At 53.6% G+C, this 123661-nt stretch overlaps 7 protein-coding genes across 28 annotated transcripts; 3 read left to right on the forward strand and 4 right to left on the reverse strand.

The window, feature by feature from the left end:
- Positions 1-1049: 1049 nt before the first annotated feature.
- On the forward strand, positions 1050-28229 carry LIMA1 (LIM domain and actin binding 1). Of its 3 annotated transcripts, XM_080368820.1 has the most exons (12): positions 1102-1181; positions 3034-3099; positions 4626-4761; positions 7188-7233; positions 9261-9689; positions 15122-15230; positions 16639-16799; positions 19114-19221; positions 21564-21621; positions 22364-22479; positions 25429-25562; positions 25979-28229. In XM_080368820.1, the coding sequence occupies exons 3-12, from the start codon at positions 4643-4645 to the stop codon at positions 26979-26981; spliced, it is 2283 nt and encodes a 760-aa protein (XP_080224946.1). In that variant the 5' UTR covers positions 1102-1181; positions 3034-3099; positions 4626-4642; the 3' UTR covers positions 26982-28229. The 3 variants fall into 3 exon arrangements, with proteins under 3 accessions (XP_080224947.1, XP_080224948.1, XP_080224946.1); XM_080368821.1 differs by lacking the exon at positions 3034-3099 and having other exon boundaries at positions 1050-1181; XM_080368822.1 differs by lacking the exon at positions 19114-19221 and having other exon boundaries at positions 1101-1181.
- Positions 28230-30211: 1982 nt separating this feature from the next.
- On the forward strand, positions 30212-50000 carry CERS5 (ceramide synthase 5). Of its 2 annotated transcripts, none has more exons than XM_080368824.1 (10): positions 30212-30510; positions 36449-36554; positions 38677-38807; positions 39805-39862; positions 40506-40556; positions 41135-41227; positions 42584-42712; positions 42998-43104; positions 44970-45126; positions 46249-48691. In XM_080368824.1, exons 1-10 carry the CDS (start codon positions 30311-30313, stop codon positions 46255-46257), a joined length of 1041 nt encoding a protein of 346 aa, XP_080224950.1. In that variant the 5' UTR covers positions 30212-30310; the 3' UTR covers positions 46258-48691. The 2 variants fall into 2 exon arrangements, with proteins under 2 accessions (XP_080224950.1, XP_080224949.1); XM_080368823.1 differs by lacking the exon at positions 46249-48691 and adding an exon at positions 48698-50000 and having other exon boundaries at positions 30214-30510.
- An 830-nt stretch (positions 50001-50830) lies between these two features.
- Positions 50831-51369, reverse strand: COX14 (cytochrome c oxidase assembly factor COX14). Its single transcript, XM_080368833.1, has 2 exons — positions 51290-51369; positions 50831-51214 (listed from the first exon to the last, which is right to left on the reverse strand). The coding sequence occupies exon 2, from the start codon at positions 51204-51206 to the stop codon at positions 51048-51050; it is 159 nt and encodes a 52-aa protein (XP_080224959.1). The 5' UTR covers positions 51207-51214; positions 51290-51369; the 3' UTR covers positions 50831-51047.
- A 1562-nt stretch (positions 51370-52931) lies between these two features.
- On the reverse strand, positions 52932-60107 carry GPD1 (glycerol-3-phosphate dehydrogenase 1). 2 transcript variants are annotated; one of them, XM_080368825.1, is made up of 9 exons: positions 59928-60107; positions 59587-59764; positions 57949-58089; positions 57171-57309; positions 55973-56085; positions 55439-55672; positions 55165-55271; positions 54815-54911; positions 52932-53150 (listed from the first exon to the last, which is right to left on the reverse strand). In XM_080368825.1, the coding sequence occupies exons 1-8, from the start codon at positions 59966-59968 to the stop codon at positions 54815-54817; spliced, it is 1050 nt and encodes a 349-aa protein (XP_080224951.1). In that variant the 5' UTR covers positions 59969-60107; the 3' UTR covers positions 52932-53150. The 2 variants fall into 2 exon arrangements, with proteins under 2 accessions (XP_080224951.1, XP_080224952.1); XM_080368826.1 differs by having other exon boundaries at positions 52932-53153.
- A 3525-nt stretch (positions 60108-63632) lies between these two features.
- SMARCD1 (SWI/SNF related BAF chromatin remodeling complex subunit D1) lies at positions 63633-69774 on the reverse strand. 2 transcript variants are annotated; one of them, XM_080368186.1, is made up of 14 exons: positions 69563-69774; positions 69254-69441; positions 68499-68555; positions 67444-67486; positions 67236-67358; positions 66879-67001; positions 66269-66385; positions 65843-65944; positions 65597-65758; positions 65400-65497; positions 64828-64963; positions 64355-64477; positions 64012-64113; positions 63633-63790 (listed from the first exon to the last, which is right to left on the reverse strand). In XM_080368186.1, exons 1-14 carry the CDS (start codon positions 69728-69730, stop codon positions 63737-63739), a joined length of 1596 nt encoding a protein of 531 aa, XP_080224312.1. In that variant the 5' UTR covers positions 69731-69774; the 3' UTR covers positions 63633-63736. The 2 variants fall into 2 exon arrangements, with proteins under 2 accessions (XP_080224312.1, XP_080224313.1); XM_080368187.1 differs by lacking the exon at positions 68499-68555 and having other exon boundaries at positions 69563-69773.
- A 2011-nt stretch (positions 69775-71785) lies between these two features.
- ASIC1 (acid sensing ion channel subunit 1) lies at positions 71786-97524 on the reverse strand. 16 transcript variants are annotated; one of them, XM_080368165.1, is made up of 11 exons: positions 94004-97524; positions 92747-92942; positions 79052-79202; positions 78459-78586; positions 78085-78235; positions 77933-77989; positions 77704-77857; positions 77528-77619; positions 77247-77326; positions 76545-76649; positions 71786-76365 (listed from the first exon to the last, which is right to left on the reverse strand). In XM_080368165.1, exons 1-11 carry the CDS (start codon positions 94594-94596, stop codon positions 76261-76263), a joined length of 1812 nt encoding a protein of 603 aa, XP_080224291.1. In that variant the 5' UTR covers positions 94597-97524; the 3' UTR covers positions 71786-76260. The 16 variants fall into 16 exon arrangements, with proteins under 16 accessions (XP_080224291.1, XP_080224294.1, XP_080224289.1 ...); XM_080368168.1 differs by having other exon boundaries at positions 77247-77619; XM_080368163.1 differs by having other exon boundaries at positions 77704-77989.
- Positions 97525-108680: 11156 nt separating this feature from the next.
- RACGAP1 (Rac GTPase activating protein 1) lies at positions 108681-121060 on the forward strand. Of its 2 annotated transcripts, none has more exons than XM_080368183.1 (17): positions 108681-108988; positions 111250-111403; positions 113328-113530; positions 113823-113959; positions 114146-114215; positions 114424-114477; positions 115223-115300; positions 115459-115570; positions 115765-115895; positions 116154-116318; positions 116967-117062; positions 117263-117461; positions 118194-118299; positions 119019-119151; positions 119275-119401; positions 120305-120413; positions 120656-121060. In XM_080368183.1, the coding sequence occupies exons 2-17, from the start codon at positions 111325-111327 to the stop codon at positions 120729-120731; spliced, it is 1875 nt and encodes a 624-aa protein (XP_080224309.1). In that variant the 5' UTR covers positions 108681-108988; positions 111250-111324; the 3' UTR covers positions 120732-121060. The 2 variants fall into 2 exon arrangements, with proteins under 2 accessions (XP_080224309.1, XP_080224310.1); XM_080368184.1 differs by lacking the exon at positions 108681-108988 and adding an exon at positions 109842-109909.
- Positions 121061-123661: the final 2601 nt, after the last annotated feature.

Raw genomic sequence — 123661 nt, forward strand, 5'->3', positions numbered from 1 at the left:
ATGGCAAAGCTGAGACTGCCGTAAAAGTAATAGCAGCATATTAATTTTAATTGGTCACTTCCTGTTGTATAGGTCAGGGGATCTGGTGGAGGCTCACAAGCTGCTCCACGAGTGCAGAACGAGGGGGCTGGGAATTTGGGACAGCTCAAAGGAGACAGGAGCTGTGGGCATTGATACAGTGAAAAACCTGTAGCAGACAGAGGCTACATAGGGAACAGAAACATTAACACCCCAGAAAGAGCGAAGGGCGGGAGCTTAGCACTTAGCACATGACCAAGGCCACATTAAACTCTTGGCCTGATTAACACCAGCGGTGGGGAGACCGAGCTATAGCACTGATTACATGCAATTATTATTTTTTAATCTCAAGAATTCAGTACTTTACACATTACGAAGAATAAAACGGGAAGGAAAAGAAACAACTGAAGCTACTCCTGAAAGTATGTTGTTCAGACAAACACCTTGAGGAGCTGCTGTGCTGGCTGGGGAGCGAGCCCTCCTGTCCTGCTAAGGAAGACACACAAACTTGCCAGTATCTCTGGAATGCAGGTTATCTAGTTTGGCTGCTGAAAACCCTTCTTCTTGTTTTTAAACAAACCAAGTCTGCAGGGGACTCCCAACGCCTCACACAGGCGCTCCTCCCCCTCAGCATACAGCTTTTCCTCACAACCCAGCACCCTTCAGCCACCTGCAAAGCCACCAAGCGCTGGGCTGTGTCCAGTGGACACCGCAGGTTGTGGTGCCCAGGCCCTTCACCCTCACCTTGACCAGGCCGCGGGCCTCACCTCACCCTTGCGGGGCTGGGGGCCGTACATACCCACCACCGGGTGCCACCAGCACGGACAGCAGGCGTGGAGGGGGGTCGGCAAGCGCGGAGACCCCCGGCTGCCCCTCAGCGCCAGAGGCCGTCGAGCAGCTCCCTCAGCGCCACCCGCCCAAAGGCGGGAATCGCCAGCTGAGGTGCTGGGGGCGGGGGGGGGGGGGGGGGGGGCGCTGCGCATGCGCGGGGGGGGGGGGAGGGCGGACACACACCAGCGTGGAGAGGGCGTGGCCTGCGCCCCGTGGGCGGGGCTGTGGGCGGGGCCTCCGCCGCTGCCCGGCGCCGCCGCCGGCGCGGAGGTGCAGTCGCCGCCTCAGTCGCGACAGGTGTGCGCGCGGGACCCGCCTCCCGACCGCCGCAGGTGCGTGGGGCTGGGGGAGGGGGCTCCGGTCGCGGCCCTGTCAGCGGGGCCGGGGGACTGCCCGGAGCGGGGACGCCGGGCCGCGGCGGGTGGGTGGTGGGGGGCGAGCTGCGCGGGGCTGGAGCCCCGGGGGCCGCCCCGGGGGCGGGCTCGAGGAGGGGCTTCTGCTCCGGTACCCGGCGGGGGGCACGGGGGGCTCTGCCGGTTCGTACGGGCTGGGCAGAGCGGGACCCCGGGGGCGGTGGGGGGAGGGGGCTCCGAGGCTCAGCCCAGCGCCAGCTGTGGGGCTGGAGCACCCCTGTCGTGCCGTGGCGCATGTCGCCGACAAGGAGCGGCGTATGTCGTGGGTTTCCAGGGGCGTGCGGGTAGTCGGGGACTCCGAGGGGAGGGGGGTGCCCCCCTCGCCGGGCCGCTGCGGTTCCGTGCCCGGCCCCGGCTGCTCCGGGCCAGCGAGCCGCCCCGCAGGCACCTGTAACGCGGCCGTCCCACCGCGGGGCGAGCGGCCGTAAAAATTCCCTTTAGCACCTTCCCACAAATACGGGATTTTTTTATTCTCCTGGAAAACTCTTAAAGGTACCGGAGGCAATTTGGCACGTTATAGCGGCCAAACCCTCGTCCTCCCCTTCCTTAACACCCCGCGCCCCTCTCCTCCTCCACCTCCTCTGGACTCCGTGCTCTCTCCTGCGATACGCAGAATACTCACTATCTTGTTTAAATTTTAATACCTACAATAAAGGGCTATTTCCTGAAATGACTTGGAATACATTATTAGGAAGAAATAGGAAAAAAAGCAAAAAAGCATAGAGATGCTTGAACATGATGAAACTATTGACATATGGGGAAGCGCTAAGAACATGGGGTGGCATTAAAAATGTGGGAGCGCAGGTTTCGGGGCATCTTAGAGTTCTGTTTTATGGCTCTTCTAGCGACCTGAGATTCCAAATATGCTGCTTAACTTTCCATTGGAATGGCCTAGCAATAGGTGCTTCCTTTATAAAGAGATTTTTTTTGCCGAAACAGGCCTGATTGTCTTACTGTAGCTGTGGTTTTCATGGAGAAAACAGTAGGGAATTGAACAAAAACATGAGAGGGGAGAAGATGCATCTGCAAAGAGCGCTGCAAGCTGCAATGGAATGCTGGGGCAACAAACCCAGGTGTTATTTTCTGAAACAATTAAACTAGATTTTGTTTTCTTGGTATTTTACTGACACTGGCTGCCTGTGGAAGGTGCGTGTCAATGACCACCCTGTTATCCCTGCCAAGGGAGGCTCCTGATGAATGCCCCGCTACTGTTCCCTGGGCAAAACCCACTCTGTTTTCTGAAAGGCGATTTAAACTGTGAAGCGAGGCTTCAGGTGATCTCCTTTTGGCTCAGGATTAATTAGAAAACAAAGTTTGAACTTTAGCATTACATGGCTGATTCAGAATTATATGGACAGAATTCTTTTTTAACATTTTTCAGCAGTGAATCCTATCTGTAATCTGTATATGTATTCTTGTGGCTTTAGTAAATCTATATGCTAAATGTTTGCTACTGAGCATCAGCACTAGGGTCTACAGCTTGTAATCACAGAAGTGCTTGTTCCTTTGCGCATGCAATGTGCTTTTTAAAAAGGGAGAAAATTGAGCGCTCCTCTTATATCCTAATTAGATCCTTTGTGAATGATAATTAGCACAGTTGGCAAAGGTTGGTGACTATTTTAAGCCAGCCAAGCGGAGAGCATCCTTCTCGTGGTCCAGTCTGGGCACAAGTTTGCAGGTTAACTGAAGAGGGTAACTTGGTGATGTAAGAGGCTTTCAAGAAAGCCTGAATTTTGGAAAGTAACTCTGCAGTCTGCGTTTCTCTCGGCAGATGGAGGAGGAGGTGGATGCATTTCGGAGACTGCCTCAAGTGGGAGTTGCAAGCCTGAAGCTGCAGGTAGCTGCAGCTGGAAACATAACATTGATAAGTAGTTTCAGTGTGTTTCAACATCGCCACAAAAATAGCCAAATTTTTATCGTTTGCCATGGTAGCTCAACCTGTACATCTAAAAGCACCATCAAAAGCACTACCTTGAAAAAACAGGTGCTGGGACGGTGCGTCGTTCTCTCCATTGCATCAGGGAATTAAGGAATGTTAGAGAAAGTCCCATTCTCCCTGACTCGATCCACCGAGAGCACGACGTGCTCATCTGCTGCCTGTTTTATCTCTGTACAGCAACAGGGTGCAGCACCAGAGAGGTTCCTCTGGTGCCAGCACCAGCTGGGCACTTGGCAGACCCAGAGCTCCCAGTTCAGCGCTGGAAACTGGTGAGACTCACACCTTGGGATCAGTGAGGCCCCACTTTTGCAGCGGAATTCTTCGGAGGTGTTACAAAACCCCGTGTCTTTGTCAGTTTTGAGCAGTTGCATTATATACCTATAAGGATTTCAGAATCGTGGTCTTTCCGACATTTGATTGACTGTTTATATCAAGTTGTATTAAGGTGCTTCCATTTACAGTGTGGGCAAGCACACCTGTAATCAGACTTCCAGAGTTCTGAGACCTAATGGTGCAAATCGGTCGAAGAAATCGGTGGAAAATGTGAGAAAGAGATTTGCCATTGTAGGATTAGTTAGTGTGCTTACCACAAGCATTGTGTGACATGAGACCTGGAGTAAAAGAAAAGAGGGAAAAAAGGAAAGGCGTTGCCCTACAAGCTTATTTTTGTCTTATCAGAGAAATTTTTACATTAATCTCCCCTCCTTTCCTCTTGCACAAAAGAAAATTATGTAAATAGTAATAATAATAATAATCTGATATAGTTTTGTTGGCTTCAGTGGTGAAAAGCTGTACAAAAGTCTCTTCCCCTTTATAGCAGGACAGGGGAGTTAAAACTGTTCCTTGAGGTAACCAATAGCTGTTGCAACGTGAGGTTTACAGCTGCCTGTGTGAGCAGAAGACTCGGTTCAGCTCACAGAGGGAACGGCTGCTGCGTTGAGAACTAACACCGCTAGAGTGAATGAAAAATGTTTGCAGAGGAATTACACCCTCTTAGGTTTCATAACTCAAGCCTTCTTACATAAATGCCAGCACATTCGGCTTAGAAACCAGAACAAGAGAGGGCATACTGGGGCTTCCTGGAGCCCGTGTGTGTAGGAAATACAGAGCTTCCCATTAACATCCTTGTTAATCACAGCTTGCTCCTTACTCCCATTCTGGCTCATGGTTTATCTCTCACCCCTCTCGTTGTGGCTAGCGTTTTTATCAAAGGCACCACCTCAATGGCATCTGCAGAGGAAATTATAACTTTAATCTGATGCCAGTTTTTAAGTCAGTTGGTAGACAAGATCCTGAATGATCAGGACTTAGCAGCACTAGAACACTGGGAGCACCCGGGTGATGACTTAGCATCGAATCACTTTGCCAAACTGCTTTTCTGCTCGTGTAATTCATATTGCTGACACTGCTTTCCTCCTGAGCAGGTATTTGTGGTGCTAAGATGGAGCCTTCCCCATTTAATAGAAGACAATGGACTTCACAGTCTTTGAAAATCACTGCAAAAGAGCTTTCTCTAGTCAACAAGAACAAGTCGTCGGCTCTTGTGGAAAGGTTCTCCAAGTAAGTGCTGTGAGGATGCTGAACACAAGCTATGTGTGTAGGTTGGGAGCTGGTCCTTTGGACGATGACCACATCACTGACAGTTGCTCTCCTTAAAAACATTATAGATCTGTAGGCATTTAAGTTTCTGGTTTAATATGTGCTGGGCAAACATTTTCCTAGTGCCGACGTACTGTTTCAGCAGTCAGAATTATATCATCTTCTTTCTGCTGTCAGAAAATAAAGTAGAATGTTTCCTGTCAAACCACAAATTACTCCAAATTAAAAATTATTTTTGAGGGCAGAGTATTGGAATGTAGGTGGCTATTGCCATTAAGGTTTTTCTGCATCGGAAACGGTCTTTAACTGCTTAAGCATGAACTGCACAGGTTTTTCTGCTAACATGGCATTTCCTGCCTGGTACTGTAAAAAGTAGCAGAAATGCATTATCAGTTAATTGGAGACCAGTTAGAAATGGTAGCACTGTCGACTGGTGGCGATAGATGTGACCTCTCCAGTAAGAGTTCCATCAGAGGATTTCACAGCGGCTATGTTCTTCACCGATGTCTCAGAGAACTTGCGTAGAAAAGAAATATTACCCTTCTGTTTTCTCTGAGAGCTGGATGACGAGTGACAGTCAAATCATAAAGCAGTATTTTATACGCTGAGAAAGATGAGTGGTGGTAGCCTATACATGTTTTCTGGAAAAGCTTTTATTTCCTTGAGGAATTACGTAGGCTACAGGTTGGATTTTCAGTGGGATTTGGGCAACCAGGTCTCCTAGGTTATTGCATTAATAGTGTAGCAAGGTTTCGGAGTATTTAAATCGTGAGTGTGGGAGAAACTTTACAGAGTCTACAGGGGAAGGATAATTGCAATCTGGACTTTACACAAGCGTAGCTCTTTATGTTGCTCTGTAAGTACTCTGTCCTAGGGAGAAGCTGCTTGCTTTGACTGCTCTTGTCAAGGTAATTTATTCACTCGTAGAAGCTTGATGACAGAACCTGGTCATCTTGCTAAATGTTGATAATCCTTTGAAAAGGGCTTACTGGAAGTAATCCAAACTGCTATTCCTTAATCCAAACTGCTATTCCTTAATCAAGTCAGGTCCCCCTACATAAGCGGAGTCAGTTCCTTGCAAAAACACAGTGCTGCTTCCTGATGTCCCTCTTCGCTGCTTCTTCTAGTATTGATTTCTCTTCCTCCGTAAACTGACTTTCTCAGCACATCTCATTCAAATTTTGGAACCTTCATAGTACAGAGACATAGTTTAATATGTTTGCATCGATTAGAGGGCCAGCTACGCTCCTTTAGCAGCTTTCAGTCTGTACAGTAAATGCCACTTGTAGAGCAGAAGTAAGGAAGGGTGCAATTTGTCTACCCTCCAGTGTAACAAGAGGAGAAATCTACACGGGAGCACACTATTCACAGCAGGAAAAAAAATGTTACAGAGTAAAAATGAGTAATAGAGCAGGTATCTGCAAGATTTTTTTTTCCTAGAAGGAACTGAGCTTGTGATACCTATCAGCTGTTGTTTTGAAACTAGCAATTATTTAAAGTCTGAAGCTGATGACTGTTAGAATGCTAGTGTCTCACTTACTGCCTGTAACATACTCCCAGTTGTATCCAAAGTAGAATTCCACAGATAAGAAAGATAGAAACATCATTTGCCCTGGCAGACGTTGGGTGACATTTCTTCTCTTTGAAAAGCAGAGCTCTACTGACAAATGGCAAAATTTGTCACGTCTGACTAATTTGTGCATTTCAAAAGCCAAGTGCAGTTGCCTCGCGTGGAGTAGTTACCCCGTGGTCTGCGTGCTGCTGGCTGTGGAGGTACTTATGCCCAGTGGAGTGGTGTGCAGATTGCTGCGGGTTTTCTATAGCTTCTTAAAGGACTTTGATTCATGATCCAGGGTGGCTTATCTTGGGAGGGCTGTGATTACTGTTTCCACTGCTGGGATGGTTCAGCTGCTCATGAAGCAACTGCTGAATTGGTGCAGTTTACAGCCCAGCATAGTAAAATAAACTGGCACTTATGTAGATTTTCTGCGTATGCCAAGCTGTAATTTGTTACGGTTCAGCAGCTGCTGTATAAATAGCTGAGTTATTCCTGCAAGGGGGCACAGCAGACAGCTGGGTGGCGGAAACAATACAGCTATTCCAAGGTAAACTGTCTATATTTGAGAATCAGAGTGCTTAGGTAATGAAAAACATTAATGTATGTTATTATTGTAAACTGAATGACTTAAAATGTATCTGTCATTTTGTATTGGTCTAGTACTATTTGCTACTATTTTTTCAGCCTCTGGTTTTATTTGATAGGTCTGGGAAGCGCACAGAATTCTTGGTGGGGGAAAAAAATCTCAGCTGTTTTCAAGAGCATTCAGTATTCTGGTTAAAAAACAGTGTTTGTGGTTTGTTTTTTTTCTCTCTTTGCTCTCTCAAAGGTATCAGAAAGCAGCTGAAGAAGCCACTGCTGAGAAGAAAAGAAGTGTAAGTATTTGTTTCCTAGGCAATAAGCAACAGCCTGCAGTCAGAATGGATCACCTACATGCAATGTTTCTGTCACAGTTGATTTTTGGAGTATTGAACTTGCTGCCGTGTGTCCTACAGAAACCTTGGCTTAGACATAGTGCTTGCGCGTGACTCATTCCCTCTACCTTTCCCTGTGAATGAAAGGGAAGAAAACCAAGTTCCTTGCCCAAAGCTATATGTTGAATCACAGTTCGCTCCTAAGCAGAAGGCAAAACGAGTTAACCACAACACGTGAACATCCACCTCTTTGTTCTTAGCTGTAGGCAGTTGTGTGGTACCTCTTCCTTTCTTACCTGAACTTAAAAGTCTGCTTGAAGTGAGCTGCCAGCCTCTCTGAAATCGAACATGTGTATCTTCGGTAGCTGTAGAATCCATTAAGGGGGATCTTCTCTGAAATGGCTTACAGGGTTCAGGATGCCCCCAAATGCCCCCTCTTTGACTCTGTTACAGCCTCACATTCCCTCCTGTAAAACTGTTCTGAGGTCAGGGGACCCTAGCTGAAATACCAGGCACTGGTGGCAGGTCTGTGTATAAGCAGATCCTCAGTTTAATTTTTCTTTAAAAAGACCGGCAGTATTTCCAGGATGTATGGATAAGTCTTTGTTAGACCATGCTGCCTTGATCTCTTTAATGCTTGGGGAGTCATTCTTTTTCTGTTCGGGATATAGGTAGGATAAAATAAGCATTCTGAAAATCACTCTCCAATCTGAAATTTTCTTCATTGCTTGCGTGAGCAGGGAACAGGCAAGTCCCAAGCGAGAAAGATCTGTGTTACGAAGTATGCTGGGACTCCACAGGTCCAGGGGCATTCCTGGGGGCAACCTGCTGCGTAATTTTCAGTTTTTCTGCTACATTACAACATTTGCCTTATAATTTTAATCCTTTCTTTTAAATACGGTCAGCAAGCAAGCTGATCTTTTTTTGAAGTGTTGGTGTATTCAAGTTAATTTGCAAAGCAGTGTTCAAAATGCGACCAGAAGAGTAATAGGGCGAGAGATTTAAATCCTAATATAGCTGCTAATCCTGTTTAATTCCTGTAAGCCTTGCAGACCTGTTCCACTTGCAGTGAGTTTGATACATAGTGGTCTCCACGAGGGAGACAGCAAAAATGTGATGGTGGCAGGTTTTAGATTTGAATGAATCAAACACAGGCCGGTCTGTTACCCTAGGGAGAGGTAACTACCTGTAAGTAAAACCAGTGTGAAAAGTACTCAAATATGAGGGATGCTGCTGCTCTGTGTATTCCCATCTAACTCGGAGTAGTAAAGCAGCACTTCTGACTTGCGTGCATGTTTCCTGCTGGGAGCTTTGGATGTGTTGAGTGAAAAAAAGAAGGAAAAATTCCAGCAAATTATCTGTTTTTTATAGATGGGAGCAAAAAGATGCTTGTTGTCAGTGCTTAGCTTGAGTCTTACACCACGTAGTACAAAATACTGAAGACTGATGTCCTGTGAGTAAAATGCTGCTGTTAAGTGCTAGTAGAAACACGTATGTCCAAAAAAGTAGTGGTTTCTGAAAGCTAATTTGTAGCTTTTTGGAAGGCCTACTAATTGTTGTCTTCTGAACCAGCTGGAAGGCATTGCAAGGTCTAGCACGCCACCCACCCCTCACACGGCTGCTTCAGCTATTGTTCGCTGGTTGTAGGACTGGAGACCCAGGTTGTGTGAATTTTAGTCCCTTTTCCGTATGGATTGAAGCCTTTTGTGTGTCATTTAACTCATTAGGGCTTGACTCCCTTTCTCCTTATAAGGCCATCCTGTTTGCTCACTTCCTGCTTTAGCTCCTGACTTTTCTCTTCTCCCCCCTCCTTCCTTTCCTATCCTGGATGCTTTCTCCATGTGGCACAGTTGTAACTATTCACAGCTGTCTGAAAAAGCAGAGGGCTGAGAGCAGTGCTGAGCCTTCAGCTTCCTTTCACCTAGAAAAGGAAGCGCTTTAATGCTTCATCAGGCATACAACTGGAATTAACTTCTCGTTCTTTGTAGAACGCAGAAAATCTTCCCCCTCATTTTAAAAGGGGAAATCTGAGTGTGCTAAAGAAGAAGTGGGAGAATCCAGAGCCGGGAGCGGAGCCTCGGAAGGAAACGCTGGGAAGCAGCTGCGCTGAGGTTAGGCACAAGGTTGGAGCTGCTGCCCCAGCCACGGAGCGACCCCCCGGGGCTGGTGCTGCCCCTGACACCCGGCCCCCCCCGGGCCCCCCCGGCCGCCTGCAGTGTCCTGGTGGGGACAGCAGAAAGCTGGAAAGCCACCCACCGGCGAGTGGTAACATGGAAAACTGGCTGAGGGAGCCCAGAGAAGCGGAAAAGCCCGAAGCCAGCGAAAACACGGATTCACCGGGGAAAATAGAGAAGTACAGCGTCCCGCTGAGCAAGCTCAAGATGATGTTTGAGAAGGGCGAAGCGACGCAGAGCAAGGTAAGGATCCGTCCCTTCCCATCCTAAAAGAAACTAAAAACTCGCAGGCATCAGGAAAGGTCCCTGGAGGGGAGTGGCTCCCAACTATTGACTCTGCAAATAAGCATACGCATTGTTTTAGTTGAAACTTAACGTAGCTCAAAGAAGTTATTAACACCAGCTATGCAAATATGTGCGGGGTGCTCGGGATTGTTGGCTATTTGTGATCAGGCGTTGGAAGTGTAAAGTGAATTTGCTTGTGGGAGGGGTGTGATTTTAGAAAGAAAACTATTGGATTTATTAAGATTTTTCTTTTCAAGTAAGTTGGGAATGTTTATCTATGGTCTGAAGGTGAAGATGAGTAATGTTAAACATGAATTGTGTAAAAAACAAAACAAAAACCCCCAAAAACCCCCCAAACCACCCATATGTGTATATATTTATATATCGATGTAACTGTTTGAAGTGAGCTGAACAATCTTTGGCAGTTGCGGTTGAGATGGAAGTGCTGCCAGAGCTAAGAAGGTTTTTTTTTTTTTTATACATATCAGTATGTGAGTCACACAAATGCACATATATATATAAAGAGATAGAGATGTACTTCGAAATACTCCCATCTTTTCCTTGCTGCTCCCTCATCTCTGCATCTTAACAAAATGCTTCTTATCGAAAAACAATCCTCACGGGGAGGAAAAAATAAGCAGAGATAGCCAGACAAGCTCCTGCCTTCACTAGTTTTGACTTGCAAATGCACAGGGCTTGCATTTTTCCTACAACTGCTCATGAAATCTGATCCTGCATGTGGACTGCAGACTGTGTGTCCCCGGGGAGAATTGCTTAACTAGAAAATGAGTTGCATATGCTAGTGACTTGCAACATAGTCCTGAGGCCTTGATGCTGGTGGATTTTCCAGTTTTCTCATAGTTTCCTAGACTCCTGGCTTTGTTTTACTGCGGGTGGTTTTCTTGCAGTATTGAGTAAAACAAACAAATATTGTAGAAAAGTCGTTTAAATATTCCAACAATTAAGGGCTTCAGAGGAGCACCCCCGTGTTAAAGCGAGTTTGGGGTCTGGATGGAGTAATTTCACAACTTAGATTTTTGTAGTCTTTGTCATGAAGTAAAGAGCTGCCCATACTGCCTCCCCCAGTGGAAGGGGTGGGCTGGGGAGGGTGATCTCCCGATGGCACTTCTCTGAACTCTTGCTGCAGGATTAATCAGTCGGGATTCCACAGGAAAGTACCGTTTTGCAGCTGGGCTTCAAGTAACTTTATCTTAGCCTGGGGAATAAATTGTTTGGGAGCTGACTGAATCTGGAACTGATAGTGCTGTCAAGCTTAGTAATGCAAATATTGTTGAAAGCCAACTGAACACAGTAAATACCATACAGTAGGTATGAAACTATTCAGGTTGGTTTCAAATTATGTATTCCAAGTTCATCTGGTTGCCTTCTAATTTTAGAAGGGAAAAGGCACAAAGCGTTCTAAAGTCTATGGGGGGGAAGGGGTGTCTTTGTAATTTGAAAGCGCTATAGTGAGATTTCTGGTTTGGGGAATTTATCTGAGGGCTGGGGGATGATGTCATGCAGTCACGTACAATGAAGGTGGGTGTTGCGGGGACACAGATCTTTCCCGCTAAGGTGGGAGGCAGCTACAGCGATGGAGTAAGTCTGGCTGACTGCAGGCTCCCCCGTCGCCTCTTCCTTCTCTTTATGCTTTCCCTGAACTCTGTCCATCGATAAACTCCTGGTTTAAGTACAAGCAAGGCTTCATGGAATCACTTGGGGTGGAAAAGACCTTTATGATGATCATCAAGTCCAACCATAAATTCAGCTGAGAGATGGCAATTTTAATTGGTATTTACTTAAGACTTAAGGTATAAGTGTTGCTGGAGCTTTGCTGACAAAACATCTGTATAAGCTAAGTAGGAACGTGGCTGTAACTTCATAGCAGTAAAGTGACTTGCCTGGTTGCTGGGCAAGTCTGTGTGGCAAGAATCCAAATTAGAGCCTGGATTTCCTGACTCAATCACGCTCTCTAAATAAACCTATTTTTATTTTCAGGGTTATAAGAAAAAACTTCCTAGTCTATTAGTTCAGATTTCGCTCTGTCTTCTGTAATTTAGATACAAGACAGATCTCTTGTTGCATCTTCATAGAAAAAGCAAAGAAACTGGTTCAGCATGAAGCAGAGACTGAACATAAAGTCTTTTATCAGTTTCAAAGAATTCTTCTCAAGGAAGATCAGAAGAAAAAGAAGAGCAAGCAGACCTGCAGTATTTCTCAAAAAGTTGTTTCCAAGTTCGTGTTTTTCCTTTAAAGCAAAATCTTAACTGTCTTGTGACCCTGCACGTGAGGTTAGCTCTATACATTTGACACAGTTAGTATATAATTAAATAGGTGTAACACGTATTTGGTCTTTTGCCCAACAACTCTGTGTGCCCCAGGCAAAATGCTGGTAGCTCTGTTTGTGATACCTCTGCACTCACATCTTTTGTCTTAGAACCCTGGGGCTTTCCAGACACGAGGAATGTTTTATCTCATTTTACAAGTAGCAGAAGCTGTGGCATGGGAATTGCGGCCAAGCCAGGGCTGTAAAGGGAACTGAGTGACATATGCATAAGGCTGGGAGCTGGGGATTCCTTCATGCAGAAGGTGGTTACCTTCCATGAGCCATAATCATCCTAATTACTTGTGGTTGGTCAGTCTGTTGATTGCAATGGGGAAAGTCCCTCATCTTCCCTTTGTTAATTCCACTTCCCCCTCCTCCTTAATCTGTTTTCTCCCCCCCAATATAAAACTGTTGATATAAAATCTACACAACATTGACTCTGTAGGTTTTAGTACAGAAAGATCTCTGAACTCTAACTAAACCTTTTGTATTTTGGCGTGATGAATTTTTACTCTCAAGACCTAGGCTAATTTTGTTATACAGCTTATCTACAGAAAAGTTCTTCAGCAATACCTGTAGATATCTGAGGTGGCAAAGAGGACCGGAGGAGAGGAGCTGGCAGGACCGTGGAAGTGATTCAATTGACAGTTGGGACTACTCATTAACTTGGTTTAGGTGGTCACGAGATGGCTGCCTCTGATAATTGAACTTTTCCTGCTGCGGTGGATTCCACAGCAAGGTGGTACAATGTGGGGAGAGCTCTCGCTCTTGAGTCAGAGCTCACCAGCCTTCATGAAGGTCCTACAGAGCCAAGCGGAAGAGTGTTCCTGATGTATATTCAATCCTTTGCTGCTGGTGAAAATATGGAAAATACAAAGCTTTTGGGTTGCTTGGAAGAAAACCTCGATTTTGTGCATGCGTCTAGATGAGGTGCTGACCCTGAATTTCTGTTGGTGGTAGCAGACTGAATACTTGTCAGAATTGTTTGACAACACGCTGACCTTTGCCGACTCTTATTTAGAGGTGTAAATTGTTTAATAATTAATTTCAGTGATAATTGAGAATTCTTTGTCCCCTCAACATGAGGGCAGTTCAGCATGATGTCACTGGAGAAAGACTGCTGTGAAAATAAATGTAAATGAGATTCTGAAACAAAGGAGAATGAGAAGAGGTAACCTGAACGAGTTTCCAGTCTTGATTTCTAACTCTCTTTTTCTCCTGAGAAGTGCTGATGGTTTCTTTCAGTGAGGTTGGGATCCCAGATGCTGGATCTAAATGACATGAATTAAGACCTTTGCTTCCTAGTAGTGAAAACTTCCTTATGCACTCAGCTGAGTCTTTCTGTCATGGGAAGCCAAAATTCTCATGTGCCTATATTGCAAACTTGTTTTTTCATTTGTAGCTTTGTCACTCCTGCTGTACGCAAGAAAATGTGTGGTGCCATGTTATTAAAAACCCCCAAACAACTAAATAAACTAAAAAAACCAACCCCCAAACCCAAAGCCAGGGCAGTGATAAAATAGAGGTTTCAAGTGGGCTAATAAATACATTTTCTCTTCTGCGTCCTCAAAGGATCTGGTCTTCAAATGTATTCTGCCTATAGTGATCCACTTTGTGTAGTGGTCAAAAGCTAGACCCTTTGAATGACAAATTTCTCAGTTGTAAAGAACTTCAGACTTGTGAGCTTAAGGTGACATGAAGGTGGACATAGGCTGAGTAAGAATCGTCCAGGAATAGTTTGCACAGAACGAGGAATCTGCAAGTCCTCACAAGTGTGCAGACACTCCCAAACTGAACCTATCAACACACTCAGTGGAAGGAAAAGACTTGTCATACCTAAGCTCTTTTCCAGTAACAAAAGTTACCAAAGTCTTAAACCACAGAAAGGGAAAATATTTCCCATGCTAATGGAAAAAGAGGTTTTCCAGCTGCATTTTCCTTTCCTGCTAAAGTTGCTGTTTTGTATGCCAAAGCAGCCTGATTTTTCACAGTGATTGTCTTACAGTGCAGTTCTGTTAAAATAAAACCTTGGAATTTCCTTCAGTTTGGTGACCAGCAAATAAGAATCTTGTTGGAAGTTGGGGTGGGGGGGGTGGGGGGGAATATGTGGTTGCAGTATCTTGCCAGACCTGCCTTTTTCCCTACATGAGCCTCAATTTTAATTTCTAACTGGCTCTGTGATTTAACTCTTCCTAGGGAGGGGACAAAGATCTATCACCTTCTAGTGTTTTGTAGATTGACTTTCAGCTGTGAAAACATCTTATCTTGATGGAGTCAAATTTAACTCTGCGCTTCATGAGCATTTATCAAAGCTGCTGAAATACCTTTTCATAGTTTCTTTTATTGAGCATTAGATTTTTGGGGAATTGGTCTCAACAAATGGGTATTAGCTCTGATTGAGCCAGCCAGAGCATCTGTGTGGTAGTGCTACAAAACACCCTTGTCCAGAACTTGCAGTCTTGCAGATAGCGATTATCCTGGATATCTGAGAATATTTATCTCTAGCCCTCTCCTGCTTAAGCTTCAGCTTTATCAGACCTAATTAGGGAATTATTTGCTACCAAATGCATGGGCTATCCAAATCAAAACAAGTAACTTTAGATAAACTTTTATTAACCTCGTATTTATGCTTCTCTCTGTTGCTGAAAATCAGTGCAAATTTTTGATAGCTCGCTCCTTTCATCCTTTTTCTGATTTTAAATCTTCATAAAATGACTTTGAACATTAGTTTCAAAAGAAATTGTATGAAATGCAAAAATCTAGACTGAGGTTTTGTATTTGCAGCGGTAAATGCCTAACAACCTGATAGTTGTGGTTCTCTGATTTTTAACGAAGCTAACTAGTCAAAGGGTGTCTACTGACCTCTTCAAGAAGGTGTTCCCCAGGTGACGGAGGGTCAGGTATTCTGTGATCAAACTTGATATTGGTTAAATAAGATGTCACCTGCTAGACTTGTTTATTCCAGTAAAGCAGATTTGCTAGTGACACCTGTGCATCTTAAAGGATTATACTCGGCAATCTTGGTTTGTCCAGGCAGCTGATAGGTGGGTCTTGTCTCTAACAGGTCCCCAGGGACCAGCGGAGGACGGCAGTCGGGAGGAGGATTTCTGAAAACAGCCTCTCTTTGGAGGACTTCGATGTTGGCCTGGGAGAGAAGAGCCACAGTACATCAGGTCAGGAAACCTCAGGGGTTGGGCTTTGGTTTGGGGGTGGGTTTAGTTTATAAAATAAAACTACTTCGTACAATACAATGGAAATAACTTTTGCCGCTCAAAGTGCAGCCACCTTCCATCTGTAAAGTCCCTGTGAGCATCGCATGGAATGAATTAAGTCTTGTTGTGAATTTTAAACCATTGTACTCCTCAGCCTGGGAAGCCGAGGCACGGGAGATAACTAGCAAGTTAAGGAATGGAACTCATTTTTTCCCTGTGTCTTAATCCTAGAACTACTTTTAACTGTCAAACTAATTTAGAAAGCAGTGAACAGACAAGACAATATGCCTTCTTCCTCTTGCATTAATTCTCATCCCTCCCACCTTGTCCAGACACAGGTAACTATAGCCAGCCTTATGACTTGAGCAAAATTAGGAATTTTTCATATGTTTGGAGACTTTTTTTTTTTTCTAGCAAGGCATTTACAGTCTTTCATGTTTTCAGCCCGTGGCTAATATATCTCACTAATTAGTGATGTACCTTGTGTCATTATTTGAGGAATACTGGAGAGAATGGCAAGAGCTACTTAATTTGTTTATTGTCCCCAAGAGGGACTTTAATGATTCATATAAATTTTTAGTCATTCAAGGCCACTAGCTAGTGAAAGGTTGGGGTTTTTTTAATCATCCTTTATTGAACAATTAAGCTATTACTGAAGACCTGACAGCTATACAAGGAAGCTAGATTGCAGAGCAGTCACAGGAGTTTGTTTTTTTAAAACCTGTTTGGCTAACGTGTGACAGCAGAAATGAAAGATGGGTGGCAAGTAACGAGGCATAGTTCTGAGTGTCAGGAGATCTGCACCTATGTAAAGGCTTAAGCTCCCAAATGTTTCTTCCCTCTCAAGATAAACACAGATGCTTCAAATGGTCCTGCGAGACTAAACTGAATTATTTCATAATGTGTTTGTTCTCGAGGTCCTTATCTATAACATGTCATGCGCTAAATTATTTTCATGGAGAAGGTGGAAGTGGCAGGTGAGAGTTCCTTCCTTGGCTCCCATGTTTTCCCAAAAAAGACTATGACAAGGATTCCATGACAGGAATGATGTATAATTTCCATTTAGCCACCGTAGCAGCTGCTTCCATTTGACAATAACAGCAATTTTCAATGCTAAAACTGTTCGCTTTCGTTACTTCTGAGACCACTGGCTGGACACCGCATCTGGTGAATATGCTACTTTTGAAACTAGCCGGATTAATTACGAGACTTGGAGCATAAACCTGTGACTGAAGCATTTCTGTGCTCTTCAGATGTGGAATTTCTGTGGTCTTGGGAGTGAGGAAGGGTGGGATTGGTAGATCTTTCTGTAGACAGGTCTCCTCGTCTTCCTGCAAGTTACGCTTGATTCATTTAGTTTTTTTTCCAGGGCATCTTGTAGATACGAGTCCAGCACTCAGCCCAGATAAGGCAGAGAGCAAGAGAAGCCTGGAGATGCCTCGCCTAACAGAAACCTCCATAAAGGACAGGCTGGCGAAGTATCAGGCAGCTGTGTCCAAGCAGGGCAGTTCCACAGGCCTCATTACCATGGTAAGTCTGTTCTTTGCCTTGTGTAGAAGTGAATTTTTATCCCGACCCGAGACTGGAAAGATCTTACAGAAACCAGGCTTTTTTGAAGAGAATGCCATTGTCCATAGAAAATTACTTGTGCCCATAGGAGTAATTTCTAATGAAGAGTTGCCTCTTCATACTGCAGGAAAAAATAAGTGTTTGCATATTCCTGGAATAATCTTGAAAGTTTTCCAAGGAATTAATTGCTGGCATCCTGACTGAAGTCCTTCTGAAACATAGCTGACATTCTTTTTCTTTCTGCATGTCTGTAGCTCTCTGCTTTCTTTGTTTTGTTGGTTTGTTTTGGTTGTTTTTTTTTTTTAAAAAAGTAAACTCGGTTCTGCATTGTACATTAGCTATAAGCTAGGGGAAACTGAGGCACAATAAGATGGAGCAACGTTCAGTGTTGTACAGTGCACAGAACCTGCCTCTCTTGGCCTGCAGCTTTGGGATCTCTGGTCAGTTTTTCTCCTTGTTTTTCACCTCCCTTCAAGTCTCCTCACCCATTGTCTGAATCCAATTAGACTCTTGTAGTGAATGAATCTGTGCCAATTTTGCAGATATTTGATGAGGAAACGAGCGATTAATGAATCATGGTAAAGTATTGCAGCTGATGAGGTTGCAAGAATCTCAGCTTTTGTTAAAAAAGTGCTTAAGTGTGTTTGCTGGAACTGCCTGATACTTTTCCTTTAACAATGGGAACTTTTATTGCTTAAGTATTACTTCCAAAAATGGTGGTTCTAAACTTTGGAAGAGTGCATGCTTCCTGGCTGTATCTGTAGAAAGGTAAAAGTTTCTACCTAGCTGAAATGATTCCTGAATTTCATAGGCAGTGTGGGTCTAATTCTCCAACTGTTGGGAGGAAGGTGGAGTAAACTTCACTACATGAATGGAAAGTAATTGCAGGCCGAGCAACAAATCTGATTAGTGCTAATTGCTGATTTCTGCATCCCGTTTCTCGCCTGGATTCGGTTTGCTAGATTGCTGTTTCCAGGTTGTGGCTCAGCGTGGTAGCAGATCCACTAAATTATGGCCTAATGGCAAGAGATTTCCCATAGATGTCTGTTGAGACTCTCATTTGCGAACCCCCAGCTATCAGCGTGTCAGTCCAGCCTGATGCTCTTAGGGGGTCCCATCTGGCAGAATCTCTGTTGGTTTTGGCCTGGCACATCCAGGAGGGCAGCACATAAGATGGAGCAAGCCAATGGTTGCGGTGGTTCTGTGTTCCAACAGCAGCCATAACTCTTGGATATTCTCATTCCCTGCTGACAAAGCAGCTAGGGCTCTTTTGATATGGTAGTGTGGTATTTGTACTTCCCTTCTCCTAAAATGTGTCACATCTGTGCTACAAAGGAAAGCCATAATCTCTCTTGGGAACAACTGTTTTGAGGGCATTGTGGTGTAATTAGGCCTGGATTAAAACTGATAGACACTTTCAAAGTTGGTTAGAGTAAGGCCGAGAAGCAATCATTTCTATACAGTGCAAGTGACACAGGAAGGCAGGAGAGATGATGGACAGCGTATTTAGAGATTTATACATTAAAATTCTAATATTTTAACCCTAAATTTCATTTTAACTTTAAAATGCAAACCTATTAGACACAGCTGGGTTTGTGCAGACTTGTTTACCAAATCCGGTAGGATGCTGGTGCTGGCATTTAGCCGTTTCTCTTTCATGTTACAGAGAAGATGCCTTGTGAAAGGCACGAGTCTTTCTCCAATTATCTTGTATCCTGTGGCAATGAAAGAAACACGAGGTTTCATTGGATTTTATGTTTTTGAAGTCTGAAAGATTCTTTTGTGAAAATCTTAAACAGCTCAGTTTGTCAAGAACAAAAATTTTGGTAAATAACAGAATTAGGTTTTTGACTAGTATTGAAGCAAGGGTTGGATTTGCTTTTATGTCAGACTGTATTTTGCAATTACACAGTGGTTTAAGATAGTGCTTGTCTTGAAATACTTGTAAACAACATTTCTGGAAAAGGAGGATGTGGATTGAGCAGGGGAAATGAGAGTCAATTTTAAGAAGGAATCTGAAAGTAGAGAAAAGTGTTTGTATAGAAAAATGCTGGCATTAACTCTGTAAAAACCAGTAAAATTCTACAGCCCCATTTTTTTTCTTCATTAGAATGTATCACTTAAGTTTGTATAGAGGGGGTTTTTTATGCTCCTTCCTTGAATTATCACTGTATATGGTAGGAAAAGAGTTTTAAAAAGATTTTAAGAAAAATAGAAAGCAAGTACTTTCCTAGGGGAAAAGAACCTGTCAACTTTCAAGTGCTTTATTCTATAGAATGAGATTCAAGCCAGTGAAAGTGAACTCGAGAATTACAAATCTGAGCAGAAGGAGAATATGCCACCAAGTCTTGAGGACTCCATTTCCTATCAGGATGAGGAGAAGGTAAGATGCTCATGCTGGTGAAGATCAATGACTTCACTTGAAGTGGAACTAGCTGTAGAAGCACAGCCGATCTAGTTGTTCCACACGCCATCTAGAAAGTGAATATGAGCAGCTGATACAGATTATTTACATGCTGCAAAATTCCTTGTATTTTTGTACATGATTTTTTTTAGACTGTATCTGAATTATACACTAGCAAGTCTCTGTGGAAGACTTGCAAGCAGTTGTAGAGACTATCTAGAGGTGAATTTTATGTGTTCTTGGAGAGTTCTCCTGTCTTCTCAGTAGTGACGTGCCTGTAGCGTGGCAGAACCCTTCCTTGTCATACTCGCATATTTTCTGATGGCTTCAGTAGCTGACTAGGGCTGAAACCTCTGATGGTCTTATGCGTTTTTTTTGTTCTGGGTTGGTGGTTTTTTTTCCTTATCTGCCATTAATTTTAGATGACTGTGATGAAACCACCTAAACTTTTTTGTGTCATGTTCCCTAACTGTAAAAAGATGATTCACAGCTAGGTAGTTGTTTTGCTTGTGTGTGGGTTTGTATCTTTTTTCTTTTTTTTTTTTTTTTTTTTTAATAAAACAAAAAAGAAACCACACCAGAAAAAGAACTCATGAGAAGCTTTACGTGATGTAAGGAAAAAGAGCTTGTCACTGTTTCTTCTGCATTTAGTGGTTAAATTTTGATTAAGGTAACCGAGAATGCCAGTTTGGGTTTGTTCCTGGATTTGAGCTCCAGCTGTAAACTGAGACTAAATTACTCTGTGAATTAGAGACAATAAAGCACGCTCAAGCATTTGTATACTAAACTGGGGACAGCAGACGCGATAAAAGTAGCTGAATAATAATTGGGGTACTGTGTATTCCAGCCATTCTGAACACGTGGCAGCCTAATGCCAGGAGGGCTTTTAGAGCTTTCCAGCCTTCCTTGGGCAAGGGGCCAAATTGTTGCTTTCAGCTGTTCCTCAGTGACAGCTGAGCAGCTTCGTGTTCAACTGGTTGAAGCTGCTTTTTGCTAAAAGGTGAGTTAATTAAAAGACCACCTGTCAAATCAGAATACATCCCTGTTGTTGAATGGGAAGATTTGAATAAAATTTCTTGTATTCAGTTGTAATTGTAAAGTTCCTTGTTGAGGTGTCCAGGTGCAATAAAGGACCTGAATAGAACACTGTTTGAGAGCCAGGATTGTCCTTTTGAACCGACATGATGAACTTTGGAAATAAGCCTAATTAAAACTGCTAGTGGTAAATGTCAGAAACAGGAATCCTCTGGCAAAAAGGAAACAAAAGAAACTTGCTAACCTTCTCTGTCATTTTTCACACTGAATCTATTAAAGATTCAGTAGCCAGACATACGTGACTCTTAACAGCCACAGAACATGCTGATGTACTTCCCAGTATACTGGTGTTATTTTTTCAGTAGACCAGAGTGTGTTAATATATTAACTTGCTTCCTCATTACCTCATTAATTTGCAAACTTCAGTTGCTTGCAATGGGCCTTTCAATCATTAAAGGGAATTAGTGATGATTTGCACTTAATCTGGTTACAGTACTTTAGTTTCTCAGTGTGGCTACTTACAACTATTCGATTTAATAACAATAGTGCCAAGTTTAATAAGGCTCTCGATGTATATTTCTTTATCTGTAACATCTTTAGTATCTGAAACTGGTTTATATCCAACTCTGTAGAAGAGTTGGTGGGGTTTTGTTTGGGGTTTGGGTTTGTTTTCTTGTTTTTAAAATAAGAATCTGTTTCTGAAGGAGGATGAACAGGATAAGTCCAGGCATGTTCGTCCCAACCTCGAAACAGCAGACTTCTAGTTCTAAAAAACTTTTATTTAAAATTCAGCTGTGTTTTTTCTTTACACCTCCCCCCATCCTCCCCAAAGCAACATCTTTGCTGAATGTTAAAATGTCATAGGTTTGTCAAATGTTGGAGGGAGATGTGAGATTTCCAGTAAATGTGTACTGCTTGGTGCCAAGGGATTTCTAAGTAAGAAAGCCTGGGAGGTACGTTGAGATCAACAGGGACTTCTGAAGACTAATAGCTAAAGGTGTACAAGCTGCAGGTGTTTGGGAAAACAAAAATATGATGTTTGTGTGTGTCAACACTATGGCAGATGACCTGAATATTGCAAGAGCTGTAAAATTCTGAAGACGTCTACCTTGTAGCAAGGACTAACATTCTTGGCAGTCAGCTGGACTCTGCCTTGTGCCTTACAAAACAAAAAAGTAGCTTCATGTGCACCTGTGTAGCCAGTCTCTGCCTGTTGTGTTACTCAGGTCACGATTATTCAGACTTTAGAACGTCAAAGGTGCTCATTGTCTAATATTCTCTTGCAGGCTTCTGTAGGTGAGAACAGCTTGTCTTTCCACTCTGGTCTTCTAGAGGATGGCAATGGTAAGCACTTGTTCTCCTGCCTCAACAAGAGTAAAGCACGTGGCTGAGGAAAAGCCCTAACTGCCCAGTTGTGTGTAGGATGCTTCAGATCAGGCCTGTCAAATGATGAATTTGACCCAACAAAAACCTGTCTTGTACTAAAAATGTGTCCTGTGCCCAACTCAAACTTTATAAGAATTTCTTTCAGGTTTAGAAGTTCATTTCATTTGCAGTTGTAATTGTGAGACATCTGTAACTCCTGTTTGTTCTGATTGAAGACATTAAAGTGTAGCTTCCTCACCATTTGGACTTAAACTAATAGCTCTGGCAACTACTACATCAGTCAGTAGGCTGAAGTACTTACTAATGCAGGATAATTACCAGGTGTCTTTGGTGTTGTCCAGAGATTGACAGGTTCCTGTTCAGTAAAACACTTCAGCACATTGTCCTGTTGCCTTAGCTTTACGCCGAAATTCAAGCCCACACATGAGTGCTTTGCAGAAATGAAGAACAGCTCCTGAAAGTTAGATGTTGGATCTCCATGTATTAGTTTCCTTTACATATCAGCTTAACTTCCCTGGTAAATCAGAAAAGCAGAATGATCATGTTGGAACATTTAGAACAAAAGGTTTAATAGCAGATGTTCAAGAAAAAAATGTCTTGCCCTTAGCTGGGAGGATTGCTGTTGGGTCTTAAGAGCATAAGCTTTCCATGGTTTCAAACTCACCGCAATTACCTTTTCTTCTTCATTTGCTCCTCTTAGTTGGACAAAACTTGGAGAGCGAGACAGAAGTTCAGAAACCTGTCAGCACAAAGCAGCAAAACTTTGGTTCTAAACCAGCTGGCCAGACAGACGCATCTCTGCCAAAAGCAGTGAAGGTAAAGCAGCTATTTAGTCTCAAACGTTGGTGTAAAATATTGAGAAGCCTTAATGCAATCAATGTGGTTATGAAGGGTCTGGAGTAACTGTATTGATATCTGATCTGTCTTCATTAGACCGTCTTCATGAGGGAACTTCAATTCAGAATCGAAAAGCATCTCAGAACTGTCAGTTTTTCTTCAAAGACTAAGTCTGAGTTGCTTGCTGGGAGTCACCCCGCTGCCATTACGACAGCGTGCCCCTGCAACAGAGGCAGCCTGCTTCTCTTCAGTGTGGGAAAGGGGGTTTGAGCAGGGGATCGTATCGGGGCTGGTCTCTGTCTCTTGTGAAGTCAGAGATTCACTCCTTCAGAAACTGCTCCTAGAACAGGGACTGAGGTCCTGATACTGATCTTCAGAGCCTTTAGTAGGCTGGGACTTGGCTTTCCACCCTCCTCCTCCAGCTGTTCCCAAGATAACGGCACCAACTTTATAGCAAGGGCACTGTGGTGACTGACTCCCCAAAGATTGAGTTTGGCATTCTGAGTAAAAGCCTTTAATGTTACATTTTCTTTAGCAGGAGCGATAAAGCATAAAGCAGATGGAGAGCTTCTTGGATAGGAATGTATTTGCTAATCTTATTAGACACAGAAATGGCAGCGCTGAACATTTTGATCACGCTGTACTTTCTTGTCACGTGTGCTGTCTGGAGTTAGGATGCCTGTTCCCTGGGCTGCCACAGACTTCCTGGCTCGCTCCTGAGGAAACAACTGTGCTTTTGTTGTTTTCCCCATCTTTGAGAGGAACAGCACTGACCTCGTGAAGACCAGTGAGATGTGGCTTCCTAGCATGTTCTGGAGTATAAATGCCAGTATGCGACATCAGAGCTGCCTATAACGTTTTTGTAATCTCTGTCTGTTGCAGCACACAAGATGCGCACAGCCTGTGTGTCTTGGTCCTCTGTGCTATCTCTTGATATGATTAGAACCATTTTAGTCCTCTACCTTGTTACTGCTTTAGATGCTGCACTGCTAAGATAGAAACCCAGATGCTGTTTATTCATGTAAGGTTCCTATTTGTCTCTTCCAGCTTCTGTTTCCTGTTCTTGGTTCCTAACCTCTACTCCTGCCTTCTGCTTCCCTCCTAATGTGAGCTCAACTCTCAGCTTTCTCTCAAGTTTTTTCATATTTATTGGGCCTCACCTTCCTCCTGTAGCTCCTATTTGTAGTATGCCTGGAAAGGAATTTCTTTCTCTTCACACCCCAAAACGCCTCTCCATCAGACATAGGGCTCACTTTATACAAGTAAGTTTCTCTTTTTAGACGGGGATGTGCATTGCAGAAGCACATGCCAGCACTGTCATGTCATTTTGCAAAACTAAGATTTCAGGGAGAGTTACTTTTCAATGGGCAAGCAAACTGTTGCTGCCTTGTTCACTGTAGCAAGCATGGATGATTAGATTTTTTTTGTTTCCATCATTAAAATTTCATTTTTTGAGATTTCATTTAGTGACTCAAAATTCAGAATTCATACGCAGTTTTGGCAGCACCTAGAAATTGTGGATTTTTTTTTTCAAAAGGAACTCTGAAGTTTTGTTGGTCAAGCTGTCATCATAATTAGAACTTTAATCTACTATAACTTCAAGCAATGCCTTAAAAATTGAAATACCTATTCAAACTGGAATGAAATTGGCAGCAAACTTTATGGTTGCAACAAACTGACTTCAGCTGGCTCTGTCTTCAGCAATCTGCCCCTCACATACTGTAACTTTCATTGCCTAGCCATTGTTTCTAGTCTGTTATAAATAAATTGCTGTAATTATGTCTTCCTGTGACCTTCCTGGTTTTTCTTTAGCTATGGTATTTTTCCTTAAAGCTTTTGAGTAAGTTTGTAGCAGGTAATTCTTTGTTAAAGAAAAGCTACAATAGCAATGTGTCTATGCAGACCCAGGGTGTGGAGCCTGGGCACACTTTATGCTGCTGCTCAAGTAGTTGTCATCAACATGCAGCCCGAGACTGCTAATTTTTTAACTGTAGTTATTTATTTTTTTCTTTAAAGTGTCTTCCCCGTTGGCCAAGCCTAATAGATTCCAACAAGTGAATGGCATCAAGCGACCTTTTTTTTTTAATTTTTTTAGGCAAAATCAGAGATCGTTGCCATACGGCACAGCAGGGACACTCGACTCCTTAGTGTTTAACTTTAAACTCTCAGGAAATTTGCTTAGCAAGCACAGAAACAATTTTAGCTGTTTAACCTCAAAGCCCTGCTGACTTTAAGTTTTGAGTGAGTTTGAGGGCTGCATGTCCTGAAATCTGAGTATAGTTTCTTTGCTGGAATTGCTTACAAATGAAGTCAGAAGTGTTTTCTGCTGCCTGTGTCTGAGCTGAGACTATTTCCTCCTCTTTAAGAGAAGGAAGCATTTAGAAAAAGTGGATCAATGTAAAACTGTTGAGCAGTCTGTTCCACTTCTTTCACCTCCCACCCTCTACCTTTTATTCTGAGAGTTTTTCAGCTCTTTTTCTGCACTTTTTTTTTTTTTTTTGGTAAGCCTCATACTGACTGTAATCTACCTTGAACGTTTCTTCATCATTTTCCTATCAAGAAAAACTGAAGTTGCAGAAATAGATTAGACAGCTTTTTGGGAACTGGCTCGGTCAAAGTTATAACTGAGTTCTAGTATTTTCATTGTTCCTTCTCAACTGTTGCTCAACTTGTGATGCTTCAGCTGTGGAATTTGCTGGGGCAAACTCTTGGCTCACTCTCAAGCCACAGCAATCCTGTGGGCCTGCCATAGCCTCTTCCTCCCTCATTGCCCACCAGAACCGACTCCTACCATAATTAGCATTGAATTGCAGAAAGTGAATCGCTGCAATTTTTCTGAGAACTCTGGAAAGCCGTGCATGAACCCAAGCCAAGTCCCCTAGCAGTTGATTCATTTTCCAGTTAACAGGCTTTCTCTTCTTCCTGTAGAAATTCCAGTTGCCAATGAAGGAAACCTGTGTTGGGTGTCAGAAGACCGTGTACCCGATGGAAAGGCTCTTTGCCAACCAGCAGGTGTTTCACATCAGCTGTTTCCGCTGTTCCTATTGCAACAGTAAACTCAGGTAAACACGCTTCTCCCTTTGGCTGCCTTCTAGGAAGCGTAGCTTTCCTCTTCAGCAGCTGAGTAAGATGCTGTTCGGGCTTAGCTCAGCTGAAGGCAACTGTAAGCCGGCACGCTGGAGAGGAGCGTAGGAGTGGTACTACAGTCCTAGTTTTGCCAGTGGCTTTTGCACTTGATGCAGTCTGGTTTTAAGCTTTTAATACAATTTTACACAGGGGAAAAACATAATGTGCAACTTTGTAAAGAGCTCCTGACATTTGAAAAGAGGGCCGTACAAATTCATGAAGGCTGTAAGCCTGTTGTAAAGATGTTGGAAGACTGAAATTGAATCTCTTCAGTAACAAATCTATAATACACACCTGTCTCAGGCGCTGAGACATGGAATGCTAATGTTTGACTTTGTATTTTCCCGAACAGTCTTGGGACATACGCATCTCTGCGTGGGAATATTTACTGCAAGCCTCACTTTAATCAGCTCTTCAAATCTAAAGGCAATTATGATGAAGGCTTTGGACACAAACAGCATAAGGAATTATGGGCAGGCAAAACTGAATGTGAAGAATCCCTGGAGAAAACTCTCCATGGGGTAAATACAACAGAAAGTCCGCAAAGCCCAGGAGTAGAGGATGCCCCAATTGCAAAAGTAGGAGTTCTGGCAGCAAGTATGGAAGCAAAAGCTTCAGCTTTGCCTGAAAGAGAAGAGAGACCAGCAGAAACAAAAAAGCTGAGGATTGCCTGGCCACCTCCATCTGACCAAAGTATTCAAGGAAGTGCCTTAGATGAGGGCATCAAAGTGTTCAAACCCAAATGGCCCCCAGAAGAGGAGATTTCCAAGCCAGATGTGCTGGAAGATGTGGATCTGGATCTCAAAAAGCTAAGAAGATCCTCGTCACTGAAGGAAAGAAGCCGTCCCTTTACAGTCGCAGCCTCGTTTAGAACAATATCTGTTAAAGGCCATAAAACTGAGAATTCATCTTCTCCTCCTAAGACAGAGAGAGACATCTTGAAAAGAAGCGAGGAACTGGAGAGAGAGGTTGTTGCAGACAAAAAGCAAAAAGAAAAGAAGGTTGAGAATAGGAACATCCAGAGTGCTGGCAAGAAAAATGTAGAGAAAGAACAGGAATTGTCTGGTATCAAAACAGTAGAGCATAACTTTGTTGAAAATGGCCAGGTGAATGCAGAGACGGATGAGGAAGAACATGCTATGGAAGAGCAGGAAATTCCAAATGAGGAATTCCTTGAACCAAATTCTCCTAAACATTCCAGCTTAGCCAATGTCGTGACTGCTAAAGAATCATCTCCGAACCAGAACCGCAAATCCCAGGATGTTGGTTTTTGGGAGGGTGAAGACATGGAAGATCTATCTGTGGAAGAACAGATCAAAAGGAACCGTTACTATGAAGAAGATGATGAAGAATAAATCGGCCTTTTACTAGAAAACTTGCTGCAAGGTGCTGGGCCTTTTTAAATTGGTGTTTTTAGCTTTAACAAACAGCTGTTCTCCACGGAAGTGATGCTATACTGCACATCAACATTAAGGGAATCCTATGAACAAATTCTCTCAACTAGAAAAATATGCTGGAAGCCCACAAAGAGTGTATTTAGGTGCATGGAAACAAGGATCTGGCTGTGGGATAGCTTCAACAGGTAACCCCTGTCCCCACAGCATGAGACCGGAGCTGTTCCGTACTGCTACTGTCTTATCTTTTCTGAGCTTCAGTACGTATCTCCCTAACAATGTATGGAATGTCACTGTACTCAAAACAGTAGTGTGAAACAGGCTTTCTGTAATACGCTACTTCTACCACTACAAATGCTACTGCAGTGCTTAGGGACCAATTTCAAAGGGACTTTCTGGCCTGCTTTAAAACTGGTAACTTCATGCACTTTAATACATGTAAAGGGCACAACTGGATTTTTTTATTATTATTATTATGAAAACACTTAAGTGCTTAGTATCCAACAACTAAAGCATCTTAAACTGAGTGCAATGTGATTTTTCTTTCTCAAAACTGCCTGTGATCAGTTGGGAGACTCCCTACTCCATTTTTCTCTGTGCAACTGGAACTGTGTGCCCGTTGCAGGAACGTCTGTATTTTAGTGCTTAGCCAGAAGCTGTGCTGACAGCCAGATCTCTTTGAGGACAAGTCAACATTTTTGCAGTAGCCTGCAGGGCATTAGCATTACTTCAGCATTTCATATGCATTCGAAGTGGGGGCTTTTTTCGGGTTTTTTTGGTGGGTTTTATTTTTTGGGTTTTTTACTTGGCATTCATAAATCATTGTAAACTGTAGATAATATTTCTAAGGCCTTTTGAAAACTTTGAAATCCTACTCTTATCAAGCTGCCATAAATATTTTCGTTATGGCTGTGAAATTACGCTACGTTGCAAAAAAATCTCTGGAATAAAACCATCTGAATGGTGAAACTTTCTGATTGCTAGCATTGAAGCTTAGTACATTGTTAAACTTGACTTCATTTATTTTACAAATAATGAAATCTTGAATGGTGGCAGGAGGATACCCTTTTATATTAGCTTTTATTTGTACTGTATTCTCATGAGAATTAGCTCTTAACTATACTTGAGGTGTAAAATATTCTGCTTTCTTAACAGTCCTGCTAACTACAAAACTTTCAATAAAGTTCGGTCATTTACATTAAAATTTAAGTCCGAAGACTGGATTCGTACTTATTTCATGAAGAGGCGGCATTTTCAAAAGACCATGGGAGAAGATGGGGAAAATACGGGTGTTCTTACTGGAAGCTGGAGACCAGACAGTGATTTTTCTGGTGCCACTAGGTGACACTGTGCGTCCACTTTTTTTTTTGGTTGACAGTCAAATGTGCTCTCGTGCAAGAAGCTGTGGAAGAGGGATTAAAGCAGGATGGGCGAAAGAAATAAGGACATGCAGGTATTTTACACGGCCATTTCTGGCTTCAGGTGGTTCTCGGGTATGGTAGCTGAGGACAAAGGAAGGTTCTTCCCCTTTCCCATAAGCTTCTTTTGTTTTGCAGTTATCTTCATTAAAGCCTGAGGTGGGTTTAGTTGGGATAGACAGGGGCTAAACCTAGAAGAAAAGCAGTAAGTGTCCTGCAGCAGCATGAGAAAATGCATGTGCGTGTGACGTATATAGGGGAAGGAGGGCGAGAGAAAGAGAAAAGAAGCCTGCTATCTAGCTGGAAGGTGTTGGCAGTTGTATGTCGTGAGGTGTACAACATACTGCTCCCTTAAAAAGAAAAATTAACTGTAAGACGTGATTTGTACAGCCAGATATACAGCAAAACCAGGAAAGCTGATGTGCGAGCACGTGCTGCTTTCTGTAGCTTTTATCTCTTCCTAACAAAATCCATCTGGTATTGGATTTCCTTAAATTACTAAGCAATTGGAGATCTTTGACTGGAAATTGCACTAAGTGTATTTGAAAAGGAAGGGAAGAGTATTGTACACTGTGGACTCAGATTTATTGAATATGCCCACTGCTTGTTTCTTAGGAAACACAACAGAATTTTCCAGTGCATCCCTGGTTACATGATACTAAAGCAATACTGGCTGCAGTTACCAGAGACTTTATATACATTGTTAGTTCTAGTTAACTCTGAGGCATCTGTGAGTCCCTGAGATACAAGGAGCCTTACTGTTCACGGGGACTGGCTGAACATCTTCAAGGAGAAATTAGCATAAGTGGTACTTTTAAATAGAGTTGCTGATTGTAAGAAAGGTGAACAGATAGCGAACTAGCGTGTCCCTAGATCTATTAGTTATCGTAGTATTTGAGTGCTTAATGGCCCGTTTGATTTGTTCTCAACTGGACAGATGCCAGAAGAGCTATTACATGAAAGATGGATCATTTGCTACAGTGTACAAGGAGGTTGATGCTGTTGACCTGTGTGGAGAGATGGAAAACTTAGTTACACAAAGGCTAGGCTTTGTTACTTGGTAACCCGCCTCCCAAGACTGTCAAGCTAAAACACCATTTTTTTTTCTGAGTGTTTTAAAAGCTGTAGGGAATATCTAAAGCTTTGCCAATCAGCATACCTCTTGTTCTTGTGTTTGGTGCTGAGATGTTAAACCACATTGCTATTAATACTGGTAATACAGTAAATATAGTGATGCTAATAAAACTGGTTCTGGGTGTCTTACCATTAAACTCTTCTCCTGGGAAGTCCCTGCTGGAAGCTCTAGGGCCCTTCCCTTCAGAGGTGAGTGGGATGGTTGGGAGCCCCCCACAAGGGGTCCTGCCTCTTGGGGATGAGCTGGAGATGGTTTAATTACCGGAGTTGAGCAGTTTTAATCTCCTCCACAGTCATCGGGCTGGGCCCAGAGCCTGCCTCCACTGAGGCATTACTGGGGGGAGAAGAGGCTGCACTCCTCTCAGGACCCACTAAAGACTGTCAGGAGGCCTTATTTTTGTTTTCAGGCACAACAATTTGTCTCTGTTCGTGGAAAGAAAAAATGACGCCCCATCCTCCTCAGGGCTGGGCAGGCGTTGAGGGGCCAACCTTCGCGCCTCCTCCCCTCAGCGAGCGCTGAAGCGGCGGCGCGCGGGCGCAGCACTGCGCATGCCCCGAGCTAACGGTCCACGGTGGGCGGAGCCAAGCGAAGCCACGCCTACCACCCACCGCGCATGCGCGCTCGCCGCCGAGAGGGGAAGGGGCGGAGCCGACGCGCGGCCCCGCCCCGCTGTCGGCTGCGGTGGCCGCCTCAGCTGCGGCCGCCGGGAGGGAGGCGGCGGGCGGCGGCGGCGGAAGATGGCGGCGGCCGCGGCGGCGGCGCTGTGGGCCTGGTTCTGGAACGAGCGTTTCTGGCTGCCGCACAACGTGACGTGGGCGGACCTAGCCGGCGAGCCGGGCCCGCCGGGCAGCGGGCTGCAGTACCCGCGGGCGGGCCACGTCCTCTCCGCCTTCCCGCTGGCGCTCGGCATTTTCGCCGTGCGGCTGCTCTTCGAGAGGTGAGCGCGGGACCGCCCGCCCCCGGGGCTCCCACCCCCACCCCCACCCCTCCCCGGGGCGGCGGGGCCCTCAGGCCTTCGGTTCGCCACCCGCTCCCGCCTCGGCGTGCGGCGAGGCCGCCGGTGTCTCTTAGCAACGGGCTGCGGAGCGCCCCGGGTGGGCGGCGGGGCCGGGGGCGGGCCTCCCCCCCCCCCAGGGCCAGGGCGGCTCGGCTGGGCCCCCCTCGCCCCTCAGGCGGCGCCGAGGCCTTTCCGTGGAGGCCGTGGCGGGCTGTGCGCCCGTGGCTCTTTTTTTGTGTGGAAAAAAAATATTGTATAACGCTGGAAAACCTGTCCGGAGAACCCCTCTGCCTCTGTCACGACATACCGAGCACGTCGGGCTTCTCTCTGCCTTACCTTTGGCTCCTGAGAGGCTCCCCGCTGTTGGCGGTACCTCACGCTGAGGCAGCGCCAGCAAAAACTCTGCAAAATTCAACTTTTATTTCTTCCACCCCGGGGCAGGAGAAGCTCGGCAGAGCAAGGGGGAGGCCTGGGCTCCCTTCCCTCCCCCTTGCTGGGCTCGGCCTTGGTTGTGCTTTCCTCACCCGTTCCTCCATGAGGAAATAGGATTTGCTCACATGGCCTGGTATATTATTAAACAATTTGTGGATCCCCAGCATCTCGGGCGCGATGGAAGCGCGCACGGACCGTCGTCTCTGCCCTGAACAGGTGTAATACGGTATCTCTCATTTTCTTACATCCATATATCCATAAATGTAACGATATTCACTCTTCCCTGGGGCAGGAGTTTATCCTTCCCGCGATGTGTATCTCTTACAGCCGCACGCCGCGCAGACTGTGTGGGTGACATAGATACTAATTAGTAAAGCGGCTTATATAGGAAAACCATTAGGTGAAGCAGACCGAGACACCTTGTGTTGCTATTCAGGTTGTTCATTAAAGATTAAATCAATCTTAAATTTCTGCATTGAAAGGGCAGAAGCGTTTCTGAGCGTGAAAAGGGCTGTAGGACTAAAGTGAGTAGGAATCGAGTTGGTTTTGTTCTGTGGGTTTTCTGTAAGAAGTGTGAATTCTCTTGAGTTTTTAGAAATTAAAATTAGGGGACTGGGGTGAAGTAAAAAGCAAAGTGTGGAGAAAAATGAAGCAGATCAGCAGAACAGAGAAATTTGAGAGGCGCTTTTTTTTTTCCCTTATCTATTTCTTCCCTCAAAAAAAAAAAAAAAAAAAGCTTCAGAAAACTACTGGAAGCTCAAACCACCACGGAGGACCCAGAAACACACGTGGCAGTGCCAAAATTGCATCCCAGCTCGGTGCACTGCTGCTAGTCTTGGCCAAACGTTCGCACTCACTAGCAGACAAGGAAAGGGAGTTGTGAGACAGAGCAGTGCTCCTGAAAGGGATGTTGTAGGAAGGGCTCCTCGCTTCCCAAGTCCTGTTTAGTCCAGGTGTCTAGGGAAGAAGCACAAAAAATGCTTTTTTCTCTGGAACATGAGATGTTAGAGGTAACAGTACATCCTAGCATGCCTCGTAACACAGTCCTTCTGGTAGCAATTACTTTATGCTGATGATGTCTACCTGGTTTGTGAGATTTCTTTTGCAGTGTTAATTTAGGGAGGAGTCAGATGACAGATGATGTCCTCTGCCTACACAGTAAAGCCTAGAGACCATGGCCTGGTTCCTGAGAGAGTGGTTCTTTTTTTTCAGCTGTGTCTTTGCTATAGTATGTCTCAATGGTGGTATCCTGAAGCGAAAGCAGATAGTGAGAGCAACATCCAGGGCAGTTTCTAATATGCTTCTTTTAAAAGACCGTATTTTTTTAAGAAATGCTTTTCTCTTTCCTCCTGCCACTTTGAACAAGTCATAAAAGTTCACATTTATCTTAAAATCCCATTGTGCTTATACCCTGATTCAGGCTTTGGGGTTGATTGTGTCAAACGTCTTCTTTGACATGCGTTTGGCAGTTGGACTTGATGACTCAGAACTTGAATTACATACTTGTGTAGCTCTTTTGGTTTTGCTTCTCTTCGTTTCTTTATCCTTTAGCTGCAGATCTTCAGTGGGAAGACGTGCTTTTGTGACACTGACACTTGTAACGCTGACACATGTTTCTGTTCATGAGCGCTCCTATAAATTAACCTTTGCATCATGATGCTGGTGAATACTTGTTAGGCTGACCGTGGAAGGTGCATGACTGTAGAGATGAGGCAAGACTTCTACAGGAAGGTGAAGTCCTGACTCAGTGGTAGGGGGGCAGATTTTGGTGCAGGCGAGATAAAGAAGGACTTCTGCCCACAGGTTTGTGGTGTGTTTGGGGTTTTTTGGGGTTACGCTTGCTGTTACTTCTTACGCATCTTGTCCCACTGCAGACCCCCAAAAAATTCCCAGGTACCTGCAAAAACTTGGAGCCTGTTATTCGTATGATGTGTTTATAATTACCCTGGAATGCCCTTCAGGAACAGATATACTTGGTACTATACAGGCCTGAGGAAGGATCTGCAGCTTGTGCACAAGCTGGGGAGGGGAGAAAAATTAGATGTTACTTCATTAGGTCTGGCTGGAAAACTAGGGACAGTTGTGGCATGAGGTGCTTTAATCTTAACACAGTGAAACTGAGATTATGGAAAGACAAACGTGTACTTCAAGTGTGTATTTATAAATCTTACTATTTCACAGATTGCTCTTCCTTTTCACAGCTGTAATAGGGAGTCACCAAACTCAAATGTTCCATAAAGAAGGATTCTGCCTTTGGGTTTGTGAAGTACAACATGCCTCAGAAATATTTGTTGTAACATGTGAGTCTGTGTACTTGAAAATTGGCATTGGTTTCAAAACCAGTCTGTCCGAACAACTAGTATGAAAAAGGTAGCTTGGTAGGTATGACTTAAGCCAATGAGCAGATACGTGTTCAGAAAAGTATAATATAAGTATTGAAGTGATGATAATTCCTTGCTGGGAAGGTGCGGCAGTAAGTTCACCTTGGGAATAATTGCTGCAGTTCAGATTTATGTGGAATCATAAAATAATTTAGATTAAAAGGGACCTTTGGAGGTCACCTTGTCCAGTCCTCTCCTCAAAGCAAGGCCGACGTTTTAGTCAAGCCGCATTGCTCATGGTCTTGCGCTGTTCAGTTTTGAATATCCCCAAAAATGGAAATCCTACTACCTGGGCAGCCTTTGTTTTTTGGTGCTTAACTGCTATTGCTATGCAGACTTTTTTCCCTGTGGGATGCATTGCAAAACTTGCACATCTGAAAACCGATGGTGGGGCCAGAAATAGAAAACATCACAGAAATTTTGAGTTTTCCTTACTGAACACCTGATGGAAATGTCAGTCAGAAAAAAAAATCAAGATGCCATGCTAACAGGATGAATGTTCATATTCCCTGTGCAAGGTAGCAACTGGTCCGAGCAATTGGACCATCCGTGGTGGTTCTGTGGACTCGTGAGCGGGAGTCGGCCATGCCGGCCCAGGTGGAAACACCTTGCACGGCCGGTCTGGACTCCCTGCAGAAGGACAGTTCCCATTTTTTTTTTTTTTTTTTTTCAGTTTGCAGTTCCATTGCACGAAGGCAATAGTTGTGGGAGTTAGAAAAGCTACGTTACGGGTTTGACTTCCATCAAAGTAATGAAATCCATTGCTGCCACCCTTTTTCCTTCCTGTTTCTGTGACTGGGACCGCTACCTCCTTCGCTTCCAGTGTTGTGACTTGTCTGTTGGCTTGTGTTGATGTCTGTCTGCTTCTGTGCACCTAGAAATGTTTGTGGGTTGGTTGGGGGTTTTTTTCTGGTTTGCTCTTTGGTCTCCCACATGCTTGACTGAGTAACTTGAGTCCTGTGCTGTATCTGTAACCTGTGGCTTACTCTTGATTTGTATCCCCTCTGCTTACATTTCTGGAAACATCTGTATTTTTTTGCCTAAGCCTGCTAGTGAAGGAAGCCTACTACTCAGGAATAGTTTCATGCAAAGTTTTGAAGTGTGGGGTTTTGTTTCCTTGGTTCTGTTTGTTTGGTTTTCAATCTTGAAGTCCGAAAGGGAATTATTTCTGCATCTTTTTTTTTCTGGGGAGATGTTGTTTCTTCTTGCCTTGATGCTTCAGGTTTTGACTTCTAGAATAATGTCAAAACTTTGTATGGATCACTGTAAGTTTTATTAACCATTCCTTCTCTTGTTTACTTGTTCTTAAAACAAAAGACGACTCTCCTGAATAATAAATTAATTGAATGTGCAGATTTTTAGATTTTTCCGGTTTCCTCTTTTACATGAGGAAACTGACCCAAACTGAGTATCTTCAGGCCAGGATTTTTTTTTTTTTATATAGAGCTATAAGCACTGCATCCCAGAAAACAAAATAAGAATATTTGACATCCTGTAATTGCACATGTGTACTTCTTTGCTGTTGTGGCATATCCTGTAGGAAAGACGAGTATAAAGATGTACACTTTTATGGGGGTCTAGCCAAATGTTTCATAACATCAGAACATGATTTCTGGCTGATGGTCTAGGTTATAGAGGAAGCAGTGAGCCTTTTGAGCCAAGCTAAAAGGAAATAACTCTTTCCTTTTTTTTTTTTTTTTCTTTAAAGCCATGACTGTTGAAATGAACAGGACGTATGAAGAAATGGGGCAGGACAGTGAAACCTGAGGCCACAGTGTCTATTACTTGTTTAGTATTTTCTGAGAGCAGGGGAGTTCCTTTAGGATTAGTCATGAGCCGATCTGTAGTTTCTCAAAGGGAAAACCCCAAATCTGTGTCTGTTCTTAAAGGCAGTCGTAGCTATTCGTTGCTGAAGTACTAAGGGTGTACTCCCAAGAATGGCTGCTGTTGGAACACTTAGAGTCATGATTCTCCTGCGTTTTAATCTCTCCTTTTGAATACAAGGAGAAATGGTAACAAATGTGGTTGGAAAAAGCAGCGTTTTCTGCTCAGTGGCACTCTGAGTCTGCTAAATGGAATACATATGTGTAATTTGTTGTCTTCAATTCTGTTGTCTCTGAAACGATCTCTGTTTTGAAGGAAAATAATTTAATGATGCAAATGTTGGGTCCTTTTCAAGGCTGGTTTTGAGAAACAGGTTCTTTGCGCAGTCTCTCTCAAAGTAATTTATTTTAAAAATAACAAAAATCGCTTCTTGAAACCCTCCTCTCTCGCCCACCAACAGGAGATGAAAATTCACGTGTTCAGGTAACATACGCATTTTCAGTAGAACCCTGTGCCCGTTTTGACACAAAGGTATGGCAAAACCTGGTAATTTTTGAGTGTGTATAAATCCATTGTAGTTGCAAAACCAAGCTTGTGTTCAGAGTCTCTGTGCTGTAGAATTCACAGAGTGTTAGATCAGCTTTTGGAATATGTGGTACGTACAGGACTGAGTAAGGAACTGAGATCTTGGGTCTTTCAGCCTGCGTGACCTCTTACGTCTTCCTCGCTTTCCTGAAGGAAACAAGCCACTTTATTTCCCCCTCCACAAAAACCCCAAACCAAAACAGTGTGTCTTTTAGGAACGGTGTCACTTGAACTTCCCTTTTTTCCGAGCTGTGTGACGGTGAGGCGCGTTCTGGAAATGAGGCATTTTGTTTATAGGGCTACAGGAGCTTCGGCGTTTGTGCTCACAGAGAACTGCTATCTGTGATCTATTATTTTATTTCTGAGTAATGAGAATCACCCTGGGGAAAGACATTCTGGTCCTCTACAAGCCAAGGACGTTGAGATTTACTTTTTAATTGTAGATGTTTACTGTGTGCGCTGTCTGCAATTACCATTTGGACTAATAAAAGATGCTGCTTCCCCTGTGAAGTTTCTTTAAGCGAAGCGAGTGGAGATCAAAAAACACTTTTTGAATGGGTTTTTTAGTTGGTGACGGGCCCGGGTCCTTGTGATTTAGGCAGAGGAAGGAAATGGATATCTTGTTTTAATCTAGCTCTTTCTTGGAACTCTTTCAGGTTTATTGCCAAGCCGTGTGCCATAAACCTTGGCATTCAAGACAGTGGACCTCACAGAGCCCAGCCTAATGCAATTTTAGAGAAAGTGTTTACATCCATCACTAAGGTGAGTCACGCTTCAAATTCTGATGGAAATGGAGGCCCATAATAAGGGGGGGAGGGGAGGGCAGCTGGCTTTTTCCTTCCAGTTTTCTAGTTTTAAGAGAAATGCATTTCACACTGCATGCACAATGAGTGTGCTCTTTCTGGCATGTCCTTCTTGTAGCAAAGTAAATTCTCTTTATGGCTGACCTATGCTTTTGTGCACAGAAGAACCTTTTTAAACAAAAAAATGTTCTCTTTTTGGAAAGGTACGAGGCTTCTTCCTTTGGTGCCCTGCCTTTGTCCACATTGTAACTCCTGTAACAGGTGGTAATTCTTGGCTTAACAAGAAATTTCCCCAGTCTCTTTCATTTTCTATTGGAAAAGTGCTGCTCTTTTCCCTGAGATCTGTTCCTTTGCTGGTTTTTATCAGCCAGTTGTGTGAATGCCTTCCTCTTATTTTGGCCATCTGCTCTGGAATTGGACAACAGCTGTCACAGTGGAAGTTGGTTATTTAAGGAGAGCATTCAGTCACTGGTTAAGTGTGCCCTGATAAGGGGTAGGACATCTAACGGTGGCAGTAGGTGTTTCTTTTGATTGTTTCATGGCCTTTCTTTCACTTAAGCTTGACAGTGCTCCTTCACTTCAGATTTACAGAATTCCACACTGTCTGCACTCTGTTGAATGTTGACAGTGAAATCCACGCAGTGTGATAGATTTTCATTAAAGATAATGAAATGGAAGGTTTTATGTTCTGATTTGGTGATGGTGAACTTCATTCTGAATAGAGCAGATAAAGTGCTCGGTGAATGGAAGGGAAATTCTTTAGAAACCTAACTAACACTCATTACAGGAACATTAAAGTTTTGAGTTATTTGGAATGACATGTGAACTGAAAAGTCCCAATGAATTGCTGCCATTTGTGGGGGATTTGTTGCATTTTATGTAGGGGATATCCTTGAAATTAATGTTTAGAAAACCCATGAGGACAAAAGTTGTGCAAAATTTTATCTAGTTTATGAAAACAGAGCTGCATTTAACTGTACCAGTGTGCTCGTGTCTGCTGTTGGATTTTCAGAATCCGAATGTAGGGTGGTGCTGGCGCAGGGGAAAGATTTTATTGCTCTTCTGAAACCGGAGCTCTGTAAATTCTCCTTTGAGGCAGGTTCACTTCCAATGCAGAAGTGTCAGGTAGCCCGAGCCATTAAAGCCTAGTGAAGTGCAGAGAGATCTGCTCGTGATGGAATTACAGGAAAGTCACGGTCTCGATACTGAAAATCAAATGAGACATGATTTTGCTTTTCAGTTGAGCAGTCTGGTGACTATTAAATCAGCATTCTGCATAGGTTTTGGGGTTCGTGTGTAGCTCAAGCAGTAAGCTCTGTTTATCATCTTTCAGTTGTAAGAGCTCCCTGGCAGAGCTTGTTAAAAGGACACTGGTCTGAAACTAACGTGGCTTATCTCGCCACTGGGCCATTTTAGAGGTAGTTATCAGGTTTTGTTCACTTTGTCACTTCTAAATCCATTTATGTCATGATTCGACTGAACTGCCAATAGAGTTTCCAGTCAGAGAACAGTGATACATTCTTTATCACACAATTAGTTCAGTTTTGAAATGTAATTTTATTTATAAGCTTTCATAAAGGAAATAATGCCATCTCTACGATGCCTTTTTGGAATATACAGGTATCTAGTGCGTTAAATGAACTCTTACTTTAAAGTTTCCCTAAACTTGCAGTAAGTAGCAACCCTGACAGGTATTCAGCTTTGATCTTCCTGAGTTCTGGACAGTGTGAATCGATGTGCAAGTTTTAACAGGTAGGACAGATCATTTTAAAAGCTCCTCCTCCCAAATTAAGAAACAGAACAATTGCATTCTTTGTCTTTATGTGCTGTCAAATGATGAACAAGGTGAGGAAATGTTAAAGCAAAAGCATTCTGAATAATTAAGTAATTAGTGGCTTACGAAGGCTGAACTTGAATGAACATTTGTGGCAATAGGTTCCTGCTTCCGGTCTATACGTAGTACCTTCCTAGTGTGTATTTTTTGTTCTCTTTGCATCATTTCTGTGATGGTACACAGGGGATCTCAGATTGAAAGTAGGTTTAGAAGTAGGAGAAATGACACTTGTTTTGTTTTCCTTCAGTCTCCAGATGGAAAAAGGTTAGAAGGCTTGTCAAAGCAGCTAGACTGGGATGTTCGAAAGATCCAGCGCTGGTTTCGTCATCGGAGGAACCAGGACAAACCCACCACCCTCACTAAATTTTGTGAGAGCATGTATGTTTGTGCAGAGGCCAAGATGTGGCTTCATCTTAAAGCTCCAGCTGTATGTTCTCTTTTCTAACTGAAACTGTGATCAGCTGCTAATTTAAACTAGTGTCTTGGGGTTGGCTGGTGGAAGATAAATTCTTCTCTATGCAAATGAAAATAGTTAGGCGGGCTTTTTAGAATTCAGTATTCTAAAATATTTTGTTTAGATGTGCATGAGAGACCAGAACAGATGTACAGGAGCTATTCCTGTCAATCAATTAGTTAGTGGACCGGGTCCTTAATGCAAACGGAGCACTTCAGCCTGCGTGTGTGTGCATATGCACGTCCACAACTTGAGTAACTGTACTGAAGGCGACTCTGCTGCCTGCACAGTTATGTTGTAGACCAGCATTTGTTCACAGACACAATGACCTTATGGCTTACGTGATGATGTATATACCTTTATACAGACACTTCTTGGATTCCTGTTCTTTTCATTTCAGTTCGTTCTTTTGTGCTTTGTTTCTTTCTGAATGCTTGCAGTTACCTCTGTTAGTGTAGTAGCATCTGAATATTTTTTCCTGACTTGTTATTTCTTCTGTGCTGGTTTCTTTCCTTTCCAGTAACTTGCTTCATATTAATTCTTCCCCCCAGTATGGTTTTGTCTACTTAAAGCCACAAGGTAAGAGGGACAAATATATATATATTAGGATACCTTCTGGATAACAATGACTTATCTTGTTGTTATCTTGTTGTATGTTAAAGCATATGAATGATGCATGTTCATTTTTATTTCAACTTTATTTCAAACTCGGCTGTTGATGCAAACTCATACGTGGTGTGAAAACTCTTGAATAGGTTTGTGCTTACATGAGATGTTTACAAATAAAGGCTTACCGTTTGGTGGGTGAAAGCTTTTAAAGTGTCGGAATTGGGGTGTTTCACAGTTGTTCCAGTTTTCGTTACAAATGCTAACCAGAAGCTGTTTCTATTTCCTAAGTTTAATTTTTGCTTCTTTTTTCAGGTGGAGATTTACATTTTATTTAAGTATATTTTTTTATGGAATCAGGTTTCTCTGGACGGTGAGTTGGTCTGTCATCCTCTGCCTTGTTGATCTGTGTGGCATGCAGCTGAGCTATGGCTGTCCTGCTGAAATTTGGGGGGTCTGACTACCTGTATCGCTGCTTCAGTGCTGGCACCTAGATTAAAATAAGGGAGGGTTTAGTGGTGATAAGCATTTTTATGTTCCCTTACTGGAGATTCTGGGGGTTTTGCTTAAGAACTTTTTTTACGCTGTAGGAAAGTCTCTATACAGATCTGTCGTTATAGAAATATGAGAAACTTACTTGTCCTATTACCCCAGAATGGGACAGAACTGTGGTGTGTGGGGGCGGGGGTTTGGGATTTTGATTTTTATGGTTTGTTTTCTTTGGGGTAGTTTTGTTGTTGTTTGCTATGGAGAGCTGCTTTTTCTCATCTCCCTCTTGAAGGGGATACAGATTCATCTCTTTGGGTCTTTATTATTACTAGAGCTGGACGACTATTCTTTGAATTCCCATTGCAATATAACTTGCCTTTGACTGCAGAAAAAATATTTTCAATCACTAGGATGTTTTTCAAGACATTTAGCTTGAATGGTAGAATCAAACGGAACTGTAGCGGTCAACTGCCTTAGATGGTGGAGAAGAAAAAACCCAGCAGAATAATGACTTCTTTTCTCTTTAGGCACCCTGGTTTTGGGACACACGACAGTGCTGGTACAACTACCCTTTTCAGGTAGGAGCTAAACACTTCCCAGATTCCAACTTTATGCACAATTTCAGGTTTTATTTGTTGTTAACGATAGCAGATTAAAACTCGGTAGACTTGAGCGCTTCTCGTTATCCTGCGGGGTAGGTGCTGCACAGTTTGTACTAATTTTATGTTTACTTGCTGCTGAGATTAGTAAAAGTGGGGGGGGGGGGAAATCATAAAATTATACTGGTAACTTATTTACGGTGTTGTTTTTCATTCTGCAGCAAATAAGATTGTCTAGAGGCCAACCAGTCTGTTTCAGTGCCTGGTTTTCCTAATCCAAGAGGCTGCAGTCTGAGTTGTAAATGTTGACAAGGGGGAATCTTACTCCTTTTGAATAAAGGTCAAACACACAAGTATGTTTGTGTGACTAAGCCTAGAGTAAGATGCCTGTTGCTTAAGCTTGTTTTTACTAAACCTTAATTCTAGATCTTTTAACTTATGCCTCGGCATTCTGGAGGAACGGAGTGGGATGGGAAGGAACAAAGGAAAAAGTTGATTTTAATGTAAATTTTCAAGTACTTTGTCTTCTAACTGTGCTATCTTTGTTTGTTTTCCAGCCTCTAACATCCAGGCTTTATTATTACTATATCTTGGAGCTGGCCTTCTATTGGTCTCTCATGTTTTCTCAGTTTACAGACATTAAACGGAAGGTGAGATTAACCAGAGTTGCACTAACCACTTTGCTAAATAACTAGGACTGGCAAAAAATTGTGAGTGTGCCTGGCCAGTAAAGCCGAAGCATTGTAGTAACTGTATTTTCTTCCTCATTCGCATCTTTGTGTAGCCTGCCTCATTCTGTAATCACCACAGTCCTAGGGAGAAAGGAGGAGCAAGCCTGATACGCAGCCTGGTATATCCTTGAGAGTCCCTTTCACCTTCCAGGGCAAGGAACAGAATCACTCAATACCTCCCAATAAAAAGATAGCAAATAATGGTGTAAAAATAGATTTAATTAGAAGGCTTGCAAGGAAACAGGAAAATGAGATGCTCAAAGCAGTACCTTGCTGAGCCGGGTGAGAGAACTGCAAACACTAAAGCACTAATAAATGGGTGGTTTTAAGCAATTTTTCATCTGTGTGCGTAGCAGAATGATGACTGGTTGCGATTGCCGGAATCTAATTCCATTGTGCTATGTTCTAGGATTTGGCTTATTGTTACTGTTGGAAAACAGTTCATAATAAATCATGGTTTATTACTTCTGTTATACAAACTGCAAAGTAGCAAGTTACCTCAATTCTTGCATTGACTGTTCAAGAAGAGAAGTTTGCCTGGGATTTTTTTCTGTACTGAAATATTAGCAGGTGAGGCACTACGGAATATCTTGGAGCTGCAGAGAGGGAGTGATTAAGAGCGTCTGTGATGCTGTTGACAATTTTTAGTTTTGCACTCTGTTAAAGTGGATTACATTCTGCACTGGAAGCGTGGCAAAGTACATGGACATGCAAGTGTTGTACCCAGGGGGCTCAGCTGGAGGACAGCCCCAGATGTATGTGCGCTGTAAAGATTTTTGTAATGAAGCAGCCTAGTTCTTGCTGTTGGGTTCTCTTGTGTTCTGTGCCTGCTATGCTCTGGCAGGCTTTTCTGCACTGACAACAGTAACAGCAGCATACTTAACATTTGTGCCAAGAGATGAAAGAGGACTAGCAATGTGACTGTAAACCCAAAAGGAGCCAAAAATAAGGCCCATATGTTGGCCTGTCAGTCTTTTCAGTGAGGTCCGCAGGCATACTTATCTGTTCCTTGCATGTGTGTGCCAAAGAGACCGTGCTGTGTCTGCGTGTGCGGAGTTCTGACTTCACAGGAGCACAAATGCTGGGAGAGACCTTTCTGGAACCTTTAGTGATGATGGTTGATGTGTGATGAGCTGTGCCTTATATAAAAAGCGGAGCCCGAGTCTGAACTGAAGTCATCCTGTGACCCCACATAGTCAGTTTTGTGGCTCGGTTCCAAACCTTTGTATTTGTTTGACAGCCAAGAGTCTTCGTTCATTTTTTTTCTGTTTCCAGGACTTCCTGATCATGTTCGTCCATCATTTGGCTACAATTGGGCTCATTACATTCTCTTTCATGAATAATATGGTGCGGGTTGGAACTCTGGTGCTGTGCCTCCATGATGCATCAGATTTCCTTCTAGAGGTGAGTTTCCTTTGAAATCTTTGCGTACCTAATGCTAGCGTGGTCTCAGGGGAGCAAGCTGACTTTCCCATTCTTGATAAACTGCATTAAATATGCCATAAAACTTGTGCTGCTGATCCTGCCTTGTCAGCTTTTCCTCACAACTGCTTTAGTGCTGAGAATAATCCCTAAATGTTCCAAACTCCTTACAAATGTGATGGCTTGAGGGTTTTTGAAGCTCTACAGCCTGGTAATTACGTGAGTGCACAAAGGGAATAATATTCTCATGTTTTTTGTCTATTCTAGGCTGCAAAGCTAGCCAATTATGCCAAGTACCAACGTCTTTGTGATGCTTTCTTCATGCTTTTTGGTGTCGTGTTCATTGTTACACGGTTGGGCATTTATCCTTTCTGGTAAGCACCTTGAGCTGTAAGATCTTGTTTGTTCTTCCAGTCCTTTAAGCAAAGCCTTTGTATTTAGACTTCTTGCAAGCGTTTCCAGCCTGTCCCTCAAGGCAGCCTGAATTTGCAGTCAACCAAGTGCCGTTTGGAGCAGTACGTTCAACTAGGCATGTGAAAACCTCTCAGCAGTCAGCTGAGGGAGTGTGAAAAAGTGACTCGAATCCTAATGCACAGCTGCCCCCTCTCCTTTTACTGCAAAGTGATGACAGTGCTTATTAGCTGGAGCCAAGTCAGCTGGTATCTGCTCTGAAAGACTTGAAGGGTTATTTGATTTTCTGAAGAAGTTTTGGAAATAGTTACAAATGAGGCATGGTCTCTTGAGGTAAATTTGATTTTTGAGTATCTGGCTTAGTCATCGTTTCTTGCAGTTTCTGATTCTTATGATACCGGTGTCCTATCCTTGTGTCGTGACTGTTCGGAGCCTGAAATAGGACTTGGGTTTCTTGGGAGGTAAAAGCCTCGCTACCTGGCTTATAGCTAATCATCCTGTAATGAGATTCCCTCTCACCTCACTAGGTCAGGCTTGGTGAGGTTCTGCCGATGATGAACAGTTACCTACTTCTTGTTCCTATTGGAAGAGTGTGGTAAAAATTCGGTTACACCTGGTTCTGACTCAGTTTATTTCAGTTTAACTGCATATATTTATTCCCTAGGCAACGGACAGCTTGCATTCCCATTCTTTTTGGGTGCCTTGACAGTGGGCAGAAACAATTCTTACACTTGGGTATCAAGGTTCCCGTTAAAGCTTTTTCTTAATTTTTCCAGTAGATGCATCAAGGGAGTCTGGATAAGGAAGAGCTTAAATTCTTACGTCTTCATAGGCTCCTTCCAGCAACAGATGAGATAGCTGTTACTGGTTTTATAACTGTTGTCTGTCATGAGGTGATGCTCTTGCATCATACTGTTGCTCAGCAGTCCTGTAAATCTTTAATGTATTTTCCACTGGCTGTAGTGTCCTCAGCTTTGTAGAGAAATCTGGCAAGCTTGCAGCAGTATTGCAGACCCTTTGCTATTTCACGTCACGTATACTCCCATCCCTAATTAATAGTATAAAACATCAACGTATCTCTGGAATTGTGTTTAATTCATCCATAAACTGGCTGTGAGTTAGATGTGTCTGTAGCTGCATTTTGAGGGACTTGGGTTCTTCTTCGAAAGGCTTGTTTTTCTTTTCTTGTGAAATGTTAAAAGCTCTGTGAAATTAATGGCATCTTTTAAAGGTCTCTTCCATACCTCTCTACTTCATAAAATCTAAAGTGTTTATTAAATTACTTAAGCACTGGCAATAACTCCCAGTGACAAGAACAGCAAAACAGTAATGAAAGCAAGCGCAGAGCTTTGTCCGTAAAGCAGTTCCTAGTCCTCCGCTTGGCAGGAGGAATTTATAAAAATCTGAGGGAACAGAACAGAATAAAATTCCTTCCTGATCTTTAAATAAGAGTGAAGGCTGCCCAGGTATGAACGTGTTAACAGTTTTTTTGATGACCAGTGCAGCCTGACATCACTTCCTGTAAAGTTATTATAAATGCCCCTGCTTTTGAGAAGGAAATTGGCAGCAGATCTGCATGTGTAACCAAATTGTAGAACATTCTCATCTTCTCCTGTTTGTTGCTCAGTTCAAATGTTTCTAATTAGTCTTAGTCTGTCTCCTTACTCTGGCAAGAGACTTGGCGGCATCGCCGCTCTGACAGGAGCAAAGCAACAGATGCTTAAACGAGATACAAACTGTTGTGCATCTGGCCAGTCCCCTGAATGTAGAGCTGGAAGCCGTGGTAGCAGCACAGCCGATCTGTAACGTGTTTCTGGATCTCTTTTAGGATTTTGAATACAACCCTGTTTGAAAGCTGGGAATTGATTGGTCCTTATCCTTCATGGTGGCTATTCAATGGGCTTTTGGTAACCTTGCAGATCTTGCATATCATCTGGTCTTATCTCATCATTCGCACTGCCTACAAGGCCCTCGTGCGGGGAAAGGTAAGATCGCTGGCGACTGGTTTGCGTCCTCTTTCCTACAAGCCCTGTTAAGCAATCGTGAGAAACTGGGCCCTTCAGGGAGGGCTGGTACTAGTTCTCGAGGGACTTGCATCAGGAGTGCGTTATAGAACGGTAGGTTTTTACCTGGGTTGCTCTGCAGACTTGAGCTGCCAGGTGTGTACAAAGGTCGGGATGCTTTCCTCCCTGTTCTAGTCATGCAGGAAAATAACTGGAAAATAAATTTTCCAGTACGTTCAGATGTTGTAATAATAGTGATGATGACACTTGTTACCTCCTTTTGAGTTTAAAGTGGTAATCTGGTTTTGAACAATCCCAGGGGATGTTTTCCAGCTTCCCGACTTCAGCGGGTTCTTGGGATGTGATGAGGGTTGTGTGTCTTCCGCTTGTTAGCACTGACCCGGACCTCTGGCTGTCAGTGCGGGCCAGGCATTGAGCTGCAGCGTGCAGAGGAGAAAGGGTGATCAGAAATCAGAAAAAACAGACTCCTCTGTTGGTTGTCATTGGGCCAGTGGGCTGCAGTCTTACTTCAGTCCTTGGTGTTCTCATCCTAATTTGTGTTGGGAGCCTTAGGGAGAGGGAGGGTGAAACTACAGCAGCTGGTCAGCAACAGATACTGCCCGGAGAGTGATGATGCTGATTTTGGGCTGCAACCTCAGTGTGGTCAACTGAAGTAGCACGAGACAGGGCAAAGCAATCTAGGAACTAATATGACATGCAGCCTACCCATCAAGAGAAGCCACTTACTTTGCAGCTCCCAAAAAGCAACAGCTGATTTCCTAGCACAAATGTTTTGGGTTTTTTTTTTTTCCATCAGATATTTGGTATTCTCATCTACTCGGATCACTCTCTCATGGCTCTACTTTATTTTGTGTTTGACTTCTTAGCTGCCCCGACATATGGAATGTAAACCTTGAAAAATATTTAGATCGTAGTTGTCGGTGGCAGTGATTGTCAAAGGCAGGCATGTTTCAGAGCACGCACATGATCCTTTCATCTGTTCCCCACAGCTGCTACTGCAAATGTCTTATTTTCTGTCTGCGCAGCTGTTTCTGTATCCTAAGGTCTACATCTTTTTCCTTTCCTTGGTTCTCTCCTGTCCAGGTGACCTAGGCAGAGAAAGGACTCTAAACTCTTGTCTTCATTCTTTTATCCTTTTCTCTGTGCCAGATTGGAGCTGGACAGTTTCACCTTTTGCATGTAAGTGTGATCTGTGCTGCTGCTTGTTCGCTGAAACACATCTGTGTCTGTTTCAAGGCAAAGACAAAAGCAAAGTCTTGGGGCTTTAGGTGGCTGGTGCCTGCTCTTAAAAATGTTCCTCCCCCTGGTTGATACAGTGCTGGTTCTGACAGTGTACTGAAATGCAGGTTTTCCTGAAATGTCAGAGCAGTATCCTGGGGTTTGTTCTTATCTGCTGTCAGCTGGCTGTGTGACCTTCACCTTTCTGCTTTTATACGCCCACAGAGACTCTGATATCTGTCTTCAGTGCTCGTTAACACTGTGCTGAGTGGAAGAGGATGGGAGAAATGCAATGCTTTTTTGTAGAACGGAGTAGAACAGTCCCTTGTCCCCCAAATAATAGGAAAAAAGTAAAGGGATTTCTGCTTCCTTCCAGTGACCCTCTGAACTTCCAACATAGCAGGAGAATGGGGAAAAATATCAAAAGTTCTGCCAACAGACAGAAGCCAGGACATCCAACAGGCCTATCAAAACCAATCCTGGAGATCATTAACTTTACCTGGCTTTCTGCCGGATCTTCCCTTGAGTTCAAAAACTTCCTGCCTGGAATGCTGTTCCAAAACCCTAACCCTGACTCTAAAGCAAGCAGAAGAGAATGAAATCCTGACATTCCTGGGAAGGTGCTAGCCCCAAAGTACATTGCACATTAAGTAAATGAGGGTTATTAGCGCCCAGGCAGAGGTGTGGAGAGCCTGCCTTGGGGTATGCAAAGCATGGGCAATTCACGCAGGCACTGCTGGGCACTGGTGAGTTTATGGCTCTGGCACCCCGCCACCAACCAAGGTGCTTGTTTGCCGTTAGGGCCGGGTTTATGATCTCTGCCCTTCACCTTCTGGGGTGGTTGGGTCTGTGGTGCTGGTGCAGTGCCCTCCTGCGGCACGCGGAGTTCAAACTCCCACGTACAAATCAAATTCAGGCGGATTTGCAGTCGGTCTTTTTAATTAAAGGCATAACTCTGTAAAGCTAATGTCGATCTCTGGGCAGAGATGCTCCTTCTGTGCCTGACGGGGTGTTTGCTGGCTTAGGTGGTTGTCTTTGTTTACAGCCCGCTGTCCAAATAGGCGTTCGCTCGTAAATGAGTTCTCGTGTATGAACCACAAGCTGTGAAACAGGGAGGCACTTTGTGCAAATAGCAATGTGATAGAGTCATAGGATCGTTTAGGTTGGAAAAGACCTTTAAGATCCAGTCCAGCTGTTAACCCAACACTACCAAGCCCACCACGAAACCATGTCCCAAAGCACCACGGCTACACGTCTTTTAAATACCTCCAGTGATGGATGGTGAGTCCTCCACCTCCCTGGGCAGCCTGTTCGAATGCTTGACAGCCCTTTTGGTGAAGAATTTTTTCTTAATATCCCATCTAAACCTCCTGTGGCACAACTTGAGGCTGTTCCCTCTTGTCCTATTGCTTGTTACTTGGCGGAAGAAACCGACCCCCACCTCGCTACAGCCTCCTTTCAGGTAGAGCAAGGTCTCCCCTCAGCCTCCCTTTCTGCAGGCTGAACACCCCCAGTTCCCTCAGCCGCTCCTGGTGAGACCTGCTCCAGACCCTTCACCAGCGTCCTTGTTCTTTAGACATACTCCAGCCCCTCGTTGTCTTGTCTTGTAGTGAGGGGCCCAAAACCAAACACAGGATTCAGGGTGCAGCCTCACCAGTGCCAAGCACGGGGGGACGATCGCTGCCCCGGCCCTGCTGGCCACACCGCTGCTGATACAAGCCAGGATGCTTGTGTGGCCACCTGGGCGTACTGCTGGCTTGTATTCAGCCAGCTGTCGTCCAACACCCCCAGGTAAATAGAACTGGTTGATTTTTAAAATATCAAACCCGCTCCCTGCAGGACAAAATGTTTTAAAGTTGATGCGTTCGTTGTGTTTTGGTCGTCACACCCACTGATGATTATGGCATGAGAAATTTTTTGATTCAAACCAAATCTGCTTGGAAGAGTGGCCTTTAACCAAACTAGAATTGCAGCTCTTGGAAGACAAGAGCAACCAGAGCTCTGTAGTGTCCTCTGATCTGGTGAGAGCAAAAGAAGCGTGGTGCTGTCACGGGTGTACGGTGTGTTTGGAAAAATGGAACTTGTATTTCCAAACTGCCCTTGTCAGTGTCTGTATTTTCCATTCTGTATGTGATGACAGGTTCCTCCTTGTGAGTTTGAAGGGAGCAGAGATCAAAGATCAAACATAGAACGTAGATGTAGCTGACTGAAGCTGGTTACTCCTGTGGACACAACCTTCTAACTACTGTTTTCTGTGATTTTTTTTACTGCCTTTCTCCCCTTCCCGCTACCAAATTTCATATGAAACATTTAGGTATCAAAAGATGACCGCAGTGATGTAGAGAGCAGCTCTGAAGAGGAGGATGTGACTTCCAACAGCACAAAAGGAGTTTTCAGCACTTCAAGTAACGGCTCCAACCGCATTAATGGCCACGTGGCTAGTGGCCAGTGGACAGAAGAGGAGTAAGACTGTGTGGGTTGGCCTTGAGCAGACACGAACTGATCTTTAAATATCTAGATGTGTTGAGCTCCACTTTCCCAAGTGATCTTTAATCAAGATACCCCTTCCCTAGAAACCTCCAGCAAATCCAAAATGGGCACAATCCAGACCAGTCAGAGGCTTTGCACAACAGAAGGGATAAAGCCAATGACTAGGGCAGAAACAAAGCTGCAGATTTCACTTTAAGCCATTTTTGTACTTAAATCTTAGTCCCATCGATATTTGCAGAGGTGTCTTTTGTTTGTGACAAACTGGTTTTTACTGGGATCAACTCAAGGTGGAACAAGTTTGGACTAGGCTGGCTGCCGACCACAGGAGGGTTACAGTGCCAGTTTGGTGACGGTTTGCTCCAGTGCAGCTTCGGCGTATCTCCTTGATGCACTCCAGAAGCCACCCGAGTGTGGAGAATGCAGTGTCCCATGGTTCCATGGCCAAGCTACCCTGGCTGTAGCAGAGACTTTTTTTTTTTTTTTTCCTTCAGTCCTGCTGTGAGCGCTCTGGACTACAGCCAAGCTTTAGATTGGACTGTGCTAGAACAGAAATGTTTTAACTTGCCATCGGGGTGCTACACGCGAAGGAGGTTATAGCTTCGATCTCTGCTGTCACGAGGGACCAGGCCAGCGTTTGCTGCCTCTTTTGGTGCTGCAAGCCCCTCTGAAGTCTTGACTACGGCCTTCTGAAATGGGGGAGGGGAGTCATTTATTGCCCCTGAGAATTATCACAGTACATGCCTTTTAAATTTATTTTTTTTCTGTTGCAAGTTGTGGGTTTGAAGACTTTTCTAGACCTACTGGCCACAGTAGGACCTGAGGGGAGGACAAGTACTGGGGGGGCTGTGTTTAACTTTCCACAAAATCCGATGTTTCTGTACTCCAGGACAGAAGTGAATGTTGCTGCTCTGATTCTGCAGCTGTGTGGAGGAATCACTGGGCTGGAAAGGCAGCCACAGTGTGGGCTTGGCTCATTATTATTATTTTTTTTTTACTTAATGGTACCTGGGGGCAATGGAAGACCTGTGTGTCAATCCTGAGCAGAATTTTGGAAACTTCTTGAGTTGTTACCATTTTATACCATTGTTTACTCTTATCTCAGATTAAAAGATGCTTCAGAAACCTGGTCCATGTGGTTCATCTGGAGGAAAAATAAAACCCAAGGGTGAGGTGTGCCACTTTTGGGTGAGTCTGAGCACCTGGCTGTTGCCTCTGAAAAGCATTTTTAAGATGGAATGGAGCAATTCTGCATTGTTCTGAAAAGTAGGGTTTTTTTAAGGTGAAGGGGAACTATCCCACACTGTGCTGAAAAACCCTTTTTTAAGGTGAAACAGAGCTATCCCGTGGTGTTCTGAAAAGTACTTTTTTAAGCTGAAGAGGAGCTATTCCCACGCTGGTTGGGGCAGATACCACGCACCACCACACTTGAGTGTTTTCACATTGTTTTTATTGCGCTCCACATCCCTTCCCCCTGCCTGGGGGAGCCGGTGGGGGGGTCCCTGCTCCCCCCGAGGTGGGATGGGGCCCTATCTCCCTTCCTCCAGCCTGGGGGAGCTAGGGAGGGGTCCCCAAGCCCCCCTCAGCTCTCAGGGCTGGACCTCCTTTCCCCCAGCCTGGGGGAGCCGAGGGGGGGACAGGGCCCTGTTCCCCCGAGGTGGGATGGGGCCCCACCTCCCTTCCCCCAGCCTGGGGGAGCTATGGAGGGGGGATGGGGCCCCACCTCCCTTCCCCCAGCCTGGGGGAGTCGGGGGGGTGCGGTGTGTGTCCCCGTTCCCCCCTAGGTGGGACAGGGTCCCAGCCCCCCCTCAGCTCTCGGGGCCGGACCTCCCTTCCCCCAGGCTGGGGGAACCGGGGGTGGGGGGGTCGCTGCTCCCCTCCAGGTGGGATGGGGCCCCAGGGGGGACAGGGCCCTGTTCCCCCGAGGTGGGATGGGGCCCCACCTCCCTTCCCCCAGCCTGGGGGAGCTATGGAGGGGGGATGGGGCCCCACCTCCCTTCCCCCAGCCTGGGGGAGTCGGGGGGGTGCGGTGTGTGTCCCCGTTCCCCCCTAGGTGGGACAGGGTCCCAGCCCCCCCTCAGCTCTCGGGGCCGGACCTCCCTTCCCCCAGGCTGGGGGAACCGGGGGTGGGGGGGTCGCTGCTCCCCTCCAGGTGGGATGGGGCCCCAGCCCCCCCCTCAGCTCTCGGGGCCGGCCGCATTCTGCCGCTCCCGGCGGCGCTGCAGCAGGTGGTAGGCGCGGACGCCGCACAGGTACCCGCCGTAGACCGTCAGCAGCAGCATGGAGCTGGAGAAGGCCTTGTAGCCGAAATCCGCCAGCTGCTTGCCGGACACCATGACCGCGCCTGCAACACAGGGCGGGGGTCAGCGGGGCCGCCAGCGCTCCCCTGGCTGCCCCGGCGCCCCCGCCATCTCCCTACCTGCACTGTCAGGCTCCGGTCCCACCGCCCTGCACTTCCGGGCAGCGCCCCGCCCCTTCCCGTCACGTGAGAGCGGCCGGGCCGCCGCGCTGCCTGCTGGGATGTGGAGTCCGCCGGGGCGGCGGCCTGCAGCGCCCCCTGACGGCGGGCGGCCGCGCGCTTTTACTTCAGGCGGCGCCCCCAGCCCCCCGGGCCCCTCTCCTCGGCACAGCCCCTGCACCGCCGCACCGGGCACCTTGCGGGGCGCTGAGGCACCGACAGCCCCCCGGGGCCTGCCCGCAGCTGCACCGGCTGGAGGCCAGGCCGCACCCTGGCTGAGGCGCCTGCCTGAGGGCCCAGCCCATGCTGGCAGACGAGGAGCCTGCTCCAAGGGGGCTTCAGGCGCTCCCAAAGGGCTTTTGGAGCCCCTCCAGGAGGGCTTCAGCTGCTCCAAAAGGGCTTCAGGAGCTCCTCCAGGAGGACTTCAGGTGCTCCCAAAGGGCTTCAGGAGCTCCAGGGGGACTTCAGGTGCTCCAGGAGTGCCTCAGGAGCTCCAAAAGAGCTTCAGGAGCTCCTCCCTGAGGGCTTCAGGAGCTGCTCCAGGAGGACTTCAGGTGCTCCTCCAGGGCGGCTTCAGGTGCTCCTCCAGGAGGGCTTCAGGTGCTCCTAAAGGGCTCCAGGAGCTCCAAAAGAGCTTCAGGTGCTCCTAAAGGGCTTCAGGAGCTCCTCTGGGAGAGCTTCAGGAGCTCCAAAGGCACCAGAGAGGCTCTTGGTGCCTCCCAGAGCTCCTTGCTGGCATCTGAACAGTGCTGTCGCAGCGCTGCTCTGCTCTTGGGGTGCTCGAGGGCACCCAGGCTGCCGGCCACCCCCCTCTCCCTCGTCCCTTCCCCAGGCCACCGCACAGCAGTGGCTCCTGCAGAGTCCTGAAGCGCCAAGATGTGCTGAGGCTGCAGAACATAACTCTAAATGGCAAAGGGAAGACTTTTTATAGCTCATGAACTCCGGCACTAGTGCAAGGCACGGGGTGTCTAAGAGACTTAAAGGAAGAGATTTGCCAACAGCCGCCCCCAAGTGAGGCTTGGGATCTTTCCTGGGAGGGTCTGCAGGGGCTCGGGCACTGCCAGCAGCACCCTGGGGCAAAGAAACCCACGCCAGGAGGGATGCACAAAGCACTTGACAGCAGAGGAGCTACCAGCAAGTCCAAAACACAATTCCAGATGCTGCTGCGGCTGCGGGCAGGTGCTGGCAAGAGTCTAGCGAGCCAAGGCGAGAGGCTGCAACGTGTGGAGGGAGCAGCGCTCCGAGACCCTCTCTCTTACATCAGCCTTGAGCTGGGGTTCCTGAAGCACTTCAAGACAAAGGGAACGAGAAGTTGTGCCAGCCCTGCAGGAACATGCTGGATGGACTTCCTTTATCCTCCCTCCAACCTCAGTAAAGTTCCTCATTAGAGGAAACCAATGCTGGCTACTTTCCGTACGATAGCTCAGTTAAATTTAAAGGTCGTAGAGTGCCTAGTGAGAAAGCGTGTCTAATAAAAGGCACAGAAACAACTGCAGTGCCAGCAGATTGAATTCCCCTAGCAAGAGCTGAGCAGAGGGCTAACAGTCCTGGAAAGGTCACTCGGTATGAGATGCATTTCAAAGAAAAACAGGGACAAGGCAAATCTGGGAAAAGCAGTTGAGAAAAGATGAATAAAACAATGCAGCGTGTCCCAAGAAGCCAAGAGATCAAAGAAGGGGAGGCCTGGGGTACCTGGGGCACAGTGGGGTCCTGGCCCAGCTCCTGCAGGCCCCAGGTAGAAGGGTCAGGATTCTGTACCCGGTTCAACATCGCAGTCTCAACCCTCTTTGGTCCTACAGCCAAACTTTTAACACCGGAACCGCTGCTGAGGAAAAGCAAGTGGGACACCGTGTTACGTTGTGACTGAACAGCGACCTGCGGGGGCATTCTGGCTGTTTCTGAGCCAGCACTCAAGGGTGCTGAGCCAGGAGGGAACTGACAGTGCCTTGTTCTGTGCTCTTAGCCGGTCCAGCAGGCAACAACCCAAAGACAATGATGCACCAGAGCCACAGAGCAAAGAGCATGTCTCCCTTCACCTCTCAGAGTTTATTATTCTTTCAAATGTTCATAAAAGTACACTGCTAATCAGAGACCCAGCAGCACTAGGACCCGGAACGGGGGTGGACAGCGAGCCCTGCAGCAGCCCTGGCCTGCCAGCCCTGCCAGGGATCAGTGAACCGCTGGCCATGCTGCCCTGAGCAAACACGAGCGGAGCGAGCCAGCTTCAGAGGACCAGAGAGGCACGTGGCACCCGCCTGGACAAGGGGCAAGTTTCAACAGCACAGCACGAGGCACGAGACCTCTGTCCCCTCCTGTGATGTTGGAGGTCTCCTCGTACCTCCTGCGGCTCACATGTCCGCGGCTGCCCCTTGCGCCTTAGCAGTTTCCAGCACCCTCACAGGAGACAGCAGGGAAAGTAAGCATGGAACCCGTGTTCTCGGAAGCCACATGGAGAAGCAAAAGACCGGGCTAAGGCATAGACCAGAGCAAGCCAAGGAAATGGCAAAAAGGCGCTGTGGATCATTCATCTAAAAGCAACATGACCCAACTGCTTTGTCAGGTACGCTGCCAAGGGTTACACAGCCTGCCAGCTGCTCAGAAAGACTTTGGGGCAGTTGGTCCCTGCATTGCCCAAGCCAGCCAGAGGACAAACTGACCAGAGGGAGAAAGGCTGTCCAGGGACAGTCAGTGGACGTGGAATTAGCACAGGCAAACGTGTGACAACAGGGGAGTTCCCTGGGTGCAGGGGCCAGGTTTGATTGCAAGAGCAAAAAAGCTAAACAAACCAAGCTCGGAAGTTGCGCCCTGGGGCTGCCCTCGCATCTGAAGCATTGGCCACGGTGTTCACCAGGAGCAGCTGGTGGTGGCTGGGGAAGCAGCACGTGGCAGGGTGGGAAAAGAATGCTGCTATCTTCTATGCTGGCGTTGCTTAGAAAGAAGAGTGATCCTCAGCCCCTTTGAAAGTCCTGAGGAGCTTCAGCCACCCCGGTGGAGCCCGGCAGGGAGCTGTGCCCGCTCCATGAGAGTTAAGCCAAGAACAGCAGCAAGCAGGAAAGGGCTGGCATCATGCAAAGTGGCCCCGTGGAGGTAACAGCAAAGCTCGTCCTTCCAGGCAGTGCCTCCTGCACAGCCCGGAGCCATCAGGATGACCTGGCAGAGTCCCTCAGAGAAATGAATCCATCAGGGCAAGAGAAATTGAAAGGGGGAAAACGCTCAGCGCCGCACTGGGCAGACCCCACGCAGCAGCAGCAGTTACACGAGCCCTTCAGAGAGAAAGGGAGATCAGCAGGTACCTCCGTGCAGATGCCAGGCCCAGGCTGGCAGTGTCCAGGGCTGGGAAAGGGAACCTCTGCCCTTCCAGCAACTCTGCAAAGGCTCCCAGGAAATCCGGACCCCTTACAAAGCTGTAGCAGCAGAGCAAGTAGGTGTGGGCAGGAGCTCTCGGCTCCTCTCGGCAGGATCAGTGGTTTTGCAGGCAGAACCCACCTACATGTGCTCAGGGTGGTTCTGGAGACACTTGATGACATCGGTAACAGGTTTGCCCTCGTAGCAGATCCGATACACGGCTGTGAAAAGGGGGAACCTGTGGGCACATGGACAAAGTCACCCCTTGCCCTGTCGCCACAGCTGGCAGAGCACCCCGGCTTCTGCTGCGACGTGTAGGACCACGGGGTGGGAGCGGGTGGGACGGCGGCACGTTGGCTGTTCCCACCCTGGGCAGTGCAGAGACCGACCCGAGCAGCAGAGATGCCAAGGGGGGGCTTCCCCTCCCACAGCTGCAGGAAAGAGCCCAGCCCCAGCCCCAAAAAGGGGACGAGAGAGGTGACAGCACTCACTTCTCCACTAAGTTCTTGCTTTTAAGGATGCGATGCAGCTCGGCAGACGTCGGGGGACCCTGCAGCTTCTGTCCGTTCAACATCTCCTTCTCCAGCTGCTCAATAGACTGAAAGAACCCAACAGTGAGGGAGCTGGACCCTGCAAGCCCACCCGCCGCCCCGCGCTCCCTCCCCGGAGCCAGGCTGCGGCAGCAAACGAAGGCATGGTACCACGATGCTAATTGGGTTCATCTCCCTGCAGACATCAGCCTTGCCTGCTCCCTGCTCCTCTTACCTTCCCCGTCTTGACGAAAGCCTCGGCCACCTTGCGATTGCGGCCACCGTAGCAGGTCGTGATGAGGTCCGCGACCCCGCAGCTCTCCAGGAAGGTGGTGGCGGTGACGGAGCCCTTACAGAAGACTTTGGCAAAGGCGATCATCTCCATCAGTCCCAGACGGATCACGGCAGCTTTTGTGTTGTCTCCATAGCCGAGCCCATCGCAGAAACCAGCTCCGACAGCCACGACGTTCTGGAAAAGAGCAGCAGCACAGAGGGATCTGTTCCCAAAGGAGCTCAGGGCTTTGCAGTGTCCATGCGTGATCCCAAGCACAGGCTCCTGCCTGCCCCTGCCTATGCCAGCGATCGTCATCCCTCCTCCCTGGACAGGACACGTCCACAGATCCCTCCAAAGGGGGACTCAAAGGTCTCAGCGAGCCACAGGGCAGTATCCAGCAGGATCATTCAGCTGGCAGCCTCCACCCCAGAGCTCCTAGAGAACCACGGGCCCTGCTGACTAAGACCCACAAAGCCTGGTGAGCAGCTCACCCACCTTGAGAGCCCCGCAGATCTCTACGGTGTCAGCCTCCTCCACCACCGTCACCCGAAAGTTTGGCGTCTGCATCAGCTCCTTCAGCGTCCGCCCGTGCTGCGCGTTCTTGCAGCCTGACGAGACAAAGGGAGGAGGAGGAAGATGATGGAAGGAGACCCTAAGGCAGGACTGGTGCCGCTCTCCTCCACCACAACCTTTGTAGCAAGGGGAACCTGTTGCCCAATAGAGAGACATCGCTAAACTTTTCCAGGTCCACAAAGCACCACGCATGCATTGCCTGCCAGATAAGCAAGGTTCAACGTCGGGATTCCCAGAAAATGGGGATAATCCCTACTGCTGTGTCAAGCTAGGCAGAAACTCCACACCCAGGAGATTAAAGGCATCTTCCAACATTGCACATTTGGGTTTGGAAAATTCTCCCGTGTTCCTGAGGTGTCCTGTGCGAGAGCTTGCAGCGCCAGCACGCTCTGCTTACACCTCCCCAGTCCCTGCAGCCTCCTGCACAGCACATTTGCATTTGTTTAACGCACAGATGCTTGGAATCCCGTAATTTCTAACCCACCAAACCCTTCTGGTTGGTTTTGGCTGCTGTGCACAACTCACAGCCAGCGCGGAGGATGTTAGGAACGGTCGTCAGATAAACTTTCAAGTGGCCCTGGTTGGCAACAACATGAGATCCAGGTGAGCGTGCCTTGAAGCCCAAGGGAACGAAGGTGACTCTTGTTTCTAAAGGGTCTCTCGGTGGCCACCCCTCTGATTTGCACCAGGCAGGCTCCCTGATGCTCAGAGTCTGCGAAACGCACATTTTTAACGAAGGGAGCGATCACATCGTAAACCCTGAGTTCATCCAGCTCCTACGGGAGCCTAACTCCCCAGGGACAAAGGGCCGGCTCACGCCAGGCAGCAGCGGTTCCAGCCACACGTTTTTTGCAATGAAGCATGGCGAACACTGTCTACATCTAAGAAAAGACCAGACAATACATTGCTAGTAGCATTCCCTTGTTGAGCAAGCCAGCAGCCAAGCTTATCTAAAGTTGCTAATGCTTTTCCAGCGGCCGCTCCAGGTATAAAAAGGGAGGCAGCAAAGCGTTGACGAAAAGACCAAAACTCCACGTGGTCTTCACAATCAGGTCCCCTTTGCCTTTTCCTGCTCGTTAGAAACAAGGGCTGCTAACGCGAAGGGGTCACGGCTCCTTACCGATGGTCGTTTCACAGAACTTCTCTTCTGCCACTTCGTTCGCAATATTGGCCCCCATGAGGACGCTCATCTCTATTCCCAGTTTTTCATGGATAATGTCTGAGATCAGCCTCAGCCCATCTGGTCCTTCGTCCACCCCCTGGGAGACAACCAGGGATGGAGATGAGCACCTGCTCTGCCGGAGACCTGGCCCCACCAGCCCCCATCCCATCGCCAGAGAGACTTTGTACGAGGGCACGTAGTGCCAGGGCAAGGGGGAATGGGTTTAAGCTAAAAGAGGGGAGATTTAGAGCAGCTGTTGGAAGAAATTCTTTACTGTGGGGGCGGCGAGGCGCTGGCACTGGGGAGCTGTGGGTGCCCCAGCCCTGGAAGGGTCCAAGGCCAGGTTGGACGGGGCTGGGAGCACCCTGGGCTGGTAGGGGGGGGGGTGTCCCCCTGGCAGGGGGTTGGAACTGGGTGGTCTTTAAGGTCCCTTCCAACCCACACCCTTCCGTGATCCCTGTCCTGCAGTGCTCTGACCCATCCCGACAGCCCCCCCAGTGCTCAGCTGCATCCCACTCCTCACAGCACTTGAGATCCCCCACATCCTCTCATCCTTTACGCCCCCAAATCCCCACAAAGACTCTGCCCCCCTCCCCCTTTGCCCCCATCCCCACTCCCAGAGCCCAATTTCTGCTCCAAAATCCCAGGACTCCCTTTGCAGCCTCTCGGATCCAGGATGCCTCCAGGTACCCCCTGCCCTCCCCCCCAGCCCGGGCAGCGCTCCCCCCGCTCCCACCTTGACGAGCGACACCCCAACCGCGTCTTTCTTCACGTGGCCCTTGAGCTGGTCGCAGACTTGGCCAATAAACTGGTGGGGCACCACGAACAGGAGGATGTCAGCCCCGGCGCAGGCTTTCAGCAGGTCTGGCTCCGCTACCTGAAGAGTACGACTGCTGTCAGCAGCTGCCGCCTGTAGTTGCGCAGCGCGTGTGTCCCAAAGCCAGGGCAAGGGGAGAAGGGGCTTGGGAGTGACCGCGGGGGGTATCAGCGTAAGGGAAGGAAGGGCACGAAGGCGCTGAGCTGGCAGGACAGAGGGGTCGGAGCAGAGCAGGGCAAACGCAGCCGAGCTGGTCCCGTGGGAAGAGCTGGGATCACGTTGGGAACGTCGGCACCAGCGAGCCCGGTGGGCTTGGCTCCCCGCACGCCCCCTCGGCTCCCCGCACGCCCCCTCGGCTCCCCGCACGCCCCCTCGGCTCCCCGCACGCCGCCGCCGCCAGCTCGGGGCAGCCACATGGCCCCAAGCCCAGCGGGAGCAACGCAGGCAGCGAAGCCAGCCAGGGCTGCAGCTCGTCCGAGCACGGACCAAGGTCACCGGGAAGGCGCAACCGCGTCCCACGCTTCCCGGTGCATCCCCTCGCGCCCAGCACACCAGGGAGCACATCCAGCAGCTCCCAGCGCAGTTATTTATTACCAGCACCAGACCGGAGGCTGCTGCCGTGGGTCACACTCACCAGGTTGGGTCACACTTACCCCGTTGGGTCACACTCACCAGGTTGGCACCAGGTTGGGTCACACTCACCCCGTTGGGTCACACTCACCAGGTTGTGTCACACTCACCCCGTCGGGTCACACTCACCCCGTTGTGCCACACTCACCCCGTTGGGTCACACTCACCACATTGTGCCACACTCACCACGTTGGGTCACACTCACCAGGTCGTGTCACACTCACCACGTCGGGTCACACTCACCACGTTGTGCCACACTCACCACGTTGTGCCACACTCACCCCGTTGGGTCACACTCACCAGGTCGTGTCACACTCACCAGGTTGTGCCACACTCACCCCATCGGGTCACACTCACCCCGTCGGGTCACACTCACCCCGTTGTGCCACACTCACCCCGTCGGGTCACACTCACCCTGTCGGGTCACACTCACCCCGTTGTGCCACACTCACCCCGTTGGGTCACACTCACCCCGTTGGGTCACACTCACCCCGTTGGGTCACACTCACCACGTCGGGTCACACTCACCACGTTGTGCCACACTCACCACGTTGTGCCACACTCACCACGTTGGGTCACACTCACCAGGTCGTGTCACACTCACCAGGTTGTGCCACACTCACCCCATCGGGTCACACTCACCCCATCAGGTCACACTCACCCCGTTGTGCCACACTCACCCCGTTGGGTCACACTCACCCCGTTGGGTCACACTCACCCTGTCGGGTCACACTCACCCTGTCGGGTCACACTCACCCCGTTGTGCCACACTCACCCCGTTGGGTCACACTCACCACGTTGTGCCACACTCACCCCGTTGGGTCACACTCACCAGGTCGTGTCACACTCACCAGGTCGTGTCACACTCACCAGGTCGTGTCACACTCACCCCATCGGGTCACACTCACCCCATCGGGTCACACTCACCACGTTGGGGGGCAGCTTGTGCCCTGGCAGGTACTTGACGTTTTCGTGCTCCGTGTTGATGATGTCGGTGAGCCGCCGGCCGCCCACCTCCTCCTGCAGCACCCACATGTTCACCTGGCTCTCGAAGGTGCTCAGCCGCGCCGCGTTGGTGCCGGCGATCTTGGCGATGGCCGAACCCCTGCGTGGGCAGAGCGGAGCTGTAGGCAGCGGGTACCAGGGAGCCCGGTGCACCAGGGATCACGGGGGTCCTGGTGAAACGGGGGCGCCGGGGGGCGCGGGGAGGACAGGGACCCCCGTACCCGGGCAGAGGGGACCCCAGTGCCCAGGCGCTGGTCGCTCACCAGTTGCCGGAGCCCACGATACAGACTTTCTTGCCGCCCATGGTGCTGGGAGCCGGGGCGCTGCGCGGCGCTGAGCCCTGAGCCCGCCGATGGCATTTCAAGGCCGCCTGGAGCGGGGGCGGCACCGACCCGCCCCCAGCCCCGCCTCGCCCCGGGGGGGACACAGCACCCTGCTCCGAGGACTCAGCACCCTGCCCCGGGGGGGAGCACAGCACCCTGCCCCGGGGGGGACACAGCACCCTGCTCCGAGGACTCAGCACCCTGCCTCGGGGGGACTCAGCACCCTGCCCCGGGGGGATGGGGAGCACAGCACCCTGCTCCGGGGGGATGGGGAGCACAGCCTCCTGTCCCGGGGACTCAGCACCCTGCCTGGGGGGGACACAGCACCCTGCTCCGAGGACTCAGCACCCTGCCTGGGGGGGACACAGCACCCTGCCCCGGGGGGATGGGGAGCACAGCACCCTGCTCCGGGGGGGAGCACAGCACCCTGCTCCGGGGGGATGGGGAGCACAGCACCCTGCTCCGGGGGGGAGCACAGCACCCTGCCCCGGGGGGGAGCACAGCACCCTGCCCCGGGGGGATGGGGAGCACAGCATCCTGTCCCGGGGACTCAGCACCCTGCCCCGGGGGGGAGCACAGCACCCTGCCCTGGGGGGGAGCACAGCACCCTGCTCCGGGGGGGAGCACAGCACCCTGCCTGGGGGGGACACAGCACCCTGCCCCGGGGGAGGACACAGCACCCTGCCCCGGGGGGGGACACAGCACCCTGCTCCGAGGACTCAGCATCCTGCCTGGGGGGGACACAGCACCCTGCCCCGGGGGGATGGGGAGCACAGCCTCCTGTCCCGGGGACTCAGCACCCTGCCTGGGGGGGACACAGCACCCTGCCCCGGGGGGATGGGGAGCACAGCACCCTGCCCCGGGGGGGGAGCACAGCACCCTGCCCCGGGGGGGAGCACAGCACCCTGCCCGGGGGGGACACAGCACCCTGCCCCGGGGGGATGGGGAGCACAGCCTCCTGTCCCGGGGACTCAGCACCCTGCCCCGGGGGGGACTCAGCACCCTGCCCCGGGGGGGGACACAGCACCCTGCCTGGGGGGGAACACAGCACCCTGCCCCGGGGGGGGACACAGCACCCTGCCTGGGGGGGACACAGCACCCTGCCCGGGGGGGAGCACAGCACCCTGCCCCGGGGGGGAGCACAGCACCCTGCCCCGGGGGGATGGGGAAGCACAACATCCTATCCCGGGGACTCAGCACCCTGCCGAGGGGGGGAAGCACAGCACCCTGCCCCGGCGGGGCAAAGCCAGCCCTTCCCCAGGGGGACTCAGCACCCTGCCCCGGGGGGGCAGAGCCAGCCCTTCCCCAGGCACGGCCAGTGCTCCCAGTGCTCCCAGCTCGGTAAGCAACGCGGGGGCAGCACCGCAGGTGCGGATTTCTCCCCCGAAGCCAAGGTGAAAGAGCTCAGATCCCAGCTCTCGGCTGAAGTGGGAGCCGTGACTGCCGCTCCTCTCCCCCCTTCCCTGCCCAAGGCATTTTATCCTCCCCTCCTGCCCAAGAAGGGGGATTTTCACCCCCGGGCCAGCCCCCCCCCCAGCCTGCAGCAGCAGCGCTGCCCTTTCCTCCATCCCCCCAGCATCTCCTCCCCTGCAACAAGGGCTTTCAGGTTTTCTGGGAAGCATTACATTCCCACTTCTATAAATAAGGCCGGGCGACGAGAGTGATTCGCCTCTCGCATAGTTTTAAATCCTCCCAACGTAAACTTTAATCCACTTTCCTTCAAAATTATGCCCGGCTCCCTTGGGGCTTGTAACGAGCTGTCACCATTCTGCAAGGCTGCAACGTGCAAACCGAGCTGCCTGGAGTTTTGTCAGCAGCTTGGTCGCTGCCTTTCCAGTTTTGCTCAAGTTACTTCGCTTATTTACCACAAAAGTGCACTTTGCAGAAGGCGTAGCAGGCTCGCCAGGCCAGGAGATCCTTACATGAAAGGCCAAAATAGGAAGAGCTTTCTCCTGTCTCTTAACCCAGCCGGCTTTGTAAATAATCAACTGGAAAAAACCAAACGGGAGATAACCCCGTCCTTTCCCAGGCAAGCACGTAAGTGTCATCCACCGAGGCAGCTGCTGAAAGCGTGCTGTCAGCGCAGGAGGGAGGACAGCTTCCTTCGCAGGAGGCTTTTATTAAAACTGGGTGACGTCTACAAGGATACAGTACAAAAAAAAAAAAAAAAAAAAAAAAAAAGGAGGAAAAGAAAAAAGAAAAATTTGGTCCATGGAAAAAACCATAATATTCAGTTAAGAAAAGCAGTTATTCTGCAACAGCTAGGTTTGCCTACGCAGTACTCAGCATCCTTCATGCGTGAATACCCTGAGGAGTCAGTGGGCTGCTTCACCAGCACCGAGACCTTCACCCCAGTACCACAGAGGAGCCGGTTCATAAGGGGGCGAAGGAGAAGGGACGGCGAGAGTCTATTACTCACGGACATGTAGTAACACAGACACAAGTAGGGCCACCCAGGCTCCCAAATCCATAGCCACCTTCCCTGCCACGCCGCAGCTGGCTGCGGGGAGGTCCGTCGGCGTTACAGTCCCGAGCAGAAACACCGAGATCCGGGTGAAGAGAAGCCACTCTCTTACTCCTGACCACTAGTTCACTAGTAACTCATCCCATGAAGAGGCATCTGGGCTGTTACTCCTCACAGCAGAGAAAATCTACTTGTACATTCCTGAACCATGCTGGGCCTTAGGGCAGCCCCAGAATCTAAAATTTGACTAAAAACCACAGGAGCTTCAGCACGGGATCCCCCCGCTAACCCGTGTCCGCTCGGAGATCCATCCGATCCCAAGGACTGTCCTGTTACACCCTCAGATCCACACGCAGGAGCTGCTGGTCCCCGCAGCAAGCGACACAGGATAACTGTCCCAAAGGAATGAGCCTACGCCCCCGCGCAATCCCACCAGGCGGCTGCTGCATCCCCCTCTCCCTGCTACAGGGAAAACGAGCAGCCGGGCGGTTTGCCGGGACGGCGGGTGGCTGTAGGTCCTCCGAAGCGCCGAGAAGTCTCACCAACGCTTCCACATCCCTGCAGCGAGCCGCTGCCTCGCCTCCCCTAGCACAGTCTGTCAAAGAATATGAAGGGAGCAGGGCAGGGAAAAAAAAAACCAAACAAAACGGGACGAGGGAAGAAGCAATTCTCTACACAGACCAGTAACTTCCTCGAGGGAGAGGGTGACCGATGAGGCAGCCCCGTGCAGCAGCCCCCTCCGAGCGAGGGAGTGAGGGCAGGGAGGTATGTCAGCTCGTGGCATCCTGCCCGCTGCGTCTCCCGGCCCCTGGCTATAAAACGAGGCAGGAAAAAAAGAGACCAGCCCCCGAATTCCCCGGATTTACAGCAGATCCAGGTTTCCCAGAGCCAGGTCTTGGTGCCACAACTAGATGCTAGTTGGGGAAGAACGGGCTGTGGGTTCTGAACGTGAGAAAGGCTCCGAGGCAGCGGTTGCACCGGCTACTGGGGACACTATGGACAGCACGGAGTCACGGGGAGACTCTCGGAAGCCTTGGGACTGACAAGGCAACAGTCAGGAAGAAAACCAGGTAGAAACGTGTGCTCAGCGGAGCCCGGCTGCTTGTCACAACCCCAGAAGACCCCAGCTGTCCTGGAGCTGCCCCAAGAGGGACAATGCCAGGATGAATAATGACGTGGGCCTCGCTGCCGGAGTGGGTTTATGTGAGCCTTAACGGCGTACTCTGCAGCTCTCCGTCGCCAAAAATAGCTGTGCTGCCTTCTGGCTGGGGAGGAGCGGAGCAGCCTATGTGTTACGGATTCCCAGGGCCTGCTCCAGTTCCTGCCGTCTTTGCTGCACCTGCAAGAGAAGCCAAAGGCGCAGCGTTAACAGATTCAGATGGTGCAAGTGCCACAGCGTCCCAGTAATGCGGGACCCAGCTGGAAAAGGGATAAACTCAAACTGGGACCGAGGGTACAAGCGAAGCTGAGCACCGCCGCTTCCCACGGGCAGCGTCCGAGAAGGGACAGGGACCCCAAGCCGCTGGGTAGGGAGGGGGACCCCTGCCCGGGGACACTCACCTTGGAGTAGAAGTATCGGCACACGGCTTCCTGAGCCCATGGCTGGAAGTAGAACTCGGCTCTACGCTCCTCTTCAGGATTCCCAACCACATCAGTCATTGTCTGGAGAGCACAAAGGACGGCAGTTCAGGGAGCGCGGAAACTCCGGCTGTGCTGAGCGAACCCAGGCCCCCTCCCCTTCCCTCAAAGAAATTTCACTACAGTCAGGTCAGGTTTTTACACCTGACTCCAATTCTAGTCTCGCTTTCCGAGCGGGAAATCGCCTCCCTCTCTCTGCGGGAGCTGGTTATAATGAGGGGAGCGTGTGACTGGATCCACCTTCCACACAAGAGAAAGGTTTTACCTTTAAATCCCGGCACTGGGACTGTAGCCAGTCGTTGATGAAGCCCTGAGGATCTCGGGCAAAGCTCAGCATGAACTCACGCTGTGTCTTCAGCTGGTTAATTGTCTCTATTGTTTCATGAATCTGAAGGAGATAAGCACAGCAACTAAACCGCTGAATAGGGGAAAAAGTCAGACAAACATCAGGGGACCCAATCCACCAGGCAAATTCTTATACTCCCCGATTGACTTACACCCATCGGGATTTTCAACTTCCAGTTTCCTGCTCTAAATATTACCGGTTTTCCCACTGTTGGCTTTAAAATTGCATTTCCAGGTGATGCCACCTGTCTGTGAGCATGGCTGATCCCACCCCAGCTTCCCAAGGCACGAAAGAGCAAAGCTGAACCCCTGGCCTCTGCAGGGGTCACCTGCTCCGGGGACACATTCCCACCCGGCCGTGAGGAGGGCAGAGCTGAAGGGGCTTCTTCCCACCTTGTTATCCAGCGCCGCAATCTCCTGCTGGCTGGCTGTGGACAGCAGGAAGGAATTCATCTGAGTTTTCAAGGTATCGTCCACCTCCACGTCGATGTCATAGCAGGCTGTTTTCTTCTGGTCGTTTGGGTCAACACTAGGAGCCATCCACGAGAAAGAAGCCAAAATAATTAAAGAGCTCAAGAAAGCACCAAACCGTAGCTCCTCTGGGACTGACGCAGCATATGGGGTGCAGGCAGGGCCAAGCCGCGCTCGTGGTGGTGTTAATTTCGGCTCTGACACCACGCAGCGCAGCTCCCCGGCTGGCTTGGCAGCACGAGGACCCAGCGATTGCTCCATCTAAGCTACAAAAGCGTAATGCAAAAAGGACAGCAGGAACGTGGGAGCGCCTGGTGGGAAAGAGGGACGCGGTAACGGAGAGAGGCGGCTGTTCTTGTACGTAGAAACAACGACAGGCGACATGGGAAAGGCTGCTGAAAACCAGAACGTGTTACATCCCCTTCCTGTGCCAGCCTCACCCATCCCTTCCGCTCTCCTTCCCAGAAATAGGAAGAGAAGTGGACCCGTCTCACCTGATCACGTGATTAATGATGATCGGCTCCGGGGGCATAAGCAACGCGTGAAGCCTTTGGGGGATCTCAGAGAACTTCATCCGCTGAGATTCAAATATCTGCGATGGAAACACGGGGCTGAGGGACGCAACGGGCAGCTCGGCGCCCGCCGACCAAGAAAAACCGCAACCGTCGCTCGTTCCGGCCGCCCCGTTTACCTGCTGGAGGTATTTGTCACAGATGACATACTCCCGCTCGTGGGGGTCCTGCAGCTTGTGAGTCTTGATGTATTGCCACAACGCCTGGATGATCACCGGGCGCGTCTGAGTGTGAATCCCCAAGAGACGAGCCAAGCGGGGATCCAGTTTGAACTGGGGAGGCTGAAAAGAAAGGCACGGAGAGGTGAGGTGGCCACAGCCACGGCGCACGGGACGTGCCCAGCGCTGTTACCCCCAACATCTCACCTGGTAATCCAGCATCAGAAGGACAGTACAGCGCACGTTTACATCTCCCGGCCTCTTCACCTGGAAGCCGTCCGTCTCCTGAGTCGTCGCAGTCCTGTGCCACTGCGCCAGGAGAGGGAATTTAGGAGCAGCCCCACACCCGGTCCCCTTTGCTCCTGCTGCTGGCCACCCAGTGAGCTCGCCAGTAAATCCCACCCACCTAAAGTTTGCCTTATTCCCACTTAGAAACAAGAGTTAATACATTCGTTCAGACCCCCGGCAAGTCAAGAGGAAAAGCTAAGATAAGAATTCAAGAGCTCCTGGCTCCCAGCCACTTGTTCAAGCCTTCGGTGCCCTCAACTCTCAAGTTACAAGCGACACGCAAACCCTGTCGTCTGCCGAAACACCAACCCGTTTTTAGAGGCAACACAGCAAAAAGCAGCTCACCTCTACCAGGTGATTGTCAGGGCCATACAGGTCTTTATCAAGTTCAATGACCAGAGATTTAAAGAAGGATGAGAACTTTCTTTTCTGCTTGGTGGCATCGTATTTGGACAAAGCAGACTGCAAGCAACACAGGAAGGAAAAGTGTTAGGACAGCAAGTTTCAGCACTCAAGCACAGCCACCGTGCACGACAGCGCTCCTTTGAAGTTCTGAACACCTAAAATCACCAACGTGTGCTTGAAAAATCAAGTTCCAAGTCAGAAAGTGAAAGCCTGGAGTTAAAAAGACGAGCTTGCAGGAATTCAATCGCTCGGCAATTACGTACAGTGCAAGCGCCCTGGTTCTCAGAGCCAGGGGACACAAGGGCCACTGATCTGCTCTCACCATTAATTCTTAGAGCTATAAGAACTTTGTATAACTCGTGTCCTGCCATGGGGACACCCATCGGTCTCCAAGCTGGGCTCTCGGTCTCGGCACCATCAGACTCCTTGGAAAACAGAGACGAAGGAGGATATCAAGCCCCTAGCTGTGCTCTCGGACGCTAAGAAACTGGTTTCATTGCCAATTCCAGATCCAGAAAGGCACCTCTGCAGCTGGGGATTTCACACTTACGTCTTCCAACAGCCGTCCTTCCACCCGGAGCTCCCAGGAGGCAACTGTCCCTTCACCATCCTCCGCATCAGACTTGGCTGGATTGAAGGTATTGGAGATAAAAATACGTAGCTTTCGTTTTTGCTAGGAGAAAACGCAGCGGCTCAGTGTGAATTCTGAAATAAAGGGCTGACCATCTGGCTTATGTTTTGCTAAAACTGAGCTTCGTGGGTTTAGCTGCCTCATATTCCCCACGCTCTACGTCCGGAGCGTTAAGATTCCCAGCGTGCCCCACGCTTCGGCACCCTCCTGCTGTCTTAACCAAAGCCAGAACTTCCAAACCTGGCTCAGGACCAGCAGAATGTGACCCTCCCCTACCTTAATGGGTCGCTTCAAAGCCTCCTGGATATCCAAGCGTTTCCGCATGATCGTCTGGTCCAATTTTCTTTCGAAAGCCAGCAAGTCCATATAGGCCTGAGACTCGGGTACGAGTTCACGAATCTACACGACAATCAAGAATGCAAATCACCGCCGGCTCCCCCACGCTCCTCCGGCCCGTGCCGCACCACCGCACGGTGCCACTCACCCTCTGAGGTAGAATTTTATCAGCCATCTTCTTCTTTTTAGCGCTGCGAAGGAAGAAAAGGCAGACACGGGCATGAAAACGGCAACGGCTTTCCGCAAATTAACCGCAGGCGCTCACGAAGGGAGCAAGGCGACGGCTTATCCTCCGGTTTAGTGTCACACGGGAACCCAGGGGGGACCTGTGGGTGCTGGGAGCGGGGTGGGACGTGCAGGGGGGACCTGTGCGTGCTGGGAGCAGGGGGGGAGGTGCAGGGGGGACCTGTGGGTGCTGGGAGCAGGGGGGGAGGTGCAGGGGGGACCTGTGGGTGCTGGGAGCAGGGGGGGAGGTGCAGGGGGGCCCGTGGGTGCTGGGAGCAGGGGGGGAGGTTCAGGGGGGACCTGTGGGTGCTGGGAGCAGGGGGGGAGGTGCAGGGGGGCCCAGGGGTGCTGGGAGCAGGGGGGGAGGGGGCGTCAGGCTGTGCTGGGGGCTCCCCTCCCTGTGCAAAGCCACCGGTGGGAGAACTCGCAGCCTGGATGCCAGTCGGGGGCCCAGGTTCTCATTTTCAGGGGTGTCATCGTCCCCGTCAGCACAGTCAGGCTCGCTCGCCCCACAAACCCCCCCCCCCTGCAGAGCTGACGCACCCCGCGGCGGTGCAACCAGCCGATCCCTCCCCCCCTCACGTTCCCTACGAGAGCTCAGAAAACGGGGTGCCGGCCAGCTGGGAAGGGTGCGCTGGCACACACCGCCTAAACAAAGCGGCTTGCGAGCCTCAATGAGCTTTAGATGGAATTTTCTAGGATTTGAAATCCAGGGATGAATTCCCAGCGTCACCGGAGCGCCACGTTACGCCACTACAAACGTAACAGGGGGTCGCTCCTGTCAGCGGCTCCAGGTTATTCTTTTCTCCGCCGGACGGGTCTCCCGGAGGAGCTCCAAAGGCACCAGACGTCCCTTTCGGCCACCCAAGAAGCAGCAGCCAGGAGAAGCCCGAGCCCCCCAACTCCCCCCAGGCCGTGCCTGACGCCGCTGCCCCCCACCCGGTACAGCCCCCGCTTCAGCGAGGGGTCACCACTCACCCTCCGATTCCAGGGGGCCCTGCCTGCACCCCGAAACCCAGCATCTCCCCGCGGGGCCTTTGGGGAGAGGCATCGTGTCTGTGCCCCCGCCTGGGGATGCCCTGAGACATCCCACCGCCCGGGTTGATCCCGGGATGCACTGAGACCCCCCACGGCCCGGGTTGATCCCCGGATGCCCTGAGACCCCCCGCGGCCCGGGTTGATCCCGGGATGCCCTGAGATTCCCGGGGGCCCAGGTTGATCCTGGGATGCCCTAAGACATGCCACTGCCCAGCTTTATCCTGGGACACCCTGAGACACCCTGATACCACCCCACTGCCCAGGGGTGTCCCCGGATGCCCTGAGACCCCCGCGGCCTGGGTTGATCCCCGGATGCCCCGAGACCCCCCGCGGCCCGGGTTGATCCCCGGATGCCCCGAGACCCCCCGCGGCCCGGGTTGATCCCGGGATGCCCCGAGACCCCCCGCGGCCCGGTTTGATCACGGGATGCCCCGAGACCCCCCGCGGCCCGGTTTGATCCCGGGATGCCCCGAGACCCCCCGCGGTTCGCGTTGATCCCGGGATGCCCCGAGACCCCCCGCGGCCCGGGTTGATCCCGGGATGCCCTGAGACCCCCCGCGGTTCGCGTTGATCCCGGGATGCCCCGAGACCCCCCGCGGCCCGGGTTGATCCCGGGATGCCCTGAGACCCCCCGCGGTTCGCGTTGATCCCGGGATGCCCTGAGACCCCCCGCGGCCCGGGACACCGGCCCTTACTTGTGGTTGCGGTTGGGCACGGCCTGCGGCTGCACCTGCTGGAGCTGTTGCGGCGCCGGCCGCTTGCGGGCCTGGTCCAGGCTGGCCTGCGCCATCCCGGGCCGCACCGCCGGGCTCCCGCCGTAACCGGGCGGCCCCATGGCGGGGCCCTGCGGCGCCAGCCGGCTGCCCGGTAGCATTCCGGGGCGCTGCAGAGAAAAGAAAACCCGTCCAGTGCCCACCGGGAGGAGCCGGGGCCGCCCCCGTCCCCACCGCCCCCCGCCCCGCCCCGCGCAGCGCCGGTCCCCGCCGGCCCCTCCCCCGCCTCACCGGGTAGGCGGCTCCCGGCAGCGGCGAGCGGTACAGGCCCTGTCCCGGAGCCGGGCCCATGCGCACCGGCCCGCCCGGCGTGCCCGGACCCAGCGCGCCGGCCCCGGCAGCGGCCCCACCGCCGCCGCCGCTGGGAGTAACCGACTGGAATCCCGCCCGCGCCGCCATCTTCTCCAGCACAAAGGGGAGCGGGCCGGAACCGGAAACGGCCATAGAGAGGCTGCGCGCCGGCCGCGCTAGAGAGGCACCGCCCCGGGCCGCCGCCCTCTGCTGGCGGGAGGACCGTCGGGGGGGCGGGGCCGCTGGCGTCCTGCGGGGGCGGGGCCGGGGGTATAGGGGAGGGGCCTGGGGCAGGGGCTGAGGGCAGGGGGCTGTGTGGGAGGGGGCAGGGACGTGAGGCCTGGGGCTGCGTGGGAGGGGGCCTGGGCCTGGGGCCGGGGCCTGGGGCTGTGTGGGAGGGGGCAGGTTCCTGGGGGCTGCTTTTGGGGTCCAGGACCCCTGAGGGTCCTGGGGTGCTCTGAGGGTGCACGGATCGTGTGTGCATCAGAGCCCTGAGTGTGAAAACCTGCGGCTTTTCCATTTCTTCCCACTATTTTGCTCTCATATGCGAGAGCTGCTCATGTCAGTGTCCTGCCCGGCTGCTGCCGTACCCCCTGGGAATTGCATTGGCTGTTTTTGGTGTCCAGGTACCGCCTGAGGGTCCCTGGGTTGCTCTGAGGATGCACAGACTGTTTGTGCATCTGAGCCCCAAGTGTGAAAACCTGCGGTTTTTGCATTTCTTTCCACTTTTCTGCTTTCATATGTGAGAGCTGCTCATGTCAGTGTCCTGCCTGGCTGCTGCTGTACCCCCCCCAGGAATTGCATTGGCTGTTTTGGGGATCCAGGTACCCCCTGAGGGTCCTGGGGTGCTCCAGGGGTGCACAGTTTGTGTGTGCATTGGAGCCCTGAGTGTGAAAACGTGTGGCTTTTCCACTTCATTCCGCTTTTTTGCTCTCATATGCGAGAGCTGCTCATGTCAGTGTCCTGCCTGGCTGCTGCCGTACCCCCCTGGGAATTGCATTGGCTGGTTTTGGGGTCCTGGTACCCCTGAGGGTCCTGCAGCGAACCGAGGGCGCATGGATCACATGCATGTCGGAGCCCTGAGTGTGAAAACCTGCGGCTTTTCCATTTCTTTCTGCTTTTTCACTCCCATATGTGAGAGCTGCTCATGTCAGTGTCCTGCTGGTCACCCCGGGAGTTGTGTTGGCTGGTTTGGGGGTCCAGGTACCCCCTGAGGGTTCTGCAGCGCTCTAAGGACACATGGATCACATGCGTGTCAGACCCCCAAGTGTGAAAACCTGCGGCTTTTCCATTTCTTTCTGCTTTTTCACTCCCATATGTGAGAGCTGCTCATGTCAGTGTCCTGCTGGTCACCCTGGGAGTTGTGTTGGCTTGTTTGGGGGTCCAGGTACCCCCTGAGGGTCCTGGGGTGCTCTGAGGATCCACAGATCGTGTGTGCATCAGAGCCCTGAGTGTGAAAACCTGCGGCTTTTCCATTTCTTCCCACTATTTTGCTTTCGTACCCAAGAGCTGCTCATGTCAGTGTCCTGCCCGGCTGCTGCCATACCCCCCCCGGGAATTGCATTGGCTGTTTTTGGCGTTCAGGTACTGCCTGAGGGTCCCTGGGTTGCTCTGAGGATGCACAGATTGTGTGTGCATCTGAGCCCCAAGTGTGAAAACCTGCGGCTTTTCCATTTCTTTCCACTTTTCTGCTTTCATATGTGAGAGCTGCTCATGTCAGTGTCCTGCCTGGCTGCTGCTGTACCCCCCTGGGAATTGCATTGGCTGGTTTTGGGGTCCTGGTACCCCTGAGGGTCCTGCAGCGAACCGAGGGCGCATGGATCACATGCATGTCGGAGCCCTGAGTGTGAAAACCTGCGGCTTTTCCATTTCTTTCTGCTTTTTCACTCCCATATGTGAGAGCTGCTCATGTCAGTGTCCTGCTGGTCACCCCGGGAGTTGTGTTGGCTGGTTTGGGGGTCCAGGTACCCCCTGAGGGTCCTGCAGCGCTCTAAGGACACATGGATCACATGCGTGTCAGACCCCCAAGTGTGAAAACCTGCGGCTTTTCCATTTCTTCCCACTTTTCTGCTCTCATAAGTGAAAACTGCTCATGTCAATGTCCTGCCTGGCTGCTGCTGTACCCCCCTGGGAATTGCATTGGCTGTTTTGGGGGGTCCAGGTACCCCCTGAGGGTCCTGCAGTGCTCTTGAGGGCGCATGGATCACATGTCAGACCCCCGAGCGTGAAAACCTGCGGCTTTTCCATTTCTTTTCACTCTCATACCCGAGAGCTGCTCATGCTGGTGTCATCTGGCTGCTCTGTAACCCCCCCAAGAATTGCATTGGCTGTTTTGGGGGTCCAGGTACCCCCTGAGGGTCCTGGGGTGCTCTGAGGGTGCACGGATCGTGTGTGCATCAGAGCCCTGAGTGTGAAAACCTGCGGCTTTTCCATTTCTTCCCACTATTTTGCTCTCGTACCCAAGAGCTGCTCATGTCAGTGTCCTGCCCGGCTGCTGCCGTACCCCCCTGGGAATTGCATTGGCTGTTTTGGGGGTCCCGGTACTCCCTGAGGGTCCTGGGGTGCTCTGAGGGTGCACGCATCATGTGTGCATCCGAGCCCCAAGTGTGAAAACCTGCGGCTTTTCCACTTTTCCCCTCTCATCCCCGAGAGCTGCTCCCGCTGGTGTCACTGGTGTCACCGGGCTGCTGTAACGCCCCCGGCGCACGCTGCGGCTCACCACCCTCGTGTCCCACGACGGCCGCGCTGATGCGACGCACGGCGGTGACAGATGGATGGGGTCACCTCTCCCAGCGCAGCCCAGCAGGATAACGGGGAGTTGCGGGAGATGACAGCTTGGAGGGGTCAGGGTCACCGCCTGCCCCCACAATGGGAGCTGCTGCGGGTGCCGGCGGCTGCGCTGGCTACTCACGGTGCCTGGCTGTAATTAATTTCGCTTCATTAACTCCCTTCTGGGCCTGGCTAGGTTATCTTGTTCCTATTCAAAGCCCACCCTGTGGCCTTTGCAGCACCAGCTCTGGTGCAGGAGGACCAGAATAGCTTTAAACCGGTTCTGGTTTAAATGCAAAACTCCCGTCTGCCATTTCCAGCGGCACCGAGGGGCAGCGGGGACTTTGGCATTTCAACGTTCCTCGCCCAACGACCATTATTTGGTCCCCACGGGGTCCTGAGTGCTTTTTTGGATGCCCAGCGTTGGATCTGGTGTGGTACTTTTGCTCTTTGTAGCTGGAAATTTGTAGGATCCAAGCTGCGTTGCTGTACGGCTTTGCGCTACAACCGCTAGTAGCTCAGTTCAATTAAAAGCAAGTGAAGTCAGGCTAACGACTCATTTCTGCCGGATCTCAGGTGTCTGTCCCAAACCCCAGAGTGTTGGAGTTGCCAAAGATGAGCAGCTGGGCATGTGTTAATTCTGCTGAGAGCAAGAGGCGGTTCCCCTCCTCCAGCCCGCGGTGTTCACGTGGCGGTGAGGACCCGGCAGCGATGCTGGGGCACCTCGAGGCATCGCCGCACCCCGAGGCATCGCCGCACCCCAAGCCATCACCGCACCCCAAGCCATCACCGCGCTAGCGCATCGCTGCACTCTGAGGCATTGCTGTGCCCCAAGCCATTGCTGTATCCCAAGCCATCACTGCACTGGTGCATCGCCGCACCCTGAGCCATCACCGCACCCCGAGCCATCACTGCGCTGGTGCATCCCTGCACCCCAAGCCATCACCATGCAAGCACATCGCCACACCCTGAGCCATTGCTGCGCCCCAAGCCATCACCAAACCATCGCTGCACCCTGAGCCATCACCACACTAGCACATCGCTGCACCTCAAGCCATCGCTGCACCCCGAGCCATCGCTGCGCCCCGAGCCATCACCACGCCATCACCGGCACCCCGAGCCATTGCTGCACCCCGAGCCATTGCCACACCATCGCTGCAGCCCAAGCCAACACCGAGCCATCGCTGCACCCCGAGCCATCACCACGCCATCACCGGCACCCCGAGCCATCGCTGCACCCTGAGCCATTGCCACGCCATCACCAGCACCCCGAGCCATTGCTGCACCCCGAGCCATTGCCACACCATCGCTGCAGCCTGAGCCATCACCACGCCATCGCTGCAGCCTGAGCCATCACCACGCCATCGCTGCACCCCGAGCCATCGCTGCACCCTGAGCCATCGCTGCACCCCGAGCCATCACCACGCCACCGCTGCACCACGAGCCATTGCTACCCCCCGAGCCATCACAACGCCATCGCCAGCATCCCGAGGCATCGCTGCACCCCAAGCCATTGCCACACCATTTCTGGTACCCTGAACCATCGCTGCACCCCGAGCCATTGCTGCGCCATTGCCGTGCCCTGAGGTATCACCGTACCCCGAGCCATCACCACACTAGCACATCCCTGCACCAAGGACCACCTTAATCCAACTGCTCAGCACCGCTCCCGATGTTGCCGGCCTTCACGAGCGTGTTTAAGGGCAGTGCTGGACCCTGGACCAAACCTTTACCCTCCCCCCTCCTCCCCATGTTGATCTTGGCTCCGGTGATGCCTTCAGGAAGGTCCTGGGACGGCGCCGTCCCCACCTGCCTCCTCGGGGAGCGTTTCCAGCAGCTCAGCAAGAGAGACAGGCTCGGCGTTGGTGAGTTATATCATTCTTTATATCACCGTTAAGAGTAGCAGGTATTGATGTACAATGCATCTGTCATCTTATTGTGCTTCCTATGAAAATGTGTGTACATAGTACAGATACCAGAGAGAATTCAACACTTTATACACTTGAAGGCATTCAGAGATCAGTAACAGGGGGGAAAAAAAAAAAAAAATGGCACAAGAACAAGGCCTAAATGCTACTGGATGGGTATCTACACTGATATGATGCATATAGAGATAGATATATATATATGTACACATATATATATAGTCATATATATTATATATAAGAAATATAAAATGCAGATGGCATAATAGAAAAAAAAACAAAAAAAGGGTGTGTGTATGCTTCACCAGGTGAGCGTCAAGGTCAAATCCCAGCCCCATCTTTAAAAGCTTCAATGGGAAAGAGAAAGAAAGGAAATAAATAAATGAAACGCAATGAAACGTTAGGAAAAATCCATAAGAAAATTTATGGATGTGGCCGACCCGTCATCTTTGGGCGATCGCTGGATACAAAGGACTGACCCCCAGTTCCTAATTTTGGTCAGGAAGCAAATAATAATAATTAATAATAATAATAATAATAATGACAATACTAAAAAACCAAACTGCGGTTTAGAAATAATAATTACGAAACCGACTTATTGCAAAAGCTCTTAAAGATAAGTAGCACTTCAGCCCCGGGAGGGCTCTGGCTTGATGGGGGGAGGGGAGGGGGGGGGGGGCTGGGGCCACGGCCCACCGGCGCGAGGTGATGGGTCGGGGGGCAGAGGCTCGGCCGGTGCCGGACCCCGGTGGGCAGGGCGGGACGCGGCGTGCCGGGGAGAGGCAGCGATGGGGGAGAGCAGTGGTCCCAGGGCAGCAAGCCAGCAGATGCCCCAAAGATGCGCAGGGCTCGCAGTGCCCGGGGGGCAGCTGCTGTGTGTGGGGTGGGGGTGGGGGGTCAGCAGGGGGGAGCCTACGGTCGCGGGGACCAGAGGACCCTGTGCCACGGGGTGTCCCTCGGCTTGGGGACCCTTTTGGTGTTGGGGGTCCTGTGCCCACCTGGCCAAGCTGGCTGGAGCTGGGATGAGGGCCAGGGGGGGTCCTTCTGCCTGTCCCCCCTGAGGATGGCTGTTTTTTGGGGGAGGGGGCGCAGGGGGTAGCGCCAGGCTCCCTGGGGACAAGGAGGGACAGGGCTGGCACTGGCCAGGCTGCAGGGAGCCCAGGGGAGGTGGGCAGGGAGGCCACGCTGCTGCCTGACCCGCCGTGGCCGAGGGAGGGTCCTGGGTGCCGAGGTGGCCCCCCCGGCCGAGCACCCCCCGGTGGCACCCCCTTCCCGGGGACAGGGTGCCGAGGAAGACGTTCCGGAGCGGTGGAGGCATCCCGTCTTCATCACCCAGGCAGGGATGGGCTGCGGACCACCGCGGTGCCGGGGGACAAGCGAGGCTCTCCCAGGGGTGCTGAGCCCACCGCCGGCTTCACTGCGGGGTCCTCAGCCACCCCCCTGGCCAGGCACGGGGGTCCCAGCCAGCGGCGGCCAAGGCGTTGGAGCGGGATGGGCATGGAGGCGACGGACGGACAGACGGACAGGGCTGCGGATGGAGACCCTGCGGCCCGACGGCCGCTTCTTCTTGGCTTCTGGGTTTGTCGTTAAAAAGGCCGAGGGGGGTGGGGGGGTGGGGGGGGGATGGGGCAGCCCCCTGCCCCAGCCCGCTGTGCGTGTGTCATCCCCGCGCCGCCGCCGCGGTGGCCGGGCTGGATGGAGCCTCCTCGAGTCTCTGAACGAGCGGGGCAGGCGCTGAGCAGCTGCCGCGAGGGGCTGCGCGCCGGGTTGGGTCCCATCCTGACCCGACCGCCTGCCCCGAAACGCGAGGCCGTGGGCTCTGGGCCGTGTCCCACCGCGGTGAGGAGCGAGGTCCCCTGGCTGTGTCTCTCCGCTGGCGCTCGCGGGGACAAGGGCAGCTCTCCGGGGGGCTTTGGTAGCTCAGGTTGTACATCCAGACGTCGGTTAGCAGGTGAAGTCCTCGAAGGTGCCCCGGGCCGGGTGGTGAGGTAGGATGTTGGCTGCGTACGTCATGCCGGCCGGGTGGCCCCGTATGCTTTCGCAGGGATTCTACGGGGCAGAGGATGGATGGGATGCTGGGGTCGCCGGAGTCACCCAGACCCCCCCCCCCCAAAATCGGAGTCCTGCCTCCCCACAGCATCTCCGCCTGGTGTCTCTGCTCCTTCCCCCAGCACCCCCCAAACTGGGACACACACACACCCCCCCAGCCCCCCAGCCCCCGCACTCACGTGGCGTTTCACGTCGTCCATGCTCAGCGCGACGCCCTTGTCCGTGTTGTTCCGCTTGTGGTTCTTGTGGCACTTGCCCCGCCGGCACAGCCGGTGCTTAATCACCTGCGAGAGCCAGATTTCAGTCCCGGGGGGGTCCCGGGGGGATCCCCCCTGTGTCTCACAGACATTTTGGTGCTGCAGGAGAACCTGGGTCCCCCCCAGTGTCCGACAGGCGTTTCAGTGGATAACTGGGGTGTCCCCTGGGTCCCCCCAGTGTTTCAGTGGATAACCTGGGTCCCCCTCCATGTCCCCCTGGTTTTTCAGTGGGTAACCTGGGTCCCCCCCCGTGTCCCACAGGCATTTTGGTGGATAACCTGGGTCCCCCCAGTGTTTCAGTGGATAACCTGGGTCCCCCTGTGCCCCACAGGCGTTTTGGTGGATAACCTGCGTCCCCCCAGTGTTTTGGTGGATAACCTGGGTCCCACCCCATGTCCCCCTGGTCTTTCAGTGGGTAACCTGGGTCCCCCCCGGTGTCCTACAGGCGTTTTGGTGGATAACCCGGGACCCCCCGGTGTCTTGGTGGATAACCTGGGTGTCCCTCCTGTGTCTCATGGGCATTTTGGTGGATAACCTGGGTCCCCCTGTGTCTCAGTGGGTAACCTGGGTCCCCTGGCAGCCGTGGGACAGCAGCGATGCTCAGGGACCAGCGGGGACACTCACCTCGTAGGCGTAGTCAAACAGCTCCAGCACCGTGAGGATACTGGCCCCGATGAACAGCCCCATCTGCCCCCCGATGTCACCTGCAGAGAGAGGGCAAAGCCACCAGGGTGGCACCGGTGGCAGGGGGAGCAGGGAAAGGGCAGAACCGCTGTCACTGGTGCCCGGCCACGGCCGTGGGGTGCCCCACGCTCTCGGCACGTCCTTGTGCCTCAGGACCGGCGCGACGGCGCAGGGGGCTGACACGAGCCCAGCTCGTCCGAGGATGCTCCCGGCACACTCACCCAGCAAACCGGCTACCTCGTACGCCTTCTTCTGCTCGATGGTCTCGTAGTTCAGGGCTTCGAAGAAGATATCCAGCACCAGGATGTTCTCCCTGCGCGGGATGTTAAGCGGTGTCAGGCTGAGGTGCGGGATGCAGGGAGAAGGAGCATCCGCATCCCGGCGCCGCAGCACGTACCCGATGTACTGCTCCGACTTGTTGTACTTCTTGGCCAGGTACTTGGCGGAGGCTTTGCTGGGGATCTTCACCATGGAGAGCTCTTTGCCGTAGCGGGTCACGTTGCAGGGCATCTCGCAGACGCAGTACTCGTTGTCCTTCTCCACCAGGAAATCTGAGCGAGGAGAGAAGGAGATGACGGAGAAATCCAGCACCCACAGCTGGGTCCCGCGGGGCTGGGCAGCCTCACCTAAGGCTGGATCCGCGCACTCCTTGTACTGCTCCGGGGTGCAGTAAGGGGCATCACCTGGAGGAGGGAGAAAAAGCAAATTTTTTTCCCGGTGGGACGGCGCCGGTGGGCTGATGCCGGTGGGCGCCGGAGCCGCCGTGCGCAGGGCTCACCTGGCATGTGCACCATGCGGCAGTTGCAGTTCTCCACCAGGTAGCGGGTCTCGCAGTCGATGCGGCAGGCGGTGATGCTGTAAGTGTCGTAGAACTCCGAGTCGCCTGCCACGGCCTTGCAGTCGCCCCAGGGAGGCGGCAGGTAGATGAGCTGGGAGGGGGCAGGAGCCAGGAGTGAGGAGAGAAGCCCACTGACCCCCAGCATGTTGGATGCATGGCGGGGGGAGGGGGAAACCCTTGCTGCAGCGGTCCCCATGGCCGGGTCCCTCTCTCCCCGTGACGTGGGGACAGGAGGAGGCTCAGCATCCCACAGCCGCTCCAGCCCACAGCACAGGGGTGGGGGGAGCACCCCAGACCCCCTCCCCAGTCCTTACCCGCTGCTCCTGGCAGGACACGAAGGTCTGGAAGCCGGGAGCCACCCCAAAGCCCAGCTGGTCAATCAGCGGGGGCTCATCCTGGCTGTGGATCTGCACCTTGATCCCGGCTTCGAACGAGGTTTCGTCTGCGGCGGAGAGAGGTGGGGGTGAGTGCAGTGCTGAGCCCCGGTGCTGCGCCCAGCCCTGCTGCAAGAGGCACCAAAACTTCTCCCGTCTCCCACCCTTCCCCTGGGGGCAAATCCACTCGTCTGTGTGTCCGTCCATCCATCCATCTGGTTGCTAGAGCATCCCCTGACCCTCCCGCTCCAGCACCTGGGAGCGCGGCAGGAGACGCGTTCGACTCTATTTATACACGAGCGATGGCTGCTCCTCTAAACCGATGGGGAGTTGCCATGGCGAAGAGCAAAGACGAGGAGGAAAAAGGAAAGAAAAGGACCCGAAGTGATGAGAAATGGAAGGAGGGATGAGGAGGCAACCTGAGGGACGTGGAGCCATGGGGTGAGGGAGCTGGGAAGGGGCTGGGAAGCATCCTGGGAGCTGCTGGTGACCCAGTGGACCCGCTGGTAGAGCTGCTGGGGTGGGGGGGTTACCTGTTTCCCCCCACACGGGGAGGTACTCGTCCTGCTGGATGTCCAGCATGATCTCCAGGCCGTTGCCGGTGCCCCCCTTCATGGTGATGAGCCGGGGCTTCCCGTCCTGCCCCGCGTTGAAGGTGTAGCACTTCCCGTAGCGGGTGAAGACCTGCGGGAGGGGACACGGGGCTGAGCCTGGGGACCCTCTGCCGGCACCACCGAACGGAGCCGGGGGGCATCACCACCCTGAGACGAGCCGGCCCCAGCCTGGGGGTACGATCCAGGACCCAGGCTCCTGCCCTATGGGGAGTCTCCCCCGTGGAACCGCTGGGTTTGCCCTGGAGGAGGAGGAGGGGATGTTCCCCACTGAGGTGCAGGGCACGGATTTGGAGGAGACACTTGGCAGATTTACAGCACCTTGCCCCCCCCGGCAGCCCCAGCTCCCCGAGACGGCGGCGCTCAGCCCTACGCCCGCACCAGCACCTCCTCCATCCCTGCTGGGGCTGGATGGGACCCTGAACCCCCACCCCCACCCTGTCTCCCACCGTTCCAGCCGACGCCGGCGTGACCCCACGGTGCTGAGCTGCTGCCGGCCGGGGCGGGGGGCACGTGAGGCCGGTGGGCTGTGGCTCGCCTGGTGCCCCCCAAGCGGCGGTGATGCTGGGACGGAGATGCCGGGCACCTCATCGGGCAGCACAGCGGGTCTCCGTGGCCGGTGCCATCCCCGTCACCAGCGAGACACCCCGGTGCCCACCGTGCCGGATCCAACACCACGCCGGCCGGAGCTGCTGGCTGTGCCTGGCCACCTTGGGGGCTACTCACCACCGCAAAGTCACCGGGACCGCACTGCTGGCCCCGGTAGCTGCAGCTCAGCAGCATGTCTTCCAGCTGGTGGCAAGTGCGGTTAAAAAACCCGTACAAATTGAGGGGCTCGTCCTCATCCCAGGGGTCGGGCTGAGCCGGGGAGAAGCCCAGCTCCATCCCGGGCTCGTAGTCAACCAGGGGGGCCAGGTAGAGCAGGTCCTGGTGGCTGAGCTGCGAGACCCGCACGCGGTTGATGTTGCAGAAGGTGACGGCGGGGAAGGTCATCTCAGGGCTGTCCTCCTCGCTGAGCAGCGTGACGTGGTGGTACTCCAGGTAGTAGACGATGCGGTCGGCCACCTGGTAGAGGAAGACGGAGAGGGAGAGGAGGAAGGCCAGCGCCCAGAGCGCCTGCCGGGCGCCCAGGCTGCCCTCCACGAAGATGTGGCTCAGCCCGTGCAGCGTGCAGCTGCTGGCGAAGGCCACCAAGTCTGTGGCTGCCCCGGCGTCCTCTTCCTCCTCTTCCTCCTCCTCCTGCCCGTACAGGAACTCGTCTGCTCCGTCCTCTCCTTTGCCGGGGGCTGCGGCATCGCTCGGTCCTTCCTCGCGGGAGAAGGAGATGGTGCAGAATATCTGGAGAGGCATGGTCCGGCGGGGGGGTCCCAGCTGTGGTGGGGGGGGGTGCTGGCCCACAACCTGGGGGTCTTCAGTGGTGGTTCAGTTCCTCGGGGGGTGGGGGAGAGGAGGGAAGGAGGAAGGGGCAAGTTCAGAGGAGAGACACGGAGAAAAGGAGCGAGAGGCGAGCGGGAGCGAGGGAGAGGAAGGGAGGGATGCTCGGAGGGGACGGAGAGGGGGGTATATGAGGAGCAGGGAGGAGAGGAGGAGCGAGGGGCGGTTCTGCGGGCTCCCCAGGTCCCCCGGGACCCGCTGGCTGCAGCTGGCAGGATGGAGCAGCGACGTCGCAGGCTCCAGAAGCACCGACGACGCCGATGCCTTGGAAGCTCCTGGTGCTGCCCTGGGGGGCCTGAGGGGCTGCCAGGTCCGGCCAACACGGGTGTGCACGGGTGTGTGCGTGGGCTGCCGGCGTGTCACCGACCCACGCCGCCTCCTCCGTCCCCGCTGCGGGGCCCTGGCAGCCCGAGCGGCTGCTCCAGCCAGGCGCTCCCCGCCGGCTGCCAGGCTGTTTCTGGTGCCACCATATGCCGGCTTCTGCGGGCTCTTCCACAGGGCGACTGGAGCCAGAGGTTTTTATCCAAAATTCCTGCAACACCAACCTGCTGCAGCACCGGCCCAGGCTGTGCCAGCCAGGAGGAAGGATGCTACGGTGTCCCCAGGCTGTCGCGGCACTCATCCTGCCCTGGTGGCACCTGCGGGCTCATCTCCCAGTGCCGCGGGGCATGGGGACATCTGGCAAAGGCGATGTCCTGCCCGGTGCGAGGTCCATCCTCCTCGAAACCGGGGCTGGTTTGGGCAGGATTTGGCCGCTGCCACGGTTCAGGTGATGGCTCCTTGCGCAGAACCCAGCCGGGACGCGGTGGGTCACCTCCAGATCCCCGTGGGGGACAGGGATGGCACCCAGGCTTCTTGTTGCTGAGCTGGGTGGGGGTCCCGGGGAAGTGGTGCAGGGTGGGGGGATGGAGCCAGCCCCCGGGCTGGCTGCTGGGAGCAAAGACGCCGCTTCCCTGCAGCCCTGCAGCCCTGCAGCCCCCACCTGCGGTTGGCTTTTCTCCTGCGCTCAGCGCTTGGTAAAAGCACCGATGCAACCGCAGAGCACTCTCCGGCCTCATCCTGGCACCACTGCCGCTGGCGCTGGCCCGCAGGGAGGGGAAGCATCTAAATACAGCAGCGCTCCAATGCACCGGGGGTTTTGGCCCATGCCGGGGTGCTTGAGCGCGCCCCAGCTCACCGGTTTGGGTGCTGTGCCTCTTCCCCCCACGTCCCTGAGCCCATCCCGGCTCGCGGCCACGGGCACCAGCAAACCAGGGGAACAATTGCACCGGGAAACTCGTACAAATCCGGTACCGGTGCAAAGTCACCCACTTTGGTGATGCTGGTGCAACGGGCAGGGCGTGCGCCGGGGGTCTCTGCCAGCGCAGGCTCAGCCGAGATGATGAGCGGTGGTGATGTGACATCGGGTTGTCCCTCCAGGGGCCATCCTGGGGGTCCCCAAGCTCAATATTCCCACCAGGACCCTCGGGTGAGAGGAACGTAGCAGATGCCACAAAGCTGGGGATGCTGGCAGCAGCGGGGAGGCAGGGCGGGTGACCTTGGGGACGAGCGCCGGAGCCAGGGGATGAAATTTCATCGCACTGATAGCAAAGGTTACAGCCTTGGGGAGCATCCCAGAGACTCCGAGCTGGAAATTCATCCTGGGAAATGGGACCGGGGGGGTGGTTGGGTGGCTGGGAGCCACCCTGCCGTGGGGACCAGGTCCCATCCTGCCCCTTTGTCTGGGATGGAGGCGAGCTGAGCTGCACGGGGGGCAGGGGTGGGCATCAGGGGGCTTCAGTGGGGAAGGGGCTGGGCTGGCTCAGCCCTGTGGGTACAAACTGGGTGCAAACTGGGATGATGACACACAGACCAGTGCTGGAGGATGCTCTTGGCACGGAGCAAGCAGGTACGAGCCGGCTGAGCTCGGGGTGGGTTTTCTGGTGTTCCCCAGCTCCGGGACGGGGAGTTTCTGTGCGAGGGCTGCAGGAGGGAGGCGAGAAGGTGGAAAAGGGAAGAGGAGCCTGGAGAGGGGGGGGTTTAGCCCCGGGGGGGGGTGCTGATGGGTGAGGGGTGCTGCCAGGGGGGCCCTGATGGTGCGAGCGAGGGGTGGGGAGGTTCAATGTGGCTTCTGGGGAGTGATTGCAGCAGGGCGAGGGGGAGGCTGGAATGAAAACACTCCATCATGGGCTGGGGCCGTTCACCGGCCTCGCTCGGCTTCACCGGCTGCGGGGGCCGGTGGGGGGGCAGCTCTGGTGACCACCCCCCATCCCAGAACCAGCGCTCGAGCCAGGGTGAAGGTGACCAGGGACAGTGACACCGCGCAGGGATGCACGTCCCCGTTCCGCACCCAGTGACAAAGTGTGGCCGTGTCCCCGCGGTGCAGGGAAGGCGGGGTGGTGGGGTGGTGGGGGTGTCGTCCCGGTTTGTGCGAATTTTGGAGGTGCTGGAGGAGTCCTTGGGCTCGTTCCAGCTCCTCCCTCGCCGGGAGTTATTTTTACCCTCTCTCAGGTAAAGCTTTGGCGGGGGAGAGGGACGGGGGATGCTATAATTAACCGTGACATCAGCCCCCGTGGCGGCGCGTGCTGGGATGATGCCACCACACCCCGACCCACCGCTGGGGACCGGGGATGCTCGATGCCCTTTGCCCCGCCGCAGCGAGCGATGCAGGATGTGGGATGCGGGATGCGGGATGCGGGATGCGGGATGCGGGATGTGGGATGCGGGATGCGGGATGTGGGATGCGGGATGTGGGATGCGGGATGCGGGATGTGGGATGCAGGATGAGGGATGCGGGATGTGGGATGCTCCACTGTAGCCTTTGGCTGCTGTCCCGGGGCACTTGGGCCCTGCTCAATGCTTTGCAGCTTATCACAGGCCTGGGAAAGGAGGTTCCCTGGGAGCGGGGGAGCACGGAGGCGGTGGGGGGTGGGGTGGGTGGGGGGGTGGGGGGTGGGGAAGGAGCGGGAGGGGGATTTGACGGCAGCAACAGCACATTTCACAGCCTGTCACGCTTTCATGGCAGAGGAGATCAAAGCCGGGATGGAGTTATTCATAGAGATAAACCAATCCCCGAGGAGGCGAGGAGAAAACAACATTGCAAGCTCCGTTATCCCAGGCCCGCCAGCGGCAGCCCGGCTCCGGGGGGGCTGTCAGAGAAAGCCCCCTGGGAGCTGGACCCCTTCGCTTTGCTGTCGGGGCTCTGCCCATCCTTGGCAAGGACCCGCTGAGCCGGGGCCGAGCTGCCAGCATCACCCCGGGGGTGCCCGGAGGATGGAGCCGATGGGTGGGAAGGGATGAGATGGGGGGGCAACCCCACGGCAGCAGGATTTGGGGCTGGATATTTGACGGGGAGGTGGGCGCCGTGCAGCCGGGTGTATCGCACGCCAGGAAGGGGTGGGAATCAGGTTTGGCCCCACGAATGTGCTTTGAAGCTCCCAGAGCTTCCGAGATGCCGGTGGTGGCACCTGCAGCGTCTCCATCGCCGCGCTGGGCAGGGCGAGCTGCTTGGGGGTGCTCGGGGGTGGCAGATCCCCTCCCCGAGCCCGGCGAGAGGCAGAGCCGGGGCAGCCAAGCGAGGTGGGATCGCCTGGGCAGCTGGGATCTCTGCCGGGACTAATCCTGCCGCCCCTTATCAGATGCTGCCACCTTGCCTCCGCTCGCTCCGCCAGCCAAGCTGGGTGCAGCTGGTGTTATCCGGCCCTTTATCCCCCAGATTAGACGCTTCACAGTGGATTAGCATGTCACATTCTAATGCAGAAAAATTGATGATTAAAAAGGACTTTTCCCTCTGTATTATTCCCCACCTCCGCCTCCTCTCCACCCCATCCCCGCGGGCACAGGCAGCCCAGCCCCAGCTGGGGGGACTGGTGATGCTGGGCGATGCTGGGTGATGCTGGGTGGTGCGGGAGCTGCATCCCTGGCTCCTGTTGGGGGATGGGAAACTAAAGGTCCCTTGTTTTTTGGACCGGGGGGGTTGGGGCTGGCACGCTCCGTCCTGGCTGCTGGTGGTGGTGGGCTCAGGGTGGGCTTCAGGACCCCGGCCGTCCCGCCCCGCGTTATCGGCTGCAGCCCCAGCATCCGCAGCACCAGGACTTTAATAAAAAGCACATTATGGTGAGTAATGCGCTAAGTGGACTTCATTATGGACCCGGGGCCTCCCCGGCTCCCGTTGTTCCGTATGATTTCCTATCAGATGAGCCTTATCTCCTCTCCAAACGCTTCCATTTAAACTCCATTAATCTTTCAAAGCTTCCCCGGGCCAGCGCTGCCGAGCGCTTCCCAGCCGGGCGCCACCACTGCCGCCCCTGGGTGCAGAGACCACCTACAGCCCCACCGGCTCGGGGTCTCCGGGGGGGGGTTCAGTGGGGACCCCCCCCCCACGGGCAGCCCAGCGTGTCCCTTCACCGTGACGGCTCCCACAGCCGCCGTATCCTTCTCGCCGGGATCTGTCGACGCTCCGATAATGGAAACGGTTTGGAACGCCGAGAGCTTTCCGGGTGCTTTATCCATCGGTGATGTCCCCGCTGTCCCCTAGTGCCACGGACGGGTCACTGGGATGGTGGCGGCTCCTGCCCTGCCCGGGTGAGGAGGATGCTGCCGAGGTGCCGGTAATTCCTGGGCAGCTGGGATTATTCTGTGCAGACGCTGATCCCAATGCTTTTCCGCGGTTCCCACCCATCACCCCTAAGCAGGTTGCAATTTTTTCCGACATCCTTCACAATTGCTCAGGCCGTCCGTGCCGGCAGATCCAAGCCGATGGTTTTAACTGGGAGGGGGCTGGGAAGTTGTGTTCCTATCTGCTTTTCTTGCTCCGGCTCCTGTACACATCACGGTTTTCAAATCTAATCTAATCCAAGCAGGGTTGTTACGCAGCTCCGGCGTGTGGCTGCTCTGGATGGATCCCCCTGGTGCTTTAGCGAGGATCAAGGACCAGGGGGGGCTTAAAACCCCCCTGATAAACCAGAGGATGAGTGGGAAGCACCCTACCCCAGAACCATCCTGCATCTCATCTCGGTCCTTACGGGAAAAGCCAGGATGCAGATGCGCCAAACCTTCTGCACAGCCAAAAAAAAATAATATAAAAAGTCCCCAAAAATAAATAAAAGGTTATAATATCCAAGTGTCGGGGTCTGTATAAATAAATAAGAGCCTGAGATGGTGAGGAGCTTCTTGAGTCATGGTTATTGCAGAAAAACGGGGATGCCTGCTGCTTGGAGAGCCCCGGCTCCAGCCAAACTCTGCAGGTGATAAAACAAAGGCGTCTATAAAAAGCCAGATAAATTAAAAGTGAGGCAAAAGGCCACGAGACAGTTAATTTCCTGGATCTCCCTGGGGAGATCTCTGCCTCCTGCTGTGCTCCCTGCATCCCTGCGCTCTGCTGTGGCTTTTCCCCCTTAGGAAAATGGCACAGGGTGGTTTTTCTGGGCAGATTCTTCGAAATAGCCGCGGTCGGCAAAGGCGCTGGGTGCCTTTGGGTCTGGGAGGAAGACCAAAGGGAGGATAAGGGGGAAGAATCTGGAAGGATCCCGTGTGCCAGCGGTGGCCCCGGGCTGCGATCTCAGCCTGTGGCTCCTCGGGGGGCCGGTAGCCACGGGGCGCACGTGCCCAGGGCAGCCCGTCCGCAGCTCTGCTGGCGCTCGACAGCCTCCTCGTCTCTTCCAGCAGCCACAGATGCCATTAAAGCTTATTAATAATCATTAATAATTCATTTGTTAATGACTTTCTATGTGCAAAGGCATGGCAAGAGGAGCAGGAATAGCCCCGAGCCGCTCCCAGCTCTTGGCACTGACACCTCGGGGGGCGTTGGGGGCGTGCAAAGCGCTCCTGGCCGTGCAAAAAGTGCGTTGGGTGCACGTGGCACCTCCGAGGGTGCAACGGGGTGTCTGGGGGTGCAAAGTGTCCGAGGGGTGCGTGACACACACCCCCCCCCCCCCAGTGCACACAGTGTGGGGTGCGCTGCTGTGCACCACGGCTCTGGGCACGCTGCCGGGGCTGGATGTTGCCCCCGGGCAGGGACCAAAACGACCCCTGGCTGGGCCCGATCCTGATCCCGCGTGTCCTTCTCTCTCCTTCCCTAATGGTGGCAGAGATGTTGTTCAGGGCTTAGTGGTTCGAGGCGCTAAATAATTTACCCGCTCCGTTGCGGAGCGGCTAACGAAGCGGCGGCGAGGCACAGGCACACGCCGGCCTCCCGGTGCGCCGTGCTCGGTGCCGGTGGCCTCAACCCGCTTCTTCCCGGCCCAATTCTGCGCCAAGCCCAGGGCAGGTCCTGCGGCACCGCTGCGGGATGGGTGTGAAATGCAACCGGCTTCACACGAGCGTCGCCGTCTCCACGTCGGGGTGAGCACAGCCAAGGGACCCCCCATCCTCCCGCCCGCATCCCGCCGGGCGCCGCGCTGGGGAAAACTGGGATGGAGCTGGGGAAGGAAAGCAGCCGAGGAGCAACACTTGCCGGCGTCTCTGCTCTGTGCCCGAGGGCTAAACTGCTCACGGCTGCGTTCTGGATGATTTGCTTCCAGCAAAATATCATGATACTTGAAAGTCTCAGAGCTGCCGAGGAGCTGATGGAGTCGGGGAGCTCCAGTTGCGCTGCACTTCCCAGGAGAGCCAAGTCCTCGCGGCTGCTCCTCTGCTCCATCACCTCCTGCACCATGTCCATGGGTTTGCTTTGTGCCTCTGGAAAACGATGTGACCTCTGCGGTCAAATGATGCTGCTGTCCCACGGATGCAGGGGGTGAGCCCGGCCAGGAGGTTGCAGATGATGCAGGTGGGGATGGTGCGGCCAGGGAAAAACCTCGGGGATGCTGCAGGTGAGTGGCTGCTCGGAAATAACAGATCCAGGCGAGCGGTTTCAAACGCTTATAAGTTATTGAGAAGCCCCTGCGCCGCTTTAAAAAGTGATTTACATGAATCACTTGCATGTCTTATAGAATTTGTAAAGGCACCGGCTCCATCAGGGCTCAGCGCGCAGCCGGGGACCGGTCCCAAGCCAGGAGGACGGGGCTGTGGCCACCATCCCCCCCCCCCGACGCGTGGTCGCCAAGTTGTTTTTCCAGAGCCAGATGGGCCCGTGCGGTTTGTTTATGAACTGTCAAAAGCTCCAGGAAATCTCTGGGTATCAGTAATTCCCGCGCCCGCTCTCTCCAGCTGCGTTGGAGATGCTTTTCACTCCGGCTCTATGATTATCCACTAACACTGCGCCGCAGGGGAGCTCTGCTCACCGCAGGGCTGCCGGGCTGGTGGCTGCCGCGGTGCTGCGTGGGGCCGTGGGGTGCTGGGGGCTGGACCCCTGAGACCCCCGCTGGGTGCTGGAGTTGCATTCTGTGGGGCTGAGGGTGTGGGGAGAGCAGGGAGCCCAGCAGCATCCCCCGGCTGAACACCCTGAGAGCGGCAGCCCGAGCGCGCCCCATCGCACCTCACCCCCCCGAGGACCCGTGGGTGCTGGAGGACCCCCAGCACCCAGAGCAGGGAAGGTCGGAATGACCCCGGGGATGGTTTTTCAAGGGGGGAAAAAGCTGGGGTGATCCTGGGGTGGCAGGAGCTGACCCCCAACACGTGCTGGCCAGAGCGAGGTGGGCTGTGGGCTGAGAAGGGAGCTGGGGGGGGGTGCAGAGGGGCTTTGGGGGTGCAGAGGGGCTTTGGGGGTGCAGAGGGGCATGCATTGCGGTTTAGCAGGGTACGGGGGGTGCAGCGGGGTGCAGAGGGGCTTTGGGGGTGCAGAGGGGCTTTGGGGGTGCAGAGGGGCATGCATTGCGGTTTAGCAGGGTACGAGGGGCGTAGAGGGGTGCAGAGGGGCTTTGGGGGTGCAGAGGGGCACGCATGGGGGTTTAGCAGGGTACGGGGGGTGCAGCGGGGTGCAGAGGGGCTTTAGGGGTGCAGAGGGGCTTTGGGGGTGCAGAGGGGCTTTGGGGGTGCAGAGGGGCACGCATGGGGATTTAGCAGGGTACGGGGGGTGCAGCGGGGTGCAGAGGGGCTTTGGGGGTGCAGAGGGGCACGCATGGGGGTTTAGCAGGGTACGGGGGGTGCAGCGGGGTGCAGAGGGGCTTTAGGGGTGCAGAGGGGCTTTGGGGGTGCAGAGGGGCTTTGGGGGTGCAGAGGGGCACGCATGGGGATTTAGCAGGGTACGGGGGGTGCAGCGGGGTGCAGAGGGGCTTTGGGGGTGCAGAGGGGCACGCATGGGGGTTTAGCAGGGTACGGGGGGTGCAGCGGGGTGCAGAGGGGCTTTGGGGGTGCAGAGGGGCACGCATGGGGGTTTAGCAGGGTACGGGGGGTGCAGCGGGGTGCAGAGGGGCTTTAGGGGTGCAGAGGGGCTTTGGGGGTGCAGAGGGGCTTTGGGGGTGCAGAGGGGCACGCATGGGGGTTTAGCAGGGTAGGGGGGGTGCAGTGGGGTGCAGAGGGGCAAAGCAGGATCCGGTGGTGCCCAGTGGTGTAGTGGGGCTCACAGGGGCGGGGGGGGGGCTCAGCAGGGTGCAGTGGGGTGCCGTGGGGAACACCGGGATGCTGCTGGCTCCTTTCTCCATCGGAGCGTCTCCTGCTTTGCTCCGGAGATGGGAGAAAGGAGGAGAGGAGGAGCGTGATCGGGGTTTGCTGGGTTTGCTCCAGACTTTTCGTGCTCCCTGCCTTCCTCTTCCTCCACGCGCTCGCGATTTCCAGGGCAGAGGATGCAGAATCCAACGCAAAAGGCAGCGGCATGATCTCCACGTCAAACTCAATTCTCCCTCGTGCCAGCTCAGCCCCGGAGCCTCATGGAAATGGTCCAGAGGTCTTAATCCTCCGCAGTTTATCGAGGATGTCCCGTGTACTCTGCCCCAGGGCTCCCAGCTCCCATGCCAGGGCTCAGCCACCGTGCCCCGGAGCAGGATGGTGACCAGGAGCTGGGGACGTGACTCTCCCCTGGCCCAGGCTAGTGATGTGTCAGAAGGAAAAGCTGCCCACGGCCGTTGCACCGCACCGGGGGCCACTGCTGGCATCGCCCCTGGCTGCACCCACCCCCCAAAAAGGGGCTTCACGAGCCCGGGGCACCATCCTGAGGTTTAACGCTGGTTTCACACGGGGCGACCCCAGTTCCCATCGCATGGGCCATACTGGGGTGCGGAGAGGAGCCTGTTCCTCTGGGTATCTCCTATTTCCCTGGAGTGGGAAGGAAATTAATGGGGTTTAGAGCCCCGAGACAGGGATTCTGGGCTGTTCCCTTGCTGGGTGAGGAGCAGATCCATGGGGATGAGCCGGGCTCCAGGGGTCCTTTGCCAACGCAGGGAGGGAGAGGAAAGGCAAGCTGGGAGCCAGCGGGTCCCGCTTTCCCGCAGAGGAGCAAGGGCTCCAACTTATAAATAATGAAGTAGCGAGCGTGAAACATCGATCTCTGCTGCTAATGAGCACGTCAGGGAGCACAGCCCCGAAACGGAGGCGACAGCCAGGGCGATCCCCCCTTCCCCGCAAAGGGGAACCGGGGGCTGTCCCCTGCCTGCCCCACGCGTGACCCCAGGCTCAGGGCACTGGCACGACGACGGGGCCATCGAGGCAGGATTTGCCCTTCAGCCTGCTGTTTGTCCCTTCAGCCTTCCAGGGATTTTGCTGGGATTTTGGGGCTGAGGAGAGGAGACAGCCGCACCTCCCTGTGCGGCATCTTCCCCATCCTGGACCGCTGCGGGGGGTGGCAGAGACCTCTGTGGTGCTGGGGCGGCTGTGAAGAGCTGGGGCAGGGCCAGAGTGGGCCAGTTCTTATCCCCTGGGTCTTCTTAGAGGGGTCAATCCCCCCCTATGGGACAAGCCCAAGCCTGCTCAGCTCCATCTCCATCCCTGGAGCATCCCTGCATCCTGCACACAACTGCCGCTGGGGAGCACCCAGCCCCCGCGGTGCCATTGGCCAGGGTGGGTGGGGATGGAGGGGGATGGACAACGCCAGGGACCCCCGATCCAGCCTGGTGACGAGGCAGGATGAAAGAGGAGGTGGGAAAAGCCCGTACGATCCCAGGATGGGCTTCCCCACAGCATCCCGTACCAGCCCTGCCTGCCAGGAGCTCCTGTCCTGGCTCCAGGGTGATGCTTTGCGGGGGCGGGGGGGGGGGATCCTGAGACCCACAGCCCCCCTGGGGTCCTCCTGGGTGGGTGCACCACAGGGGGCACACAGGCAGTGCTCCCGGGGGGCGGGGGGGGGGGCTGGGCTGCTGTGGCTGCCCTCAGCGATGCTCTCCCACCACCCAGCAGTGGGAGGGGGGGGACGCGGGCAGGGGGCAGCTCTGGCGCCTTATTGTCACCCCGGTTATTTGGGTCACGGCAGCCCCTCATCTGCATTCGCCGCGGCCCCCCAAGCCCTCCCTTCTGCTGGGGACAGATAACGCGGCAGCGTCCGCGGCTCTTGCCGACGCCTCCTGTGCCGGCCGGCATCAGCATGCAGCCAGCATCGCCCGGCGGCCACTTGTCCCTCAGCTGTCCCCACCGGCCCCCCAGCTCCCCCCACCTGCCACGGCACCGAAGCTAAATGGCTGCAAAGGGGACAGGGGCAGGGGGACACACACCAACATGCAGCTCCCCCCAGCCTGTGAGGTCTGGGCAGCCCCCAAATCCCCCCTGGCAAGGCCCCTCTCCGGACACAGCATCCCCTCTGGATCATCCAGAGGGAAAAAAGCGGGTACCAAAGCACCCACCAGGAGCATCCCGCCAGCCTGGGGGTTCAAGGGGCTTCCCGAAATGCAGAGGTGACAGCCCCTGCATGGGGCAGTGGGACCCCCGTCGGGGCAGCACGGGCTGGGGGGATGATGCATCACTGGGTGATGGTCCCCAGCACCCACCGCCCTCACCCAGCGCCACCAGGCACAGAGCAGCCCCCTCCCCAGCCTGGGTGGCCGCAGTCCGAGCCGGGAGGAGGGAGCAGAGAGGCGGCAAGAATGAACCTGGCAAACCAACCCCTGGAAAAGCTTCTGTGGGCGCCGGGACCCCTGTGCCGGGATGGTGGGAAGTGGGATGGGGCGGCTGCCAGGACCCTGGCGCGGGCACCAGCACCCCCAGCCCCACCACGCACCCACCCACCCGTGCAGGGCTGCGAGGGGCACCCAGCCAGCACCAGCCGTGCAGCGTGGAGCCAGCTTTTTCCAATCCAGTCCATTAAATCATCCCAACCTGCTCGCAAGGAATAATCCAGGCAGGAATAACAAACCAGCTGCAAGTCGATTTTTGCCTTTTGCCGGTTGGAAGGGATGCAGAAAGCCAAGATCCCGACAGAGGAAGGTGGAAAAACTGGGGGGAGGGTTCCGTGGGGGGGGGGGGGGGGGGGCTTCAGCATGGAAAACGCAGAGCCTGGTGGCAAAACCATCCAGCGGCTGGGGACCCAACCCCACTGGAAAGGATCCAGCCCCCTCCGGGCTGCAACTTGCCTCCATTTAACAAACAAAACACCCGACTTGACACCAGAGAATCGCTCCGTACAAAAAGCCCGTCGATGGAATTATGGCAGAGGATCAAAATCCCCCCCATTGTGCTGGGAGCCGGGTACCAGCTCCACGGGAGCCCGGCCGGTGCTGTGACGGGCTCAGCACCTTCATCCCTGGGATGTCCCCATAGGCTGGGGACAAGGATGGTGTCCCCAAGCAGTGCGGAGCTGCACGCTCTGCACCGGAGCCAGCTCGGGAACAGCCACCCCGGCTGCCGAATTTATTAGGCAGCCCCGGAATAGCCGGCACTGTTTCATTCCCAGCTGGATGGGGGAGAGGCAGCCGCAGCGGGATAAAGGCTTTATTGTGCGCCGGATCCGTGCACCAGCGCGAGACGCAACCTCTGTGGCGGGGCACAACTCCGTGCCGTGCCGCCAGGACCTGCTTTTCCCAAAGGATTACGGGGCTCCCTCGGGTCCTGCTTTTCCCAAAGGATTGCGGGGGCTCCCTCGGGTCCCCGCCAGCCATCGCTGCGGCATTCCCAGCATTTCCACGGGTGCCTCCTGCCCGCGGTTTCCAGCACAGGTTTCCATCCCGGTGTGCACAACCCCGCTTTGCAGAGCCCCAGCGATGCCAGGGGGCTGGGCCCACGCCGGAGCATCCCGTGCGGATGCAGCCAGCAGCACGCACTCCCGGTGAGCATCCACAGCTCCAACCCCCCCCCGGCATCCCCTGGCATCCCCTTAACGAAGATGCTGCCGGTCCTTTCGGAGGCAGAAGTGGCTACAGGCGGCCAAACGCCCTCGTGGTGTGGGGGAAACGCGGCACTCACCACTTTGAAGTCTTCGGGGGTGCATTTCTCCCCGCGGAAGAAGCAGGACAGCAGCATCTCCCGGATATCGTGGCCAGCCCGGTCATAAAATTCCAGCATATTGAAAGGTTTGGGTTTGAAGTTTCGAAAGTTCGCCTTATCCTGCAGGATTTCCAGCTGCTTCTCGTCGGCGGTCTGGGTATCTGGGATCTCGTATCTTAGGGGAAAGAGCAGGCAGGAGCTCAGGCTGGACCACAACAGTGGCTCCCACTGGGAAAAGCCACTTGGGCTTCCCAGGGGCTACTCCTGCCCCGACCCCGGCACGGGCTCAGCAGAGTCCCGGGCACGTCGCACGTGGCGTTTTCAGAGCATTCAATGGCACAAAGTGGCCCAGGGGCACAGGAGAGGTGGCCAGAGGATGGGCAAGGAGGAGAAGCCGGGCAGTGGCCACATAGCTCACCAGCTTGCCCCACAGCTGGGCTCGTCGCTGGCCCTGCTTCAGGCCAGCCCAGCCGCCTGTCACCTTTGGTGGCATCACGGCCGCAGGCAGTGGCATGGCTGGGGGGTGGGCTGAGCGTGCTGGGGCTCAGCCCCTGCTCTGGTGGATGCAAGCCCCTCCCTGGGGCACAGGTGGGAGCAGCGGTGAAGACCCTCACCAAACAGCGGGGGCAGGGAGCGCGCCTTGCTGCCGGCACCGAGCTCACCACAGGGGCTTGGCAGCACCCAGGAGCCGCTACAGCCAGGGGGGTGGGCTGGGGAGGGTGGGCGAGGGGCTCCCCTGTGGACCCCACCCCCGCACAGTCCCACAGCTCGAGGAACGGCACCAACCTCCACTCGTGGTGCATGGGTGATGCTCAGCAGCTTCAGCTGCTGGCACCCCTGGCCTCACCGCATGCGTCGGGCACGCGGGACACGGCGCTGGGGCCATGGGTGCTGGATCCACCCCGCGGGCAACCCAGGGTGGCCCTGGCCCTGCTGCGTGTGCCACACGCTAGAGATGGGAGTTATAGGTGCCACATCCACCCCGGGCAGCACAGCGTGGCAGCCACGCACCCCGGAGCCGCAGCAGGACCTGACGGCTCTCGGTGTTGCCGCACAGCGGCCGCGTCCAGCTGGGGAGCTGAACTAACTCGGGATCCGCTTCCTCACGGAGACTAAGGAGATGCCGCCCACGCCAGTCACGGAGCGCAACCCGCCACAGGGCACGGGGCTGGCGTGGTGGCACGTCGGGGCACCCGGAGGTGCCACCTGGGACCCCCTGGAAGCGCCAGCACCCACCTGTTATTGAGCAGGGCGAGGAGCTCGCCGGCGTGGTACAGGTCGTTCTTGGTCACCCGGCTGAAACGAAACTCGTTGAGGTTGCAGAAGGTGACGGCGGGGAAGGTGAGCTTGGTGGCCGCCACCTCGTCCAGTTTGGTGACGTGGGGGTAGAGGAAGTAGTACTGGATGCGGTTGGTGCAGACGAGGGCGAGCAGCGCCAGCGAGCCCAGGAAGCACAGCGCCCAGACCACGCGCTTCAGCGACAGCCGCTCGTACGAGAAGATGTGCGAGAGCCCGTGGAGGGTGGAGCTGCTGGCGAAGGCCTGGATGCTCACCGGCTGCCCGCTGTCCACCTCCTCCTCGTCCACTTTCAGGTCCATCATGGTCCGGGCCGGCACCGCGGGGTGGCCACTCTGCCAAGAAGGGAGCCCATGGGTGCTCAGCGCCACGCTGGCCTCGTGGGTGCTGCCGCTGCCTGACCCACCGCGTCGCCGCGCAGGGATGCGGGGGATGCAGCCCTCGCGTGGGGCAGAGGCTGTGCTGCGCTCTGCTCTTTCCCCCAAGCCCAGAGATAAATATATACACACACACACACACACACACACACACATATATATATTTATTTATTTGGCTGCAGCCTCTTGCAATTCCTCCTCTCTCCCCTCCCCAACCCATGGCAGGACTGGGGTGCTGCACCCCCCCCAGCACCCTGCCACATCCTCCCCTCCCCTCCCACCAGTCCCCCCCCTCTCCCCGTCCCCCCTCTCCCTCCCCCAAATGGCCCCGGCGCATCGACAAACAGATGAAGGAATTGTAGGATGCAAACCTGGAATCAGGGCCGGCGGCCACAGCCGGAGCTGGGCTCCTTCTGCTCCGCGCTGGCGGCTGCTGCTGCGACGTGGGTGCCGGGGTTGGGACGAGCCTCCCTCCACCTCCTGCCGCTGGGTGGGAAGATGGGAGTGGGAGACACGCAGAGGGTGCGAGAGGCACCAGCGATGGGCGAACCGGAAAAGAAAAAAGGGGATGGGGGGTGGTGGTGGTTGGGGGGGGGGGGGAATAAAAATAGCCTCGGTGGTACCTTGGTGCAAGCGTGGGAGCGGGGATGCGCCGGGGCCTCGCTCAGCACCCTGCCGGGGGACCGGAGGCGATCATCGCCGGCGAGGAGGCAGCTGCCGGGTGCGAGGAGAAAGGAGGAGGAGAAGGCAGGCGAGCAGGAGGCTGCTTCCCTGCCAAACACATGGATACCTCCCCCCGTGGCTATCTGGGAGCTGGTGGTTTCTTCAGATGCATAATCCGCATGAAGTCATTGTCTGTGCGCTGGTGGGGCTGGAGGCCGCCGAGGGGTGCCGCAGGCCGGTGGGCAGCAGGAGAAGGAGGAGGAGGAGGAGGAGAAGAAGAAGGAGGAGGAGGACGAGGAGGAGGAGGAGGAGGAGCGGGGCGCTCCAGCGCTTGCAGGCTGCTGGCAGGGGCTGTTGGTGCTGCTGCCGTGTGCATGTGGGTAATGTGTGTGTGCGTGTGCGTGCGTGTGCTGCTCCCATCCCCCAGCGCTGCTCGGGCTCCTCGCTCTGCCGGAGCCCCCACGCCCCCCCCCATACAGCCCTGACCCGACTCTCCCCCGCCACAGCCCCCACCGCCCTCGCAGGCGTCACCCATGGGTGGCCCCGGTGCCAGGGTGGCACGCTTGGCTCGGTCCTTCTCCGGAGAACCGAGGGCAGGTGTCTTCCAGCCCTTCGTGGCCACCTGCTCGGGGTGCTGCGGTGCCTCCAGCACCTGCCCTGGGCTGGCCGGGGTCAGCCCCACGCTTTGCTGCCTGCTGGCATGGTCCCCGGCACGGTGCTCGCCGCAATGGGGGCAGAGGCTGAGCTCCTGCCCTGGCGCAGGACACGCTGCCCCTTCCCCAGCTCTTCACCTTCGGCCACTGCGAGTCATCAGCAAGGTGCCACCATCCCCAGGGTGCTCGGTGCTGGGTGCTGGGTGCTCTGCTCCTCCCCGGCGCGGGACGAGAGGGTCGCACAGCTCCGGGTGGCGTCCCCTACCTTCCTCCGCATCTCCCACCCTGCCTCACCTCCACCTGCCCCCCAGGAGCGCTTTGGGGAGCGGGGTGCCCCCATCACCCGAGCTGGGGGGCAGCACCCCACGGCAGCCCTCTGCCCAGCAGTGGCGTGGGGGGCAGAGGCTGCAGCAGGCGCTGCCCACTGTTCCCAGTAAGGTGATGGCAACCCAATGGAGCAGAACTTTTCCGTGTCCTTTGCAATGTGATGTCGGGAAGGGACAGCCGGGCACAGGGGGCACCCCACCAAGCCGTGCCCCCACCCGAAGGTGCCCTCCCAGCATGCTGCCCCTGCTTGAAGCGCGGCTAACGGGAGCGTGGGCACTTTGGGGTACGGCAGGGTCAGGCGCGTGTACCCCATCCCCAAATCCCGTGCCTTGGGTGCTCTTGGTTTAGCCCTTTCTGGAGCATCCGCCCCCAAACTGTGTCCTTGCCCAAGCAGGGACCCAGGGTTTTGCAGCGGGATGTGCTTGGGGACACCCTGGGGAGACAGAGATGGGGTCCAGGGAGACCCCCAGGAGCCAATGTCCCCCTCGCTCGCTGCCAGGTGCAGGGACCACCCTGCCAGCGCTTGGAAACGTGGCTGGGAGAGCGGCGTTAGCGGTTCCAGTTGGCACCAGCTCTGCCTTTCCCTTCCCCGCTCCGTTCCGCAGCGCGGCGGCATCGCCTCCCGCCCCAACACCCGCCTGCCCGCAGCCGCCGGTCCTTTAGGGCTCCTGGGATAAACCCGGAGAAGGATGCGCTGCTTGGAGAAGGGAGAAGTACATTTAAAAAGGTGTTAGTGTGTCCGCCTGCGTGTCCCTTCCGTTGTTTTTTTTTCTCCTTCCAGATGAGAAGTCGTTCTCCACAGCGGTTTTATTGCCAGTAAATCCACCGGCAGCGGCGAGGCGCGGGGAGGGATGTGGTTTTGGGCCGCAGCGGATGCATGTGTGGATGTACAGGCGAGCCTTTGCTTTCCACCGCACAAGAAACCCACGGAGAAGAGTCTCCGCATCCCCAAGCCACCTTGGCTGGAAAACACATCTCCTTGGGGTCTCCAGGAGGGGGTTGCTGGGGCCCTCCAAGCACCCCGGGGTCCCTTTCCTTCAGGAACCAGGAAGGAAGCGAGCGGCCAAAGGAAACTTCCTCGCTGCTGGCCCCTGGCCAGGAAGGATGCAGCTGCATCCTTGGAGTCGAGTGGAGCGTGGGGAGCGGGAGCATTTCCGTGTTGTTTTTTTTCAGGGGAGCCACGTGAGGGTTGTGTTAATTCCTGCTGGGAGATGCAGCAGAACCAGCTGTGGGATAGGTGGGGAGCTAACAATTAGCCTCAGGTGATAATTGATAACAGCGAGACACCCAGCAGGAAGGCGGGTAGCCCAGGGGTGGGCTGGGACCGGGACCGGGGAGGGATGGGCAGCGGGGTGTAAGGAGGAGGAGGAAGAAGAAGAAGAAGAGGAGGAGGAGGTGGTGGTGGTGGTGGTGGTGGTGATGGTGATGGAGAAGGAGAAGGAGGAGGAGGAGGAGGAAGAGGAGGAGGAGGAGGAGGTGGTGGTGGAGGTGGATGTGATAATGGTGATGATGATGATGGTGAAGATGATGGTGGTGGTTGTGATGGTGAAGGAGGAGGAGGCGGTGGAGGTGATAATGGTGATGATGATGATGATTGGTGATGATGGTGATGGTGGTGATGGTGATGAGGTGTTGTGGCTGCATCCTTCCCGTACAAAATGGGTGCTCAGCCCCTGCATGGATTCAGGAGCCTCAGGCGTGCCCACAGATCCAATTAACAGGGAAAAAAAGTAATTAAGGGAAGGTACTGCAGTGCTGAGGCTCCCAGCGCAGGCTCCGGCAGACAGGCAGGCGCTGGCTTGTCTTGGGAACACCTTGGGAGCTGGGGCCAAGGGATAACTCCAGCCCTGGGGCTGTTTCCTCACCTTTGAGCAATGCCCTCCCTGCTGCACCCTGCGCATCTCCCTGCGTTCCGGGAACAAACCTCCATCCCACTTCTTGGAAGAGCATCCCCCGGGAAAAGCATCCCTAGGGCAGGGACGTGGGTAAGAGATGCTTTTTCCAGGCTTTTTTGGGGTTGTGCCCTGCTATCGCTCCTTCCATCCAGGCAGCCCTGGCTTGCAAATTGCTTCTTTATCTGCACCCGCCGCCCTGCTGCCGTGCAAGAGGCAATTTAATTCATAATGGTCTATTAAGTACTGTGGGTGCTGGAGGTGCTGGGTGCCGCCGTTTGCCTTCCTGGGGGGTGACGGGCACGGGGGTGACTGGCCCTGCAATCTCCAGGGTTGCATTGTGTGTTGGAGGTGAGAGATTTAATTTAAAGGCCACCGGTGTGTGGCATTGCCACCAAGCCCTTGCTGCCGGGGTGGCAGAGGCAGGGCTTTGGTGTTCAGCCGTTCCTTGGCAGGATGGTGCTGTGAGCCTGGCATTGCTCTAACCCTCAATGCCGGATGCTTTTTGCAAGGCTGGTCCAGTCTCGCAGCCCCGTCTGTCACCCCCATCCCACCCAAACCAGAAATCCTGGGGGAGAAGGGGAAAAATTCAAACCCCCCCCCCTTAAACCTGAGCTGGATGGCAGGATCTTCACATCCCATGATCTCTGCTAATGGGTGGCAAATTGCTTCCATCAGCTCTGGTATTACAGATTGCTCATCGGAAATTGCTTCCAGGAGCCTGTTTTGGGGCCAAACTCTTCCTGGGAGCTTGGGGAAATAACCATCAGCATTTTTAGCCACAAGAAATCGGATTCAAATGCAGCGCTGGGGGGCCTTCCCAGGATTTTTTACACGTGCTTGCCTCGCTGCTGGGGTGGCTCCAGCATCAGGGGGCCGTTGGCATCTGCGTGGGGTTGGGTACCGCTTCTCCCGGTCCCCACCAGCCATCCCCATCGCTTTGGGCCGCTTCTCAAGGCGTTCCTTGCTCCAGCTCTGAACCAAGAGCAGTTCCATTGCCTCCACCTAAGTCCTGGTAGAGGTCCAGGGCATCCTAATTCATAAGCGCATGGCTAATTATCTGCTGGAAGCCAAAGCCTCAGCATCTTGGGGAGACTAACGAGGCTATTAGCAGGGCTGCTCCTTGCCATTGCTGGCTCGGGCTGGCCCAGAGCACGTTGCCATCCCGGGTCGGCAAGCGGAGGCAGGGATAAGCCTCACTTTGCAGCTTTTGGCACCTATTTGCTTTTGTCTTTTAAAGCATGCCGGAGCAATTCCCAGCCTTTTCCAAAGGAAACCACCGCACCTGAATCCTGGGAAACGAGACTGTGGGATTTCCAAACCCAGCGCATCCCCGCTGCCCGAGCGGCCGTCGCCGTGAGGGGTCGGAGAGAGCCTGGCCAGAGGGTCAAGCTGGACCTGCCACTTCCAGGAGTCACCGGTGGGGTTATCCTGAATAAAAATGCCACCGTTGCCCATCAGCAGGTCTCCCGCCTCCCCGCTCGGAGCGGCTGGGTCGCTCGCCCCCGTGCAGGGTGTCTCCGTCTGATTGATGCTGTGCTGCGCTCTGCTCTCGCTTGCACCCGCTTGGCTCTCCCGGCGCGCGGAGCCGCCAGTCCATTAAACACTGAGTCATCCTCAGCGGCATTTAATTTTGTGAGGGGCAGCAGTTTGGATAATTAAAGGCCTCCGTGGCCAAAACCCAAAGCCGGTGGCGGTGGAGGAGGATGAGGACACCCAGCAGCACAGACTGGGTACCACCGCCTCGGCGGCGAGGGAGGGGGGGTCCCCTCTCCCCCTTGCATTTTGGGGTGATTTTGAACCTTTTCCTGCCCCAGATGAGGGATTCCTCGCTCAGGTGAGCGCAGGGATGCTCTGTGCTATTTCTGCCTGGATTAACCGCGTCCCGGTGGGGTCTCCCGTGGGCAGACACGCTATCAGGAGGCCTCGGCTTATTAAAAGGACAAGCTGTTGGGGTAGCTGGTGCTAAAGCCATGAAAGCTTTTCCGAACTGGAGTTGAAGGCACTAATATCGCTGCGCTCTGCGTGGGTGAGAAATTAGACAAGAGTTCCTCCGTGCTGATGGGGTTGGTTTTTTGGTGTTGGTTTTTTTTTTATTTTTTTTTTTCCCTCCCTTCTATTCATCTTTCTCAACAATTATCTTTTATTTTGATATCTTTCTATTTAAACCTTCAAAACCGCGCTGGGGATAAAAAGGAGGCTGAATCGCTTTAACAACCAGGCACCTTGCAGCGCGAGTGCGGGGGACCCGGAGGCACGGGGGGCGATGGGGAAGGTGGCTTGGGCTCTCCTGGGGGTTTCAGCAGCAGGAACCATCCCCAGGACCAGGAGATGAACTCCCTGGGGCCCATCTCCTGCGGGAAGGCAGGTAACACCTCGGCAGCCTCGGGAAGAGCTGTGTCGCTGCATCTGTGTTGCACCAACATTGCACGTCGGGGGCTGAAGACCTGGGGTTTCCTCCTCCTGCGGCTCGTCGCCCTCCGAGATGGGTGCCTCTCACCTGCTTTGGGGCTGCTGTGGCTTTCCAGTCCTTTCGGGGCTGTTTCCATGCTTTTGCCATCCTGGAAATCTTGGGATTGAGCAGCAGCAGCTCTCTAGAGTTGTGAACGGCGCATCGCGAACCAAAGGCAGATGGAAACCCTGTGGAAAGTCACTGAGTTGAACGTGCTGCTTCATTAGCTGGAGCAATTAGCATGAGGCAAGGCAAAACCACTGGCTACTGCTCGGCCGTCCTGCAGCGCTTTCCCCGCACATCCATTCCACCTTGGCTGGCTCCTGCCTTCCCCACTTGTCTTATCCCTCATCTGGGACACACGCAGTGCCGGGGCTGCTCCCCTGGACCGGAGGGTCTGAAGATGCTCAGGCTGGATGGGACCTGGAAGCAGGCGACAGAGACCAAACAAACTCATTTCACAGGCTGCTGGGTCAAGCGGGGACCTGGGGGGCTGCTGCTCCCAGGTCCTCGCTGTCTTCGCCGCTCTGATATCCATCTGGGAAGCCCAAGCTGGTTTGGAGCTGCGGGAGAAGAAATGCCCTGTGGGGTCGGTGGCCCTGCCGGCCCCCGACAAAGGCCGTGCTGCAGCCCCAGGCCATGGGCATCGCATGCGTGGGCATAGGGGTGGGATGCCGGGATGCACGACACATGGCACAGGGCGACAGGATCCCCCAGCTCCTGCCTGGGTGCGGATCCAGCCCGTGGCCATTCTCTGCTTGTCCCCGTGTCCTTGTCACCGCCACAGAGCCCGTTCAGATCACATTTTCTTTTATTCCCTCTGACACCGGTTGTGGTCACAACAAAACTCATCTCATTAAGGAAACGCTGAGGCTAGCGGGAAGGGGAAATGGATCCCCCAGCTGGTAAGTGCCAGGGCCATGGCCCCGAGTGCTGTGGATGCGTGATGGAGAAGGCAGCTCGTGCATCTTCGGCGTGCGAAGATGCTCCAGCAGCTCGAGAGAGGGTGCAGGAGCCAAAGGGTTAACGCTGCCAGCGTGCAAAAATCCTCCAAACAGCACCGATGGGAGCAGCTCTCTGAAAGCTGGCAAACAAATTAAAGCAATGTTGCAACGAATGCGTTTCTTTGCAGCAGAGAGAGGAGGCAAAGCAGCGCTCAAAGGCTGAGGAGACAAAGGCGGTGCAGATGGGTGCTGGGGGACCCGGCGAGCGCCACGTGCGCTGCGCTGCTTGGCTCCGAGCTAAGCTGAGATTTGCTGCTCCAGCTCCGTGACAGCGGCTGGAATAACCTGGGGAGGATTTATAGGAACCACAGGAGAGCCAAAGGGGGATGGAACCTGCCGGGGAAAGGCTGGAGCTGGAAGTTCCTCCCGTGTTGCTGCTCCTTGGTGTTGGTGTCCCATTTCTCCAGGAGGAATGGTGGTGGGCAGGGAGGGAATCGAGCGCTATATGCTCCAGGCGTATAGAGCAGCGCGTCTGCCACGCAGCGGTCCGGCTTCTCCTTAAAAACACGGTCCCACTTGGCTGCTTCTTGCCTTGAAGAGAAATTAAAGGGAGAGATGCAAATCCCCTAAAACAACAGAATGAAGCCGGTGGCCGCGGTGGCCCCGGCAGAGCCAGGGCTGAGGGATGCCTGGGCTGGTTGGGATGAGTTTGGGGGTGGGGAAAGCGCTGGTGGAACTGGGCAGAGGTGGCACAGGGCTGGGACCGGTCCCCAGCATGGCTTGGCCTTGTTGTCCCCCCGTTTACAGAAATAACACGTTTCTCTCGTTATAAATGGGGGTGGGGGGGGTGTTGGTGTTGCTCCCCTCCCTCAGCAGCCAAGCCCGTGCAAGGAGCAGATGGAGCCCATCTTGAACGTGCAATCTCAGCAAAAGCAAAGCCAATAAGCGAGTTAATTACCAGCACGTTATGTGAGAGCCGGGGATTCCCAAGGGATTGTGGAGACGAAGCAGCCGTGCTGGGGCTGGGGGGGGCTGGGGTACCCGGCTGGCCGCTCTGGGAGCTGAGCTGCTCTTCCTGGGGATGAGTTGCCTGCAAAACCCCCTCGGCTCTGCAGCTATCCAGGCTGTATCCATCCCTTTCCCTGCGGTTTTCCTGGCGGTGTAAATGCCGAGCAGTGGCTGCTTGTGGCTCTGCCTGTGGGAAACAGGAACCCACCCGAGGGCAGAGCATCCCTGGCCTTCATCTCACCGCTGAGCAAAAAAAATTAGGAGAGAAAGCGAGGCAGCTCCGGCGCTCCCCCGTTTAAAAGCGAATTTAAACTCGGCTTGGAAGACCGCTGGCCCCTCACCCGCTGCCTTTGGGGCAGCTTTGCTGTGTCCCCTGGCCGTGCAGTGCCCACCCAGCCACGCGAGGGGCTTCCCGGTGGGAATGCCTGCCGCTGGACCCTGGGGGTGTGCTGGTTTTTTCCCTCCTCGGTGCTTCTGCTCTGCTCCCCATCAGCTGAGCTAACGAAGTTCGGCCTCGTTAAATCCACAGACGGTTTCAGACGCGGTGACCCCGGGCTGGCTCGCAGTTCCCACCCCTCCCCGTGCGTATCCACCTGGGAGATAAGGATGGAAGCAGCTTTAATTCCTGACCGCCAGCTCTCCTGCCCGCTCACCCTCCATAAGTATTGCACCAAAATTTGGCTGCCAACGTGCCAAAGCCAAAACTCCGGTCCCGGATCCCACCGGATCTCCTTCCTCTGTGCCTTTTGTCTTGTTACGCATCCAATTCCGTTAAACAGCCCACCTGCTGCAATCCCAGCTCTGCTCCGGATTATCGCTGACCTCCGGGCGAGCCCCCTCCTCCCCCCGCCCGGCCTGGGCTGGGAATCGAGGACTCAGAAAAGGCGCCGTCATTTCCAGGCCTTGAATTGTCATTGATCGTGGGGATCGATACTGGAGCCTGCCTTGGCTCCGCGTCCGCCGGGCTCTGGCAGGATCCTCCTCGCCGGCATCGCGCGGGTACCGAGGTGCTGCCGTGTCACCCGTCAGCCCAAACCAGGATTTGGGGACACTCCTGGTGCAGCAAACCTACAAAAAAAGGGGAGCACCAGAGGCTCCGGCTGCGCTTAGCCTGGCTGAAGATCCTCTTTCCAGCGCAGCGGCCAGGCTGGAGGAGCATGGCTCGTGGTGCCCAGGGGAGGGCTGGTGTTGGGGTGGCATCACCGTGCTGCATCTTGCCCATCCGCTGCACCTGGGTTTTGCTAGAACCGGCTCCCCTGGCTCCGAAACCCCCCAAGAGCTAAGGGCTGCTAGCTGACAGCGCGCAAACACCCTCCGGAGAGGGCAGTGCCGGTGGGAGCCGCTTGGCTGGGCCGTGGGGGGCAATTTTGGCGTGCACAGGGAGGATGCTCAGCGCTGCCGGGCTCTGCCAGACCCTGCAGACACGGGTCGGATGCTGCCGCAGCGCCGGAGCGTCGCTCCTGATGGAGCCTCGAATTTCAGGGCTGCTGTAAGGGGGGGCAGAGGCTATCGATTGGGGGTGGAGAGGAGAAACAAAGGAGGGAAGGTCTCCAGCACCCTTATTGCTGGCTATAGAGCTGGCCGGTGGCATGTTAGAGCTGATTATTCCCCCCTTTACGTCCTCCCCGGCAGCATCTTGAGTGTCATCTCTTTTATGAGAAGATCAAATTAAAAAAGAGATGAGTGGCACTCAGATGGAGACGGGTTTGAGCTCGAACGCGGCACATATATCTGTTATTCATCCCGTTCCGCTGGAAAAGCAGCTCTCCCGGGCAGCTTCAGGTGCTGTTTAGCTTCCAGGTCTCCGGATTCCCCAGTTTGGGGGTGGCTCTGGCAACACGGTTTGATCGCTATCACTTCGAAATCCGTAAGAAATGTCATCTAAAGTGCAACAAATAACATTCTGATTATCTGCTGGATCCTAATGCTACTCCCTGGAGATAACAAGCTGCAATTTTCCCCCTGGGCCATACAATAATCACCCCAATTACTCCCAAGCAGTGGTTATTAAACTCACGGCACTGCTTTCATTTATAAAGCAAAAATAATTAAGCAGGTGTCTATGTTCGCTGTTTGGCTGGGAGTGACCGGGGTTATTTCTGCTTTGTTCTGGGAAAGAAACTCTTCGGTGGCGATGGAAAACCTCCGTGGCTTTTCTGCTCTGTGCGGCACAGTTCTGTCAAGAACAGCGCAGAGAAGCCACCGGATGATTGACCAAATAAAATGCAGTTGGTGTCTGTTAATGCTGGGGTTGGTATCCCAAAGGATGTAACCTCTATCCAACTCTAACATCAGAGGGATTTAGGCAGAGAGCGTGGTTAGCGAGGCTGGGATGTGACGGGCATACGAAATCACACGCGAAGCCCTTGCAGAAGTTGACGTGCCGGTTTGGGGTAGCTGGGCCGGTGCCGGGACACCGGTGCCCCGTCTCCATCGTACCCCGTCTCCATCAGCCTCCGGGAGGAGGGAACGCCACCCCCTTCCCTACATCCCAGGGCAAGCCCCCAAAGAGAGCCACGCTGCAGCGGAGCATCACATGTTGGCTGTGTCTCTGGATGCACACGCGAGCTCGCTCTGCACGCGTGAGCGTGCTCCTGCACCCGCAGCCGGGCTTGCAGAGACTTCCCGCTTCGGTAGAAAGAAGCAGTGAAAGCGGAGAGAGGGATGACCAGGACGGAGGGAGGCAGTGCTGGTGAATTATGCATGACACGGGGAGGAGGAGAGCCGTTATCTGCATGGACAAAGACCTGTGCCAGGCAGCCTGGCTCTCTGCTGTACCTGTACCTTCCTTTCGCCCGCGCTTTATCTCCGCTCCCAGCTTGTAATTCAGCCCAAATATCAGAGGAAGCTGGAAGATTAATTTTCTCTGTTTGCATGGCAAAGGAGAGGGGACACGCTCTCACTCCAGACTCCCAGCTGCTTAATCTGCCACCGAGGCCTGCCGAAGGAAAAGGCAAAAATTTATCAGCCTTGGCAAGTCGCCGGCGTGGGGAGGGCTGTTCGGCCCCGGCAGCTGCGCTGAGCCCAGGGCTGCACGCCGGCCCCCCACAAGTGGGTTGTGGGCTCCCACAGCAGGGCTTTATGCATGGGCAATTCTTTGGGACCACCGGGAAAATGCAAACCCTTCCCCTCGCCCCCGTGTTCCAGCCCAGAGGCATGCAGGAGGCTCGGGAGAGCCAGAGCGGTTCGCTGCCCTGCCACCGAGCATGAGCCCCGCGTCCTTCCAGCGTGGGAGCGTTCATGGCTGCGAGTTGCTCAAATATTTAAGAGATGACAACTGTATTAGTACCAAAACGAGATAAAGATCCCTTGAGTTTATAGCAGGAAACATCATCTCAGCTCTTATTTTCTACCTCTCTCCCTCAGCTTACTCCCTGGCTTAAATGAAATCATAAATATCAGCCCACAAAGGTCCTTTGTCACTGCACACAGCTCCCGGCGACAAGAGGTCATTCATTAAAAGCCAGATGAAGGCAAGAGAGACTCCCATTGTTTTTTAACGAGTTCAGGGTAAGGCCGTGGCTCCTCCGCTGACATTAATGCGCTGTTTCACTATGAGGAGCAGAGAGGATGGACCGCGCGTGGCTGCAGACAGCTTTGGCCGATCCCATCCGAGCCGCCAGACACCGCTGGAGGAACGACGCTGGGTCCACGCCGGCAGGAGATGACAGATAAACCCGGTTCATCCTTTGGAGCGACACGGCTCCTTCGGCACCCTCCTCGCCGGCTGCACGGGCAAGGCGCCCGAGCAATATTTTGCACAGACGAGGGATGGCTGAACCCCGCAGCTCCCACCCAACGGCATGAGCGTGATGCCATCTGCCGGCCTGCGGCTCGGGCCAGGCATGAAAAATCCAAAATTAATTCCCCAAAATGTCCAGCTTCCTCCAGTTAAACCCAGGCTGCTCTCCCTGCTCAGCCTGCTGGCTATTTTCCTCCTGCTACTGAATCATTTTTGCAACCCAATCTGCATTAACGCATCAATAGAAATGCACTTAAGATCATCTGTCCTCCCTTTTTTTCCCCTGGAGAAAGGTTGCCGTCTTCAAGTTTCTAGTTCTGCTTTCTTCCCCGCATCCCCCCCCTCCGCCTTTTTTTTCTTTTTTTTTATGACTGTTTATGAAGGCCATCATGCTCTAACTGGTTTTGGATTAAAAGGAACTTAATAAAGGTTTCCCCTGAGCGCAAAGCTGCACAAATGGGTTTGCAATTCTGGAGTTAATTACGCAGGAGCTGGGCAGAGAGATTTGTGTTTGCAAAGCTTCACCAGAGGATGAGGCTGGCGGGGAAAGGTTTGTTATTGCAGGGTCACTCGCTAGTACGGCGAGGCGCTGGGGCAGATTTCTTTGTATCCTGCCCCCCAAAATCGAGGCATAGGGTCACTGGAGAGCCCACTGGCATCGGCATAAATAAAAATCCCGGTCGCGTCACGGGGTCCACAAGTGCTGCCCAGCAAAGGAGGATTCTCCGGTGGCTGGAGGAGGCGACCGGGCTAAAGACCAAAGGGAGCAAGACTGCAGGAGGAACTGGAGGAGAATTTCTGCTGCTTGAAAATGTGAAGTGCTTCCGCCAGTAATCGCCAGAATCATCAAATTAGCATAAATTCTATTAACGGTTTCCCAGATGAGACATTTCAAGGCTTCTCCCTCCCCTCCCTGACACAAACAAAAGAGAATATAATTACTTTGCAACAAAGCAGCTCCTGAAAAGGCCCTCAAGCCTTTTGCCTTCTCTCTCTTGGAATAGCTGTATCTGCAAGGTGCTTCTGACCCCTCTGCTCTCATCATGCATCAGGCAGGAGGGAGGAAAGAAAAACTACAAAGCTTTTAGGGACCAGGGCTGGGACGGAGCAAGTGGTGTGGTGGCCCGTTGGCCACGGCCACATCACATCAGCAGGCGAGGGGGGGCTTCTGAGAAGCTTTTTTGGGGGGGTACACAAGCCCCTGATGCCCTTGGAGCTCTCACCCGTCACGTTTCAGAGGAGGATTTGGAAGTACAACGTCTGAACACATATGGAAGAAATCTAATTTGTGTAACACTGAAACCCGGCATCTAACGCAGTAACTCACTACAAGCACCACGGGGGCAATAATCTAAAATAATGTGCCTTTTTATCGGCATGAGATTGCGGATGACAATTTAAAAAGAGGGGAGAATTTGCTTATGAGCATAAGCCTCCTTAACTCTTAAGAATGACACTAAAACAACTCGCCTGCCTATAAATATGATCTGCCAATAGAGACATCTTTGCTGCGAAGATTTAATTACAGGCAGGAGCTGCAGGAGGCCCCGGGGCTGACACCGAAGCAGCTGAACCTCTTCAGAAATGGGGGGGCCGGGATGTGCCGGGCTGGGATGTGCACGCACAAGAGGCTCTCAGCAGAGCCAGGTGTCACCATCAGCCTCCAACCTGCTTTCCAGACTGGGGTAAATGGGGCTTTTGGGTGATTTTTCCGTGCCGTGAGGTCAAGTATCAAGGTCAGCGCCTTCCTCTCGCTCCACCGTGGACTCGGAGGATGCGTCTCTTCCAGGCCTCCGTTCCCCTATAAAACAGATAATTTTGACTATCTTCCTCAAGGAAGCTTCGTTAATGTTTACTTTTCAGAAGACCTTGAGGCTTTTTACAATCTATTATGAATTAATTATTATTAATTAAGTTAAAGCAGACTATATAACCTAAATAAAGTACTTCTGACAAAGCAGCTGGGTGCTGGAGAGCAATCTGCTTTACGAACTCCCTTTCCCACTTAGCAATTTTAAGCATTTAGTTCCGCTTTCTAATTGCTAATATCTATTCTTCCATTACCCGCTGTTTTGTTTCTGATCTAAAAGATTAAAACGCATTGTTATTTTATGATTATGCGATTTCCCTTCTCATCATCGTCGGCTTTGGCTCTGTGTTTGGTCGGTTTGCATATTAAATGTCTGCAAATGGAGGGCTCCTACGTGGCTCAGGACGGCGTTTCACCGCTCGGTTGCCGGCTGTTATTCCGACTGACGTTTCCGAGGCAGAAATCAGTCGAGGCTTTGTATTTTTGAAGCGACAAGATGTAATAAACAAGCTCCCGGTGAAATATCCACGCTCTGAACCAGCTGCAGGCCGCATCCAGGCCTGGCGGTGCTGTGCAGAGCGGCTGCCAGGGGGCTCAGGCCCACCCGTGCCGTGGGACAATGGCTCAGCTTAAAACCACAGCCGGGGTTTTGCCTAAGAACAGGGTTTTTCTCCCCAGAACAGCCCTTCTGGTGCCCGTGGCCGCGCTCGGGCCCGCAGAGCAGCGGGAGGCCTAGGCCCTGCCGGCGTCCCCGGCCGGCTCCGTTGCTAAGCAACGTGGGCCGGAGCCGGCGACCAGCAGTAAAGATGGCGCCTGGCCGGCTTCATCACTCGGCTGTAGGGGCCGCCGCGCCCGCCTGCGCGCCGGGGAGTTGAACGCACAGGCCACGCCCTCAACGGACATGGTGGCGGCTTGGCTTCAGGCGCCGAGCGAACAGAGCCAATGAGAGGCCGGGAGGGCGGGGAGCACGCTGCGATTGGCTGGCAGCAGGGATTCAAACCCAAGTGCGGGGCGGTTGGGTTGGGCGGTTGGAGCCGGAGCTGGGCCGGCGGCCCCGGTAAGTGCGGGAGGGGGCCGGGGAGGGAACCGGGGCTCCAGCGGAGTGCCTTGAGGGGGTCCCCGGTGAGTGCCCGGGGCGGGGGGGAGGGTTTAGGAGAGGGGATTCTCCGGTGAGTGGCCGGGAGGGGGGTCCGGGGGGGTAGTGTCCCCGGTGAGTGGCCGGGAGGGGGGTCCCGGGGGGGTCACCGCTGAGTCCCCGGTGAGTGGCCGGGCGGGGAGGGGTCCCCGGTGAGTGCCCGGGGCGGGGGGGAAGGTTTGGGAGAGGGGATTCTCCGGTGAGTGGCCAGGGGGGGTCCCGGGAGGGGGGGGTCCCCGGTGAGTCCCCGGGAGGGGGGCCCCGGGGGGGGTCCCCGGTGAGTCCCCGGGAGGATGGGGGGGCCCGGTGAGTGGCCGGGAGGCGGGGGGATTCCCCGGTGAGTGGCCGGGAGGGGGGGTCCCGGAGGGGGATTCCCCGGTGAGTGGCCAGGGGGTCCTGGGAGTGCCCCGGTAATTGCCTGGGAGGGGCCCCGCGGGGGTCCCCGGTAAGTGGCCTGGGGGGGCCCAAGGGCCGTGGGATCCCCAGTGCCCCCCCTTAAGTCAAGGAGGTGCAGGTGGGGGGGCCTTGCCTCTGCCCCCCCTCACAGCCCCCCCAGCCCCAAGGCCGCCATGTGGCTATGGCCCCCACCCCGGCGAAGCCAGCGCTTCCAGAACCTTCCATGGAGAGGCCTCCACAGTGCTCCGCTGGCTCCTCATCCTCCCTCCCGGCCTCTCCCAGCCCCTTCCCACACCTGCGGGTTAATTAGTCGAGGGACGGCTTAATTAGCCGAGACCATCCCTCCTGCTCCCGCGTTAACAAATTAATTTCCGCGGTGCCGGGCTGGAGACTTTCCCACGCATTTTCCAGGGAAAATGTGCTGAGGGCCGGAATTCTGCCGGTGCCGTAAGTTCTAAATAGCAAATTCTTCAAATTTCCCCCGAACGCTGCTTCGGGTTTGATCTGCCGAGGCCTTGAGGTTTTTGGTGGCCTAAGTAGTCCCTGGGCTGGAGGAGGAGGAGGATGGTTTGGGAATCTTCATCCCGGAATTCCGAGCCCTGGAGCTGCCTCTCTCCATGGCTCTGCTGCCCGTCGGCTGTGGAGAAGCGAGGATCTTCGTCCCCTGGGGAAGAATTCGGAGGCCCAGATCCCCAAAACTTTAACATAGTTTGATTTCTGCGGCTACTAAAACTCTGGAAAAAAATTGGAAATCCACAGTGGATTCTCTTTTCCTCAGGCTGGGAAGGAAGGGATGGGCAGTTTATTTAGCCCTGGATCCTTGGTGAAAGAATTTAGATGCCCAGACCCCAAACCCCGAAACTCTTAATTTATTTTTATTTCTGCAGCTTCTAAAATTGTGGAAAATCCGGAATTCCAAAGCGGATTCTCTTTTCCTCAGGCTGGGAAGGAAGGGATGGGTGGTTTATTTAACCCTGGATCATTGGCAGAAGAATTTAGATGGCCAGACCCCCAAAAACCACAACTTTTAATGTAGTTTTATTTCTGCAGCTTCTAAAATTGTGGAAAATCCGGAATTCCAAAGCGGATTCTCTTTTTCTTTAGGCTGGGAAGACGCTCGCAGTTTGGAAGTGGGAAGGGAGGTCTGGGATGTTTATTTAGCTCTGGTTCCTTGGTGGAAGAATTTGGATGCCCAGATCCCCAAAAAACACAACTCTTAATGTGTTTTTTGCTTGTGCAGCTTCTAAAACTGAAAAAAATCTGGAATTCTGAAGTGGATTCTCTTTTCCTCAGGCTGGGAAGGAAGGGATGGGCGGTTTGTTTAGCCCTGGATCCTTGGTGAAAGAATTCAGATGCCCAGATCCCCAAAACCTACAACTTTTAATGTAGTTTTATTTCTGCAGCTTCTAAAATTGTGGAAAATCCGGAATTCCAAAGCGGATTCTCTTTTCCCATGGGCTGGGAAGGAAGGGTTGGGTGGTTTATTTAGCCCTGGATCCTTGGTGGAAGAATTCGGATGGCCAGATCCCCAAACCCCACAACTTTTAATGTCGTTTTATTTCTGCAGCTTCTAAAATTGTGGAAAATCCGGAATTCCAAAGTGGATTCTCTTTTCCTTAGGCTGGGAAGGAAGGGATGGGTGGTTTATTTAGCCCTGGATCCTTGGTGGAAGAATTCGGATGGCCAGATCCCCCCCAAAAACCACAATCTTTAATGTACTTCTGCTTGTGCAGCTACTAAAACTCTGGAAAAATCCAGAATTCTGAAGCGGATTCTCTTTTCCGTAGGCTGGGAAGAAGCTCGCTGCCTGGAGGTGGGCCGGGGGGCTCCGGGGTGGTCGCTGAGCCCCGGTTCCCGGCGGGATGATGGAGCCGGCGATGCGGAGCCTGTTGGAGCTGCTGGTGCGCCAGGCAGAGGTGCTGAGCGAGGGGAGCGAATGCCGTAAGTTCCACTCCAAGCGGGTGGCGTCGTCTTCGGACGCATCCAAAGCGCAGACAAACATCAGCTCCTGATGAAGAAGTTTCTGACGATGCCGTGGCTAATTAGACCGTGGCAGGTGGTGTGGTGGCAGGGTTGGTTTGGGGTTTTTTTTCCTCATTTTGGAGAAATATAAAGTCACGGAATGCATTTCCAGGCAGGGTCACATTCTGCTTGTAGTGAGCTGAGCTGATCCGCGCGGGGGCTCGTGTTGTGGCTTTTTTGGGGGGGGGCTGATCCGCACAGGGTCTCAGGGTCTAGGTTTTGGGGGGGGGGGCTGATCCGCACAGGGTTGCAGTTTTAGCTTTTTGGGGGGACGGCTGATGTGCACAGGATCTCATATGTTGTGGCTTTTTGGGGGGATGGCTGATCCAGGCAGGGTCCCACGTGTTGTAGGATTTTTGGGGGGGGCGGCTGACACAGGCAGGGTCCCACGTGTTGTAGGATTTTGGGGGGGGGGCGGCTGACACAGGCAGGGTCCCACGTGTTGTAGAATTTTGAGGGGGGGGCAGCTGATCCAGGCAGGGTCCCACGTGTTGTAGAATTTTGGGGGGGGGGATGTGGCTGACACAGGCAGGGTCCCACGTGTTGTAGGATTTTGAGGGGGGGGTGTGTGGCTGACACAGGCAGGGTCCCACGTGTTGTAGAATTTTGGGGGGGGGGGGGTGTGTGCGGCTGATCCAGGCAGGGTCCCATGTGTTGTAGAATCTGGGGGGGGGGCGGCTGACACAGGCAGGGTCCCACGTGTTGTAGAATTTTGGGGGGGGGGCAGGCGGCTGACACAGGCAGGGTCCCACGTGTTGTAGAATTTGGGGGGGGGGGGGGCGGCTGACACAGGCAGGGTCCCACGTGTTGTAGGATTTTTGGGGGGGCGGGCGGCTGACACAGGCAGGGTCCCACGTGTTGTAGAATTTTTTTGGGGGGGGGCGGCTGGTCCAGGCAGGGTCCCACATGTTGTAGGATTTTGGGGGGGGGGCAGCTGACACAGGCAGGGTCCCACGTGTTGTAGGATTTTGGGGGGGGGGCGGCTGACACAGGCAGGGTCCCACGTGTTGTAGAATTTTGGGGGGGGGTGTGGCTGACACAGGCAGGGTCCCACGTGTTGTAGAATTGGGGGGGGGGGGTGTGGCTGACACAGGCAGGGTCCCACGTGTTGTAGAATTGGGGGGGGGGGTGTGGCTGGCACAGGCAGGGTCCCACGTGTTGTAGAATTTTGGGGGGGGGTGTGGCTGACACAGGCAGGGTCCCACGTGTTGTAGAATTGGGGGGGGGGGTGTGTGTGTGGCTGACACAGGCAGGGTCCCACGTGTTGTAGAATTTTGGGGGGGGGGCAGGCGGCTGACACAGGCAGGGTCCCACGTGTTGTAGAATTTGGGGGGGGGGGGGCGGCTGACACAGGCAGGGTCCCACGTGTTGTAGGATTTTGAGGGGGGGGGCGGCTGGCACAGGCAGGGTCCCACGTGTTGTAGAATTTTTTTGGGGGGGCGGCTGGCACAGGCAGGGTCCCACGTGTTGTAGAATTTTTTTGGGGGGGCGGCTGGCACAGGCAGGGTCCCACGTGTTGTAGAATTTTTTGGGGGGGCAGGCGGCTGGCACAGGCAGGGTCCCACGTGTTGTAGAATTTTTTGGGGGGGCAGGCGGCTGACACAGGCAGGGTCCCACGTGTTGTAGAATTTTTTTTGGGGGGGGGGGGCGGCTGACACAAAGGGCTTGGCCTGAAAACCCACAGGAATTTGTGAACGTTGTAGCATCCATGTGTTTGCCGAAGGGCTGGTTTCTCCCCATTTCCACCGGGAGCGGGATACGTTCGCGGCTCCCCGCTGCCCGCGGAAGGAGGGGTGCTGCATCCCCTCGCCTGGGTACCTCAAGGTGTCCATCTTCTCTCCAGAGTTCATCGAGTTAGCCAAGAACTTTGAAGAGCATCGGCGAAAACTGCAGAAAACTGAGCACGAGCTGGGCAGGTGCAAAGATCTTCTCATGAAAACCGAAGCAGAGCGCAGCGCTTTGGATGTGAAGCTGAAACACGCTCGCAACCAAGTGGATGTGGAGATCAAACGCCGGCAGAAAGCCGAGACGGATTGCGAAAAGCTGGTGAGTAATTCCTTTATCACCGCTTTGCTCGTTAGGGCGTGGAGACAAGGTGATTAAACTGCATTTCCCTATGGAAAATAAGGACTGACACTTGTGATGACTTTTTTTTTTTTTTTTTTTTTTTCCTGGGGAGGAAAATTCCTGGTTTAGCTCCTTGGAATTGGGAAAAGACAACTGGAGAGCGTGGGGCTTTGCAGCCCTTGATGCTCTATTGACATCTGTGCCTGGGATTGATTCACAGGGTAATTAAACACTGTTTTTGGCAGCTGCTGATCATTGTCTGCCTTTACAGGAGAGGCAGATACAACTGATCCGAGAGCTGCTCATGTGCGATGCGTCGGGGAGCATCCAGCTGAGTGAGGAGCAGAAGTCTGCCCTGGCTTTTCTCAACAGACCACAGGCATCCATGGAGGCTCCAGGCAACAAAAGGTGGGGAAAACAGCATTTTGTTGGAGCGACATCTCAAATAATCCAAATAATCACCTCCGCGATGCGTACTGCACCTGGATCAACTGGTTTTTTGTTTGGTTGGGTTTTTTTCCCCACTTTCTGAGTTGATGAGAACCGACTGAAAAGCAAACTTGAACGAGTTTCTTCTAATTTTTCATTTTTTAGGCTCTCTACCATAGATGAATCTGGCTCCATTCTGTCAGACATCAGCTTTGACAAGACGGATGAGTCACTGGTAATGTAACTCCAAGTTCTAAAGTTTTGGGTTGGGTTTTTTTTTTCCCCCCTCTGGGGCGTGGGTTAATTAATCTCTCCAGATCCCTTGTGTTTAGATGACTCCGGTATTCCACCGGTAGAGCCGATTTGCATTTCGCTGGCGTGCTCTTGGCAAAAATTGAATGCGGGGTGTTTTTACACGGAGCTAACGGGGTTATTTCCCACAGGATTGGGATTCCTCCCTGGTGAAAACGGTCAGGCTGAAAAAGAGAACGAAAAGGGTACGTTCCGTCCTTCCCCATCAAGTGGTTGGCTTTAGCCGCCGCGGTGTCACCCTCTGTCATCTCCCAGCCGCCCATAACGATGTCAGAACGACTAATTGCGATCAAACTGGAGGTGGATGTGCTGCTGCTGCGATTCAGACCTGCTGCAGATCAGAATTAACGTAGATCGGACATTAATTCTGATTGCATTTGTCTAACGAGAATGCCCGGAGTAGAATTCCGCATATCTTGTTTGGTTATGACTTAGAGTTTGCAACAAAGCACTTGAAGTGTACTAACAGTTACCAGGTTGAGGGAAATCATGGAGGATGCTAATAATTAATTTTTTTTTAATACTCTGTGAAGGAGTTTGTGCTTGTTCTGGTCTGCTGTTCACATGCACAGGTGGGAAAGGACACTAGCAGAGGTGGAAGAGTTTGGGGCTTGCTTAGTTGCCCTTCTGTTGTATGGTTTTTGTGTGTGTGTGGTTTTGTTTGGTGGTTTCGGGGTGTTTTTTCCCTTTTTTTTTTTTTTTTTTTTCTGAATTGGATGAGAAAGCTGGCTAGGAAAATTCTCTGAAAGAGCAGAGATGCTTTGTGGCAACTTGAAGGTGGCCGTGAAAAATAGGTACCATGGAAGAACCTAGCACAACCAGGGTGTGTGCAGGCACTGGTTTGCTCCTCCTAGTTATCCCGAGCTGGTATCTCACCCAGTTACCAGCGTACCTCCTTCACGGACAGAAATATCCCGTATTTTTTTCCAGCGGTCTTCCAGGCAGTTCATTGACGGGCCACCAGGTCCTCAGAAGAAAACCCGATCGATCGGCTCCACCGCGGACCAGGTATGGGGGTCTCAGCTGGGTCTGTGGGTGCTTACAGCAGTTGGCGACGCTGCCTGCCTGTTTCTTGGGTGGGTGAAGTAGAAAAATCCCACGTCCCATCAGTCCTGAGGCCACAAACCATCGATTTTTAATTTTTTTATTTTTTTTTTCCTTTACAGGGAAACGAATCCATAATAGCAAAAACCACCCTCATGGTCCCCAACGATGGTGGCCCCATCGAGGCCATCTCTACCATCCACACGGTGCCTTACAGAGGCCGCAGGAAGAGCGGTAGGTGTCGTCTCTCCCTCGATCCCAGACCTGAAGCAGCTACTTGGCCAGCCGGACGCTATCCCGAAATATTCTGGTCACCTTCCTGGAGGACCGAGGCAGCCGCCTCTAGTTTCCGATGCGTTTGCTTTGAAAGCAAAGGTTGCAAAGGAGGATGATCCCTTTGGGTCACTGCTCCTTCTCCTGCCTTTTAGGTCTTTTGCAACCTTGGAACAGCGAGACGAGCGTGGGCAGCAAGCAGCCGGAATCCAAATTGGAGCCCGATGGCTCCAGCACCCCACAGAGCAACGGGACCGTGCGGCTGCATGAGTTCGTGTCCAAGACGGTAGGTCTGCAGGCAGGAAAAACTTGGAAAAACTTCCATATTTTTTTTTTTTTTTTAAAGACGTGTGATGGCAAGTATTGATCAGAGCCTCTATCATTTTATACATCTATTACATTATCACCAGCCGTGATGTCTCTGTCAATATTAACTGTCCCCACGACCCACACGGATCGTGGGATGCGTTATCCCGGTCATCAGGACTTAACCCAGCTGAGCTACCACGTGCACTAATCTCTTCCTACCGCTCCGAATCCTTAGGTTATCAAGCCCGAATCATGCGTTCCCTGTGGGAAGAGAGTAAAATTTGGAAAAATCTCGCTGAAATGCCGAGATTGCCGCGTGGTCACCCACCCCGAGTGCCGGGACCGCTGCCCACTCCCCTGCATCCCCATCTTGACCGGCACCCCGGTCCGCATCGGGGAGGTGAGTGGACCTGATGGAGGGGCAGTACGGCCACCGGTGCAAATATTTCCAGTTTAAAACCCACATTTTTCTGGGGGTTTCACACATTTTCCATCGTTTGGTTTTTTTTTTTCTGAGGCCGTGGCTGCCCGAGAACCAAACCGGATGAATTTTTTCTAAGCCACATTTTTCTGGGGGTTTCACACACATTTTCCATTAGGTTTTTGTTTTTTTTTTCTGGGGCCGTGGCTGCCCAAGAACCAAACTGGATGAATTTCTTCTAATTTTGAATTTGGAGGCTCTGTCCAACAGGTGGATCTGGTTGATGGTCAGTTGGTTCGAGGCTGCTGAGCTTCCAACCTTCCGTGGAAAAGCTCCTGTGGCTCAGAGCTGCATCGTTAAATGAAAACGAGCCCGTTGACATCGCGTTCGATCCGCAGGGTGGGGGGGTGCAGCGTTAAGGGGGTGCTGAGCTGGGAAGGCGGCACCTTTGGGTGGGCAATCCTGCGCTGTGCTGGTGGGATTTGCTCTCTGGGCCGGTGAAGACACAACAATCTTTTTTTTTTTTTTTTTTTTTTTTTTAATGCTTCCCTCTTGCTGTGAATTTTTGAGGTTTTTCCATATCTTGATGAATGAGTTTATTTTAATTTTTTTTTTTCTGCTTTTTAGGGGACCTTGCTGGATTTTGTCCCTTCCACACCTCCGATGATCCCTCCCATCCTAGTGCACTGCGTTAACGAGATCGAGCAGCGAGGGCTGCACGAGGTAAGAAGAAAACGGGGCGCGCAACGCCGCTGATGGAACGGGTCGTGGCGTTGGGGCAAGAAATAAATCCCCCAAATATCTCATTGGGGCATCCAGCGCCGCTCGGCAGGTGAGGGGAAGGTGGGAATGGGGGGGGGTGGAAATAAAAAATGAGTCTTATACGTGTCGTTAATGTTCTGCCCCTCCCCCACCCTGAGCAGACGGGTCTTTACCGGGTCTCCGGCTGCGAGAAGACGGTGCGGGAGCTGAAGGAGAAGTTTCTCAGGAGCAGGAGCATCCCCCTGCTCAGCAAAGTGGACGACATCCACGCCGTCTGCAGCCTCCTCAAGGACTTTCTGCGCAGCCTGAGGGAGCCGCTCCTCACCTTCCGCCTGAACAAGGCTTTTATGGAAGCTGCGGGTAAAACTGGGGAGGGGGGGGGGGGGGGGGATACCCCCAGCCCCTTCCCCAGGCTGGCTGGGGGGCGCAGCTTGAGCTGCTGGGGGGGACCGGCAGACCTGGGCTCAGAGCATCCCCCCCCTCCCTCTGGGAGCCTCTCGCCCTCCCTGGGGGAGCGTTTGTGTCCCCCCTCCCTGGGGAAACATGTCCATCGTGTCCCCGTCACCCCCCTCCCTCCCCAGGGGAGTGTGTCCAGTCCCCCCACCCCTCCCTCCCCAGGGGAGTGTGTCCCCATCATGTCTTCTCCCCCGGGGGAGCGTGTCCCCCCATCTCTGTGTCCCCCTCCCTCCCCCCTCCCTGGGGCGAGCATCTCCCCCCTGTCTCCATGTCCCCCTCTCTTCCCGGGGGGAGCGTGTCCCCCCCCTCTCCACAAGGGAGCATGTCCAGTCTGCCCCCCTCCTCCCCTGGGGAGCCTGTGTGTCTGTGTCCCCCCCCCTTCCCTCAGGGAGTGTCGTCGTCCCTGTCCCCCCCATCTACTAGGAGCATGTCCCCTCCCCCCTCAAGGAGCATCTTCCCTCTGGAAAAGGCAACAAGCCCTAGTGCTCCAGCAGGACCCCCCATCACTGCGGTGGGGTGTGACATTCCTGGCATCCTCCTTTCTCCCTGGGCGATGTCCCAGCTGTGCCTCTGGGATCATTTTCTAAGGTTTAAATACTATTTTTATTTTTATTTTATTTTTGTTCCCCCCTCCAGAAATCCTGGATGAGGACAACAGCGTGGCTGCCATGTACCAAGTGGTTGGGGAGCTTCCTCAGGCCAACAGGGACACGCTGGCGTTCCTCATGATCCACCTCCAGAGGTACCTCCCGGGGGGTGGGGGGCGCTGGGAAAGGGGGGGGAGGCAGGGGGCAAGGGATGGGGCAAGGGGCACTGGGAAAGTGGGGCGAGGGGGAAAGGGACAAGGATGGGGGGAAAGGGACGGGGGATGGGGGGGCCACTGGGGAAAAAGGGGATGGGGCAACGGGGGCTCTGGGGAAAAGTGGGGGGGAAGGGGGGGCGCTGGGGAAAAGGGGGGGGGATGGGGGCCCTGGAGGGGCGCTGGGGATGCTGGAAGGGGGATGTTGCCACCGGTGCCTTGTCTAATTAACTGATGTTACAGATTGTGAGCATCAAGTGTTTGTTCTGGAAAAAAACCCTGTTTGTTCGGAGGCTGGAGCACGGGGCGGGGGGGGGATGGGGGGGGAGGTTGCATGACCAGGGACGAGAAACAGCCACCTTATTTTATTTTTTTATATATATATTTTATATATTTTTTAATATATTTAAAATATGTATTTCTATATATTTTTATATTTTTCTTATAGATATAAAAATATATTTCATACATATTTTTGTTATATTTATATATTTTATATATTTATGTATATTTTTGTTATATATGTTTATATATTTTTATATATTATATATGCACATTAAAATATACATAAATCTGGTGCATTTTATATATTTTCTATATTGTATATTTTATATATTTTTTTAATATTTTTATACATATATTTAATTTTTTTTAAAATATAGGGTGGCTCAGAGCCCGGCTACTAAAATGGACGTCACCAACTTGGCCAAAGTCTTCGGCCCCACCATCGTCGCCCACGCGGTGCCTGATCCCGACCCGGTGACGCTGCTGCAGGACACCAAGCGCCAGCCCAGGGTGGGTGGGTGGGTGGGACCCGCTCGGTATCGCATCCCACCGGGCAAAATCCCCAGGAGGGAGCTCGGGGCGATGCAGGTCCAACATCAGCGTGTCCCCCCCCCCCCTCCCGTGTCCCCGTAGGTGGTGGAGCGGCTGCTCCTGCTCCCCGTGGAATACTGGAGCCAGCTGGGCGTGGGGGAGCAGGAAAACGTGGAGCCAGCGCAAGTGATGGAGAGCGGCGCCAGCCCACGGACGCCGGATTGTAAAGGTAACCCAGGGGTCCTGCCTGCCGCTGGGGGTGGCTGGAAACGTGACGATGCTTGAGCTGGGGGGGCCTGGTCACCAAAACCCGGCGTGGGGGGGGCTTGGTCGCCTGAGTCCGGGCATCTCGGTCGCCGAAACCCGGGGTGGGGGGCTCGGTTGCCTGAGCCTGGGGGCAGGGGGCTGGGGGCTTGGTTGCTTAAGCCTGGGGGGGCTCGGTCACATAAATCCAGGGGGGCTCAGTTGCTGAAACCTTGGGGGGGGGCTCGGACACTTAAATCCAGGTGGGGGGCTCGGTTGCTTGAGCCTGAGCGGGGGGCTTGGTCGCCTAAGTCTGGGCATCTCTGTCTCTTAAATCCAGGGGGGCTCGGTCACTTGATCCTGGGGGGGTGGAGAACTCAGTCGTGGGGGGGGGGGCTCGGTCACTTAAACCTGGGGGGGCTCGGTCGCTTGAGCCCCAGGTCGGGGGTGTTGCTTGATCCCAGGGTGGGGGGCTCGGTCACTTAAATCCAGGGGGGCTCAGTGGCTTGAGCCCTGGGGGGAGGGTCAGTGGTCTAAACCCAGGGCGGGGGGGGGGGCTCGGTCGCCTTGGAGCTGCCGTTCCCACGCGCCTCGTCGAGGGAGACACGGCAAAACCCCCGTACCGGGAGATGCCAGATGTGAATTTTATTAAATAAATAAAATTTTCGAAGGCAGCTGCTGCGGGATGTGCTGCCCCTTCCCTGGCGGCGAAAACCACAGCTCCTCGCCGCGCTCACTGCCCCGCGCGCTTTTCCCCCTTTTGCTGCTGCTTCTTTTTGCCCACCCCCCCCTTTTGCTGCTGCTTGCTTTTTATGCACAACCCCCTCCCCCCCTTTTGCTGCCTTTTTCCCTTAATATTTTGATTTTTTTTTTTTTTTTTTTTTAACAGTCAGCATGCTGGGTCCCCTCACCACGCCGGAGCAGCAGCTCTCCAAGACTCCATCCTCCAACTCCTTATCCCAGCGGGTCCGCTCTACCTTCACCAAAAGCACCCCCAGGTCGGTGACAGTGGGTGCTGGGGTGCTTTGGGTGGCCAAGGACTAAAAATAGATTTTTGGGGACCCCCCCAACCCCCACCCTGGGTTTACTATGGGGGCTCTCCAGCAGCAGCTGCGTGATCTTAGAGCATCACCTTATGGCGGGGAGCGGAACACGGGGGGGGAGGAGGGGTGGTCCTTGGGAAAAGGGGGGTGTTAGAGCTTGATATCCCAAATTTTTCTATTTTTCCTGTTTTTCTCAGATTTGGGAGCAAAAGCAAACCGACAACCCAGCTCGGGCATCCGGGGAACTTCTTTGCTTCTCCTCTGCTGAAGTGAAGCGGGAGGCGCCGGCGCGTTTGCACCCCCATAACTACCCAGAGTCCTCCACCCCCCGCCCCGGGCAGCTTGTGTAGAAAATTTTATTTTATTATTTTTATTTTTTTTTAACTTTCAGCTTCACCCAGACTTTCAATGGGATTTGATTGTGCAATGTTTTTTGTTTGTTTTTTTATTTTATTCTTTTAACGCTGCATTGATTTTAGTATTGGTGAAGAAAGCAACTAGCACGATTCATCTAAAGTATTATTAATAATAATAAAAAAAATCTAAGAAAATAACTAACAATTTGTTTAAAATAATAATAATAAAAAAATACACTGGAGGAACTCCCCATCGCTTCCCAGTGCAGACCAGACGAGGAGTCCGAGGCTGTGGCGGTCGCGTTGGGGTTTATTTTATTTTCTTTATTATTTTTAAGCTCCGTAGGTCGCTTCCCCCGCGTGGCCTTGGTCTGATGGGGAAAAGATGCGCTAATTAATTAATTAATTAATTAATCAATTGTCGGAGGAAAGAGAGTTTCCTGTAAAAACAGGGCGGCTTTTACGGGAAATTTTTGGTCAAGGACGTGGGACGCAAACCCAGTGGCTGCCTGGGCGGGCTGGGGTTACTGGTGCTGCTCATACTGGGGAGGGTGACTGACCAGCTTTCTTACTGGGCCGGGCACCTCTCTTTCTTTCTTACTGGGGATGGTGCCTCTTTCTCTTTCTTTCTTACTGGGGTGGGCGACTGTTACTGGGGAGGGCGCCTGCCTGCCTGACTGTCTTACTGGGGCGGACGACTCTTTCTTACTGGGGCGAGCGACTGACTTGACTTTCTTACTGGGGCAGGCACCTTTCTTTCTTACTGGGGCGGGTGACTGACTTTCTTACTGGGGCGGGCGACTGACTTTCTTACTGGGGCGGGCGACTGACTTTCTTACTGGGGCGGGCGACTGACTTTCTTACTGGGGCGGGCGACTGACTTTCTTACTGGGGCGGGCGACTTTCTTATTTCTCTCTTTCTTACTGGGGTGGGCGACTTACCGGTGCCCACCCTTGGGTGGGGGTCCCTACCCGGGGTCTGCGCCCAGCGCTGCGGGAAGCCGTAGGGAAGTTTATAAAAGTGACTTGATCAAGTTTTTATTGAGCTCTGGCGTCTGCACGGGGAAGTAAATGTCGCTGTATCGCCCCTGCGTGTATCTTACAAGAGGTTGTAACGCTGGGATGCTCCGAGTAGCACCTGCCCTGAGGATTAACAGACCTGGGACCATCTTTGGGGTGCAGGATGGGTGCAGGGGGCTGCGCTCAGGGTCCGGAGGGGGAAGAAGAACACTTTGGGTCTCCCATGTGTCACTGGCGGTGGGGGGCTGCTGCCCCCCCTTCCTCGGGGGGGCTGGGGTCCCAGTGCTACCAGGCGGGTCCCTGCCCCCCCCCCCCAACCCCCTGAGCCCATCTTCTGGCCCCGTCCCTCCCAGAATCGCCCCCTCACCCCCCCCCACCGCCCCCCAAAGCGGCTCCTTGCCCCTTCCTGGGCGCCCCACCCTGGGGGACATGTGGGGCTGGGGGCCACCCCAGCACGACTTCCCCCCCCCCGACTCGGTTTTAACTGCCCCAGGCCCAGCCCTGGTGGCAGCACCCACCCTCTTTAAGGAGGGGGTGGCTGGGAGCCCCCCCGAGCTGGGAGGGGGGCAGGGGAGCCCCCCAGTGCCAGGGGTCGTTCCCCCCCAGGCATCAGTGGGTCCCTCCTAGACCCTGACCTCTGGATCAGGGCTGGGTGCTGCTTGGGACCCCCCCCCCAGGGCCCTCTGCCCCCCAAGTCTCCTCTGCCTCTTCTTGTCTGGAGCCCCCAGAATGCCCAGACCCCCCCAACCCACCCACCCTCCAGCCCCCCCCCCACCTGCCTTGCACCAAAGACAGATCCAGCGGACACTGCTGCCAGGGAACTGGGAGCACTGGTGCAACTGGTGTGCGGGGTCTGGAGATGCGAGGAGGGCACCGGAAGGGTGCAGAGGGTAGCTGGGGGCACACTGGGATGGGAACTGGGGGGCACTGGGATGACCAAGGGGATGGTCACCCTGGGGTCTGGGGGGAGGGGGGTGGGCACCTTTGGACCACCCCATGGGGGAGACCCGCAGCCCTGGTATAACCTGATCTGGCAGAGCTGGGGGTCTGTCATTTGGGGGGGGGGGTGTCTGATGTTCTCCAGGGTGGCACTGGGTGGGCGGTCCCCGTGCCCCCAGCCCCGTGCCCCCCACCCCAGCCCTCTGCCCCTCCCCCCTATGCCCCCCCTCCCCAGCCCTGTGCCCCCCTCCCCAGCCCCATAACCACAACCCTGTTGCCCCCAGCCCCGTGTCCCCCAACCCAGCCCTCTGCCCCTCCCCCCTGTGCCCCCCTCCCCAGCCCCGTGCCCCCAGCCCCATACCCCCTCCCCAGCCCCGTGCCCCCAGCCCCACGCCCCAGCCCTCTGCCCCTCCCCCTTGTGCCCCCCTCCCCAGCCCCGTGCCCCCAGCCCCACACCCCATCCCCAGCCCCGTGCCCCCAGCCCCACGCCCCAGCCCTCTGCCCCTCCCCTTTGTGCCCCCACCCCAGCCCTGTGCCCCCCTCCCCACAGCCGCAGCCCTGTTGCCCCCTGCCACACTCACCCCCGCCCCCCGGCTGGCCGAGGGGTCCCCCGCTCCATCTCCCAGCCTCGCCGGCGTCCAGCTCCGCCGCGCAGGTGGCCGGGACGCAGGAGGGCCGAGCCCAGCAGGGCTCACTGGCCCGGGTCACTTGCCACCAGTCCTCGGTGGCCTCGCTCGCCCTCGGCCATGGCCACGTGCCGCCCGTCCTCGGCGCAGTACCCGGAGGCGTGGAGGGCGCGAAGCATCGCGGGCGCCTGGCCCCGCTGCCACTGCCGCCCCTGCAGCCACCAGCGCCGCGCCAGCATCGCCCGCCACGCCGCGCCTGGGG

This window comes from Falco punctatus, assembly GCF_963210335.1.
Source record: "Falco punctatus genome assembly, chromosome: 18".
NCBI classification, from domain to species: Eukaryota; Metazoa; Chordata; class Aves; order Falconiformes; family Falconidae; genus Falco; species Falco punctatus.

What these genes read in the sequence shown, in the direction of transcription:
- GPD1 (XM_080368825.1), bottom strand. Translation starts at nt 59,968, where the DNA reads ATGGGCGGCAAGAAAGTCTGTATCGTGGGCTCCGGCAACTG. An exon ending in ACAAGCTGCCCCCCAACGTG is followed by an intron (nt 58,090 to 59,586) that starts GTGAGTGTGACC and finishes CGTACTCTTCAG; the next exon opens with GTAGCGGAGCCAGACCTGCT. An exon ending in CTTTCGTCAAGACGGGGAAG is followed by an intron (nt 55,272 to 55,438) that starts GTAAGAGGAGCA and finishes GGGTTCTTTCAG; the next exon opens with TCTATTGAGCAGCTGGAGAA.
- COX14 (XM_080368833.1), bottom strand. Translation starts at nt 51,206, where the DNA reads ATGGTGTCCGGCAAGCAGCTGGCGGATTTCGGCTACAAGGCCTTCTCC.
- RACGAP1 (XM_080368183.1), top strand. Translation starts at nt 111,325, where the DNA reads ATGATGGAGCCGGCGATGCGGAGCCTGTTGGAGCTGCTGGTGCGCCAG. An exon ending in CAGAGGCCGCAGGAAGAGCG is followed by an intron (nt 115,571 to 115,764) that starts GTAGGTGTCGTC and finishes CCTGCCTTTTAG; the next exon opens with GTCTTTTGCAACCTTGGAAC. An exon ending in ACACCAAGCGCCAGCCCAGG is followed by an intron (nt 119,152 to 119,274) that starts GTGGGTGGGTGG and finishes GTGTCCCCGTAG; the next exon opens with GTGGTGGAGCGGCTGCTCCT.
- ASIC1 (XM_080368169.1), bottom strand. Translation starts at nt 94,596, where the DNA reads ATGTGTGTGTGTGTGTGTGTGTGTGTGTGTATATATTTATCTCTGGGC. An exon ending in CCCCGTGTGGGGGGAAACAG is followed by an intron (nt 78,587 to 79,051) that starts GTAACCCCCCCA and finishes TCTCCGCCGCAG; the next exon opens with ACGAAACCTCGTTCGAAGCC. An exon ending in CCGCATGGTGCACATGCCAG is followed by an intron (nt 77,990 to 78,084) that starts GTGAGCCCTGCG and finishes TCCCTCCTCCAG; the next exon opens with GTGATGCCCCTTACTGCACC.
- SMARCD1 (XM_080368186.1), bottom strand. Translation starts at nt 69,730, where the DNA reads ATGGCGGCGCGGGCGGGATTCCAGTCGGTTACTCCCAGCGGCGGCGGC. An exon ending in CTTTGAAGCGACCCATTAAG is followed by an intron (nt 67,002 to 67,235) that starts GTAGGGGAGGGT and finishes GTTTTCTCCTAG; the next exon opens with CAAAAACGAAAGCTACGTAT. An exon ending in CCCAGTGCCGGGATTTAAAG is followed by an intron (nt 64,114 to 64,354) that starts GTAAAACCTTTC and finishes TGTGCTCTCCAG; the next exon opens with ACAATGACTGATGTGGTTGG.
- LIMA1 (XM_080368821.1), top strand. Translation starts at nt 4,643, where the DNA reads ATGGAGCCTTCCCCATTTAATAGAAGACAATGGACTTCACAGTCTTTG. An exon ending in CCACAGGCCTCATTACCATG is followed by an intron (nt 16,800 to 19,113) that starts GTAAGTCTGTTC and finishes TTTATTCTATAG; the next exon opens with AATGAGATTCAAGCCAGTGA. An exon ending in CCTATCAGGATGAGGAGAAG is followed by an intron (nt 19,222 to 21,563) that starts GTAAGATGCTCA and finishes ATTCTCTTGCAG; the next exon opens with GCTTCTGTAGGTGAGAACAG.
- CERS5 (XM_080368823.1), top strand. Translation starts at nt 30,311, where the DNA reads ATGGCGGCGGCCGCGGCGGCGGCGCTGTGGGCCTGGTTCTGGAACGAG. An exon ending in GAATCAGGTTTCTCTGGACG is followed by an intron (nt 39,863 to 40,505) that starts GTGAGTTGGTCT and finishes TTTTCTCTTTAG; the next exon opens with GCACCCTGGTTTTGGGACAC. An exon ending in TTACAGACATTAAACGGAAG is followed by an intron (nt 41,228 to 42,583) that starts GTGAGATTAACC and finishes TTCTGTTTCCAG; the next exon opens with GACTTCCTGATCATGTTCGT.